This window comes from Grampus griseus (assembly GCF_964374135.1).
Source record: "Grampus griseus genome assembly, chromosome: 2".
Classification (NCBI taxonomy): domain Eukaryota; kingdom Metazoa; phylum Chordata; class Mammalia; order Artiodactyla; family Delphinidae; genus Grampus; species Grampus griseus.
The window spans coordinates 139,877,761-139,996,464 of record NC_139018.1 but is presented as its reverse complement, the minus strand read 5'-3'; the positions used below and the strand labels follow the sequence as shown (position 1 = coordinate 139,996,464).

At 53.4% G+C, this 118,704-nt stretch overlaps 6 protein-coding genes across 19 annotated transcripts; 5 read left to right on the top strand and 1 right to left on the bottom strand.

Moving 5' to 3' along the window:
* The first annotated feature begins 23,140 nt into the window (after nucleotides 1–23,140).
* FURIN (furin, paired basic amino acid cleaving enzyme) lies at nucleotides 23,141–39,633 on the top strand. Of its 5 annotated transcripts, none has more exons than XM_082649468.1 (16): nucleotides 23,141–23,229; nucleotides 31,844–32,183; nucleotides 32,563–32,661; nucleotides 32,775–32,870; nucleotides 33,177–33,320; nucleotides 33,431–33,507; nucleotides 33,784–33,872; nucleotides 34,403–34,575; nucleotides 35,016–35,228; nucleotides 35,681–35,781; nucleotides 35,903–36,006; nucleotides 36,083–36,200; nucleotides 36,312–36,491; nucleotides 36,893–37,017; nucleotides 37,116–37,226; nucleotides 37,480–39,633. In XM_082649468.1, the coding sequence occupies exons 2-16, from the start codon at nucleotides 32,007–32,009 to the stop codon at nucleotides 38,064–38,066; spliced, it is 2,394 nt and encodes a 797-aa protein (XP_082505594.1). In that variant the 5' UTR covers nucleotides 23,141–23,229; nucleotides 31,844–32,006; the 3' UTR covers nucleotides 38,067–39,633. The 5 variants fall into 5 exon arrangements, with proteins under 5 accessions (XP_082505594.1, XP_082505595.1, XP_082505592.1 ...); XM_082649469.1 differs by lacking the exon at nucleotides 23,141–23,229 and adding an exon at nucleotides 27,012–27,108 and having other exon boundaries at nucleotides 33,192–33,320; XM_082649466.1 differs by lacking the exon at nucleotides 23,141–23,229 and adding an exon at nucleotides 27,012–27,108.
* Nucleotides 39,634–40,663: 1,030 nt separating this feature from the next.
* FES (FES proto-oncogene, tyrosine kinase) lies at nucleotides 40,664–51,237 on the top strand. The gene is made up of 19 exons (XM_082649029.1): nucleotides 40,664–40,848; nucleotides 41,231–41,452; nucleotides 41,644–41,817; nucleotides 43,221–43,317; nucleotides 43,448–43,631; nucleotides 45,584–45,721; nucleotides 45,794–45,913; nucleotides 46,049–46,171; nucleotides 46,305–46,491; nucleotides 46,615–46,698; nucleotides 47,212–47,421; nucleotides 47,754–47,876; nucleotides 48,229–48,282; nucleotides 49,092–49,210; nucleotides 49,489–49,583; nucleotides 49,697–49,820; nucleotides 50,059–50,216; nucleotides 50,332–50,454; nucleotides 50,884–51,237. Exons 2-19 carry the CDS (start codon nucleotides 41,240–41,242, stop codon nucleotides 51,024–51,026), a joined length of 2,469 nt encoding a protein of 822 aa, XP_082505155.1. The 5' UTR covers nucleotides 40,664–40,848; nucleotides 41,231–41,239; the 3' UTR covers nucleotides 51,027–51,237.
* Nucleotides 51,238–58,700: 7,463 nt separating this feature from the next.
* On the top strand, nucleotides 58,701–79,999 carry MAN2A2 (mannosidase alpha class 2A member 2). 8 transcript variants are annotated; one of them, XM_082647901.1, is made up of 23 exons: nucleotides 58,701–58,868; nucleotides 59,126–59,328; nucleotides 60,185–60,334; nucleotides 60,906–61,163; nucleotides 61,235–61,379; nucleotides 63,296–63,467; nucleotides 63,917–64,044; nucleotides 64,261–64,434; nucleotides 64,797–64,983; nucleotides 67,450–67,627; nucleotides 67,935–68,137; nucleotides 68,344–68,526; nucleotides 68,699–68,813; nucleotides 69,048–69,115; nucleotides 69,283–69,448; nucleotides 69,968–70,204; nucleotides 70,430–70,552; nucleotides 70,849–70,963; nucleotides 71,226–71,359; nucleotides 71,541–71,682; nucleotides 74,080–74,213; nucleotides 76,175–76,639; nucleotides 77,409–79,999. In XM_082647901.1, exons 3-23 carry the CDS (start codon nucleotides 60,203–60,205, stop codon nucleotides 77,559–77,561), a joined length of 3,612 nt encoding a protein of 1,203 aa, XP_082504027.1. In that variant the 5' UTR covers nucleotides 58,701–58,868; nucleotides 59,126–59,328; nucleotides 60,185–60,202; the 3' UTR covers nucleotides 77,562–79,999. The 8 variants fall into 8 exon arrangements, 7 of the variants coding, with proteins under 7 accessions (XP_082504027.1, XP_082504028.1, XP_082504032.1 ...); XM_082647902.1 differs by lacking the exon at nucleotides 58,701–58,868 and adding an exon at nucleotides 58,896–58,983; XM_082647906.1 differs by lacking the exons at nucleotides 58,701–58,868; nucleotides 59,126–59,328 and adding an exon at nucleotides 74,542–74,616 and having other exon boundaries at nucleotides 59,860–60,334; nucleotides 76,175–76,369; nucleotides 76,529–76,639.
* Nucleotides 80,000–84,109: 4,110 nt separating this feature from the next.
* On the bottom strand, nucleotides 84,110–85,727 carry HDDC3 (HD domain containing 3). Its single transcript, XM_082648325.1, has 4 exons — nucleotides 85,589–85,727; nucleotides 85,226–85,281; nucleotides 84,878–85,118; nucleotides 84,110–84,570 (listed from the first exon to the last, which is right to left on the bottom strand). The coding sequence occupies exons 1-4, from the start codon at nucleotides 85,698–85,700 to the stop codon at nucleotides 84,440–84,442; spliced, it is 540 nt and encodes a 179-aa protein (XP_082504451.1). The 5' UTR covers nucleotides 85,701–85,727; the 3' UTR covers nucleotides 84,110–84,439.
* Nucleotides 85,728–88,876: 3,149 nt separating this feature from the next.
* UNC45A (unc-45 myosin chaperone A) lies at nucleotides 88,877–102,430 on the top strand. Of its 2 annotated transcripts, none has more exons than XM_082648392.1 (20): nucleotides 88,877–88,991; nucleotides 89,217–89,378; nucleotides 89,610–89,646; nucleotides 89,945–90,120; nucleotides 91,981–92,073; nucleotides 92,563–92,730; nucleotides 94,220–94,388; nucleotides 94,640–94,810; nucleotides 95,680–95,851; nucleotides 96,614–96,914; nucleotides 97,722–97,816; nucleotides 98,040–98,181; nucleotides 98,544–98,684; nucleotides 98,887–99,014; nucleotides 99,223–99,289; nucleotides 99,775–99,888; nucleotides 100,116–100,231; nucleotides 101,089–101,206; nucleotides 101,316–101,471; nucleotides 101,594–102,430. In XM_082648392.1, exons 1-20 carry the CDS (start codon nucleotides 88,986–88,988, stop codon nucleotides 101,849–101,851), a joined length of 2,790 nt encoding a protein of 929 aa, XP_082504518.1. In that variant the 5' UTR covers nucleotides 88,877–88,985; the 3' UTR covers nucleotides 101,852–102,430. The 2 variants fall into 2 exon arrangements, with proteins under 2 accessions (XP_082504518.1, XP_082504517.1); XM_082648391.1 differs by having other exon boundaries at nucleotides 88,959–89,036.
* Nucleotides 102,431–104,836: 2,406 nt separating this feature from the next.
* Nucleotides 104,837–110,922, top strand: RCCD1 (RCC1 domain containing 1; the record flags this gene model as incomplete). 2 transcript variants are annotated; one of them, XM_082648086.1, is made up of 7 exons in its annotated part: nucleotides 104,837–105,011; nucleotides 105,098–105,497; nucleotides 105,678–105,799; nucleotides 108,201–108,296; nucleotides 108,944–109,108; nucleotides 109,619–109,648; nucleotides 110,219–110,922. In XM_082648086.1, the coding sequence occupies 7 exons, from the start codon at nucleotides 104,837–104,839 to the stop codon at nucleotides 110,368–110,370; spliced, it is 1,140 nt and encodes a 379-aa protein (XP_082504212.1). In that variant the 3' UTR covers nucleotides 110,371–110,922. The 2 variants fall into 2 exon arrangements, with proteins under 2 accessions (XP_082504212.1, XP_082504211.1); XM_082648085.1 differs by having other exon boundaries at nucleotides 108,938–109,108.
* Between the last annotated feature and the right edge of the window lie 7,782 nt (nucleotides 110,923–118,704).

Below are 118,704 nucleotides of genomic sequence, written 5' to 3'. Positions count from 1 at the left end.
CCCATTTTACAGATGGGGAGACTGAGGCAAAAAAGCAGCGAATAGGTTGCTGTAGGCCACACAGCTGGGATTGGCAGCCCACCTGGCTCTGAGATCTTCCAGCTCACCTTTCTGCCCCAGCCCCAGTACCCCGCAGGGACAGAGCAGTGTGATGCAGAGGGCGCTGAGTGAGGCTGCATGGGGAGGGGGCCTCTAAGGGACGTGGGAGCCCCGGCTGCAGGGTTTACGGCAGCCTCTGAGGGATGGGCACAGAGGAGCTGCCCCCTCCCCTGTGAGCACACTCCAGGGACTCTCGTTCTTTTTCCGGGCTTGCAGCACTCCACTGAGGGGACGCCCGGAATCCCTTATCCCCCTCCCCCACTGTTGGATACGTAGGTTATTTCTAGTCTTGCTAAGACAACAGTGCTGTGATGACTACCCTTGTGATGACATCCCTTTGCATGAGTGTGTGTGTGTGTGTGTGTGTAGGATAAATTCTCCAGGCAGGCCCCACAGATGGGATGCTGGGCCTCTCGCCAGGAGGACACAGTTTCCAGGAGGACCCCTCACTGGGACTCACCCAAGCTCACTCCAGGCCCAGCCAGTCCCCAAGAGCCAGTTGCCCAGAAAGACTGCCCAGAACCACCAATAGCCTTTCCCTATGCCAGAGGTCTGTTTGGTTGGCTAGTTGGGGTTTTTTAGCCAAAGGTCAGTGCTGGGCTACAGTCTTGGGTGCACAAGGTACAGAACTGGTCTGGGCAGATTGTTATGCAGCTCAGACAAGAAAGCAGAGCTTGGGGAGCAGAGAGGTTCATGCTGGGCTGCCTGCCAGGGAAGAAGGGGATGTAGGGGCCCCACCCATACAGAAGGCCTGAGGGGTTCAGGGAAGGCGCAGTGACCACCCAGTACCAGGGAAATGGGTCCAGCCATCGCCCCAGTCCCTCAGCCCCATTCCCTGCATTCCTGGGAGTCTGTCCAGAGTGTCTACGTGAGCTCAGAAGCCAGTCTGGGCAGGTACTGAGACTGGATGGCCATTTCCTTCCCCTTTGCCAGCTCTGGCCCCTCAGCTGCCTACACGGGGTCCCCCACTGATGCAGGAACATCCAATGGGGCCTCCCCTGTGCCCACAGCCCTGACCCTTCAGCATGGTAGTGAGCTCTGTGACAGCAGAGTGGGTCTGGGTCATGGGTACCCAGCACAGAGCCTGGCACATCACAGATGCCCAGTGCTGTGCCCCACTGAACACCCTGACAGTGGCACACCGGCAGGGAATGGGGACAAAGCCGTGCCTGGCCGAGGGCCCCCAAACAGGACCCACCCTGGGGAGGACAGGAAAGGGGGGTTCCATCAGCACTTCAGCCAGAGCTACCAGCAACAAATTAACAAGAGAGGAGGAAGAGAAATGAAGAAATCCTTCCCCCAGAGCCTGAGGTCACTTGCGGCGAGGCTGGAGGAGCCCAAGCCAGCTTCCTTCAAATGGTACATATATTATATGACATCCCTAGATAGAGAGTCCAGTTTCTTTCACCTTTTGTGCATTTCAGGAATTTTTTTAGCTAATTAACTTAAGGGCTCTGGTGCCTAGGATTGGGGATTCTAACAAGCCTGGTTTCAGACACAAGGCTTCAGGTGTCCCTGCTCACTTCTGTTCTTAGTAAGTTTTCCCTGCGTCTGTGCGCCAGGGCGAGCTCATTAAACAAAGTGGCCATGCCGATTGTCTGCTCCCTGACCGCCGGTGAGGAAAGACTGCTTCAATGGTGGTGTCAGAAGAGGCAATGGATCCCACTGCAGAAGTGCATTCAACTCCCCTGCAGACACACTAATCAGGAGGTGACACAGAGCCGCGCAGTCCCCAGTTTCCATACACATCGATGCCTGGCAACTAGCATGTTTTCGTTTTACTCCAGCTGCCTCCACCCTTCGTAAGTGGAGGCTGAAAAACCAGCCCATTTCGGCAACTCCTGACCGTCTGCTCCGGTGAGAATCTGGGTCATCCCACCCGCTGCTCACTGCCAGGTGCTGATGGCAAGCCTCCGGGCCTTTGCTTGTGTGTCCCTCTGCCTGGGGAGCCTCCTGCTACTATCCTTTTAGAAAGAGGTAGAATCGTGACTGTCACACATATATAAAAATGAACAGGTGTTAAAGAGTGTATTATGGGCTTCGCTGATGGCGCCGTGGTTGAGAGTCCGCCTGCCGATGCAGGGGACACGGGTTCGTGCCCCAGTCCGGGAAGATCCCACATGCTGCGGAGCGGCTGGGCCCGTGAGCCATGGCCGCTGAGCCTGCGCGTCCGGAACCTGTACTCCGCAACGGGAGAGGCCACAACAGTGAGAGGCCCACGTACCGCAAAAAAAAAAAGAGTGTATTATACTCCTAAATCAATAAGAGAGGTATTATAATCAGTTCAAAAGAGAATGTGAAGAACAGACACATTTATTGATCAGGACTATTGAAACGAATGTGGACACAGAGGCAATACTGAGGAGGGGAAGTCAGTCTGTTCTACAGATCGGTTCAGAATCTACAGTGTAGACAGGAATTAGTTTGAATCACTATCAGTTACCTGCAATTTGCAGAGTTGTAAAATAGCCTTCATAGACTGGAATCCGATAATCCTAGGGATGTCCTGCAAGTTGAGATACTGCAGAGCTTTTCCACAGATTGTACAAAGACTCACCTTCAGCCTTGACCACCCAACGTTCTTCACCTGACCTGCTTGAGGCCACGCCTCCTCAAGGACGCCCTCCCTGGCTCCAGGCGGGGTAGGTGCCATCCACTCAGCCCCCGAGTCCCTGCAACTTCTGATCACACTGTCTCCTCCGTCAGACTATGAGATTCTTAAAAAAGAAGCTGCATCTTCTTGGGACTTCCCTGGCAGTCCAGTGGTTAAGACTCTGTGCTTCCACTGAAGAGGACATGGGTTCAGTCCCTGGTTTTGAAACTGAGATCCTGCATGCCTTGCAGTGCAGCCGAAAATAAATAAATAAATAGAAGTTGCATCTTCTCTACCTGTCATTGTGCCTGTGAGAACTCCAGAGACATTTGTTGAATGAATGAATGAGAGAACAAAGGAACAATACAGGGTCCTTAAACCAGGGTGGTCCACGGGGTGCCCCCATAAGACAGTAAAAGACCTGTGATGCAGCAGTTGAAGGTCAGCAGTGCCTCGTGAAAATGTGTACGTCTCCAGCTTCATCTTATTAAGGGCATCTCAGAAATAAGGCTCTGAGAGCAGACAAGCTTGGAAATGCTGGGTTAAACATAAATAGCTTCTTTGCTTTTTCCCTTTTCATCACAGCACATCTGAGAGCCTTTGATATATCAGAGTGACCTATGAATCTCTCAGAAGGAGAATGCAATGTTCCAGCATTGTACATGCTTATCGGATGGTGAAGCAAAGTTTTTAAATGGAGCAAAGGCAAAGGTTCTGGAGAATTCACATTGAGAAACACCAATTTAATCCAACTGACTTGATGTATTTAATAATACATAAATTATTATCCCCTGGGTCAGAATTCTGGCTCCAGCATTAGTGTTCCTGTGGCCTTGGACAAGTTAATGTCTCTGCACCTCAGTGTTTTCAGCTATAAAATGGGACTAAACTTACTTCAGAGTTGCCGGGGGGGATCAAGTCAGTTACTGTGAGGAAAACACTTAGCATAGAGCCTGGTACAGGGTGTACTCAATAAATGTGAACCATATCATTACTGTTCATAAAAACATGAAGGGCCATTTATTGACTGTGCCTTTGCATCATCTCACTTGATCCTCACAACAAGCCTGAGGCCAGATGAGGAAGATGAGGCAGATGAGGACAGAGCACTTAGGAGGTGAAGTCACTGGCCCAAGGCCTTGCAGCCGGCAAGCATCCAGCATTCTTGGACCAGGCGCGAGGCCCTAAGAACAAGCTTAGCCAAGGGCTTGGCGTGAAGTAGTTGCTTAAGAAAGACTGGTTTCTCCTCTCCCACCCTCGTCCCTCCTTCCCTTACAGCCAAGAGTCATGCCGGGCCCCAGTGTGAAGGTCACCTCTGGCCAGGGTTGTGGTGGGATGGACAGTGCTCAAGCCAAGGGCTCCCGGGTGCACGGGCAGCGAAGGACACAGGCTGAGCCTGGCCTTCCTCCCCACCCCCAGCTGAGACGCTCCCTGCCCTTTCTCTTCCTCATCTTTCCCCCCACCCCGGCCCAACACGCCCCCATTTTTATCTGGCGACTTGAGAACCCAGGGGTCCCTCCCTGCTCTTCAGCCATCCTGGTGACAGGGCTTCACTCTCAACACACACAAGAGGCTTAAAATCGTTCTTGATTTTAAGAACGAAGCCTGCACCCTGGGCCTCGAGCTGGCCGGCTGGCCAGGCCACCTGGGGCTGCCCACAGGCTAAACGCAGACCTACACAGAGCCCCACCCCACCCAAAACACTGCCCCGACTGAAGGCTTGCTCAGAAAAATGACTCAGCTTGAGGGCTCAGACGCAATTTTCCACGTTTTATGCACTAAAGGTGTTTTCATAATAGCCGGGGATGATGAGCCAGAAGCAGGCTGTAAACAGAGCAAAAAAACCCGCCCTGGTCAGAGGCCCCACACACAGGCAGGGCCTCTGAGGCTATAAGCTTCTCCACAGTGGTGGCAGGGCCTCCTTCATGCCCACGTGCCAGGGGCTCCTTCCTTCACCCTGGCTGATAGCACAGGCCCCGCCCACCCCCCACCCTCAAATGACTGGAGACTCACCCAGGCCACTTCCTTTACTGAGGAGGGAGTTGAGTAACAAAGCTGGTCCTGCAGCCTCAGCGGCCTGCTCAGTCCTCCCCAGGTGCCTCGCACCTCCTGTGAGTCTGGAGGCCAGTGTCCTGGGACCGTGAATCTGGGGGCCCTGCTCTGAGCCAGGGCGGGGGTGGGGAGGTGCCATCGCACGGACAGGGAAGATGTTCCTCCCCACCAGCGATGACAGTGGTTGGGAGAAATGACACACATGTGCTGAAACAACTAATGGTGTTAAACTAGGAGGATGGTGCTTAATCCTCCCTAAGGCATCAGATGGAAGGGCTGCAGGAGGTGGGGCGGCCCTGCCAGCTCACTCCCCCCACCAACCCCCACTCTCATTCATTCATTCATTCATTTGTCAGGCACTTTCTAAGGGCCCACCTGTCAGCTTCACCCCAGGCCTTCCCATCTCAGCAAATGGCACCACCAGCTACTTTGGCCAAAAAAAAAAGGAGTCATCTTTGATCCCCAATTTTTCTGATCCATCAGCAAATCCTGTCTGCTTTACATCCATTACACATCCAACATCAGCCCACGCCTCGGCCATGCTGCTCCCCTCTGGCTTGGATACTGCAGCAGCCACCAGCTGGACTCTTGACCCTTTGCCTTGGCCTCTAAAATCCATTTCTTCAATCATCAAAGTGACCTTGACACAGCGTCATTCTGACTCCACCATTTCCTGTCTTCAAGTCCTCCACTGTGTCCTACTAAATATTAAAACTTTTGGGACTTCCCTGGTGGCGCAGTGGTTAAGAATCCGCCTGCCAATGCAGGGGACACGGGTTCGAGCCCTGGCCCGGGAAGATCCCACATGTGGCAGAGCAACTAAGCCCCTGCGCCACAACTACTGAGCCTGCGCTCTAGAGCCCGTGAGCCACAACTACTGAAGCCTGCGTGCCTAGAGCCCGTGCTCCGCAGCAAGAGAAGCCACTGCAGTGAGAAGCCCGCGCACCACAAAGAAGAGTAGCCCCTGCTCGCTACAATTAGAGAAGGCCTGTGCGCAGCAGTGAAGACCCAACGCAGCCAAAAATAAATAAATAAATTTATTTTTTTAAAAAAACTTTTAAGGAAATTAAGCAGACCACCTTCAGCATCAGGCTATAAAGAGATAAAATGAACAGAAGAAGAGAAGAAGGGCCCAGGGGTGGAACTGTGCATAAACGAGAACGTGCTATATGACGGGGAGGCATCACCAACCAGTGGGGAAAAGACAGACTCTTTTATAAATGGTGTTGGGACAAGTGGTGATCCATATGGAAAAAGTAAAATTAGATCCCCAACTAACACCACACACACAACTCCAGGTGGATTCCAGGCTTACTTGTGAATAACAAAATTTTTAACACATTTAGAAGAAAATCTAGGAGAATATTTTTATGACCTCAGGGTAAGGAAGGATTTCTTTTTTAAACCTTTTGTTAATTAGAATATGCATTTAAAAAGTGCACGTTGTAAGTGTGCAGCTCCATAAAATTTCACAAAGTGAACCCAGCTTTGTACTCTGCACCCACGCCAAGAAATAGGATGCAACCAGCAACTCGGAGAGCTTCCCTGTGCTTTTTGATAGGGAAGAATATCGTAGGTGCAAAAAGCATCAGCTGTGAAGGAAAATATAATGAGTTTGATGACATTAACATTCAAATCTTCAGTTCAACAAAAAATACCATAAACAAGATTGAAAGATATGCCACAATCTGGGAGGAGATACTTGCAATACATACGACCAGCAGGAGATTGGTTTCCAGAATATATAAAGGACTTCTGCAAATCAAGAAGACGACCAACCCAACAGAAAATTCAGCAGAAGTTGTGAACAAATACCTCCTAGGAAAAGAAACCCGTATGTATGGCCAATAATCATATGAGAAAAGAGGCTCTACCTTGCTGGTATCAGAGAAATGTAAATTAAAACAACAATGAGATATTATGTCTCACCCATCAAATTGGCAAAAATTAAAACAAAACAAAACTGGCGCTACCCAATGTGGCCCCCACGGCTGTTGGAGGAACAGATAAGGCCACTTGACAGGGGCATGATGTGGTATCTTGCCAGGTTGAAGGCAAGCGTATCCATGACCTAGCCTTTCCTCCCCCAAGTACAGACTCTACAGAAGCTCTCATCTGAGTGCCCCGGGAAGGAAATTGGAAACATCATCAAAGTAAGAGACAGTCATGCAGTGGAAATGGCCTGGCAATTAAAGTAAGCAAAATAGAAGTGAATTATCAGTTAGATACAGCAAACAGGACATGTGTTCAAGGCAAGACATGAGAGGTGGGAGCAAAACCAGAGCCTTCAGGAGGAGAGAGAGCCCACCTGAAGGGGCTGACCATGGGTAGGTGAGACACAGGCTGGGCCTCGAGCACTGGGGAGAATTTACATGTGAAGAAATGGGAGGAAAAAAAACCTTTCTTTTTTTTTTTTTTTTTGTCTCACTCACTTTACAAGTAATAAAGGTAAGCTCCAAGAAGGGAAATGACTTGCCTGCCACATTGGGGACCAAGCTGAGATGGTAAGTGGGCCTCACCTGCAATTCTGAGCTCTTTCTCTTCTGCCCCCTGTCCCCTCCTCCCCATCCAATGGTCCCACCTCACAAAGGGCTGGACCAGTGCAGTAGCCCCCCTGCCTCTTGTTCTCCACTCTGCACGTGGCCTCAGAGGCTTTCTTAGCCCAGCACCGTAGTCACACAGCTCCCCTGCTCAGAAGCATCTACAGCTCCCCTCAACTCCAAGTCCAAACCCTTAGTGGTCTCCTATTTGAGGGAGTGATACATTTTTCACTAGGCTCACAGATTCTGTGGGCCAAGAATTTGGACAGGGCTCCGAGGGGCCGGCTTGTGTCTGCTCCACAGCATCTGGAGCCTCAGCTGGAGGACTTGAAAGCAAAGGGCTGCAACCCTGAAGGCACCTTCATTCCCATGGGGTGATTGATGCTGGAGACGGATCAGCAGAGATCTTAGCTGGGCACTGGCTGGAACTTCTACATGAGGCCCTGCTGTGTGTCCTGGGCTTCCTCACAACGTGGCTGATGGGGTCAAAGTTCAAGAGGGAGAAATAGAGAGAGGGGGGCAGAAGACTTATCACTTTTTGTGACCTAGCCTTGAAGCCCACACTGCATCACTTCTGCTGCATTTTCTTCATCATAGCAGCTACTAGGACTTACCTGGTGGTGCAGTGGTTAAGAATCCGCCTGCCAATGCAGGGGACACGGGTTCGAGCCCTGGTCTGGGAAGATCCCACATGCCGCGGAGCAACTAAGCCCGTGCACCACAACTACTGAGCCCACGTGCTGCAACTACTGAAGCCCGCGTGCCTAAAGTCTGTGCTCCGCAACAAAAGCCACCGCAGTGAGAAGCCAGCGCACCACAACAAAGAGTAGCCCCCACTTACCGCAACTAGAGAAAGCCCTCGCGCAGCAACGAAGACCCAACACAGCCAAAAATAAATAAATAAATTTACTTAAAAAAAAAAAAAAAAAAGCAGCTACTAAATCCTGCCCAATCTCAAGGAGAGGAGAAATGGAGAGGGAGCAGCAAGCTTTTAGAAGACCATGTGGGACCAGAAATATTTCTGTGGCCATTTTTAGACAGTAGATATAGGAAAACGCTAGTATTTAGAGCTGAGTTGGGGCAGATTCACAGCAGGCCTTGAATAGGAGCCTCTCAGGCCATGTGCAAAGTGGAGAACAAGAGGCAGGGAGGCCAATGAGGAGGCTACTGCACCCAGTCCAGGCCTTTGTGAGGTGGGGCCATAAGGGCTGGGAGGAAGGGATGGGGTGGGGGACAATAGAAAAGGTACAGAATTGCAGGTGAGGCCCACTTACCATCTCAGCTTGGTCCCCAACATGGCAAGTCATTTCCCTTCTTGGAGTTTACCTTTATTACCTGGAAAATGAGTGGCACAAAAATAAACAAACAAAAGAAGGAGGTTTCTTATTCATATTATGGACCCTTTGAGAATCTGATGACAGGAATGAACCCTCTCCTCAGGGGAAGAAAGATGCACTCAGGCACCTACACGTGGAATTAGGCTAAGGCTTCTGCAGGGCTCAGAGTCAGCCTAGCTCAGTAGTTAGGGTGGGGCCGCTGGACCCAGAATGTCTGGGTATGAATCCCGCCTCCACTGCTCACCAGGAAAGAGAACCTGGGTGAATGACTTGACCTCTCTGTGCCTCTGTTTCTCCACTTGTAGCAGTTAGCAATGCGTTTGGCTGTAGGTAACTGAGGACCCCAGTGTTCAGTGGTTTTGGCAAAATGGCGACTCTGTTCCTGTCATCTGGAAAAGCCCAGATGTATATGGTTGCTGGTGTTGGTTGGGGAGCTCAGACAGAGGATTTTTGTCCCTCCTCTTAGAAAAGCTCAGGGGAGGGGAGAGATAAATTAGGTGTAAGGGATTAACATATACATAGCACTATATATAAAATAGATAAACAACAGGATTTACTATATAACACAGGGAACTGTATTCAGTATCTTGTAATAACCTACAGTGGAAAAGAATCTGAAAAAAAAAATATGTATATATATATATATAATTGAATCACTTTGCTGTACACCTGAAACTAACACAATATTGTAAATCAACTATACCTCAATTAAAAAAACAAACAAAAAAATTCTTCACCCTGAAGACCTGCCCTTGAACTCATTGTCCGGAGTGGAGGCACGTGAACCACCCACCTGAGTGAGGGTGAGGGCTGGAGCATCAGCTCAGTGGTTCTCACCCCCGACAGGACCTATGGAAATGTGTGGGGACATTTCAGGTTGCCACAGTGATTGGACATCTGCAAGGCAGGGAAGAGTTTTACATGAAGCATTGTTCCCCCCAATGCCAAAAGCGTCCCCCTTTGAAAAACTCTGAGGCTCTTCTGGTCTCTATCGCGGGGGCAATGAAGAAGGAAGGGTGGGGAATGCGGGCAGGTCGGCCAGCCCACGGCACAGACAGAGGCTGCTGCGAGGCGCATGGGTAAGTGCTCAGGTCAAGGCACAAGCAAGGGACTTCCCTGGTGGCGCAGTGGTTAAGAATCCTCCTGCCAATGCAGGGAACATGGGTTCGTAGTCCTGGTCCGGGAAGATCCCACATGCTGTGGAGCAACTAAGCCCGTGCGCCACAACTACCAAGCCTGCGCTCTAGAGCCCGCGAGCCACATGCAGCTACTGCAGCCCATGCACCTAGAGCCCGTGCTCTGCGACAAGAAAAGCCACCACAATGAGAATCCTGTGCATCGCAACAAAGCGCTCTGCAACTAGAGAAAGCCCGCGTGCAGCAAAGAAGACCCAACGCAGCCAAAAATAAATAAATTTTTTTTTAAAAAAGAAGAAGGCACAAGCACATGTTGGGGTCCCCTGAGGTCCCAGAGACTGCAGATGAGGCCCTCTGAGACCAGAGCCCCTGGGACCCTGCCAGGCCTCATGGCCAAGAAGAGACTGCAAAAAACCAACCACAGGACCAGGAGGTGCACGCAAGTGGGGACACAGAGCTTCTCTTCTTGTGCACTGGTTTTCCTCCCAGCATCTTGCTTCTCTTTGAAGCCTGCCTTGCCCTCGGGAGGGCCGCCCAGAGCGTCCCGCCACATCCTGCTGTGTCATGCCACATCCCACCGTCTGTCCCCAAAGGGATCCTGATTCAGCAGCAGACGCAGCAGGACAGGTGAAAGGAAGTGGGGGAAACGTCACTGCTGCCAGTCACCACGTCCGTCCGCTGGCCCAGTTCCCAGCAGGCAGGGAGTCAGCAGCCCCCTGTGGCCAAAGCCACAGCCCAGCCCCGCCAGCGGGCCGGCAGCATGGCTGACAGGACACGTGCTGCCTTCAGGACTGGGGGATGGAGAGGTCTGGGGAGGACGTGTGTGTCCCCTCCCCTCTCCCCCCCCTCCAGGCCTGAGGGACAGAGAACCAGACCTCACCATTCCCGGGGGTTGACCCGACCCCCCCCCAGCCTGAGGGTCACCACCCTGGGGAGCAGGTCAGGAAGTCGGCCCTCTGCTCACAGCTGGAGCCCAAACCCTAGGCTTTGTGTACCTTTGTTTAAAGATAGTGGGTTTTGTTGTCGCTATTCTGATGATAAAAGCAAATCCAAATCGTGCTCACTGTCGAAAGTTTGAAAGGCACAAAGAAGTAAAAATCCAGCCTCCAGCCGGTCACCTAGGACAACCATTCTCAGCCTGTTGGCATATTTCCTTCCGTTTTTTTCCGTGTGTGTGTGTGTGTGTGTGTGTGTGTGTGTGTGTGTGTGTGTGTATACAAGCTTCGTTTTACATGCTATCTTATTACCAGCTCCATTTAAAATTTTAAAACTATATGATTTTTGTTTTAAAACACTATAGATCAGTCAATGCCAACTCTTCCTCCTCCCACCCAGTTCCACCAATGTCCCCTTCCCCAGCATCACCCGTGTGATGTGGTGAGCACAGAGAGCGGTGGTCCCCAGGAATGGCCCTTAGGAAGCCAGAGGTGGGCACTCATTTCCAGAACCTGTTTCCAAGCAGGAGATTTGCTGATTTACCCACCAAGTCCCCGGCCACACAGGGAATTCCCTCCATGAGTGGGAGGGGCCTCTGTCCATAGCTCCCCCCACTAACACACAAAGGAGGCCACAGGACGTGGGCACTGGGGGCTACTGTTTCGGAACTTCTGGGCTGTTCCTCATCCCTCTTGCCCTTCCCCAAATTCAGGAGAAACCAATTTTCTCACCCTCCAAGGTTGGCCAAGGTATTTGAGTTCTGGTGACTACAGAGCCAGTGTGAGATGGACAGTTTCCTGCAGGAAGGTATGGGTGGGTCACAGGCTGGGCTCTTAGAGCTGGAAAAGTCTTCGGGTAATTCTAGCTGCCCTCCCTGAGGACCTGTTGTGTGCAGGGCCTCATGCCAAACATTTTATAGAATTAGTTCATCCCATGCATGTGACATCTCAGCAGGGGAGGTATTATCCCCATTTAATGGATGAAGAAACTGAGGCTCAACCAAGTTAAGCCACAGGTCAGCTTCCTTATGGATGCATCCGGCATCTGAGGCCAAGAGAGCAGAGATAACCTGCCCAGAGTGGGGACCGGCCTAAAGCAAGTCTTGTCCCTTGGACTGAGCCTGGCTGCTTCTGTCTGAGAGGACTGGGGACTTTGCCTTGGACACAGGCCAGATACTAAGGCTCAAACAAACATGTCGGGCCCACAACCATGTTCCAGGCACCAGGCCTCCCCGACATCTGCCCACTGCTGCCCCACTGACTCATGGAGCCCAGAAAGTCCAAATTTTGTAAGGTCAACCCAACCACCCTGGGACTTCACCCCCTGTGCTTGTTGACGTGAGGGGCTATAAAGGCTTCTCCTTCTGGGCGTGTGGGCACAGGGACACACACGTGTGTGCTCTGTCTCCCAGACCAACTGTCCAGTCACAGGCCAAGGCTTCTGGGCCAGGAGTAGGAAGACCAGAGCTCCAGACCCTCCTTCCCCCAAGAATGCCCCGCGTGACCTTGGCCGGGTCTCACTCCCTTCCTGAGCCTCGGCCTCCTCATCTAAGGAATCCTAACCCTGTGATTCCTGAGGGGCAGGGATGGTGTAGACACATTTATTTTGCCCCACACTCAGGAATGGCTCTTCCACCAGCAATAGCCATTTACGTCTCACCTCATGAGTGAATTCTGATAGATTAGTAGTGACTGTCTGGAACACTGTGGAAAGGAGTCCACAGTTGTGTGGTGATGGATTAGCAATGTCTGCCACGGGCTAGGACAAAGAAGTGGCGGCATGTGTGATGTGTCTTTGCCATAATATCATCCCCCAAGTGTCTGTCCCAAGTGAACCTTCAAGGAGTTCATTTGGGGAAATGTTCCCCACAGGTGAGTTGCCCCAATAACCTCATTTCTGGGAAGACCGAGTCCTTGGAGAAATTATGCAACTGTTGAGAGGGGATTTTGCATTGGTTCATGCTTTCCTTAGCCACTTCCTGTCCCAGATAACCAGCTCCAGTGCCTGCACTGGGGTTTATCTGTGAGGTCACCGCTGCTTTGAGGTCTCCGATTCCGAGGACTCCGTCACAGATAACAATGTTTGTAGGCTGCGTACTTTCCTGGCAGTGCCCCTGCTTCTAAATGCCCCCATTACCAAAACTTACACCTCCTCGTGACCCATTCTTGGTTGACATGCAAATTCAGACCTGATTTATGTGGCTGAGATGGCAGAACACCTGACCCTCCTAGGAGTGCATGCTAAAAGCAGAAACTTAAATCTAGCGGTGGAATTCCAGACATTGTGGCAGGTAGATGGGGACACATCTGAGGATGTGGGGATGGTTTGACATTCATTGAATCAGCCTGGCCAGTGAGTGGCTTCACCCCACCTTTGTCACTGTTTGCCCAACCCTGAGCAGGTCTCTGCTGTATTTCCTCCTGGGACAATCTTGTTTGGCTCTGATAGATGATTCCACTCCACCCTGTTTCCCAAGCCTCCTGGGTTGTAGGATTCCTCACCCAGTGCTGAGGGCCAAAGGAAGAGCCCTATGCTGGTCAGTGGCTCTAAATAGCGGAGAATGACTTGGGCAGTTGTAAGCAGATAGGGTACGGGTTCCCTGGAGAAAAAGAACCAGGCATGACTTTCTTGACATAAGAGAAGCCATTTTTGGCCTAAGCCATTTAGTGATCTAAGCCTGGCCACAGTGCTTGCCCTTGAACAGGTCTCAGTAATTAATGATCTTAAGGGAAGTGAGGGAATGCAGGAACAAAGGAAAAGCAGTCAAGAAACAATAGTTCAGCGATAAGACAGAGTCCCAGTCCCTCCTCAAGGGATATACATCACAACCTGATACACATCTTTGAGTTCTGCTGGAACTAAGGCCCCCACCCAGGTGGAGGATGGTAACTACATGCTGAGACCCCCAGATTGGTCAGAACCTAAGAAACGATGATGACTTTTTCTGACCCTCGTGACTTCAGTCAACTAAAGCTTGGACTCTGTCCACCTTTGCCCCAATTCTATGCTAAATTCTCCTCTGCTCAGGCCCCTTAGCTTAGAAGTTTCCCAGTTTTGCTATTTGAAGAGATACTGCTTTGGGAAAGATCCCACTTGCTGCAAGTAATAAATCCTTCCCTCTTTGACTTGGTTGGGTCTTTTGGCTCTACACCCACCAAGAGGCGATCCCAGTTAGGGGGTAACACAGTGGGGAGCCTTCTATAGGACCCCAGAATTTCCCTGAGAGAAGGAATCCCACTTCCACCCACTATATGCGGCCTTTCCACAACCCCTCACCAAATGGATGCTCAGTTTCCACTTAAATGCCTCCAGAGACAGGGAACTCAGTTGGAAGGTTTGGAAATTCTAGGCATCTTTTACTTCTTCCTTGTGTTTTTAGGTAGATTCAAATTTTCTACAATGAAATCATTCATTCAACAAATATATATGGTGGGGTGATGAACTGGGAGATTGGGATTGACATGTATACACTAATATGTATAAAATGGATAACTAATAAGAACTTGCTGTATAAAAACAAAAAAACACCACAAATATTTATGGAGCCCCTACTATGTGCCAGGCACTGTTATAGCCATTGAGGAACAGCAATGAGCAAAACGGATATAAATCCCTGCTCACGTAGAGCTGACATTCTAGTGGGAGAAGAAAGGCAACAAACAAACAAATGAGAATATAGTGTGTCCAATGAGGAAAAGTGCTGTGAGGCAAGGGAAGGGGAGTGGGGAGTGCTGTTTGCATTTTAACATACTGGAGGCAGTGAAGGTGACATCTGAGCAAAGTCCTGAGAGAGGAGTGGTCACATGGGTGTCAAGGAAGAGAGGTCCAGACAGGGAACCGCCAGTGTAAAAGGCCCTGAGGTAGGAATGCAATTGGAGGGATAGAGAAACAGCAGGGAGGCCATGTGCTGCAGCCAAGTGAGCCAGGGGAGGACTGATGAGATGAGATCAGGTCAGGATGGCACAGGGTGGGATGGATGGTGCTTACATGTGTATAGCTTTTGTAATGCAAGAAGACAAATTGGTTAAACAGGAAAGGATTCTAGTAGAAGCACAAACCCAGAAGAAAAGAGTACCCAAATCCAATCATGGTGAGCCAAGCAAAAACCACACAGGGAACTTCATGATGGGACCAACATTTCTGGAGCTCTAACAGTGCCTGGCATGTCACCTGGAGCCATAGGGACAGGCTAACTTAGTTTTTATTTATTTATTATTTATTTTATTTATTATTTTATTTTTGGCTGCATTGGGTCTTCATTGCTGTGCACGGGCTTTCTCTAGTTGCAGCGAGCGGGGGCTACTCTTTGCTCGGTGCATGGACTTCTCATTGTGGTGGCTTCTCTAGTTGCAGAGCTCGGGCTCTAGGCGCGTGGACTTTAGTAGTTGTGGCATGCGGGCTCAGTAGTTGTGGCTCACAGGCTTCAGTGGCTGTGGCACGCAGGCTCAGTAGTTGTGGCGCACGGGCTTAGTTGCTCTGCGGCATGTGGGATCTTCCTGGACCAGGGCTTGAACCCATGTCCCCTGCCTTGGCGGGCGGATTCTTAACCACTGCGCCACCAAGGAAGCCCTTAGTTTTTATAACCATATTAATCTAGGAAAAGAGAAACCAAATTACCATGCGGGGTGAGAGGCATAACAGAAAGGGCTGGGCTTCTTGGGGCCTAGTAGGGTGTGAAGGGGAAGGGTGTTTGCATTCTCAGGCCTGGCTCCAAGGTGGGCATGGAGTGTGCCCTCCTCTGCTCCCTTGGGCCTGTGTATGCCTCCCAGGACCCTCACAAGGAGAGGGTCTCTGGCAGGCAGTGGGAGTACCCAGGCATTGAGGGCCAAGGCATTTGTTATACAAGCCTTAGCGTGAGTCAGCCCCAGCAGTCCGGTAGGCCCTGTGTGTCCTGATCCTTGAGGGCCATTCAAAAGGATGGCAGCCAGCTGCCAATAGAACTCAACTGGGTCATTGTCTTTGTCATTGAACTAATATGCAACTTCTGTTGCCCAGGAAGCATGGTAAGCTCAGACATGCTCTGTGACTTGCAAACTAAGCTTGGGCTGAGGCCTCAGCTTCAGGCCTACCTGACCGCCCTGTTTCTCCTGGACTTGGAGCTACAGGCTGAGGCTACAACAGGGAACACGGACAGGCCCAGGGCAGGGAATGAGCAAACAGGCATCGCCAGGAGAGGGGGTAGGAGAGAAAGTGAGGCAGGGCAGGAGTTGAGGGAGGTGGAAGGCCACGGGGAGGTGATGGCTACAGAGTCCACACTTTCACCCTGAGCCTGGCCCAACCCCAGCCCGGCACAGCTGCCCAGGGACCGTAGAAGAACATTCAGAACTCTCAGTCCTTCACCAGAAGCTGACACAGTGTCACTGTTACAGTCACCCGTCATGGACATAGAGCATTATTGTCTAAGTGGTATTTTTGGGGTGTGTGTGTATGTGTGTTTATTCACTTTGATATTGAGAGAGAGGAGGCAGGGTCACATAACAGGCTCAGCACACTTTCGCCCAGGACTCAGGGAGAGGGTCCCAGGGGGTCCACGCCCCCACAGGGACTGTCACCCACACACTCCCCTTCCTCCCTCTGCCCCAGACCCCATATATCCGGCCTGGCCCAGTCCAGCAGTGCTTAGCCAGGTGAGCAGTTATGGCCAGCACCTGATGGCAAAGAGTATAGTAAGGTCCCTGCCCCAGCTACCAGCCCTTCCAGTGATCACTGGGGTCAGCCTGACACAGGTTCAAATTCTGACTGTCCCATTTCCCATACATGTGATCTTGAGCAAGTTAATATTTAATCCCTCTAAGACTAAATGTTCTCATCTGTAAAATGGGTAGTGCTTACTTTATAGGGTTGTTTGGAAGATTACATAAAATCCTGCATGTAAAGCACTTAGTACAGGGACTTCTGTGGTGGTCCAGTGGGTAAGACTCTGAGCTCCCAAGGCAGGGGGCCCAGGTTCGATCCCTGGTTGGGGAACTAGATCCCATATGCATGCCGCAACTAAGAAGCCCGTGTGCCACAAGTAAGAAGCCCACATGCTGCAACTAAGACCCAGCAGAGCCAAAACAAACAAATATATATATATATATATATATATATATATAAAGCATAGCACGGTGCCAGCTCATAGCAAGTACTTGGTAAATGTTAGCCATCATGATTATTTTCATCATCATTACTGTCGGCATGACCACCTTACAATCTACTGTTCACACAGGATTTCACTGCCCAAGTCTGCATTTGTGTTTATGATGGCATTGGCATCAAGCAGTCCTTTTTAATTGCTGCTGGCTAACAAGAAAAGAACAGAGGTGGATTTAATGCATAAATGATGCACTGAAGCCAAGTGCAGCCCAAATGATGTAACAGCCCACTGTGCAAACAGAAGTATTGCAGTAATTCAAATAGAGAAAAGTAGTGGGAGAACTAAGTCATTCCCCAGCACATGGCAGCATCCACAGGCATGTCAAACTCAAAAGGAAATCTACTCTTACTGGTCAGTTTGGTTTCAGCCAAACAACATCATCCTTCCCATTAAACTAATATTGTCACTTTGAATTGTATTGGGTTTGTAGTTTTGTTTATTTATTTTTGCATTCTCTGTCCCTTTTTAAAAAATTTTTATTGAAATATAGTTGATTTACAGTGTTATATTAGTTTCAGGCGTATAGCAAAGTGATTCAATTATATATATACAATATATATATACATATATATATATTCTTTTTTATTTTTATTTTTTTTATTTATTTTTAAATTGGCTGCACCACACAGCATGTGGGATATTAGTTCCCCAACCAGGGATCGAACCCACATACCCTGCATTGGAAGCACAGAGTCTTAATCACTGGACTGCCAGGGAAGTCCCTATATATTCCTTTTTAGATTCTTTTCCATTATACATTATTAAAAGATATTGAGTATAGTTCCCTGTGCTATTCATTAGGTCCTTGTTTGTTATCTATTTTATATATAATAGCGTGTATCTTTTAATCCCTTGTTTATTTTTATTATGTAAACTTCTCCAGAATGTACTGCTAAGTAAAAAAACAAATTGTAATATGCTACCTTTTGATTAAAAAAAGGGAAGTACAAGAATAGAGAGAGATAAATGTGTGTGTACATATAATTTGGGGGGTTTTGTTTGTTTGTTTGTTTGCAGAAAGAAATACTGGAAGGATAAATCAGATCTAATAAAAATTGGTATTCAAGGGACCTCCTTGGTGGTCCAGTGGGTAAGACTCCACGCTCCCAGTGCAGGGGGCCTGGGTTCCTCCCTGGTTGGGTAAGTAGACCCCACATGAATGCCGCAACAAAGAAGTCCGCATGCAGCAACTAAAAATCCCGCATGCTACAACTAAAAGATCCCACATGCTGAGACTAAGACCAGGCACAGCCAAAATAAATTAATAAATTAATTATTTTTTAAAAATTGGTACTCAAGTGTGGAAGGGGGCTGCACAGAAGGGGCAGAGGTATGAGCAAGATTGCTTTATGTGTATTTTTCTGTATAGTTTTTTGTTTGTTTGTTTTTCGGGGTTTTTTTTTGCGGTACGCGGGCCTCTCACTGTTGTGGCCTCTCCCGTTGCGGAGCACAGGCTCCGGGTGCAGGCTCAGCAGCCATGGCTCATGGGCCCAGCCGCTCCGTAGCATGTGGGATCCTCCTGGACCGGGGCACGAACCCATGTCCCCTGCCTCGGCAGGCGGACTCTCAACCACTGCGCCACCAGGGAAGCCCTCTGTATAGTTTTGACCTTTGACTCATTTTGGCCTGATGGTTGCATGACAACTATAAGGAGTATACCTAATAAAACAAAAATAATTTACACCTCAATCAGCATTGGGGAGGCTGCAGGGGTCTCTTTCCCATGAAGGGAGTGTACAGGACTCAGATTTGAGACCCATGTCAATGATAAAGAGCCCTATCGCGGGACTTCCCTGGCGGTTCAGTGGTTAAGACTGTGCGCTTTCACTGCAGGGGGCACGGGTTCCGTTCCTGGTCAGGGAACTAAGAAGACTGGCCCTGCCCAGGATTCTATGAGAGGACTTGGTAGTGATGTGGCCTGACCGCCAGGCACCCCTTAGCGAGCACTGCCCACTCATGTGCCTGAAATGGGTTCTAGAGCCTCTAGTCCCCAAGCAAGCATTGGGGTGTGGGGTGGCAGCTGCCACCAAGACCCCACCAGCCTCAATCAGCCTGGTCCCTTTGCCCCAGCGGCTGCCCACATTTTCTGCGTGTCATGATGTGAACATGTCGGGAAGCACTGCCTCAGAGGACCGTCTGCTGACCTCTGATCCCAAAGGAGCAGGCAGCTTGCAAAATGGTTACAAGGCACCTCATGTGCCACCGAGGGACCAGGCCACACCAAAGGCTGCTTTCAGCACAGCAGCAATGCAAGGAGGCTGGCCGCTCTCCTCCTAGGAAAAAAAAAAAAATCACCTAACGGCACCAAAGAAGGGCCACAGGGAGGGCAGAGATTTCATCCACGAATGCCTGGGTTTGGGCCAATGCAGAAGAGTTAGAAGACTCCACAGCCAGCCCACTGAAAGAGTGTGCCTGCCTCAGAAGGAAGGAGGGTGTCATTTAATCATAGTAGCTACCACTGCGGACCAGACGCTGTGCTGAGTGAGTACTTTACAGGTATCACCTGATGGGCTGGGTATTTTTTACCCCAGTTTACAGATGAGGAAACTGAGGCCCTGAGAGGTTAAGTAATTTGCCCAGGGATTGGGGGTAGCATTCAAGCGAGTGTCAGGGCTGGGCTGGTAACAGCACACTGTATGGGGGGAAGGGCAGCTCTGTGGTTCTGCAGCACACACCCTATAGAAACATCAACGTTACGACTGGGAGAGTGCAGGTGAACAAGTCTTGTCCAAGAAAAAGTAAAAGGTGAATCACAGCTGAGCCACCCACATCACGGTGCCTTGGGAATCGGCATCTGATTCAGCCCTTGTTCACCCTCTTCTAGAGGCAGAAAGCTGAGTGGTTTAAGTGTGTGTGTTCCCCAGGTTCAAATCCTGGATCTTCCTCTTCCTGTGACTCCAAGCAGGCTCTCAAGGCCTCAGTTTCCTCATCTGTAAAATGGGAATAACAATGGTGCCCAGCTCAGGTTGCTATGAGAAGTAAAGGGGGCAGTGAGAGGAAAGCACATAGCAGGGTGCCTGCCAGGGAATGAGCGGTGAGCGCTCTGGGAGTTTTACTGTTAACTCAGGGCAATCCCTTTTTGCCAAGTCTGAAGCTAAAGATGCTGACAGGGATGTAATTTAGGGAGAAGCACCTGAACCCACCCAAGCGGTTGGGCAGTGGGGCCCCAGGCCTGGCTGCCCTGGCCAGCTCTTGGCCTGAGGAGGTTCTGCCTTCCCAGGGCAGACAAGTGGCCTGGCTCCCGTCCATCCTTCCCAGGCCTGCTCCCTGCTCAGGAGCCCACATATCCGCCTAGTGGTTATGAGAGTCACCCTGACGTCCCCAAGCCAGACCCCTCACCCCACATGTAACATGGGAGGGTCACAAATGGTGCCTCCTGCACAGAATAGTCGTGGGGCTCCCACTCTTACCCTCACCCCCCCATGACGTGTCTTCTCCCCATGGTAGTCAGAGGGGCCTTTGAAAAGGCCCAAATTAGTAAAATTCCTCCAAATTGCCCATTGTTCAATTCAGCATCCAGCCCAGCCTGCCAGATGCTGCATGGTCTAGCCTTGCCCAGCCCTCTCATCCCAGCTATTCCCACTGTCACCCTCTCCCACGGCACTCCGGAGAAGTGTCTGCTCTCCAAGTGCACAAGCTCACACACCAGGCCCATGCACCCTGGTTTCCTCTGCTCACTGCCTGGGACTCCCTCTCTCCAGATCTTCACTCCTTTGTCTCTTGCTTAAGCCTCTGCTCAAATATCACCTCCTCGGAGAGGCCTTCCCTGACCATCCCAGGAACAGTAAGTATCCTCCCCTCCCCCAGGCACTACTACACCCCCCTCTGTTATTTTTGTTCCAGAGTACTTACCAGGATCTGAACTTCTCGTATAAACTGGCTTAGTTACCTGCTGTCTGCTTCCCTCACAACGGGAGCACTGGAGGAGGTCCCGCCCCACACCCAGTCAATGTCCGAGGAAGGAGTGATTGAAATGCCTGGTGCACAATCAACTCTCCACAGACAGAGATTTTTATTGTCACACATCCCCATGCTAGGCCTCTCCTTGCACGTCTTCCTCACTCTGGACTTCTGAGACCCTCGGTGGAGGTCTCCATCAGCTAAAAACACTTGGACTGTCCTCGAGACGCCTCTCATTGTTTGCCGCCCCCAGGTCTCCCTCCTGGGCATCTTGGCACCCCTCCCTGCTGAGTGCACCCCCCTGGGCACGGTCGATTCTGGCAACTTTCCCGTGCACCCAGCTCCTATAAAGGCTCTCCGCTCCCCAGCTGTACCAGCCCCACTGAGGGATAGCACCCGCCCTCCTCCAGGTATTAACTGGCTTTTCCCCCAGGAGTGTTTGTTTTAGGGATTAATGGTAGTGGAGGAGCCTGTAATTTCCAGATTCATCTGTTCCTTTCCTGGCAGCCAGCACTACATTTGTTTTTTTTTTTTCCCAAGCCCCTGATAATACCTTTCCAGACACGTTAGTTTGAACAGCATCATCCAATGCAAAAACTCTCCAGTGTTTCCTCTAAACCAGCGGACAGGCTCTCGCTGGCTTCATGGAAAGAAGTCGGAGCTGAATGTTCTCAGCATCCCTTTTCCTCTTTCCTTAGGCCCATGATCATTTTCTTTTTCTTTTTTGCGGTACGCGGGCCTCTCACTGTTGTGGCCTCTCCCGTTGCGGAGCACAGGCTCCGGACACGCAGGCTCAGCGGCCATGGCTCACGGGCCCAGCCGCTCTGCGGCATGTGGGATCTTCCCGGACCGGGGCACGAGCCCGTGTCCCCTGCATCGGCAGGCGGACTCTCAACCACTGCGCCACCAGGGAAGCCCCATGATCATTTTCTTTTTTGCTGTTTCCTTTTTAAGTACTGCAGTGACCACCACCCCTCCCCCCATTCATCTGGCACAGTCAAGAAATGGCTACTCCATGTTAGTAAATTTCCAAAATAATGCCTTTCAAGCACTAAAACGTTAAACAATGAAATACATTTTAAAACAGCTTTATTGACATATAATTGACATGCTATAAACTGCACATATTTAAAACGTACAACTTGATCCATTTTGACGTTTGTGTGTACCCATGGAATCATCACCACAATCAGGATAATGAACATATCCATCACTCCCCAGAGATTCCTCCTGCCCCGCCCCTCTGCCCCCAGCCACCACTGATCTGCTTTCTAAATACATATTTAACGCGAAGCTGGCTCACTCACTTCCCCACCTCAGTAAACAGAGTGTGATCAATGTGATTGTTCCTTTCCTCAATTCAGCATTATCATTAACGTTCCTGAGACCGATGTCCTCAGGCGTCGTGGAGATACATAAGATTGTTTGCCCTGAACACTAAATGGCCCCATTTGTCGCATTGCCATGCCAGGCGGTTTGGGGTTTGGGAATTTTCTCCCTTGCTGCCTGCTGTCTCAGTGCATAGTTCCCAGCAGACAACCCCTGATGCCTGAAATCCCGGCACACCTACCGTCTCCTGCACCACTCCCAGCCCTCACTCTGGACCAGTGGTTCTCAGCTGGGGGCAATTTTACACGCCCCCCTCCAGGGGACGTTTGGCAATGTCTGGGGACACTTTTGGTTGTCATAATGGGGGTGAGGTGCGACTGGCCCCTAGTGTTTAGAGACCAGGGATGTTGCTAAACATACTACCATGCAAAGGACAGTTCCCAGAACAAGAATAACCTGGCCCAAGATGTCAATAGTGTGAGGTTGCAAAATCCTGTTCCAGTAACAAAACTGATAGGAAAATTCAACAAGAAGTCATGTTAACTGTTTTACTTTTTTGTATCAAGAGGGAGAAGGAAGGGCAGAGCTTGTTGGAGCTGCAAGGCCAGAAGGGAGGGTGAAGCTTCAGGAAGATACTGTCATGTCTCAGAGGTGGTCGCTGGCTTCCTGAGGACAAGTTCTAACGGACTCAGCTTGAGGTCCCAGGGCCCAGCATTCAGCAGGTGCCCAATGAATGTCTGCCAGACTAGACTGCACCCAAAGCACCTATTTGGTGCCCAATTGTGGGTAGCACTGCCTGGGCACTGAAGGCAAGGCAGAAGACACAGAGCCAGCAGAAGGGAAACATTAAGCTGACCAGTGACTTGGGGAGGCGGCAGAGCCAGCAGGTGAAAGGTAAGTGCGGAGCTAGCCCAGTAATTGGGAACATGAGAAGGGCTGACCGTGCTGCAATCCTGTCCCAGTGTGACCAGATACATCACCACCACATCACTTCTAGCTCCTCCCCCCACCCACACAGACACCCTGTTTTCCTGTCCTATAAAGGAGGTTTTCCCAAAGTGGTTTAGCCAGAACTGGAAGGGCGCCGCCCAGTGATGGGATAGGAGGAGGCTGACTGTTGCCCCAGCAGCGTTCAGGAGGGACCCCAGCTGTTCTGGAGCTAGATGGTGAAGTATGGGCATGCTTTATTCAGTTTTGCATGACTTAAAATTTTAATTATCTTATTCTAAAAGTTATTGTAGAAATTCCTGAAAATGCAGGTAAGCAAAAAGAAGACAACAAAAAGCTCTCAAATCCCACCCTTTTAGAGAAAATACCAATTAAATTTTGTTGTCTGCTCTTCTATGCATGTGTGGATGTGGTGCAGACATTTTGATTAAAACCAGGTGTGGGGGGACTTCCCTGGCAGTCCAGTGGTTAAGACTCTGCGCTTCCACTGCAGGGGTCGTGGGTTCGATCCCTGGTCGGGAACTAAGATCCTGCATGCCGAGTGGTGCAGCCAAAAAAAAAAAAAAAAGAAGAAGAAAAAAGAAAAAGCCCAGGTGTGGGTGCTGCTGCGAAGGCTTTGTTTGAGGTGCCTGAGAGTGGGGCAGAGATTTTGAGAGAAAGGGTCCCCCGGAGCACTCCAAGGGGACAGTGGGAGTGCCTGAGGTAAGGGTGACTGGGTGGATTTTACCATAGGACAACGGTTGCTCTTGGGAGTCTCCCAGGTTAGCCCCAAATCCAAGGATAAAGAGAGTCCTGGCTGGCTAGACAGCTCCTCTGGCCCCCTGCTGGGAAGGTGGGAACTGGTCACAGCCCCTTCCTCCCTCAGGCCTTACCCATCAGGCCCTGCTCCACCCCACAGGTCACCCCCCAACAAGTCTGTTGCTAGACTTCTGTCACGTGGTGCCTCCTGTCCTATTAACTGCTGTGTAAAACTGATAACTGTGATCCAGAGGCCCCTGGGCTCTTAGGTCCCCAAGTCAGTGGACCTGGGCTCTGCAGGCAGTTTATTTCCTTCTGGCTTTTAAGGCCTCAGACAAATTGTTGGGAGTGATAAAGAGAACAAAACCTGCCCACAGGACTTGCTCCAGGAGAAAAAGAAAGAAGTTGGCTAGCAGTCACCAGCTGTGGCAAGCTGGGATTCTCTCCAGAGGGCTTTTCGCAAGGAGGGTGTCTTCCACATTCTTTTTCTCTTTTGCTTTTTTGGGGTTTTTTGGCCACGCCGCATGGCATGAGGGATCTTAGCTCCCTGACCAGGGATTGAACCCTTGCCCCCTGCAGTGGAAGCACAGAGTCTTAACCACGGGACCACCTGGGAATTCCCTCCACATTCTTTTTAACAACCGAATCGTTATAAAGTACAGTTGTATGGGAAACCCTAAAATAGGAGCAAGACTAAGGTGGAGATCCTCCGGGGCAAGGGCTCACTCTCTCGGTCCTCTCCTCTCTCCTCCCCTCAGTGATGCACCTCTGAGCAACAGTTGAAAGAATTCTCCTTATGCCAAAGGCAGGATTGGAGGGGCAGGCTGGCGGGAGAAACTGGGAAGCTCCAGTGCCTCTGCTGGGTGGCAGCCGTCTGAGACAGGGCTAGCCCCTCCTCCCCCTCAGACCCACTGAGGCTCCCCTGGGGCCAGCCTCCAGGATGGGTGGGGCACCTAGAGGCAGACAGGATTGCTTTCTTTCCGGGTTGACCTTTCTTGTAAGTCTGAGGACAAGGGGGAAGGGCACTGCGGGACTCCGAGGCTAGATGGAACCAGCCCTGTCCTTACTTCCCCTAAATAGGGATCTCTTGCTCACAGACTTAGGAAGAACCGTGACTCACTTCCTGCCTAGGTCTGACTGAAGAAGTATTGTTTTCCCAACTGTGGCTGATGCTGCTAGTTGGGGCCACCCCAGGGTGGCCCCTAGGAGTCTTTGCTCCCTGTGGGGGGCAGTTCCCATTCCAAGAGGGGGCCAACTGGACTTATCTCCCGGCTCAACTTTTGTTTTTTTTTTGGATACGCGGGCCTCTCTCCACTGTGGGCTCTCCCGTTGCAGAGCGCAGGCTCCGGATGCGCAGGCTCAGCGGCCATGGCTCACGGGCCCAGCTGCTCCGCGGCCTGTGGGATCCTCCCGGACCGGGGCACGAACCCATGTCCCCTGCATCGGCAGGCGGACTCTCAACCACTGCGCCACCAGGGAAGCCCCCGGCTCAACTTTTAGGACCCAACATTCTTCCCTGAGTTTCTGGTTTTTGCACTGTTTGTACAGGTGCCCAAACAGTACCTTATCCCACTAGTTGAATATTATCTCCATTTTACAGAGGGGTAAATTGAGGCTCTGAGAATTAAATAACTTGTCTAAGGTGGCAAAGTATAAAATAGTACTGCAGGGTTTTGAACGCAGGTTTGCTGGTTGACTTGTCACCTAGTGAGTTACTTTACGAATGTTACTTAACTTCTCTGGGCCTCAGTTTCCTCCTCCACAGATAGTGATACATGAAAGATCCCTAAAGGAAAATTGTATCCACCTTGCAGGGTTTGTGGTAAGGATGAAATAATTTAACACACGGAAAGAGCTGAGAACCACTCCTCGCTCTGAGAACATGCTCTGCAGTGTTCGGTGCTCGTTTTTGTCATTATCCCCAAACCGGTGTTGAAGAGGTCACAGGATAATATTGTTCTGCCAGGTTATCTCAAAGCGAGCAGGAAAGGATGGGCAGAGACTGCTCTGCGACCTTGGAATAACCCAGCCTGGGGAGCTTTTGGCCACATTTCCCCTCTTTTCTCTCTCAGCTCAAGCAGTGGTGGCCTCGGCCAAGTAGCACAGACGTTTTCTAGGGCAGGGACCCAGGGAGGGAGAGGAGCCGGCTGGTATATTGCAAGTAGCTCAGATTCAGGCTCTGCCAAAGCCCTAGATCTCTTCCAGGCTCTGAGGCCTACTAGTTGTGGTATCTTGGGCAAATTATTTAAACCTTGTGCACCTCAGTTTCCTTATCTGTAAAATGGGGTTAATAATGTCAGCCTGAAAGGATTATGTAGATTAAATAATGTACATGAGAAGGAGATAATATAAAATGACTGGCCTGGTGCCTGGCAGGCGGTTGGAGTTAAAAAAAAAAAAGTTTTTAAAAAATTAAAAGGGGATGGGCTACTTGTTCTGCTCATCCACCTGTCTATATAAATGCAAATAAAATCGTGAGTCCTCTAACTGTAGGCGACGAGGAGGTTTGCCCAGGCGCGCTGAAGCCCGACCTCAGATGGGGTACCCCAGGTGCGTCATCCCAGGGCACTTAACTCGGTCGTGCCCAAACTCGTGGCTTAGGAGTGGGGAAGTGGGGGGAGAAGGCTAGCTTCCCCAGAATCCGGCCGAGACTGGGCTCGGAGTGACGCCTCGAGCCCTTCCCAACCCCTGCCAGGAGTTCCGAGTTCGGGTCTCCGCGGCCGCCGGCCCGGGGAGCTCGCGGCGCGAAGAGCCGAGCCCGGGGCGGGGGTGCGGGCAGTGGGGCCTGGGCGACGCGCCGAGCGGCCGCGAGGGCTTTGGGATCGCTGGCCCCACTTCCTACCTGCCCCGACCGGGAGCCAGAGGCAGTGGGCGCCCCGGAAGGCCGCAAGGCCGCCGCTCGGAGCCCGGAGCTCGGGGGCTGCGGCGCTCCGGCCCCGAACGCGGGCCCGGGGCCGGGCGGCATGGGCGGCGCGGCGGGCCAGGGCGGCGGGACGGCTGCGGCGGCTGCTGGGGAGCGCGGAGGTGGCGCCGCGAGGGGGAGGGGGCGCGGCGGCGGAGGAGGAGGAGCCCGGGCCGCCGCAGCCGCTGACAGCGGCCCGAGTAAACAAGCCGCGCCGCCGCCGCGGCCCGGCCGCTGCCCCCTCCCGCGCCGGAGCCGGAGCCGAGGCCGAGCCCTGCCCTGGTCGCCGGCCCGGCCGAGGCCGCGCCGCCGCTCTTCCCCGCCTCCGCGCGGTGACGCTGCTGCCGGGCGCGGGGACCGCGTCGAGCCCAGGCCCCGCCGCCGGTCTCTCCGCTCGGCCGAGGGGCGCCCGAGCCGCCGCGGCGCTCGCCTGGAAAAGTTTCCCCGCCCGGGCTCCCTAGGGTAAGCGGCGAGGGCGCGGGGCCCGGTGGAGGCAGCGCGCCGGGAGCCGGGCCCGAGGCGAGCTGGCCGGACTGGGCCGCTCTGCCCGAGGAGCTGGCTCCGCGGCCCGGGCGCGCAGGCGGGGGAGGGTCGGGGTCGCTGGCGCGGAGGCAGCCCGGGCCCGGCTGCCCGTCCGGCTTTCGAAACTGGCCCCCGGGCCGGCCCCGAGGGTGAAGCCGCGGGGAGCAGGAAGGGCGCCCCGCAGCCCACCTGAGAGCGTCGGGCCCGGCTTGGCTCCCAGCCCTTGTAGGTGCCGGTACTTTTCCGCTTGGGGCCGGGGCAAGCCCTCTGACCTCAGGAAGCGCCAGCGGGGCCCCCGCTGGGGGCGGGATGGCGAGAGAATTCCAGAGGCGCCGGGTGCTCCCGCCTCCGGGCCGTCCTTCGGGGGCCGCCGCCGGCTCGCCCACTCCGCGGCTGGGGAGGGCCTGCGCTCCCGCCGGGGGAGGGGAGGAGCGGCTGTTCGCGAGGCGGAGGGGATTATTCACCGCCCGGGCCTCGTCCCCGCCTGCACACCTGAGCGGCGAGACACTCAGGTGCGGGATCCGCGGGTGCTGGGAGGCTGGCTCAGGTAGGTTCCGGGGCTGCCTCCCGCGGAGGCCTGGCCGAGACCCCTGCTGCCCCCGTGGGGTGGCTGGACTGAGGGGCGGCCTGCTTGCCAGACAGGTCTTACAGCAGTCACTTGTCAGGTCAGTACCTGCTCTCCCCGCCATCCTCTAGACCCTTGCCCCTGGGGGTGCAGACTCTCCTCCACCGGAGGGTGTCAGAATTCTTTCTGACTTGGGAAGTGGGAGGGGAGCCCAGGTGATGTGGCCTAGATAGGGCTGGGCAGCTGCTGACCAGGTGTGGGCACAGCATAGGAGAGTAGCCAAGCCTGACCCGTCTCAACCAGAGTGGCTGAAGTTTTACGATATCCTATATTGGGCTTCCACATAAGATTTGATTTTTTAAAGATTCTGTGGCTTTAAAAAAAAGTTTGAAAACCTCTGGTCTAGCAGTTTTTACCATCTAGGAAACTGAGGCCTAGAGAGAGGAAGTGACTTAAGATCACACAGAAAATGAATAAAGATTGGAATTCAGAATTTCAGCGCAGCCTTCAGTGCCTGTTACAGGACCTGGCTTGGTGTCTCTTTGCTGGAAAGAGAGACGGGACCAGGTTTCCCAGGCAGCCCTGTCCACGCCAGACCCCCAGTGCCTGGGAAACAGCAGCTGGACCTGGGGGAGGTTCAGTTTGGGTGCCTCGGAGTGGGTGTCTGTGTCAGGAGGTTCCTGGGACTGGAGAAAAGAGCTTTGATCTAGAACACAGCCACAAAGAGCACCCACAGGTCTCTCTGTGGCCACAGCCTGGAGCTGACTCCCATGTGAGAGGGCCTCACAGGAGGCTGGAACTACAGCAAGCCTCCGGGTTTGAGCCGAACTGGGACTCAGAGGGTGAGTCAGAGTCTGGGATGGGGGTGGGGAGAAGCCCATTCATTCATTGTTCTCAGTGCCTGCTCTTTTAGGAGGGGGTCCTCCCTCCCTCCCTCCCTCCTTCCCTCCCTCTCTCCCTCCTTCCCTCCCTCTCTCCCTCCCTCTCTCCCTCTCTCCCTCCCTCCCTCCCTCCTTCCCTCCCTTCCTCCCTCTTTCCCTCCCTCCCGCCCTCCAGGATGCTGAGGCAGGGCTGTCTGGAGGCTTCAGGCTCTGTGGAAGCCATATCTACGGCTCACCGTGGCTGGGGATGCTGAGCAGATGAAGCCTGGTCCTTTCTTGGGGAATTGTTTGGTTGTGCCTGAAGCCCGCTTTCTTTTTGGGTGCTGCAAGGTAATTAAATAATCACCTTTACGACCAAGCAACTGCAGCTCCATCCACAATGTCCCGGAACTTGGGCTGGACGCAGATGAACCCAGTCTTGATTTGGGAGTTCCAGTACGGCTCACAGCACTGTGGTCAGGAGATGGTCTTTCTTGACATCTGGACCCAAGAGGCTGCTCTTGTGGCAAGAAGGGGAGAAGAGGGCTTGTTTCTATCTGGCTCAGCCCCTAGGGCTCCACATCCTCTGTTAAATGAGGGGCTTGGGTTTCCTTCACCCCCTAGGGCTGAATGTCTGGCTGCCCAGCCATTGCTCAGACCAGCTTTCCGGAACTTGGTCACCCAAGGCATCATGGGGCTGTGGCTTCCAGGCCTGTCCGGGAACCCTATGGACTCTGCCCATCCAGGGTGAGGAGGAGCTGCATTGTGGATGCCTCCTGCCATCAGCTGTCAGGTTATTTTGGTGTAAACTGAAAATACTCCAGGAATTGTGTGTTGAGTCTCTCCAGCCTGCAGGGTGGGACTGCAGCAGGAGCAGGCAGGGAGGCTGACTGTGGCTGAGGGCAGTCTCTGGAAAAGGAGTGTTCCCAGTGGTGAGCCCGCCTGTGCAGCTCTCCGGGGCCCGGGTGAGATGGGGAGCTTCATTTTGCCGTCCAGCAGAGTGGCCTCCTTTGGGGCTGGGCCCTGGGAGTGGTGGGGGCATCCGGGGCCGTGTAGGCAGGCGCTCTGCTCAACAAGCTTGGCACTGAGGCGGGACACCTCTGGCAGCCCCACGGGGACCTTCCCCAGCTTCTCCCCACCCCAGGGGCTTGGCTTCTGGCTAGCCAGGGGCCCTATGTGGGGACAGTTATGTGGCCCCAGGCAGAGAGGTCCTGCTGTCTGTTTGCTGAAGGAGGAAAAACAACACTCGGACTATTGATTCAGCTTCACCTTGGCGCTCCTGGCTCAGCAGCTAGTGTTTGCCCTGGCTGCCCGGGCTCAGATTACGCAAGGCTGGTGGGTGTGGAGCGACCGAGGGGGCTGCTGGAGGCCTGCAGGCCAGGACTGGGTGGCCCCAGCGTTTCCCAGGAAACTGTATAAAAAAAGAGCCTGAGCCCCTGACTTTGCTGATGGTCTGGGCCAAAGAGGGAGGGTGAAGCCACTGCGATCCCCCCTCTCCGTGCTCAGCCCCCAAAGCCCCCATCCCACCTTAGGTTACCCACTCTTTCTTGCCAGGGGCTGTGGGTCTTTGCAGGTAACTCCCTATGGCTGGTTCTCCTTTGCTGAACTAGGAAGCCCTAGCGAGCTGTGTAGACACCGCCCATTAAAAAACTTTAAAAAGCCAACATTTTATTCCTTTATAAAATATACCTGGGTAATTTGGAAAATATACATGACACAAAAGAAAATAACAATTACTCATAATTCTCACCACCTTGAGAGAACCACTGTTAGCATGTGTCCTTCCAGATTATGTTTTGTGGTTTTATATAAATATACATGTATAAATAGTTTTTTAAAAACAAAACGGGATTATAGGTACCTACTGCTTCATAACCCACTTTTTTTTTTTTTTTTTTTACGGTACGCGGGCCTCTCACCGTTGTGGTCTCTCCCGTTGCGGAGCACAGGCTCCAGACGCGCAGGCTCAGCGGCCATGGCTCGCGGGCCCAGCCGCTCTGCGGCATGTGGGATCCTCCCAGACCGGGGCACAAACCCACGTCCCCTGCATCGGCAGGCGGACTCTCAACCACTGCGCCACCAGGGAAGCCCTGTAACCCACTTTTTAAAAAAATAATTAATTAATTAATTTTTGTCTGCATTGGGTCTTCATTGCTGTGCGCGGGCTTTCTCTAGTTGTGGCGAGCGGGGGCTCCTCTTCGTTGTGGTGCGAGGACTTCTCATTACGGTGGCTTCTCTTGTTGTGGAACCTGGGCTCTAGGAGTGCAAGCTTCAGTAGTTGTGGCACGAGGGCTTAGTAGTTGTGGCCCACGGGCTTAGTTGCTCTGCGGCATGTGGGATCTTACCTGACGAGGGCTCAAACTCTTGTCCCCTGCAGTGGCAGGAGGGTTTTTTTTTTTTTTTTTTTTTGCGGTACACGGGCCTCTTACTGTTGTGGCCACTCCCGTTGCAGAGCACAGGCTCCAGATGCGCAGCCTCAGCGGCCATGGCTCACGGGCCTAGCCGCTCCACGGCATGTGGGATCTTCCCGGACCGGGGCACGAACCCATGCCCCCTGCATTGGCAGGCGGACTCTCAACCACTGTGCCACCAGGGAAGTCCCTATAACCCACCTTTTTTAAAAAATAATAAAAATAATTAATTAATTTATATTTGGCTGCATTGGGTCTTTGTTGCTGCGCACGGGCTTTCTCTAGTTGAGGCGAGCAGGGGCTACTCTTCGTTGCGGTGTGCGGGATTCTCATTGCGGTGGCTTCTCTTGTTGCAGAGCACGGGCTCTAGGCACATGGGCCGCAGTAGTTGTGACACGCGGGCTCAGTAGTTATGGTTCGCGGGCTCTAGAGCGCAGGCTCAGTAGTTGTGGCACACGGGCTTAGTTGCTCCGCGGCATCTTCCCAGACCAGGGCTCGAACCCGTATCCCCTGCATTGGCAGGCGGATTCTTAACACTGCGCCACCAGGGAAGTCCCTAACCCACCTTTTTGACTTTAATTCTGGCAAGCATTTATTCAGTTGTTGCTTCTTGTTTTGAGGGACTCAAGTCTTGGTCCTCTTCATCCCACTTCCGTATTCTTAAGTGTGGAGGCGGTCCTTCTGTCCATCTATCCGGCTCACCTTGGGGGCCTGGATTTTCACCCCTCCCCGCCAGAGCCCCTTTCAGGCCTGGAGTGAGCCGTGGGGTGGGAAGGCAGCTTTAGTGTGTGGCTGGGGAGCGACTGACTCTCCCTCTTCTCCTCCCTTGTTCCTCTCAGAGCCGGCAGCCCTCATCCTCCCCGCGCAGTCCCGCCCATCTTGGTCCCATGCCCCCGCCAGTCAGCCCCGGGCCACAGGCAGTGAGCAGGCACGCGGGAGCCGAGGCCCTGTGACCAGGCCAAGGAGACGGGGGCTCCGGGGTCCCGGCCACCTGTCCCCCCCATGGAGCTGAGGCCCTGGTTGCTATGGGTGGTAGCAGCAGCAGGAGCCTTGGTCCTGCTGGCGGCCGATGCCCGTGGCCAGAATGTCTTCACCAATACCTGGGCCGTGCGTATTCCTGGAGGCCCAGCCGTGGCTGACAGTGTGGCACGCAAGCATGGCTTCCTCAACCTGGGCCAGGTAGGTGTTCTTCCCTCCTGCTGGCCGAGGCATAGGACATCGCCAGGGGGTGGGGCCAATGAGGGCAGGGGTTCCAGCACCCAGAGCAGGAACTCTGGGGCTTGTCTTCTCAGGGGCATCTGGGTAGTAGGCATGTTATGGGTGGCTTGTCCTGCCCTTGGGCTTCTAGCCTAGGTTGCTCAGTGGACCAGTGTATCCCAGGGGGGTGAGTCCCCCTCGGCCCCCTGCACCTCCTTGCGGGGTCCTGGGCGGGGAGCAGATGCCCACCACCCCCTGCCGTGGTGAGCCTCCCCTTGCAGCCGGTTGTCCACCCCCATCCCCCGCCTCCGTGGGGACTGGCAGATGGAAAGCCCGGCTCAGTCTCCCTGCTCTGTTGCAGATCTTCGGCGACTATTACCACTTCTGGCATCGAGCGGTGACAAAGCGATCCCTGTCACCTCACCGCCCGCGGCACAGCCGGCTGCAGCGGGAACCTCAAGTGAGTGCGGCCCCAGCCCCTCCTGCTGCCACCCTTCCCTTTCCGTTCTCAGGAGGCCTCGCTCTCCCTCCCCGTTCCTCCAGCCACACCATCTCTCCCTCACTCCCTCACAGGTACAGTGGCTGGAGCAGCAGGTGGCAAAGCAACGGACCAAACGGGACGTGTACCAGGAGCCCACGGACCCCAAGTTTCCCCAGCAGTGGTACCTGGTACGTTGCCTCCCTGGCTGCATCCATCCATCCACTGAGGGGTCCCGTGAGTGGGTGAGGCTGACTTCAAGGCCTCCTGTCAGTCTTCCTCTGTCTGCTGAGTGATCTTTCTCCAGCCCATCCTGCTGAGCCCTGGGGAGCACCCTCCCAGAGTTCTTTATAATTCCATGAGCCCAGACAATCAGTGGTGGCATTTGAGGAGTAGGGGCGGGTGGAGAAGGAGCTTTTGGGGGTGGCAAAGGGATTCTCCAAGGTTCTAGTAACCTCACCCAGCAACCACATCTCGTAAGTGCTGGGTGACGGGAGTGGGTGTCTCTGCAGTCTGGTGTCACCCAGCGGGACCTGAACGTGAAGGAGGCCTGGGCCCAGGGCTACACGGGGCGTGGCATCGTGGTCTCCATTCTGGACGATGGCATCGAGAAGAACCACCCGGACTTGGCAGGCAATTATGTGAGGAGGTCGGGGAGGGAGGTAGCCATCCCTGGCGAGGGGAGTCCAGGGATGGTTCTGTTCTGCTGGTGTGTTCAGGCTGACCCTGATAATGGCCATGTCCTTTCCAGGATCCTGGGGCCAGCTTCGATGTCAATGACCAGGACCCTGACCCCCAGCCTCGGTACACGCAGATGAATGACAACAGGTAAGAATCTGCTTCCCTTCTGTTTTCCGCTGAGGAAGCAGATGTGCCCTTCCTGAGAGGCTGAAGTCTTTTCCATAGTCCTGGTCTAGCTGGGGCTCTGAGGGAAGGTTCGGTCTGAGTGGAGGTGGCCATAGGCCAAGAGGAGTGGGGGGGTGTGGTCTGTGTACAGATGTGGGACAGCAAAGGTAGAGGGGTGTGCATGTGGCCCTTCCTGCTCCTCAGGCTGCACCCACCATGCTCTGTCCACTGTTAATGCTGTGCTCTTGGCCCCGGCAGGCATGGTACACGGTGTGCAGGCGAGGTGGCCGCAGTGGCCAACAACGGTGTCTGTGGCGTAGGCGTGGCCTACAATGCCCGTATTGGAGGTGGGTGTAGGCCTTGGCCACCCGGTCTTTGGGACGACCCTTCCAGTGGGATTCTTCTCTGTTCACTTCCCATCTACCCAGTGTCTGCCACTTTCCTGCTGTGGATCCTTTTGACTGCACGGCTCTTCTTTAGCGCGTTCTTAGTAACTCAAAAAAGCTGAACCCCCTGTGCTGGTGGCCCTGTGCTGTGGGGTGGAGGGAGTGTTTCTTAGCAGGAGTCTCCCTAACTCCTCACTGTCCACTCCGAGTCCTTACATGGCAGGCCTTGATCACCATGCTCCTTTGGGACCCCAGAGACTCATCCTAGTCCAGAATGTGTAGTTGGGGCCCAGGGAGCTCTCCCCTTTTCCCCTGCATCTTGTCTTCGAAAGGCAGAGGCTGGCCAGGGAGTTAGGGGCTCAGGGTTTCCCAGCACCGTCCTCTGCCCTCCCCTGCCCATCCTCTGGGTGCAAGGCTGGGTGTGCTCCAGGGAGTGCTCCGGGCAGCTGGACCCACGCAGCATCCCTCTCCCCGCCCCCCTCCATGACCAGGGGTGCGCATGCTGGACGGTGAAGTGACAGATGCGGTAGAGGCACGCTCGCTAGGCCTGAATCCCAACCACATCCACATCTACAGCGCCAGTTGGGGCCCCGAGGACGACGGCAAGACCGTGGATGGGCCAGCCCGCCTTGCTGAGGAGGCCTTCTTCCGGGGGGTCAGCCAGGTGAGGTGGGGGTCCTGGCCCCACCCTAGAAACCAGGCCCAGCCTCTGGGGGCAAACTAGGCGCTACCTTTTCCATACTTCTTTGTTTTTTTCTGTTCCTATTTATTTATTCTTGTGTTTAATTTTAATTTGTACAAAGTTTGTTTATTAAATGTTATTAAAATGTTAAGGAACTAGAAAGAAAAAGAGAAAAGTAAATACTAATTACCCATAATTCCACCCTTTGGAATCACCACTCAGAGCATTTTGGTTGGTGGTCTGGGTCTCTTTTTTTTGTGCAAAAAAGGTTGAGATCCACCAGGGGTCTCCCAGGGGAACAGAGGCTGGATAGAGAGTCCCCGGAGAAGGAGGCTCCATCCTTCTCAGTCTCGAGCAGCATCTTCCTGCCAGGCCTCCCCCAAGTCCTGTTCTCGAGTGACCCCGGCCCACTCTGTCCACAGGGCCGCGGGGGGCTGGGCTCCATCTTTGTCTGGGCCTCTGGGAACGGGGGCCGGGAACATGACAGCTGCAACTGCGACGGCTACACCAACAGCATCTACACGCTGTCCATCAGCAGCGCCACGCAGTCCGGCAACGTGCCCTGGTACAGTGAGGCCTGCTCGTCCACGCTGGCCACAACCTACAGCAGTGGAAACCAGAACGAGAAGCAGATCGTGAGTCCTGCCCTGGGGTGGCGGCTGGGGAAACGGGGCTGCTTGCTGGCTCTGCCCGGGGCCCCCTTTCCGACCCCATCTGCCTTCCACCCGCCCGTGGCTGGGTGGTGGTGGCTAAAGCATCATGGGATGTGGGCTAGGGAGCTCTCCAAGACTCCTGGAGACTGTGGAGCCATCGGTGAAGCCCCTGAGAAGACTCTCCTTAAAAATATGCATTGCTCTTAATGATCGCCAACCTTCAGTTCAATCCTCTCATTCCTCGGGAAAGGGCCAGGCATCGGCCTGTCTACAGCAAGTTAGCAAGGCAGCAGGTGGGACCAAGGTTTCTTGGCCCTGGCTCCCCAGTCCTGTTTATGGTGCTTAGGGCCTGTGGACAGAGGGAGGGCAGGCAGGTGGCCCCCCTCTGGTGCCCTCCCCGCGTTACAGGCCCAACATCATTGTCCTCCTGGTAGGTGACCACTGATCTGCGGCAGAAGTGTACGGAGTCTCACACAGGCACCTCTGCCTCTGCCCCCTTGGCAGCGGGCATCATCGCTCTCACCCTGGAGGCCAAGTAAGTGGGTGGGGGCTGAGGCGCAACCCTGTCCCCACCAGCGCCCCCTGCCAGGCAGGCCTTGGTCTCCAGCTTCTCTCCGAAGAGACAGCCCCCAAGCCTCTCCGTCCCTCCTCTGCAGTAAGAACCTCACCTGGCGGGACATGCAGCACCTGGTGGTACAGACCTCAAAGCCAGCCCACCTCAATGCTAACGACTGGGCCACCAATGGTGTGGGCCGCAAAGGTGAGGACAGAGCTGGATTGGGGGTTGCGGGGGCCCTGTGTGCCCCCCAGCTGACTCCGCCTTCCCTGCCCCACAGTGAGCCATTCGTATGGCTACGGGTTACTGGACGCAGGTGCCATGGTGGCTCTGGCCCAGAACTGGACGACGGTGACCCCCCAGCGGAAGTGCATCATCGACATCCTCACTGAGCCCAAGTGAGGGCTGGACCCAGGCTGGGAGGGGGCAGGTGGGACCTGAGGGGCGCAGGGGTGCCCGCTCGTCCCCCTGGGCCAGGCTGATAGACCATCACGGTGCTCTCTGCGCAGGGACATCGGGAAGCGGCTGGAGGTGCGGAAGACTGTGACCGCCTGTGTGGGGGAGCCCAGCCACATCACGCGGCTGGAACACACTCAGGCGCGGCTCACCCTGTCCTACAACCGCCGCGGTGACCTGGCCATCCACCTGGTCAGCCCCATGGGCACCCGCTCCACCCTGCTGGCCGCCAGGTGCTTGCCCTCTCCTCTGTCCAGCTTGTCCTGTCCCTCACATCCACGTGCATTCGTTCATTCACTCACACAGCCCTGAAGGGCACCAAATACTTTTCCACTGTTGGCATTTTGGGAAGGATGGTTTTTGTCCTATGGGGCTGTCCCATGTTGCGGGAATCCCTGATTCTGCCCATTAAATGCCATGTCTGTGTGCCTTCCCATGTGTAGTACCCTTGCACATTTCCAGAATCTTCTGGTTGAGAACATTTGGCGTCCTGGGAAACACCCAGCAGGCACTTCCAGCCCAGCGGGGTTCTGCTGCACCGGGGGAGGGGGTGTGGTCCGTGTGCTGTGGGCTCAGTGTCGCCTGGCTGGGGTCTGCCGAGGCCTCAGGCAGCCATGTGCACCTTCCTCCCCAGGCCGCACGACTACTCTGCAGACGGGTTTAACGACTGGGCCTTCATGACGACCCATTCCTGGGACGAGGACCCCTCTGGCGAGTGGGTCCTGGAGATAGAAAACACCAGTGAAGCAAATAACTATGGTATTGGGGGTGCTCGAGGGCTGGGGATGGAGGAGGGGCGCTGGCGGAGTCTGGGGTGCCGGGCGTGGCTTCTGACTTTTGCTTCCCCCCTCAATTAGGGACACTGACCAAGTTCACCCTAGTGCTGTACGGCACGGCCCCCGAGGGGCTGCCCACACCTCCTGAGAGCATCGGCTGCAAGACCCTCACGTCCAGCCAGGCCTGTGTGGGTCAGTCGTGGGTGCTGCAAGGGCTTGGGAACCTGAGGCTGGGGACAGAGGACGCCTGTCCTAAAGGAGGAAAAGGGGTGTGAAGGGATGCTGGGACCCCAGGGTGACCACAGTCCTGGGGCAGGTGGGAGCTCCTGGGGACAGCGGTGACTGCCTGGGGCTGCAGGTCCACAGGCTGCCACTGTCGTGGGGCTCAGGGCCCAACAGCCATGGGCGGCTTGGCTGACGCCCACCTTCTGCCCCGTGCCGGCAGTGTGCGAGGAAGGCTTCTCCCTGCACCAGAAGAGCTGTGTCCAGCGCTGCCCTCCAGGCTTCACTCCCCAAGTCCTCGACACGCACTACAGCACCGAGAACAACGTGGAGATCATCCGGGCCAGCGTCTGTGCCCCCTGCCACGCCTCGTGTGCCACGTGCCAGGGGCCAGCCCCCACAGACTGCCTCAGCTGCCCCAGCCACGCCTCCCTGGACCCTGTGGAGCAGACGTGCTCCCGGCAAAGCCAGAGCAGCCGAGAGTCGCCACAGCCGCAGCAGCCGCCGCCCACGGAGGTGGAGGCAGAGCCGCGGCTGCGGGAGGGGCTGCTGCCCTCACACCTGCCCGAGGTGGTGGCCGGCCTCAGCTGCGCCTTCATCGTGCTGGTCTTCGTCACTGTCTTCCTGGTCCTGCAGCTGCGCTCGGGCTTCAGCTTCCGAGGGGTGAAGGTGTACACCATGGACCGTGGCCTCATCTCCTACAAGGGGCTGCCCCCCGAAGCCTGGCAGGAGGAGTGCCCGTCCGACTCAGAAGAGGACGAGGGCCGGGGCGAGAGGACCGCCTTTATTAAAGACCAGAGCGCCCTTTGACGAGCGCCTACTGCCCGCCCCTTCGAGCCCATCCCCTCCTGGGGCACTTTTTAATTCACCAAAGTATTTTTTTATCTTGCGACTGGGTTTGGACCCCAGCTGGGAGGCAAGAGAGGCAGAGACGGCTTCCCACCCTACCCTTGGGCCCCCCGGCTGCCTGAGGTGGGACCCCAGGACCAGCTGGGGAGCAGGGGAGGGCCTCTGCCCACCCCCAGCACGCCTGTGTGTGGAGAAAGGAGTGAAACCTTTAGGGCAGCTTTCCAAGGTCCAGGCCCCAGCCAGAGTTCCCTGCGGAGTGAAGAGGGGCAGCCCTTCCCTTATGGGATTCCTGACTCGGGCTGCAGTTCTCGCCCCTTCCCTGTCCCTCTAAAGCAATAATGGTCCCCATCCAGGCAGCAGGGAGGCTGGCCTAGGGGGTATTTGAAGGAGGAGGCCACCTCTCTAAGGGCTTTTGCATCCCTGACCCCGTCCCCCACCTCTGGTGAGCCTCGGGCGGAAGCAGTAAGCAAAGGAAGGGACCAAGGCAAGGCAGGCACTTCCAGGGTGCACACGTGTGTGCACACGTGTGTGTGTCCCTTTGCCCACCTCCACTACAGCTGGCTGCCTGCTGAGCGAGGCTGGCCCAGCCCCGTGCTGGTGTGCTGACCACCCTTCCCTCTCTGGCACCCTTTCCTCCTGCCAGGGCCCAAGTCCCTGTTTTCTGAGCCCGGGGCTGCCTGGGCTGTTGGCACTCACAGTCCCGGAGCCCCTGGGTGGGTGGTGGGGAGGGACGGTGGCCCAGCCGGCCTCTCCCGCCTCCCACCCGATGCTGCTTTCCCCTGTGGGGATCTCAGGGGCTGTTTGAGGATATATTTTCACTTTGTGATTATTTCACTTTAGATGCTGATTTTTTTTTTTTTTTTGGGTATTTTTAATGGGGGTAGCAGCTGGACCATCCACCTTCCCACACCCACTGTCCACCCTGCTGTTCCCCCCGGCTGCCCTGGCCCTGAGGTGTGGGGGTCTGCAGCGTGTTGCTGAGGAGTAGCTGAGCCCCGGGTTCTGAAGAGGCAGGCCAGGCCAGGCGGGCCCTAGGAAAGGAGGAGTACGATAGAAGGGGCAGGCTGTCGTCCATTTCAGATGGGGCTCCTCGTGCCAAGGGCTCATGGGTCAGTGGTTCTCCAAGTGCCAGGGGTGGGCAGGCAGTGGCACTGAGCCCCCTCCAACACTGTGCCCTGGTGGAGAAAGCACTGACCTGTCCTGCCCCCCAAGGCCCCCTCTTCTGACGTGCCTTTTGTACCCCTCCCATTAGGACAATCAGTCCCCTCCTGTTTGGGAGCCCCCTTTTCTTTCTCTCCCCTAGCCCCTCCTGACACCCAGCCACCTGCCCAGGGGCACCCCCGCCTCTCCCACCCCCCCCCCCCCACCCTTGTGGCCAGCCCAGCTGGTTTTGTAAGATACTGGGTTGGTGCACAGTGATTTTTTTTTTTTTTCTTGTAATTTAAACAGGCCCAGCATTGTTGGTTCTATTTAATGGACACGAGGTAATGTTAGAGGTTTTAAAGTGATTAAACGTGCAGACTATGCAAACCAGGCCTGGTCTCCAGTGTGGTGATGTTCTTCCCAGGACCTGGGGCTGCGTCCAGGATGGGGTGCGGGTGAGGGCTGGGGCGAGTTACATGCCCACATGATGTCCTGCCTACCTGTAAGTGCCCAAAGTCCACCTCCCGAGGCGTTCAGAGCCTTCTTTAGGTGGGGTGTGGAAGGGACAGCAGCTGGAGACAAGCCCCAAGCCCCAGGGGTGGGACTAGCTGAGCACCTCCACCCCCACAGGCCTGGACTCCAGCAGGGTGGAGAGTGATGGCCTGTGTCCAGTTGCTCAGGGTCTCCCTTGGCTGAAGTAGCCCGGCCGCCAGCTGTAGGGCTGAGGCCTTCAGTGGGGCCTAACTGGACCAAGATGGTTTTTGCTGGGGAGATCCTGAGTCCCACACTGGGAACGCCATACCTCCCCACTCCCCAGCCCAGGCCCCTCGCCTGCCACAGGTCTCCCTTGGGACAGGAAGCCCCTGCCTGGGGGTGGAGGAGCCGTGCCAGTTCCACCAGGATCTGTGCCTGAGAAGCAGGCCTCTCCTCGGGATATTTACTTGGAAATTTTATTCAAATGGAGGCTGGCGCCTGAGCTCTCCTTGGGGAATCCAGTGGGGTGGGGAAGGCCTGGACTAGGCTTCCCCCTTCCTCTTCTGGGGCCGTCCTGGCCTGCTGCTCGGACCGCCCGCCCGCCCCCAGGCTCTGGACCCCCAGACTCCTCGGCCCGACACGATCCTGCAGCCCGGCCCTGTGCCAGGCGCCCACCGCCGCCCCCTTGGGCCGTTCCCCGTGTTCCCCGGCGCTGTCCGGGCCCTGGGGAGTGCCGGGCGCAGGCTGCTCTCTTCTGGGCCATTCTTTCCCAGCCCCCTCCTCCCTTCCGTTTCCGTGGCGGTGTGGCCGGCTGAGGCAGCGGCCTGCACTGGGCAGGGGGGCGGGCAGGCGTCGGGGGCTCCCGCCCGCCCCTTCCCCTCAGCCGGCCCGCCCCGGGGCCGGGGCCAACTGAAACCGCAGGAGGAGGAAACGCGGAATCAGGAACTGGCCCCGGGTGGTGCGGGCCTGAGTCTGAGTCGGTCCTCGGCGGCCCCAGGATCAGCTGCCCACGCGGGTAACTCCTGCCCCGAGGCCCAGGAGGCAGCGGCGGCGGGCACGGGGAGCGGGGTCAGCAGGCAGCGGGCAGGGGCCCGGCAGGCGATCAGAGAGCGGGACACGGGACCAGGTAGGGCAGGGGCCACGGAAGGGCAGGGTCCGGGGCGGCGGCTGCCTGGGGCGCCGGCAGGGGCAGTCTTGTGTGCACCTTGCCCCTGCAGCGGGTGCTGGGTGGAAGGGCCCAGGGAGGGAGGCTCCGGGAGGTTTCTGTTCCAGGGCTGGGAAGGAGACCCCTGGCACCAGGCCTCGACCTGGGACACAGGAAGCAATGAGGGCTTTCCCAGGCCAGGCCGTGTTCTGTACCCATGGCTGCATTTCAGCGGGACAGCCCCCCACCTCCTGCCTGTCTGCGGCTCCTCCTGGCCCGGCAGCCCCTAGCTTCCCTGTCCTGCCCGCCCGTCTCCAGCTTCTGCCTTGCCCCCAGTGGTGGCCTCTCCTCTCTTGGTCCCCAGGACCACACTATGGGCTTCTCTTCGGAGCTGTGCAGTCCCCAGGGCCACGGGGCAGTGCAGCAGATGCAGGAGGCCGAGCTTCGGCTGCTGGAGGGCATGAGGAAGTGGATGGCCCAGCGGGTCAAGAGTGACAGAGAATATGCTGGGCTGCTGCACCACATGTCACTGCAGGACAGCGGGGGCCAGAGCCGGGGCATCAGCCCCCAGAGCCCCATCAGTCAGGTGGGATTCTACAGGGCCCTAGGCCTCCTCACCACCCTTCCCGCCCTCGACCAACGAAGTCCTGGGGGTGCCGGGTAGGTCTGCCTGCCCCTTTCTTTCCCGGAGCCCACTGGGGAGGGTTGGTGATTGGGCAGGCCCAGGCGTGGGAGCCACTGTCCCCCACTCCCTGCCTTGCCCGCCCCGTGCTGTAGACCTGGGCAGAGATCACCAGCCAGACGGAGGGCCTGAGCCGGTTGCTGAGGCAGCACGCAGAAGATCTGAACTCGGGGCCGCTGAGCAAGCTGAGCCTGTTGATCCGGGAGCGGCAGCAGCTGCGCAAGACTTACAACGAGCAGTGGCAGCAGCTCCAGCAGGAGCTCACCAAGGTAGGTGGGTGGGTGGCACCCGGGCTTCACCTGGTCATTTCTGCCTACATTTTGAGCTGAAAAGGGCTGGTTTTGCAAGGAACCCCTGGACTCACTGAAGAAGTGTAAGTATCTGACCACAGGCCCACCCCGCAGCGCCTGCTCCAGCCCAGCTTCCTCCCCTCCCTCCCTTCCCCGCCATAGCTTGGGCCGGGCTGCAGCAGGGCCTCTCCACGCCTTTTCTGTCACCCTACTGTGTACCTGAGCAGAGTGCTGGGAATACAAGGATGAGTGATTCAGCCCTTGCTTGGGAGGAGCGCAGGACCTGTGACCCACCTCCTGCACTGCACCAGCTGGCCCTCGGGTCCGAGAGACAGTGAGAGAGGAATGAGGGCTACTCTGCCCGCCCTTGGCCCAGGCTGGCTCCTTCCAGGGACCCAGAGACTCCACAAGGCAGCAGTGTGGCCCCCTGACTCGGAGGTTAAGGACTGTGGCTGTGAAGTGGGTCTTCCTTCATTTGAATCCTGCCCAGCTCCTCTGACTAGAGGCTGTTTGATTGGAGCTATTTACGCGGATGTTTTAGCCTTCTTATTAAATGTGCTGGGCAGCAGCCTGCACCACACCCCTCCCACCAGCGCAAACCCAGCCTTGCTGCAGGCCCACAGCGGCCCCTGGTGGCCAGCCTTCACGCACTCCTCTCTTCCCAGACGATCGATCATATAATTCAGGGGTCAGCCTGCTTTTGCAGGCAGTTTTGCTGGAACACAGACTTGCCCATATGTTTTCATATTATCTGTGGCTACTAAAGAGCTACAGTGGCAGAGCCCAGCAAGTTCAACAGAGACTGCATGGCCTACAAGCCTAAAATGTTTACCACCTGGACCTTAAGAAAAGGGCTGATCTAGTCTGTGCATTTAGCTCTGTTACAGATGGGGAAGCTGAGGTTCTGAGGAGAGGAGTGGAGTTTGCCCTAAGTACTCCAGTGCAGAAGCAGGCAACTGGGATGAGAACTTCGGTCTTGACCACCAGGAACATAATTGTGGGACCCAGTGCAAAATGAAAACGCGGGGCCCCTTGTCAAAAAATTATTAAGAATTTCAAGATGGCATCAACAGAGTGTTAAACCAAGCACACACGCCTGCCGCTGGACCTTAGTTGCCACCAGATACCACTCTAGACCAAGGAAGGACAGTTGTCGCCTGCCCAGTCCGGCTCTCTGCTACCCCCCGGGGGCCTGCCCTTGGCCCGACTCCTCTAACCTTAACCTCAGCAGCAATGGCTAAGTCCCAGAGGTCTCCAGGCCCTTCCTGAAGGATGAACTTGGATGTGCTGCCCGCCTGGACTGCAGAACCTGTCCAGGGCTTCACCTCGGACAGGAATCCTCTGGGGACCTGCTGTCCCACACTAGTCTCTCCTCTCTCCAGACCCACAGCCAGGACATTGAAAAGCTGAAGAGCCAGTACCGAGCCCTGGCACGGGACAGTGCCCAGGCCCGACGCAAGTACCAGGAGGCCAGCAAAGGTCCGGGGCTTCCCTCGCTGCCAGGATGGGAATCCCAAGCCAGCCCAGAACTGTCCACAGGTACCCGGGGAGGGGGTTGCTACCCAGGCCTCTGTGCTGTCACCCACGCCTCTTTCCCCCAACCTGGCAGACAAAGACCGTGACAAAGCCAAGGACAAGTACGTGCGCAGCTTGTGGAAGCTCTTCGCTCACCACAACCGCTATGTGCTGGGCGTGCGGGCCGCACAGCTACACCACCAGCACCACCACCGGCTCATGCTGCCTGGCCTGCTCCAGTCCCTGCAGGACCTGCACCAGGAGATGGCGTGCATCTTGTAAGCCCACCCCACCCCCCGACCCCCATCACAGCCCTGAAGCCCAGAGACAGGGTCCAGAAAACGCAGTCCTGTAAAAGTGACAGGCGTGTAGTCACGTGAGAACACGCCCTGGGCCAGTCAGTTTACATCCAAATTACATTATTCTGGGCCCCTTATTTCAGGGTTTTATTATGTTTATTGAGCACCATTCTAGGCTCTGCTGTGTGATACAGCAGAGAATGTAGACAAAAATATCTGTCCTCTAGGGTCATTTGTTTGTGGAGAAAGAAAAGGAAATCAATAAGTAAAATAGAAAGCATGTTAGAGATGATAGGTGCTATGGAGAAAAATAAAACAAGAAAAGAGGATAGGGAGGCAGGGGGACAGGGAAGGATGTTACTGTTTTATTTACTTATTTATAAGGAATATGTTCTTTTTTTGCCATTTTTATTTATTTATTTGTTTGGTTGTGCCAGGTCTTAGTTGCGGTAGGCGGGTTCCTTAGTTGTGGTAGGCAGGCTCCTTAGTTGCGGCTCGCCAGTTCCTTAGTTGTGGCACACAAACTCTTAGTTGCAGCATGCATGCGAGATCTAGTTCCCTGACCAGGGATCTCACCCAAGGCCCCTACATTGGGAGCACGGAGTCTTAACCACTGTGCCACCAGGGAAGTCCCAGGTTTGCTGTTTTAAATGGAGTGGTCTGGGAAAGCCTCAGAAGTGCAGAAATGAGCCAGGGGGATTTTGAAGAAGAGCCATTCCAGAAAGAGGAATCTCAGGCGCACAGGCCGCAAGGTGGGAGAGCGCCTGAAATCAAGGAATAGCAAGGAAGCCAGTGTAGCCTTTGCAGAGTGAGGGAAGGGCAGAGTCAGACACGGGGCTGGAGGAGTCCAGGGATGATAGAGGGTCCCTCAGGCCGTTGTGAGGACTTTGGTTCTGGGTGGACCAGAAGAGCGGCATGATCTGAGCCATCTGAATGAGGTCAGTTCGACTGCTGTGTTGAGAACAGACTTCAGGGGGCAAGACAGGACCAGAGAGACCAGGCAGGAGGCTACTGCAGTGATCCAGACCACAGACCATGCCACTGGACCTGGGCAGTAGCAATGGAGGGGAGAAGTGGTCAGGTCTTGGACGTACTTTGAAGGTGGAGCCGGTGGGAGTTCCTCATGGACTGGAAGTGGGGTGTGGATAGAGCAGATAAGGATGACTACAGGGATTTGGCCTGGAGCCCCTGGGTGGTGGAGGCTACATGGAGAATGAGGTGGGAGAAGCAGGTTCAGGAGATAAGAATAGGAGTTCATTTTTCTTTTTAAAAATATTTATTTATTTACTTTTGGCTGTGTTGGGTCTTAAGTTGCGGCACGCGGGATCTTTCGTCGTGGTGTGCAGGCGTCTCTCTAGTTGTAGCGTGCGGGCTCCAGAGCGCGTGGGCTCTACAGTTGTGGCACATGGGATCTTAGTTCCCCAACCAGGGATCGAACCCGTGTCCCCTGAATTGGAAGGTGGATTCTTAACCACTGCGCCACCAGGGAAGTCCCAGCAGTTCATTTTTCAACTGGTGGAGTTTGGGTGTCTGAGAGATGTCCAACAGGACATTTAGAGTAGGTGGATAGTTACATGAGACTGGAGCTCGGGGAGGTATAAATGCGGGGTCAGCAGCACATCGATGGCTTACGTGTGTATCAGAGCCCTGGAGCCCCAGCTGTGGGGCTATGCCCAGGGCAGGCACATTTGTAGCTCACATGTACCGAGCACTTGCTCAAACCACACACTCTGCACATAGGCCCTCATTGGGGCCTTATTACAAACTCCCGGGAGACACTAAGTAACTTGCCTGTGGTCATTTGACTGGTAAATGATGGGTGGTGGGGATCAACCCCAGGGTGGGTCCAAATCCAGTGCCACGGGCCCCAAGCTTCCTAGCCTTGTCCAGCCTGAGGCCCCCCCCTGACCCGGGGTTCCATCTGGGGGCAGGAAGGAGATCCTGCAGGAATACCTGGAGATTAGCAGCCTGGTGCAGGACGAGGTGGTGGCCATTCACCAGGAGATGGCTGCAGCGGTTGCCCACATCCAGCCCGAGGCCGAGTACCAAGGCTTCCTGCACCAGTATGGGTAAGCCCCTCCTTGCAGCAGCCAGGTGCCAGGGCTGCTGGCCTGTGCACTGATGGGCACTGTCCCCCGCAGGTCCACACCTGACGTCCCACCCTGTGTCACCTTTGATGAGTCGCTGCTTGAGGAGGCTGAACTGCTGGAGCCCGGGGAGCTGCAGCTGAACGAGCTGACTGTGGAAAGCGTGCAGCACACGTGTGTGGTGGCTCGGCTCGGGGTCGGGGGTGGACGCCGTCCACACAGAGCTGTGGCCAGCCCGCGGGCTTGCTTGGCCCCGCAGGGATGCATCTGAGGGGATTGGCTCTAACACTGCCCTTCCTCTGGGCACAGGCTGACCTCAGTGACAGAAGAACTGGCCGTGGCCACTGAGACAGTGCTCAGCCGGCAGGAAGTGGTCACTCAGCTGCAGCACGAGCTCTGGACTGAGGAGCAGACCACCCACCCCCGGGAGCGGTGAGTGGGGCCCGCCTACAGCAGCCTCCTGGCCCTCCCTTTCCTCCGTCCGGCCAGCCTGACGCACTGCTGGCCGCCAGCTGCAGGCTGAGCCCCTCTCTCCCCCCACCCAACCACCCGCCCCTGCCCTCAGGGTGCAGCTGCTGGGCAAGAAGCAGGTGCTGCAGGAGGCACTGCAGGGGCTGCAGGTAGCGCTGTGCAGCCAGGCCAAGCTGCAGGCCCAGCAGGAGCTGCTGCAGGCCAAGCTGGAGCAGCTGGGCCCCGGTGAGCCCCTGCCCGTGCTGCTGCTGCAGGACGACCGCCACTCCACCTCGTCCTCGGTGAGCCGCCCCTCCCGCAGCCTGCACCGCCAGCCCTGCCCGCCCACCGGGGGCCGCGCTCCTCATTTTCACCCTCCCCCTCCCCAAGCCTGGCCACCCGCTGACGTCTGTCCCTGGCCTCAGGAGCAGGAGCGAGAAGGGGGAAGGACACCCACCCTGGAGATCCTTAAGAGCCACATCTCAGGAATCTTCCGCCCCAAGTTCTCGGTGAGTGGAGCCCAGCCTGGACCCGCACCTCTGCCCTTCTCTAAGGGGTGGGCCAGGCCAGCGGTCTCAGGGGCGTCCCCCTAAGCCCCTCCTACCACGGTGCTTTGGATTTAGTCTCAGGGTTGCCCTAGAGGAGGCTCTTCCCAGGCCACTTTTACTGGGGAGCCCATCTCTTCCCTGGGATTCCGTGCCACCCCCGTACCCTCTTCCTCTCCACCACCCACGTGTGTGGAAGGGAGCTGCAGCCTCGTCACCCCACGGCTCTCTGCTCCAGGAGTGGTTGGGGGCTGTGGCCTGGAGGAAAAGGCAAAAGCTTTGCTTGGGATCACCCAGCCTGGGTGAGTTTATTGCTGGCTCCAAGGGTTGCAGATGGCTCTTTGTGGCACTCGCGGGCTTTGTGAGGACAAGGGGTGTATGAGAGAGAGCCGGACACCCCCCAACTGGCCGGCCTAGTGGCCTCCGCTGACAGGCTGGCTGAGTGACCCCTCCTTGCTCCTCCCCGTCCCTGTCTAGCTCCCCCCACCGCTGCAGCTCGTTCCAGAGGTGCAGAAGCCCCTGCATGAGCAGCTGTGGTACCATGGAGCCATCCCGCGGGCAGAGGTGGCTGAGCTGCTGACACATTCTGGGGACTTCGTGGTCCGGGAGAGCCAGGGCAAGCAGGAGTACGTGCTGTCTGTGCTGTGGGACGGCCAGCCTCGACACTTCATCATCCAGTGTGCTGATGTGAGTGGGGCCTGAACCCCAGCCTTTCCCTTCCCTTCCCCTCCCTCCCCTCCTTTCCCCTTCACCAGGGAGCGTAGAAAGGAGCTGCTATGTCTTAGATGGCTCCCTGGCAGAGCTGAAAGGGGCCCCAGAGACCACCCAGTCCCTGCAACCAAACAGAGGTGTGCGTCCTCCCATAGGACGGGGGAGCAGACTTGTCGTGCAGCATCAGGTCTCTGCCTCTCATCCCAGGCAGGCCCTTTCTCCCTGCCGTTCTTTCTTCCTCTCCTCTCCCAGGGCTCAGGCCCCCTCAGCAATGGAGGCTGTTGACCCCAGTTCCCCCTACCCTGCAGAACCTCTACCGACTGGAAGGAGATGGCTTTCCCAGCATCCCCTTGCTCGTAGACCACCTGTTGCGCTCCCAGCAGCCCCTCACCAAGAAGAGCGGTATCATCCTGAACAGGGCTGTGCCCAAGGTGAGTCTGTGGCAGGATTGGGGCCCACACAGAATCAGAGCAGGAAGGGCTTTCTGGGTCCTATACACTCCCCAGGGGGCCGGCCTCCCTCTAGGTTTGGAATGTCAAGGTCAATCCCATTCCCTGGGCCACACACCCCTGGCTGGTGCTCACCCATTTAGTGCCCCTGCCTGGTCCCTGAGTCATCTAAGTGTGGTCTTGTGTCCAACCCCCATTTTGCAGACCAACAAACCAAGGTGCCAAGAAATGAAAGACACAGCGTTGGGAGGGGGTATTCAGTCCTTGATAGCGCTCAGCACTCCCTCCCTTCACTGACTTCTGACCCCCCACCCCCCACTCCTCCCTTCCCCAGGACAAGTGGGCACTAAGCCACGAGGACCTGGTGTTGGGTGAGCAGATTGGGCAGGTGAGTTGAGTGTGCTCTGCCAGGCTCCTGGCCGCCTGCTTTCCCCCTCCCCCAGTGTCACTTCCTTCCATCCCAAAGGCCGAGTCACACCAGGGCCCCACCCGCAGAGGGCTCTCAGCCTCCCCGCCTCAGTCTGAGTTCCAACTTGGACCCCTGACTCCCTGCCCAGCCACCGCCGTACGCTGTCCTGCAGGAAACCGGGGGGAAAAGCACCTGCCCTGGAAGCTCCCCAGAGATGGCTCTGCCACCAGCACCCACCCCATGCCACTCACACGCACACACTTCCCGCCCCACCCCTGCCTCCTCAGGGAAGAGAGACACGCTCTGTTCACATGAGCTATAAGATACCTGCTTAGGGGGCTTCCCTGTGGTTCCGGTGGTTAAGACTGCGCTTCCAATGCGACGGTGAGGTGGGGCGCAGGTTCGATCCCTGGTCAGGGAACTAGGATCCCACATGCTGCGTGGTGTGGCCTAAAAATAAAAATTTAAAAAAAGAAAGAAAGAAAAATAAAATAAAATACCTACTCAGGAAAGAAGTCACTTTCCTAAAAACCATAATGCTTTACCAACCCAAGCAAAAGTGATTGTTGGACTTCCGTGTCACTTCTCAGTGAACATGGTAAGTCAGAGGTGACTCTCCCTGCCTGTCCCATGTGTACGCTTCATCCCCCGACCAGAGAGCCGGGATGAGCAGGTCTGAGCACGGGGGCACTGAGGCAAGGGCCGGTGGGGACAAGGTGGGCTGTGCCCCGAGTGCAGGAGAGGACCACGGTCCAGGGAAGACAGATAGGAGCTCCAGACCGTTTCAGGGGAACTTTGGCGAAGTATTCAGCGGACGCCTGAGAGCAGACAACACCCTGGTGGCCGTGAAATCTTGCCGCGAGACGCTCCCACCCGACCTCAAGGCCAAGTTTCTGCAGGAAGCGAGGTGGGTGATGAAATACCCACCCCCGGAGGTTCCACATAGGAAGGGCTCCTCTGCACACGGCAGGGTGCTTGACTTCGTTTCATCCTCACAGCCCCGCCCCCCCGTAGTGTGGAGGGGTCGAGGCTCTGGGACCCACCCAAAGTCACACTTCCAGGTCTGCTGCCCTGCTCTCACCCTGCCTCAGGCTCCCTGGGCTCCCGGGGCCAACGAGGTGAATGTGTAAGGCCCCCCACCCGGTGGAGGTGGGAGCCTGAGCAGCCCTGCACCCCCGCCCCCAGGATTCTGAAGCAGTACAGCCACCCCAACATCGTGCGTCTCATCGGCGTCTGCACCCAGAAGCAGCCCATCTACATCGTCATGGAGCTTGTGCAGGGTGAGCAGAGCGAGCTGACCTTCAGGGCTGGGGTGTGCCGCTGGGCTAGGTCTCCCCGCCGCCTCCGACCCCCAGAAGGCTCATCGAGCTCTGTCCCCACCGCCCACTCCCAGGGGGCGACTTCCTGACCTTCCTCCGGACAGAGGGAGCCCGCCTGAGGGTGAAGACTCTGCTGCAGATGGTAGGGGACGCGGCTGCGGGCATGGAGTATCTGGAGAGCAAGTGCTGCATCCACCGGTGAGGGGGTGGGCGCGGCAGGCAGTCCCGGCACCCGCCCCCGCACCAGATGCAGGCGCTGCTGCCCCTCACCAGCAGGCACCAGCTCCAGGGGTGGAGTCTGCCTCTCTGACGGACCAGGCATCCCAGGAGCAGGGGCGGCTTTGGCTCGTGGCTGTGTCTAGGGAGCCCGGGCCGGGCAGGTGGCAGGTGCTGCGTGGATATTGGCTAAATGAGCCCCTGTCCTGCTTTCGCCCAGGGACCTGGCCGCTCGGAACTGCTTAGTGACAGAGAAGAATGTCCTGAAGATTAGTGACTTTGGGATGTCCCGGGAGGAAGCCGACGGGATCTACGCAGCCTCGGGGGGTCTCAGACAAGTTCCCGTGAAGTGGACCGCACCGGAGGCCCTGAACTACGGTACCTGGGCCTGATCCGCTCTGGCTGCAGGGCCCGAGGCTGGGCATGGGTCCCACCACCTGCCCTTCTCTGGCCAATGGGTGTGGCCCACTCACGCCGCCTCACCTCCTCGTAGGCCGCTACTCCTCTGAGAGCGACGTGTGGAGCTTTGGCATCTTGCTCTGGGAGACTTTCAGCCTGGGGGCCTCCCCCTACCCCAACCTCAGCAATCAGCAGACTCGGGAGTTTGTGGAAAAGGGTAAGGGAACCCTGCGGCGTGACAGTGGCCTCAGAGCCAAGCCCTCTTCCCAGCGCTCCAGCTGGACTCCTCCAGGCCTCCTAACGCCCTGTCCTTCCCACTGAGGCAGAGTAAGAATAATCCTAGAGCTACCATCCGGTGAAACCCTGTTGTGTGCCAGGCCATCCGTTTATTTCATTTACTCTTCATAACATGTGAGGTCGGGATTAATAGGTCCCTTTTACAGAAGGAAACACTGAGGTTTGCAGGGATCACACAACTAGCCCATGGTGGCTTGAGATTAGAATCTCTGTGTTTTTGGTGAAGAGAAGGGGCTCCTTAAGAACAGTGTACCTTAAGCAGCTCCCATTGCTCATGGCATGTCCCAGGGGTTGCTAGGCCCCCTCAGACCCCCTCCTCATGCCTGGTGTGCTATGCCTGTCCTCACAGGGGGCCGCCTGCCTTGCCCCGAACTGTGCCCCGATGCTGTGTTCAGACTCATGGAGCAGTGCTGGGCCTCCGAGCCCAGGCAGCGACCCAGCTTCAGCACCATCTACCAGGAGCTGCAGAGCATCCGAAAGCGGCATCGGTGAGACTGGGGCCCCACTTCTCAAGCCAGTGGCCTCTGTAGGCAAGATTATACCTCCTCACCAGCTCCAGGTCACGCCGCTGGACAGCTCTTCATCATCCTGGACTCCAGCCAACGGTATCTATGCTGCCGGCAGGGATGCAGCTCCGTGTCTCCTGTGCATCCCTGTTCCTGCCAGGGATTCCTCTTCCAGGCAGAACTAATAAAAACCATTTGTGCCCATCAAGTGCTCTTGGCATGCGCGCTCCTCTGGAGGGCAGGTCTTAGAAGGAATAGAGGCCCTGTACCGTGGCCGTGGGGAAGGAGGAGGACGGACAGTGTTCACAGGGCAGAACTGACATGGTTTGGTAGCTGTTGGGTGTGCGACTTGGGGAAGAGGAAGAGAGATCAGGATGATATACAGGCTTCTTGACCAGATGGTGGTGTTATTTCTGAATTAGGATCCCAGGCAGAGGAGCAGAGAGCTGCAGGAAGTATGGTGAGTTTAGAGATGTTGCGTTTCAGGGGCCTGTGGGGATGTAAGTGTGACATATAAGTCTGGAGGCTCAGATGGAAGTAAAGGCTGGCAACTGAGGTTTGAAAGTCATTAGCTTATAAATGTCAGAGACACTATGTCTGTGTACCACAGTCACATGAGAAACAGGAAGAGGAGAGTGTCAGGAGAAGTTAGAGTTCCACTCCAAGGGGACTGGAGTAGCTGAAGAGAAAGAAAACTATTCCCATCTCTCAAGACAAGTTTACTGAGCAATGGGTAGCAGAGCTGGGAGCCCTTACCTCCTCCCTTAAACTCCCCTGAAACCTACAAAGTTATCTGAAACTTTTCTAGCAGCAACGGTGAAGGTCAAGAAGACAACGAGGGAATTCCCTGGTGGTCCAGTGGTTAAGACTCCGCGCTTCCACTGCAGGGAGTGCGGGTTCGATCCCTGGTCAGGGAGCTAAGGTCCTGTATGCCTCATGGTGCAGCCAAAAAAAAACGAAGAAGACAAAGAAGTATGAATAGACTGCGAAACAGAAACTTGGAAAGATTTATAGCAACGAAGAGCAAAGCAGTAAGAACTTGGAGATAAAATGGCCATGAAGTAGTTGATATCTATTTTCAAAGAGATAAAAGACAATACTTGTTTCAATAAGAGGAAATCAAGTTAGAGTGTGACTAAGTAAAAATACTAACAATTCAAATTGTGTCTCCATTAGAAGTGGTAAAAAGCAGAACTGAAGAACTTCTGCTTCTGGGTAGGATATGGTCCCTGCAAGTCCCCACGCCCATTGCAACAACTAGGAGGAAACATAAGATGTAAATAGTAATTTTTAAAGACAATGGCGAGAGGTGTTAAGAAAGAAAGACCACATGACTTAAAATTTCAAGGAGGAGAAAACTCCTTCAAGTTGAACTGATGGGCAATTGTTTTCTTCCCTGAGACATTTGCTGAGATGGGACATCTCTGATGATCAGAATTGTCCCAAACAGAAAGACTCTACTGGGGAAAAAAAGAAATGGAGTTTCTGGTGCTTACAGGGACAGTGCTATGGATTGGTACCTGGAGGAACCCAAAATGCAATGCCAGTTTTCCCCCATGGAACATTTGCTGAGTTCTGGAGCAGTATGGGCAACTAGGAAGGGGCTGGGCTGGAAAGGCAGGTGTTTAGAGGGAGGGGGCCTGAAACAAACAATTGGTCTCCCCCTTAAGATATTGGCCAGACTTTGTTTCTTTCTTTTTTAAAAAATATTTATTTATTTGTTTATTTTGGCTGCATTGGGTCTTAGTCGCAGCACGCGGGCTCTTCATCGTGGAGTGCAGGCTTCTTTCTAGTTGTGGCACGTAGGTCCTAGAGTGTTCAGGCTTGAACGCTGCCCCACGGCATGTGGGATCTTAGTTCCCCCGCCAGGGATCGAACCCGCGTCCCCTGCATTGGAAGGCAGATTCTTAACCACTGGACCACCAGGGAAGTCCTCACTGGCCAGATTTTGAACCTGTGTGGGTTGGGAGGCTAAAGAGCTAACCTCAAAATCTCTTTAAAGCAGCACTTGAAGGGCTGGAAGAGACAGAGACTGGCCAGGCTTTCCTAAATCTCAGAGGATGGGGCGATCCACGGGAGGACGGAGTTTTATCAGAACTATAACTCTGCCCCAACTCAGCTCAATGCTTGATTACATCAAGGTAACTGGCTCCTCTGGGAACGCTCAAGGAGAAGTTGGGGAAGAGAATAACATCATATTTTACCTTTCTTTTATACCCAATATGCAACATACACTCAAATATTATAAAACATGCAAAAAGGGAGAAAAATGGGGCCAATACACAAGAGAAAAAATAAACTGTAGAAGCAGACCCACAAATGGTAACGATGCTTGGGACTTCCCTGGTGGTCCAGTGGGTAAGACTCCACGCTCCCAATGCAGGGGGTCTGGGTTCAACCCTAGTTAGGGAACTAGATCCCACATGCATGCCACAACTAAAAGTTCGCATGCTGCAACTAAGAAGTCCACATGCTGCAACTAAAGATCGCACATGCCGCAACTAAGACCCGGCACAGCCAAAATAAGTAAAATAAATAAATAAATAAATACTTTAAAATAATAACTAAAATTAAATTAAAATAACTATGCTTAATATGTTAAATGGAGAAAAAGGTGGACAAAATAGGTGCAAATATAGAGAATTTCAACAGGGTTGGAATCTATTTTAAAAGAATCAAAGGAGCAGGTAGAACTGAAAAATGCCATCTCTGAAATTACAAACTCTGAAGGTTCATGGAGCTAAAGGATAAAGTCACAATCACAGAGACTAAACGCACAGTCTCAGGATTAGTTCCCTAACCAGAAGACGGAACTAGTGAACTTGAAGATAGATTGAGTCTAAACTAAAATAGAGAGAGAGAAAAAAAGAAATGGAAAGAACAGAGCCTAAGAAACATGTGTGACTCCAAAATATGAGTCATTGAAGTTCCAGGAGGAAAAAGGGATGTTTGGACCAGAATAAACTGGAGATGTCCCAAATGCCTATATAGGAATAAGAAAGAACAAGCCATAAGTACATGTACCAACCCTGATGAATCTCAAAGACAGGTTGACAAAGAAACGCTATGTGAAAGAGTGCATACGTATGATTCCATTTCATGAAGTTCAAGAACAGGAAAAACTAAGCTATAGAAAAAATGAAAATAGTGGTTATGTCTGAGGGGTTCCAACAGGAAGCAGTATGAGCATGTAGGGGAACAGCTCCGCTGTGGCGTCCTTACAACCTTGCATGTCTCTACATTGGCCACGTAGGCAAGGCTTGAGTAGGGTGACTTGAGTCTTGACAGAATACACCACTATTATTCCTGGAGTAAAGGGACATAGCAGCTTAGAGAGGAGACTCCCTATATTGTGGGAGACCATTTTTCATCCATCTTCCTAGTTTCAGTTGAGTGCGGGGCTTTCCATCGGGCCCCCTCCTGTCGTAGAGTAAGGCCAGGTGCCATACAACTGCTCGGCCGTAGTTTAGAGTTGGCTCCTTAGCCACAGGGTGACCTACCGCCATGCCTCCTGTCACCTGTCCCTCCAGTTCAGTGTCATCCTGCGGCACTAGGGAGGGATGTGAGAAGCTGACAATATGCTGGTCTTGCTTTTGCTGTCAGTGTGAGTAATGAGCTGTCTGGATCCTTGCGACTTGTTTCCTTACCAGCTGAGTCTGTGGAAGTGTGACAGGCCCACTCAGTGGCTGCGGTAGTAGATGCTTGTGGCCCTGTTAGCCACCATGCTGCACTTAGGGACTGCTTGACCACTTGATCGCTTTGGCACGTAATGTGGGGCTGATAAGGTCGCAACCCTTTTTTGGGAGAAGAGACAGGGATCTTAATGTGGGCTGTCAAGTCAAGTATGGGCTAGAACTCTGGTGGACTTAGTGTCCACTAAGTGTCCACTTACTGCTGAGTTGTTCGGTGACATCAGAGACAAGTGGTCTATGACGATTGTTCCTGGTCCCCAATGAGCTCCATTGATGTTTAGCGTTGGAAATCAAAGAGGGTCTTACAGAGTTAAAGAAAGCATATGCTGGTTATTGCTCACCCTCCTACTGTGACTACAGATAGAACACTATCTGGTGAGTAAGGGCAGTCTGCCACTCAGAAATGGGCTGAGATCCACTCTTACAATGAGTAAGGAAGGAGGGAAATTAGAGACAGACTTGGGCAAAAGTCCAATGAAACCATAGAAGCATGGCTTATCCGACTAGCAAAGGCAAGTGCTATGCAAATTCTGATGTAAGATGACAAGGAGTGGAAGTCATTTGGGTGTTAACAACTGACCCCATGCTCCAAGCCACTTTGGCCACAACCCTTCTGGTCAGTGAAGTGGATACGGAGGAGGAAAATATACAGACAAATCAGGGCTTGTTGCAGTGGGTCTTTATAGCTATAATGAAACCATGACCTGTCCAAGATAAATTCCTGTCCTCTGATAAGCACCCTTGGACAATAATGGGAGAGTCTATCACTCCCTTTTAGTCCCCTGTGACCTCAGTCTGGATTCATATGGAGATCATGCATGCCCAGATGATGAAACAGTCACCCAAAGTCAGACTGAACATTTGCTCGACACCAGCAGCCTATGGCTGAAACCAAATCTTCTCTTGCTCTTCGGGGATGTCTCTGGGAAACTCTTCACCTACTGCGCAATCATTTCCCCAGAATGGAAACCTTGGCAAAGGTCAAGGTAATACACTACAGGCCAAGGTAGGGGAAGACACCAGCCATAAGGCCGTGTGGGCTTGGCTACTATGCCAGGGGTCCCGAAAGAGGAAAGTGATAGTCTTTCCATGAAGAAAAATTGTCTCTTGTTATTGGGCTCTGGGAAGGCCATGGGGCTTAAGAGATTTGGGCTTTAACTGGGTTATTTTTGGCATTTCCTGGGGGCCAAAAAGAGGAGCACCAAGAGAGCCCCAAACTCCTGTAGAAGCATGGGGTTTGTTCTGTTTACTCTTTGACCCAACACTTTCAGCGCTACCCCTGAACCCCTTCAGAGACAAATAGGACAAACTAGGTTAGAGGCCAAGGTCCCTCCATCCCCAGGGGAGACCAGAGGCCCTATGCAGTGTGCTGGGAACTAACAGCAACCATGGTTGCCAAACCTCAGCCCTCCTGAACATGGTGGCACAGGCCACTGGGATACTGGGCTGTGCCCAGAGGCATGGCTGAAAACTCACTCTTACTAGATTTGGAAATGGCTCTCAAATTGGACAACAGACTGAGGTAGTTTGGGGGTGGGACCTTTTAATTTTTTTTTTTTTTTTTTTTTGGCCACACCGTGTGGCATGTGGGATCTTAGTTCCCCGACCAGGGATTGAACCCATGCCCCATGCAGGGGAAGTGCAGAGTTCTAACCACTGCACTGCCAGGGAAGTCCCCAGGTGAGACTTTTTAAGCTAATACACACCCAAGTGGTTGTAAATAACATTGTTGAATGTATTGTGGGACTAGATGTTTGAAGTATGTTTAAGACTTCTTTTGATTGTAAGGGATGTTCCCAATGGAGAAATGTCATGATTAGGATGGTGGTAATTAGGACAGGGACAACTGGTCACCTCTCCTGACCTAGCCAAGTGGTTATCAAGAAGCAGAGGGCTATGGATGGGGAAGTGGGGGGGGGTGCCACAGTCTTGATCAAGGAACTAGTGGATTTAGGGGTGCTCAAGGAAATGAGATCTTTTTTTTTTAATAAAGGAGATGTAATATTTAAATTAATTAATTAATTTATTTTTGGCTGCCTTGGGTCTTCGTTGCTGCACGTGGGCTTTCTCTAGCTGCGGCGAGCAGGGCTATTCTTCGTTCTGGTGCACAGGCTTCTCATTGCGGTGGCTTCTCTTGTTGCAGAGCACGGGCTCTAGGCACGCGGGCTTCAGTTGTTGTGGCACTCGGGCTCAGTAGTTGTGACTCGCGGGCTCTAGAGCGCAGGCTCAGTAGTTGTGGCGCATGGGCTTAGTTGCTCTGCAGCATGTGGGATCCTCCCAGAGCAGGGCTCAAACCCATGTTCCCTGCATTGGCAGGTGGATTCTTATCCACTGCGCCACCAGGGAAGCCCCACAAGGCCACTTCTCATCCGTCTTCCTAGTTTCAGTTAAGTGTAGTCCTTTCCACCTTGCCCCACCCTCCTCCCCCCACTTAGAGTGTAGCTGCAGGTCATAAAATTGTCTGACTGCAGTTGAGTTGGCTTCTCAGCCACAGACAGACCTACCATCGTGCTGCCTGTCATCTGGTCCCTCTGGTTCAGTGCTGTCCTGTGACGAGGGAAATCCGACACCATGCTGGTCTTGCATTTGCTGTCTGTGTGAGTAATAGCCGTCTGGATCCACTGGGGCTTGTCATCCTCTTACTGGCTGGGTCTCATGGAAATGTGGTAGGCACACCTGGCAGCTGCACAGTGATTTGTGCGAAAGGACTTGTGGCCTTGTTAGCTACCAGGCTGCACTTAGGGAATGCTTGACCTCTTGACAGAGGGGAACTTTTTGGAGTGATGAGAAAGTGATATTTTGATCTGAGTGGTGATTATACTTGTATATCCATTTATATACATGAGCAGCACACTTAAGACTTGTGCCATATACTGTAAGTTGTATCTCAGTTAAAAAAAAAAAAAGAAAAGAACCACCAGAGAATCAATAAGAGCTCTTGAAAATAAGATTATGATTGCCAAAATGGAAAATTCAGTAGACAGGTCGGAAGATAAATTTCCCAGAACACAGGACAAAACACAGAGACACAGAGGATGACGAACCCAGCCTAGGTCTACCACCTTAGTAACAGGCATGCTAGTTGGCAAATAAACCTAGAAAAATGTTTCTGATGGTGATAAAAGAAATGGGAGTTAAAGCAATGAGATGGGTTTGTAAATCTGGTTAATCAACCAAAAAGTTGCTTAAGCAATTTTCAACAGTTTGTAATTGGCGGTGGAAACTGGCACAACCCTTTTGGGGAGCAACAGAATGCCAAGTATCATCAGTCATATCAGTCCTTAGCTTTGGCCCAGGTAACCTCACCGCTGAAAGTTTGTTCTAAGGTAATAGTTTAAAAAGAAGACATGTGGAATTCATGGAGATGTTCACTGGCGTGGTTTATTATGCTGCAAAATTATAAACAACCTAAATGTCCAGTAAAAGAACAAGCAAGAAAATTATAGGCCTTACAGGAGGCAAGCACGGAAAGGGGCCGTGATTAACGCACGGTACCAACAGGAGGCAGCACCCCTTTGCCTGAGGAGCGTAACTGCATCTAATTAAGGATACCTACACCAGAACCGGGAGGGAGCTGGAAAATGTACTTCACCGTTCGGTTGGTGAAATGGAGGAGGAATGTTTCTACTACTGCTAATTAATGAGCTTACTCTAGGAAGACTCAGTAAAACCTCAAGTTGCGCGCCCCTCCTCACGGACCCGCAGCTCTCCCAGGCCGGGTCCGGGCTGCGGCTGCGGCTGCGCACTGCGGACCCTCTGCCGGCGGCGGGGGCCGCGGCGCACACCGCACCGGAAGCGCCGGGCCGGCCCGCCGTAGCTGAGATAGGGACGCCAGTGGCCCGACTCGCCCGGCTCGGCGGGGCGCACCGCAGGCGGAGGCGGGGCCGAGGCGAGGAGGCGGGGCTGGGGTGGCGCGGGGGCGCGGCGAGGCTGTCCCCGCCCCGCACGCCGCTCTGCCCGGCGGCCTCCAGCGTGGGGAACCGGCGCCGGCGGCCTGGCCTCTGTGGGAGCGATTGGTGGGCGGACGCCCGCCTTCGCCTGCGTCGCTGCCTCCGCGCGGGCCGCCCTACCCGGGGATGTGAGGGGCGCAGCTCGGCCGGCGGGGCCCGGAGCGGCACGGAAGCCGGCCGCAGACGGTAACGCGCTGGGCGGGCGCGGGCAGGGCTCCGGTTGCCCCGGCCGAGGCCGGGCTTGAGCGGCAGGAGCGCGTGCGGCGCTTTGGAGTCGGAGGCGGCCCGAGCTCCCGCACGGGTCAGTTGCCGTTGCGGTCCCGGGGCCCGGCAGAGCCGGGGAGGGTCGAGGGCCGGGAGGGGGCTGGGCCGGCGAGCGGGCGAGTAGCCGAAGACCCGGCGGCAGGTGCCGGCCCCCCTCTGAGATCTAACTCTCTCCCCAGCTCCACCTACTTTGGCCTGGACTCAGCCTCCCAGGGCTAAAAATATTGACCGGAGGCTCCTGAGCGGAATAAGATCGCGCTAAATAGGGCACAACGCTGCAGAGGCGACAGAGCTCCTCAGCCCGAGGGCTGGAGGAAGACTCCTGAGCTGCCGCTCCCGTCGCCGCTCAGCCGACAGCTAGCTGTCTCCCTCCGCCCAGCAGGCAAGTGCGGGCCGCGGGCGGTGGCGGAGGACACTGATTCTCTGAAGTTGCCCCACAGCCGAGCAGCTGTGCCTAGCTTTTCCCTACCCAGGTTATCTTTGACATCAATCACTGGTGGCTTCCAGGGGGTCCCCTAAATATTCTGTAAGCAGAAGCTGAAAGTTACCCACTGCAGGAGTCAGAGCTAACAGGGAGAGGACTCTTTATGTTAGAAACATAAGCTGTGGCTTCTTTTTTTATTCATTCTGCATTTCTGAATAAGAGACCAGCTGTGCCAGTCACTGTTTCTGGTGAGTACCAGTCTGATGCAAGCGGGCAGGGAGAAAGGCTTTCTTGTTAGTCTCTTGGGGCTTTGTCTATATTCTTTAAATCAAAATAGATACCAGTATATTCCTCTGAAATTAGAGGCACATGGCCAGGGAGCTTGGACACCCACGTCCTTTAACTGGCTGTGTCTTTCTTGTAGGCAAGCTCTGTGGGCAGCTGGTTATAATCAGGAAGTTGTATGGCGAACTCAGGAGTCACAGCTGGGAAGTTTTGTTTTCCGGGCGTGTTTTTTAATAGCATCTGCCTGGGAGAGAGCATCATCTCCACCCTAGGGGCAAAGCTGCTACCAGGACCAGGCAGGACCGGCCTCACATGTGCCTCTTACTAGTGCTTTCTGTGTCTCAGCCAAGAGAATACGATCCAGGTTGGGTCAGGATCCATAACCAGTGTCGGGATTCGGTGCTTAGAAGCTTTCTTTTCTTTGGTGTTCTTCGGGAGCAGCCCTCAGGAACTCCTTGGGGCATTTGGTGGAAAGGCCACCAAAGGGATTTTTGCCTGCTGGAGCTACATGTGGTGTCCCTCCGGCCAGGTGTGTGTGGAGGCCAGTATGAAGCTGAAAAAGCAGGTGACAGTGTGTGGGGCTGCCATCTTCTGTGTGGCTGTCTTCTCACTCTACCTCATGCTGGATCGAGTGCAGCATGATCCCACCCGACACCAGAACGGTGGGAACTTCCCCCGGGTGAGTCATGCCTGATTGCTGATCTCTTCATACACAAATCATCTGGGATCGGGTTATTGCCCCAGCTGGAGAGTCATGTCAGCCCAGGGCAAGAACATTCCTTCCCAATAGGCAGATTTTCTAGAAACTCAAAGCTGAAAGCAGTGATGGCAAAAAGAAAGGAGGGAGGGAAAATGGCAATATGTACTGCTGCTCTGTCCTCCTGAATTATTGGCAGACATTGCTAATGGATTGCAGCATCCCTTCCCACTAAGCCCCAGTGCAGTCCTTGTCAGCACAATGCTCCTGAGAGGCAATGCCGATTGTTGAGAATAGGCATGGGAGGTGAAATCTTTGCCATCCATAAGCTAGAGAGTGAGGGTACTCCCAACCCAAGTGGATTGCAGTCTTCAGTAGTGATTCACACCTCTTCCCTTATCTGACCAGAGCAATCCAGCCCTGTAGGCTCATGGTCCTGCCTTTGACTGGGGAGGGAAGGATCATAGTCAGGCCTCAGGTGGTGGGCCCCATGCAGAGATCCTTCTTGTGACATAATGAGCTGGGAGTGATTGCTTTTTGGTTTTTTTGGCAGAGTCAAATTTCTGTGCTGCAGAACCGCATTGAACAGCTGGAGCAGCTGTTGGAGGAGAATCATGAGATCATCAGCCACATCAAGGACTCTGTGCTGGAGCTGACGGCCAACGTGGAGGGCCCACCTGCCCTGCTGCCGTACTATATGTCCAATGGCTCCTGGGTGGTGCCACCAGAGCCCCGACCCAGCTTCTTCTCCATCTCCCCTCAAGACTGCCAATTTGCTTTGGGGGTCCGGGGCCAGAAGCCAGAGCTGCAGGTAAGAGTCAGAACTGGCAGGGACCCACAGTGGCCATCGCTGGGGCACTGAGCTGCTCTTCTGCCTGGCAGATGCTGACTGTATCAGAGGAGTTACCATTTGACAACGTGGATGGCGGCGTGTGGAAGCAAGGCTTTGACATCTCTTATAGCCCGCACGACTGGGACACCGAAGACCTGCAGGTGTTTGTGGTCCCTCACTCTCACAATGACCCAGGTGAGGGCCCAGCAGACCCTGGGAGCCAGGGTGTGGAGTGGGCTTTCTCTTTTACTTTTTTAAATTTTTGTTGGAGTATAGTTGATTTAAAATGTTGTATTAGTTTCTGCTGTACAGCAAAGTGAATCAGTTATATGTACACACATATACATTCTCTTTTAGATTCTTTTCCCATATAGGTGTTCTCAGAGTATTGAGTAGAGTTCCGTGTGCTGTACAGCAGGTCCTTATTAGTTATCTGTTTTATGTATAGTAGTGTGTATATGTCAGTCCCAATCTCCCAATTTATCCCTCCCTCCTCTCCCCCCTGGTAACCATAAGTTTGTTTTCTATATCTGTGACTCTATTTCAGTTTTGTAAGTAAGTTCATTTGTACCATTTTTTTAGATTCCACATGTAAGTGACATCATATGGTGTTTGTCTTTCTCTGTCTGACTTACTTCACTCAGTATGACAATCTCTAGGTCCATCCAAGTTGCTGCAAATGGGATTTCTTTTTTATGGCTGAGTAATATTCCTTTGTATATATGTACCACATCTTCTTTATCCACTCCTCTGCTGATGGACATTTAGGTTTCTTCCATGTCTTGGCTATTGTGAATAGTGCTGCAGTGAACATTGGCGTGCGTGTATCTTTTTGAATTATGGTTTTCCCCGGATATATGCCTGGGAGTGGGATTGCTGGATCATATGGTAGTTCTATATTTAGTGTGGGGTTTTTTTGCAGTACATGGGCCTCTCACTGTTGTGGCCTCTCCCGTTGCGGGGCACAGGCTCCAGACGCGTAGGCTCAGCGGCCATGGCTCACGGGCCCAGCCGCTCCGCGGCATGTGGGATCTCCCCAGACCAGGGCATGAACCCGCGTCCCCTGCATCGGCAGGCGGACTCCCAACCACTGCGCCACCAGGGAAGCCCTATATTTAGTTTTTTAAGGAACCTCCATACTGTTCTCCATAATGGTTGTACCAGTTTACATTCCCACTAACAGTGTAGGAGAATTCCCTTTTCTCCACACCCTCTCCAACATTTATTATTTGTAGATTTTTTTGATGATGGCCATTCTTACCGGTGTGAGGTGTTACCTCATTGTAGTTTTGATTTGCGTTTCTCTACTAATTAACGATGTTGAGCATCTTTCATGTGCTTTTGGGCCATCTGTATGTCTTCTTTGGAGAAATGGCTATTTAGGTCTTCCGCCCATTTTTTCATTGGGTTCTTTTTTGATATTGAGCTCCGTGAGCTGTTTGTATATTTTGGAGATTAATCCTTTGTCCGTTGCTTCATTTGCAAATATTTTCTCCCATTCTGAGGGTTGTCTTTTCGTCTTGTTTATGGTTTCCTTTGCTGTGCAAAAGCTTTTAAGTTTAATTAGGTCCCATTTGTTTATTTTTACTTTCATTACTCTAAGAGGTGGATCAAAAAAGATATTGTTGTGATTTATGTCAGAATGTTCTGCCTATGTTTTACTCTAAGAGTTTTATAGTATCCAGCCTTACATTTAGGTCTTTAATCCATTTTGAGTTTATTTTTGTGTATGGTATTAGAGAGTGTTTTAATTTCATTCTTTCACATGTAGTTGTCCAGTTTTCCCAGCACCACTTATTGAAGAGACTGTCTTTTCTCCATTGTATATTCTTGCTTCCTTTGTCGTAGATTAGTTGACCATAGGTACATGGGTTTATCTTCGGACTTTCTATCCTGTTTTATTGATCTATATTTCTGGTTTTGTGCCAGTGCCATACTGTTTTGATTACTGTAGCTTTGTAATATAGTCAGAAGCCAGGGAGCCTGATTCCTCCAGGTCTGTTTTTCTTAAAATTGCTTTGTCTGGGGTGGGCTTCCTGATGGCAAAGGTAAGGGAGGGACAGTTGAAGAAGATGGTGGCATCCTCAGGGGACCCTATGTTGGCTTCCCAGGCTGGCTCAAGACCTTTGACAAGTACTACACAGAGCAGACACAGCATATTCTCAACAACATGGTGTCCAAGCTGCAAGAGGACCCCCGGCGGCGCTTCATCTGGGCGGAAGTCTCCTTCTTCGCCAAGTGGTGGGACAACATCAATGCCCAAAAGAGAGCAGCAGTCCGAAGGCCAGTGCCAGTTGGGGAGGCAGGAGGGCTATTCTCTGGGCCCTAGGATGGGTGTGAAGTCCTCTCCTGGAGCTGCAGGCGCCAAGGTGTCAGGGAGAGGCAGGGGGAACCTTGGCAGAGATGAGGAGTGAGGGTAGAGGGGCCAGGAATGAGAAGGCAAGAACTGATTTGAGGGTCACTAGTGTTAGGAGAAATCAAAGTAGTGTGAGCACAGGGAAGAGAAAGCATAGGGCCTGGCCCCTGGAAGCGCAGACAGAGATCCAGGAATAAGCAGAGCCAGGACAGCATGGAGGTTGGCTGGAGAGAGAGGAGGGCGCATGTCTGTTGTCTTGGTCCTGGGTTTGGGTGAACTGGCTCAGTGAGGCCAGTACACACAGGTCCCGGCATCTGGTTGGCAGGACTGAGCAGAGGGTCTCTGCCCCAGGCTGAGTGTGAGTCCTTAACTCCAGGCTGGTGGGAAACGGGCAGCTGGAAATTGCAACAGGAGGCTGGGTAATGCCGGATGAGGCCAACTCCCACTACTTTGCATTGATTGACCAGCTCATTGAGGGACACCAGTGGCTGGAGAAAAACCTCGGTGAGTCCGGGCTCAGCAGTGGGAGTCTGTCCCCATAGCTGGGCCCAGAGGACAGCAGGGGGCTCTAAGGCACAAGGATTGGCAGGGAGTGCTTCTTTTCTAGGCTAATTCCACCAGCGTGGGTGTGGTGTGATGGCAAGACGGGATCTGGGGCCCCTGTGCCGGGAGACCAGGCCCTGAGGCATTCAGGCCTCTGGCTTCCATGCCCCTGCCCAGGTGCAACCCCGCGCTCAGGCTGGGCAGTGGACCCCTTTGGATACAGCCCCACCATGCCTTACCTGCTGCGCCGTGCCAACCTGACCAGCATGCTGATTCAGAGGGTACATTATGCTATCAAGAAGCACTTTGCTGCCACCCACAGCCTGGAGTTCATGTGGAGGCAGACCTGGGGTAAGGCCAGGTAGGGTGGAGGGGGGTCACAGCAGTGGTTCCCACTGGGAAAGGGCAGGGATATCAGAAATAAGACCCATCTGTCCTTTAGAGCAGACCAACAAACACTGGTGCAGACCGTCAGAAGCTCTCTCCTTCAGGTTAGGTGGGGATCACATTGATCTCTGGCCTCTGTGGAGCCTGCTGTCTGTCTCCTGGAGGAGCTGTGGGCTCTAGAGCCCTCCCTGTGTCCTGACCATTGGCCTGCATGTCCTCTGCAGCCTTAAGTCTAGTTCACGCCTTTAGCTGGAGCAGATCCCCTCCCACCCCCAGCATCCCTGTGCCCAGCTCCAGGGGCTGACTGCTTGGTGTGTTTTCTATAGATTCGGACTCCAGCACAGACATCTTCTGCCACATGATGCCTTTCTACAGCTATGACGTCCCCCATACATGTGGCCCGGATCCCAAGATCTGCTGCCAGTTTGATTTCAAGCGCTTGCCCGGGGGGCGCATCAACTGCCCTTGGAAGGTGCCACCCCGGGCTATCACAGAGACAAATGTGGCCGAGAGGTACTTGCTCCCAGACCTGGACTAGGTGTGGTGGTGTCATTTTCACTCTGCAGAGGAGTCAGGAGACCTGGCTTCTGGTCTGGGCTCTGCTGCACAGGGGCTTCGGGTTCCACATTCATAAAATGGGGGTGGGCTCGGTTGGTGAGTTCAGGCCCACAGCCCTTGCAGTGACAGTTCCTTTACTGTGTTTTCCTGGAAAACTAGAGTGAGTGGCTCTAAGGAACCACCTTTTCCAGAATGGTTTTATTTTCCCAAATGAGTATGTTTTCCAGTGTCCTAACAAACTGTCGGAGCCAGTGGACTGACTGAGGCAAGTAATTCTCAGATTAGATCCAGTGCCTTACAACCTTCAGTCTGGTATGCCTACATTAAGCTCAGGCCTCCTGCCTTGGCTTGAAGTCACCCGGGATCCTCAGTGCTCTGTGCACCCAGAATCCCATTCAGATGCACATTCTGTCCCGCCCAACAGCCTCCAGCCTCTGAGAAAACAGACCTGTTCCCTTTGAGAGAATCCTTAGGGACCCCAAAAGATGTTGCTGAAATTAGCTCCCCTGGGAAAAGGTGGATTAAGAGAGAGGTAAACAATTATTTAGCCAGAACTGGACTGGCCTTAAGAATATAACAAGTTGAACGGGTTTTCATGTTGCAATCCTCCGATTTCCATGATGTCCAAGAGGTGAAACATGTGACCAGAAGGAAAAGAAAGTGGTCTTTTGTTTCCAGAATCCAGAAATCTAAATGCTGATTCCAAGCAAGAATCTAGGGCTTTTAAGGCATGCTTTTTCTGAAAGCAGCAGCTGTGATCTACAGATGCCAGGCCAGGTTTACAGAGAGCAAGTCATGGGAGATAACCTCATTTTCTCCTTTAAATTTATTTATTTTATTTTTGGCTGTGTTGGGTCTTCCTTGCTGTGCGCGGGCTTTTCTCTGGTTGTGGTGAGCAGGGGCTACTCTTCGTTGCGGTGCACGGGCTTTTCACTGCGGTGGCTTCTCTTGTCACAGAGCACGGGCTCTAGGTGCGCAGGCTTCAGTAGTTGTGGCACGGGGGCTCAGTAGTTGTGGCTCACAGGCTCTAGAGCACAGGCTCAGTAGTTGTGGCGCACGGGCTTAGTTGCTCCGCGGCATGTGGGATCTTCCCGGACCAGGGATTGAACCCGTGTCCCCTGCATTGGCAGGTGGATTCTTAACCACTGTGCCACCAGGGAAGCTCTCGTTTTCTCCTTTAAAGGGCTTACAAGGATGATAAGTTAGGGGAAGGTGGTATTTGAGAAGTCCTTTCTTGAGAGCAAAATGGAACAGAACAAGCTGCACTAGCATGGCTAAGTACATTAGTGGCTGGTTGAACTGTAACACCCATAACATGCCAATTACCAGGCTGGTCTAAAAAGAGAAAGAGGCTTTAATGCCACAGGTCTCTGTTTTTCTGTTGATAACATTAATGACTTGGATGAAAAAGGAAATAATAAATGTTTATGTAGAACAGTGCCAGGCACTGTTCTAAGTGCTTAACAAATATTAATTCACTCAGTTCATTGTAATTCTCATAATACTATGGCAGTAGGTACTGATGTTTTTCTCATTTTATAGAAACTGAGGCCCAGAGAGGTTAAGTAAGTTGTCCAAGGTCACACAGCTAGTGCATACAGTGCTAGTGTTGGTGTAGTCCAGTCCCCAAGTCCAGGCTCTTCAGTCTAGGGCTGTGCTGCATCACTAACTGGTGGCAAACAAAGCTGGAGTGTCAGAGTCAGGATCCCAAAAGATCTCAGTAGGTTGGGACGTGGGTTGAACCTAACCAGATAAGATTAGATAAATGTAAGGTTCTACCCTTAGCTTCAGCAGACAGAATAGGAAAGTTCAGGATGAGAAAATATCTTGCTGGGCCGCATGCACAGAAAACATGATCACTGATGTCAGCATGGTGGGGTGACAGTGGGGGCCGCCAGACATGCCTGTATAAGCACACACCGCTCCCACGGCAGCTCTGGCCAGACTAGGGGGTGTGGCCTGCCTTCCCCCGAACTCCCATATTCAGCGCTGGGCCCCGCACTCTGGGATCCTGGCAGACGGGCTACTCAAGAGAACTGCTGGTGACTGGATTCTCAGCTGCTATGTAGGGACCAAATAGGGGGGCTGGGATTGCAGAGGCTGATGAGAAAGCGCAGGGGAATGCTTACACATCTTGGATATGTCTGAGAGACCATCATGGGGAAGGAGGACTGGTTTGTTCTTTGTGGTATCCAAGGGCAGAACTGGGGCCAGGGAATTGAAACCATGCATCAGGAAGAACTCTAGTTGTTTGGAGAACACTGGGCTCCCTGGGACTGGGTTTCACCCCATGAGGTATCTACCCCCAAGCCGAGTGACTCTGTGATGAGGATGTATCAGAGGGCTCCTCTCAGGCTGGCTCTGCTGAGGATCCTATAATGTGAGACTCCATGTGGGGCCCGTCCCCCTTCCCACCTGCAGGGCAGGCCTGCTCCTGGACCAGTACAGGAAGAAGTCCCGGCTCTTCCGAAGCAACGTCCTCCTGGTGCCACTGGGCGATGACTTCCGATATGACAAGCCCCAGGAGTGGGATGCCCAGTTCTTCAACTACCAGCGGCTCTTCGACTTCCTTAACAGCAAGCCTGATCTCCACGTGCAGGTGTGAAGGGACACTCACCGGGGAGGGGTCCTCGGTGGTGCTGCAGCCCAGCCCTTCCTGTGAGGTTTCATGCTCCCCGATACTGCTCCAAAGCAGGGGTTCATTCCCAACTCTGGGCACGGTTTCCCTTTTATGTCACAGTTCTTTCCCAGGTTCCTCAGCTTCTTGAGGCCCAGAAGGTAGGACATGGTGACTACTCTCTGCATAGGCAAACATCCTTGCCCCTAGCCTCCACTGCAGCACTGGGGGGCCGCAATTCCCAGAAGACTCTGGAACTGATGGAAGCGGTTTTTGGTGGTCCCCACAGGCCCAGTTTGGCACCCTCTCCGACTATTTTGATGCTCTATACAAGAGGACAGGGGTGGAGCCAGGGGCCCAGCCTCCAGGGTTTCCTGTGCTGAGCGGGGATTTCTTCTCCTACGCGGACCGGGAGGACCATTACTGGACAGGCTATTACACTTCGCGGCCTTTCTACAAGAGCTTGGACCGTGTCCTGGAAGCGCACCTGCGGTGAGACCTGCCCCCCCTTCCAGGCTGGAGGGATAGAGTAAGCCTTTGAGGTTTAAGGAGGGGCTGGATTGGCTCAGAAGGGACTAGAAGGGCATGGAGACCAAGACAAGTGGAGAAGGGGTGAAAGGAAGAGGAGTGGGCCTTGCAGAGTGAGGGTGGGCCCTAGGGAGCTGGATGGCAGGAGGCTGACTTCTCTCTCTGGGCAGGGGGGCAGAGATTCTGTACAGCCTGGCTGTGGCTCATGCCCGGCGCTCTGGAGTGGCCAGCCAGTACCCGCTCTCAAACTTCGCCCTTCTGACGGAAGCTCGGCGCACACTGGGACTCTTCCAGCACCACGACGCTATCACTGGCACTGCCAAGGAGGCAGTTGTTGTGGACTATGGGATCAGGTGGGAGCCCTCTCCTCTTCCCCATCAGCTCCACGCCTTGACCCGCTGTCCCAAAAGGGAGGATGCACCGGGCAGTCAGTGGGCAGGCCTGCCAAGGGCTCGCCCTGTTGGCAGGTGGACAGTGTCTCGGTGGTCACCTCTCCCATGGTCCCTCTCCTGCCCGCCCTCCCAGGCTTCTGCGCTCCCTTGTCAACCTGAAGCAGGTGATCATTAACGCAGCTCACTATCTGGTGCTGGGGGACAAGAAAAGCTACCGCTTTGACCCTGAGTCACCCTTCCTGCAAATGGTGAGCCCCGCTCCTGCACCTGCTCAGGGGGACCCTCTGGTGTGCAGTCCTGTGCCGAGAACTGTGGTGCAAGGGCATTGTCCTTCTTTTCCTTCCCAGTCCTGGAGTGAAAGCTCTGTGCCTGGCGCAGCTGCTGGTCCCCATCTGGGACACGTTTGGGGGGTGGGGGGAGGCAAGACTCCGAGTCAGGCCAAGCCCCATGATAGTTCTTTCTTCCCATCCACTTCATTCCAGGATGACACCCGCTTAAATCACGATGCCCTACCAGAGCGCACAGTGATCCAGCTGGATTCCTCACCCAGGTGAGCCGGGCTGGGCCAGGCGCAGAGGCAAAGCCCCTTCCTGGCTCTGGGCACCCCCCCACCCCCACCCTGCCGAACCACTGAGGGATTCTTGGCCTGGCCACTGTTCCTGCTTCCACTGCCCCCAGAGCAGTGGCCTCCTGGATGAGCCTACTTTCTGTTCACAGGTACGTGGTGCTGTTCAACCCACTGGAGCAGGAGCGGCTCAGCGTGGTGTCCCTTCTGGTCAGCTCTCCCCGGGTGCGGGTCCTCACAGAGGAGGGTCAGCCCCTGGCTGTGCAGGTCAGCGCGCACTGGAGCTCTGCCACTGACATGGTCCCTGACGTCTACCAGGTGAGGCGGGAGCTTGGCAGGTGGGGCCCGGCCTCGGCCCTCTGTGCTGATCCTTGGCCTCTCCCCGGAGCCCCACACTGCCCACGGACACTGGCTTCCCACCCTCCTGCTTGCAGCCCTCTTACTCCCCAGGTTGGGGACCAGAGTCTTGGGGAGGGGGGTTGCCCAGAGGACAGTCACTCTTGGGCTTTGAGTCTGTCCTTGAAAGGAAGGGGAAGTTTCGTATAGTATGATAACAGTAAAAATGGCAGTTATGCTGCCCCATCGTTTGTTCATTCAACAAATATTTATTGAAAGCTTAACGTGTGTTTACCATCTCATAGTTTTCCAAATATCATTTGAGACTCATGAAAGTCTGACGAGGGGCAAGTGACATCACCTGTGCTTTGGGCGGAGGGCACCGAGGCCCCAGTGGGTGCAGGGACTTGCTCAGCCTCTCAGGGCCAGAACCCCAGGCCTGCATCCAAGACTGACACCCATGCCGTGGCCCACGCTTCCTCACCCTTCCCGTGCCCGCAGGTGTCTGTGCCCGTCCGCCTGCCGGCTCTGGGCCTGGGCGTGCTGCAGCTGCAGCTGGGTCTGGACGGGCCCCGCACGCTGCCCTCCTCCGTGCGTGTCTACCTGCATGGGCGGCAGCTGTCCGTCAGCAGGCACGAGGCGTTCCCTCTACGCGTCATTGACTCTGGCACCAGCGACTTCGCCCTCAGCAACCGCTATATGCAGGTCTGGTTCTCAGGCCTCACCGGGCTCCTCAAGGTAAAGGGCCAGGGGCTGGGAGCCGGAGGAGGGCGCGCATGTCGAGGGGGTCGTGCAAGCTGCCTCCGCACCATGAGTGCACTGCCACCTGACTTGTGGTGGACCCTGGAGCGGGCCGTCCGGGCCCCGAGCTGACAGCACAGGGAAGCAGGGCTGGGCTCCCTCCCGGGGGCGGGCCTGACACGCGGGCGTGGGGCCAGGGGTCAGGGGTGTGTCTCTCGGCAGAGCATCCGAAGAGTGGACGAGGAGCAGGAGCAGCGGGTGGGCATGGAGTTCCTCATCTATGGCACCCGCTCGTCCAAAGACAAGAGTGGAGCCTACCTCTTCCTGCCCGATGGCGAGGCCAAGGTAACTAGAGACACCTTGCAAACCCCAGCAGGCCCTGGAGGCCTCAGGAGCGGAGGGCAGGAAGAAGGGCACGGGCCTTCGTCCAGGGCGACCCTGCCTGCCAGGGTGCCTCGCCTGCACTGCCCCTGCGGGGGGTGGGAGACTGAGGAACGTTGCCTGGGAGCCTGGGCCCGGCTCGGCCAGGGGTCTCAGCCCAGAGCCTGCTGGGAACAAGTCCTCCTGCCTGACCGCGGGCCAGCATCTCCCTGCTTTGCTCTCTGTGCCGTGGGTTCAGCGGCCACCTGCTCTTTCCCCAGCCCTATGTCCCCAAGGACCCTCCCGTGCTGCGCATCACGGAAGGCCCTTTCTTCTCAGAGGTGGTGGCCTACTATGAGCACGTTCACCAGGTAGTCCGGCTTTATAACCTGCCAGGTGAGCCCTGCAGACAAGGAAGGTAGGGAAGGCGGTGCGGGCTCCGTGGGCTGTGATGTGCTCTTTCTTCTGCCTGTTGTCTAGTCATGCATCTGTTCCCAACAGACGTATCATTTGAGATGGGTCTGATTCTTAACTCTCTTGGAGTAGACCTTGGCCAGAAATGCTGGGAATTGCCTGGGGCTTGGGCACAGCCTCTCCCAGCCCAGTCTCTCAGGCTGTGGCTCACGCCGCTCAGCCTCTCCCTTTGTCTTGTGCCCAGGGGTGGAGGGTCTGTCTCTGGACGTGTCATCCCTGGTGGACATCCGGGACTGCGTCAACAAGGAGCTGGCCCTGCGCCTCCACACAGACATTGACAGCCAGGGCACCTTCTTCACGGACCTCAATGGCTTTCAGGTGATGCCTCAGGCCTGGGGCCCCAGAGACCCCATGGAACAGAACTTGGACTGTGTTTACTGCCCGCATCACAGGCCCTGGCAGTGATCTGCTCAGACAGAGCAGGAGGAATCGGAGGCAAGACTGATCGGGGCCCAAATGGTGCCCGGATTCTCTTGATCTGCTGGCCTTGCCCCCGCAGGTGCAGCCCCGGCGGTATCGGAAGAAGCTGCCCCTGCAGGCCAACTTCTACCCCATGCCGGTCATGGCCTGCCTCCAGGACGCACAGAGCCGCCTCACGCTGCACGCTGCCCAGGCCCTGGGCGTCTCCAGCCTCCATGATGGTGAGGGGAGCAGGCGCTGTTCGGGGGGAGAGGGCAAGATCGAGAAGCCCATCCCCGCCACCGAGGCCTGTCCTCTCTGTGGGCCTCTCCATCTTTCCTGTCCATCAGTCACACACCAGCGGGAGATGAAAGGAAGGCAGACACACGCTGTCACCCTCTCCCCTGGTGGAGGCAGCTGTGGAGGTGACTGGGGGTGGGTGGCCTGTTGGATCCCCTCAAGAAGCATCAGGGTATTGAAGGGTGATTCTTAGCTGAGGTGTGCAGCCAACTTCTCGTGACAGGGATGGCAGTAGGGACAGTTGGAAAAGTGTAGTCAGTGTTATAATGAAATATTTAGCAAAGGAGAAAGATACGTCCTGCCTTCCTACCAATGGTCATTAAAAGAGAGAATGACAAAAAAAAAAGGAGAATGACATTCTTAAGAATCAAAACGAGGCTTCCCTGGTGGTGCAGTGGTTAAGAATCCGCCTGCCAATGCAGGGGACACGGGTTTGAGCCCCGGTCTGGGAAGATCCCACATGCCGCGGAGCAGCTAAGCCCGTGTGCCACAACTGCTGAGCCTGTGCTCTAGAGCCTGTGAGCCACGGCTACTGAGCCTGTGCTCTAGATCCCATGAGCCACAACTACTGAAGCCTGTGTGCCACAGCTACTGAAGCCCGCGTGCCTGGAGCCCGTGCTCCCAACAAGAGAAGCCACCGCAATGAGAAGCCCGCGCACCGCAACAAAGAGTAGCCCCCACTCGATGCAACTAGAGAAAACCCATGCGCAGCAACGAACACCCAACGCAGCCAAACATAAATAAATTAAATAAATAAATTTAAAAAAAAAAGAATCAAAATGAGGACATGAGGAGACTGACCTGGAGCTGGTCACACTGGGCCAGCCCAGGTGGCTCCCATAGCCTCAGGGTAAAGTGAACAGTTTGCACTTAGTGGCCTCTGAGGCCTTCAGGTCGTCTGTCCTTGGGGCAGAGCCTTTGTGCAGGCCTGAGCCAAGAGTGCCCAGTCTAGGCTCTGCGGGGCCGGTGGCGAGCCCAGTGGGGACCTGACTCCCTGCTGGAAGGCATGAGGCTCTGCTGCCCCTTTGCCCAATATCACTCTGGTTGTAAAACTCTTAACTCAGCCCAGCAACCTCCCTTGGTCTCTGCCCTTCTGGAAAACAGTGCGCTAACAGGCGATTGTTTTACATGCAAGGGGTCCACTTTAGGATTTGGGGTGCCTTTCTGTGGTTGCTCAGGGTAAAGACTGAGGAACTATGTAAGTCAGAATCGGCTGGGGTGATGGGAGTGCAGATAGAGCTGTCTGTATGGGCTTCTCTCAAGAGATTCTTGAAAAAAACAGATGCTGGGAAAAATCCTCATTCCAACATATGTCAGCTTTGAGTGAGTCCCTTCCCCAGGCATATTTTTATTTTATTTTATTTTTTAATTTGGCTGCGTTGGGTCTTCGTTGCTGCACACGGGCTTTCTCTAGCTGGGGCGAGTGGGGGCTACTCTTCGTCGCGGTGCACGGGCTTCTTATTGGGTGGCTTCTCTTGTTGCAGAGCATGGGCTCTAGGCATGCCAGTTTCAGTAGTTGTGGCACACGGGCTCAGTAGCCCCGCAGCCTGTGGGATCTTCCTGGACCAGGGCTCAAACCCGTGTCCCCTGCATTGGCAGGCAGATTCTTAACCACTGTGCCATGAGGAATGTCCCCTCAGACATATTTTTAAAAGAAAGGAAAGGTTGGGGACTTCCCTGGAGGTCCAGTGGTTAAGACTCCGTGCTTCCAATGCAGGGGGCGTGGGTTCAATTCCTGGTGGGGGAACTAAGATCCCACATGCTGTGTGCGGTGCAGCCAAAAACAAAAAAAGCAAAGGATCCTCTGCCATCTCTTGTCTGCAGGGCAACCCCAAATAACACCTAATCTGAGCCTCTGCCTGATATGCCATCTGGCTGTCCTCTTGCTCCCTCCTTTTGACAGACGCGGCAGGCAGACCTGGAGTCTGCCCCCACGTAGAACCAGGGCCGGAAGCGTGTGTTCCAGTCACAACAAAATCCGTCCCACCTGAGAAAACCTGCCCCGGGTCAGGGCCTCTGCAGCAGCTGCTGATGGCTGTTGTGTTTGCTGTTCACTTTGTTGTATGTGGCCAGCCTAGAGATGGTTCTCTGCCTGGGCACCCGGGCCAGCCCCGGCTCCTGAGCCGCGGAGCACAGGCAGTGAACTGCCAGGGTCACAGTCCTTCACTCAGCCCCTTCCAGCTCTAGGTTCCATGGTGGCTTTGTGCCCTGAGTGACTCAGCTTCCAGCCAGTTCCCTGGGCTCTTCCCTTGGGGCTTTGGTGGGCTGCTGCTTCCAGAGGTCGGTGTCTGCTTGGGGGTGAGACAGGCAGGCTGGGGGCTCACAGCTAACTTCCCTAGGCCAGCTGGAGGTGATCTTGGACCGGCGACTAATGCAGGACGACAACCGAGGCCTGGGCCAAGGGCTCAAGGACAACAAGAGAACCTGCAACCATTTCCGTCTCCTGTTGGAACGGCGAACCCTGGGCAGGGAGGTAAGTTCTGGGCCTCCCCCTAGGGAGCCAGGTCAGGCTAGGCCCCGTGGGTGGCCCTGGGGTTCCAGCCTAGGGCTTGGGGAGCGTACTAGAGGTGGGCAAGGGTGGCAAGGGTAGCAAGAATAGGGCCTGATTCCCGGGTTGACGGGGAAGCAAGTCTGATGCTTTGCTGCTCCATCTCATGCAGCCTGGCACCTCCCTCTCCACGGCACCCTGTCGCCTGTGCCCTCCTTGTGCTCATCTCCCACCTTCCCACCCCCGCCCCTGTGTCCTCTAACCTGCTCTGCTCCTGCCCTGCTCATCTCATGGCTTTCTTTGCCCCCACCAGCCTGGCTTTTTCTCCAAACTGGCAGCCATGTTTAGGGGCTTGATCTTTCACAGCAGCAGGAGCGGGCACCGAGAGGTAAGGGCCAGCGATGGGGTGTTGAACTAGTGTTAGTTACTTGTAGCTGGAGTTGGAGCTGGCCGATGGCAGAGCCCACTGCTCCATCTCCCTGTCTGGGGCTCAGTCACTCACTCATCAAATAGCTGCTGGGCACCCGCTATGCTGTAAGGACTGAGAGGGCCGCAAATGCATAAGATACTGCCTCAGAGCTCTAGGAATTGACTCATGAGTATGGGTGGGGGCCAAGTTATGTGTGTGAAAATGCAAGGTCGAAAAGAGGTATGTCCACTGGTCCTGAGGAGTGAGAGAACATAGTGGGCCAAGGGGATCAAGGACAGCTTCCTGGAGGAGATGTCATCCACGCACGTCTTTGATGAATGGGGGTCTGCCCTACACACTTGAACCGAGGCACAGGGTGGGAGGCAGGAAGGAACGTGAATGGGGAGAGCCGTGAGTTCACTCAGCTAGACCAGAGCCGCCTGTGCAGTGTGACAGCCACTAGCCACCTGTGGCCACGTAAACGTATTAAGACAAAACACAAAAACCAATTTGATTCTTCATTCAAACTGGCCACATTTCAAGTGGCTCAGTGGCCACAAGTGGTTAGTAGCTGCTGTGCTAGTGCAGATATAGCATATTTCCCTGATTGCAGAAAGTTCTAGTGGCCAGTGCTGGGCTGCCATGGGGGTAGGTCGGGGCAGACTGTAGTGGGCCTTCAGTGCCTGGCGAAGAGTCTGGACTTCCTCCTGGAGGCCAGTGAGGGATCTGAGCTGGGAGAACACTGTTGGGACTTTGCCCTAAGCATGTCACTCCCACAGCAGGGACTCAGGGGGATCTTCAGGGAGACCGGAGGCAGGGGTGACAGCTTAAAGGCTGTTCAAGCAGGACATTTTGGTGGCTTGAAATGAGCCACAGGAGGGAGAAGCCGGCGATGGGCGTGAGGACGCTGCCGAGGTGGGAACGGAGATCGTGGCTGAGGGAAGTGCGAGATTCTGGACAGTAGGAAGGTGGGTGGTGCTAAGAGCAGAAATCCAGAATATGGAAGAGTAGCCGCCGTGGAGGAAAGTCCAGCTTAGGCCTGTGAGTGTGACGTCTAGGTCAGCCATCTAAGGAGTAGTCCTCAGTCAGCACAGCTGTGGGGACTGCCGGGCCCGAGCATCAGGGCTGGTGCTGTGGATACGGGGTCGAGCTTGAAGCTGCAGGGTTGCCCCAGAGACTTTCTCCATCAGAGGCCCATCCTCCATGGTGAAGCATCCGTCTGTCTGTCTTCCCTTCTTCTCACTGCACTGAGAATCTCTATGTGACAGGAGATGTTGCTGATGGGAGTGTGTGACTCACGATGGTGTTGTGGGAGCAGAAAGCCTCCATAGTTAGAGGAGCGCTGGCCTGGTGAGGTAGCCCTTCCTAAGCTGTGTGAGGTGGGAAGTGACCGCATTTGAAGAGTCCTGGAGTCAGGCACCCCTTGTATCCAGACACATCAGGGAAGCTCTCTCCAAAGAAACCGACCTGGACGTGCTGTTACCCTCCTGCTCCCCCCGCTCCACTTCCTCACTCACGTCTCGGGCCAATCTTCCAGGTCCAAGATGGCCCCTCCACCAGCTACCCGTCCCTCCTCAGTCACCTGACTTCCATGTACCTGAACACCCCTGTGCTCGCCCTGCCCGTGGCCAAGAGGCAGCCCCCAGGCCCTGCTCTGTGCTCATTTCGTCCTCTGGCCTCCTCTCTGCCCTGTGACTTCCACCTGCTCAACCTGCGGACGCTCCAGGCAGAGGTGAGTGTCCCGCTCAGTGCTGACCCTCAGGGCGGACCCTGCCCTCCTCGCCCAGACTCCTCCCCGTCCCAGCCCTGCCTGCCGGGCAGAGGCGCTGCTACACCTGTGAGCCCTGCAGAGACCCCCCCCTCTCCCCGCTGCCCTGTGGTCTGTCACCAGGATGATAGCTTGCCCTCAGCCGAAACTGCGCTCCTCTTACACCGCAAGGGTTTTGACTGTGGCCTCGAGGCCAAGAACTTGGGCTTCAACTGCACCACAAGCCAAGGCAAGGTGAGCAGGGCCCAGGTGCGGGAAGGGAGAGGAGGGCAGGGAAACAGAGCACTGGGGATGGCAAGCTAAGAGCTTGGTGAGGCGGCAGTGAGGCTGGGCAGCAAGGGGGGAGGTGGCATGGTTATTCTGGGGCTTTACGGAGAGCAAGGGAGAAGCTGTTGACATGTGTTTTCAAAGCCTCTGAGGCCTGGCAGCGGCCAGTTCCAGACAAGGTGTCCAGGTGGAGAACTTCTGTTTCATGTGTACGGACCTCTATCAAACAAATGGAAACACCAGGAATTAAAAACTAAAAGCCATCATACTCTGTTCATTGTTTAAGCCAGCAAAGGCTGGCACTGATAAATGCCTCCGTGTGCTGGGCACCAGTGATTCAGAAGTGAATCAAGACATGATCCCTGCTGGGAGTTCCCTGGCGGTCCAGTGGTTAGGACTCAGTGATTTCACTGCCTTGGGCCAGGTTCAATCCCTGGTCGGGGAACTAGGATCCCATAAACCGCATGGCACGGCCAAAAAAAAAAAAAAAAAAGAAAAAAAAAAAAAAAAGACATGGTCCCTCTCCTCAAAGAGCTCACAGCTCAGTGCAGCAGTTCCTACCCTAAGGTCTGTGGACAGGCTTCAAGGTTGCACAGGCTCACCTGTGTATGTAGGCACCTTGCTGCGGAGAGGCCCATAGCTTCTGTGAGATTCATACAAGTTATATAGAGGAAGAGCAGCAGCATCTGGTGTGTCAGCCCCCAGCACTGCCCTGCGCCTTCTCTCCTCCCCACAGGTGGCCCTGGGGAGCCTCTTCCGTGGCTTGGATGTGGTTTTCCTGCAGCCAACCTCCTTGACATTGCTGTACCCACTGGCCTCGCCCTCCAACAGCACTGACATCTATTTGGAGCCCATGGAGATCGCCACCTTTCGCCTCCGCCTGGGCTAAGGCTTCTTGTGGCCTGAAGAGAAAGTTCATCCACAGAGACGGCCTTTTCACATAAGATCGGGTTGGACATGCCACCCTGGGTCTCCTGTCCTGATCTACCTCTCAGAACTGTGACAGACTGGGCTCTGCCCTCATTTTCTCTTTATCGTTGCTTCTGTGTTCAGGGGCAACCCACAGCCCAGCGTTGGGTGGTTAGGGCAGGCGCCAGTGAGTTGTAGGAGAGAAGGCCCTTGGTCAGAGTGGGCGGTGCCAGCCTCTGCTTTGGGTTGTGCGTGTCCACCTAGTTGGGTGCAGGCTCAAGCACCCATCCTTTCCCCTGAATGGGATGGAGGAGAAGCAGGGGAGCCTGAGTGGGTAATAGCCCAGCATCAGGGTCACAGTAGTCAAGAGCTGGCTCTCGGGGAGTCCTGTGGTTGTGTAAGGGCTACATGTCCTGGTGTGACAGGCAGGAACAGAGCGCTGCCAGGAGGAGGGGGCTGGGGACCGCGAGTTAGCAGTGGGGTGGAGGAGTAGTAGGAATCGCTGCTTTCTGTGATGGCTCCACTCTTAGTGCTCCCTGACCCTCACGCCCTGGCCAGGCGCTGCAGTGTGGCAGGAAGGACTCGTGAAGACTGTCATGACCGGAGCTCATGGGACACTTCAGGTACCAAAACCCCATCTCAGACTGGGCACTTGGTCTGTGTGTTGATTTGTGGAACGGTGGCAGAGGCCACCCTACTTGACTCCTCTTTGGTTCCTGCACTCTGTACACCACTGTCCCGAAGAGCTGCTTCCCATCATGGGGGCATTTGATCGGGCATATTTCCTTTCCCTGGAAAGAAAGTGAAGCCTCCAGCTTGCGGTGGGCAACTCGAGAAAGCTTTCGTCATCATTCCCACAGTCAGCCCTGAAGCTTCGCCTTGGTCATCCTTCCACAGAAGTACTCACTTCCTGGTGCGGGGACTAGGGAGATGCACACTGAGTTAGGAGGCACCGTGGCTGCTCATTAGCCTTCCCTGCAGCTGCGACTATTAGAAAAAAATTTATGATCGTCTCTAGAGATGCTGAAACGATATTCGGTAAAATTGAAAATCTATCCCTTATTAAGCTCTTAGTAAGTTAAGATTACAAAGAAACATCCTAACCTAGACAAAGGTGTCTCTATCTAAAGCCAACAGTCAGTGGCCTTCTAAAGAGTCATATACCACCGGCATTCCCAGTAAAGTCAGAAATTAGTCAAGGACGTACTGTTATTCAGCTGTGTTCTGGCACTACTAAACCCCTGCAATGTGGCAGATAAGAGAGATGAGGGAGGGTTACAGACGCCCGACCTGTACAATCCAACAGGATCAGCTGAAGACCTTAACGGAGCAAACAAGGCACATCACGTTTCTATAAAGATTCTGGTTCTCTCCAGATCAGCTCATACATTCAATGTATTCCAGTGAGATTGGATACTTTTTGGAATTTAATGGGTTCTAACGTTCATTTGGAAGAGTAAATGTGTGAGAATACCAAGAAAATTCTGAATGACGGTGAGTCCGGGACGGTGGTGCTCAGGTGGGTAAAAGACACTTGTCCTACGAGATTTCCCAGGGGACTCTCGACCGACCATGAGTTCAGTCAGAGTGACCTGGAGTGGGATCAGACTGCTGGACCCAAAGGGAGAGCCTAGCATCAGACCCAGGTGTGAGGGGATTTGGTACAGGACCCAAGGAGTATTTTAAGTGGGAAAAAGATGGACTATTTAATAAAGAGTACTTTAAGATAACTGCCTATCTATTAAAGTAAGAGTTCTCTACCTCACAGTTTCCACAAAAATTAGCTCTAGAGAGAAAAAACAAAAAAATTACAGAATTACTGAGGAAAATATAGGATATTTTTATACCTTCGGTGTGGGAAGGTCTTTTCTAAACAACATGAAACCTAAAAGATATAATAAGGGAGAAGATAAACAGATTTTACCACCAAAAATATATTGAAAGTTTGCATATGATGGAAACCACCAAGGTTAAAACACAAATGACAGATTTGGGAGAAAATATTTGCAGCGCTTCAAAAATTGGTGAGTACAGTTACTTTAGGAGAATAGCTTGCTTTGGGCTCCTTGGAGCAAGTCACTGGGGCCTGCTAAGCAGCAACCTAAAGATTCAGCAGTGACCAGCTGAGTTCTTCCAGGTCATCCAAGGGCGTTGCTGCCAGCAGCAGGCCAGGGCACATGGAATCCTGTCTACATCATAGTGAAAGAATGAAGTTTATCAGTGTGAAGTGCTTAGCACAGTGCCTGGTACATATAAGAGCTCAGTAAATACGAAGTATAATCATATTAGTAAAGGATTCTAAGCGGTTACACTATAGCAGGCGTTATTTGCAAGTATAATGTAATTTGTAATCAAATGATAAGGGAGAATCTGTGAACCCCCGAGGAAATTAGCAGAATAAAGGCTGTTCTCTCTGGAGGTCTTAGATGTGCAGTGAAGTTATTCATCTGCCAGGAACTGAAATGTTTACTCCTACACGCTGGCCTTTTAGAACTCCATAAGGCAGCATTGCTCAAGATGTGGTCCAGAATCACCAGAATTCCTTGTTGAAAGTCCAGCTTCCTGGCCTGCCCTGACTGGGGCTCCTCCTTCAGCCCGCAGGCTGAAATGGGCATCTGTGCGGCAGAGCCACGGATCCCAGAGACCGACCTGAAACAAGAGCAAAAACCAAAACCCTTCCTTAGTGCACGAGAGGAGAGACGGATTCCTTAGCAGAACCTATTGGACCAGTCTCTGGGAGGAGGGGCCAAAGAATCTGCATTCTTAACAAGCTCCCAGGTGAGTCCTCTGCACATGTAATTTGGAAAGGGGCCTACTATTTTAAGGCTAGCGGCAATCCTTTCCCACGGGGCTCTGGCCCTGAGGCCTCACAGTTCTGAGGGTTACATCAAAACCGGAACCGGATCCCTTATATGTACTTGAGAAAGTGTTTGCAGTTCAGGAAAGTGGATTACTTGTGCTTGATTGAAATTTTTTGAATATACTTTTCAGCTTCCATTTCTTAAAGGACACTCAGTTTTACAGTTATTTAGATCCCATTTGTTGCAAGTATTATTGTCTTATGAACTCTTGATAACTGTACCATCTCCATTCTGACAGACTTCCCTTTATGGTATCAAGTAGGAAAAATGCACCTTTCCAGTTCAAAAATGTTTAAAAATTAAATTATGTGTATATGTAATTCAGTTTATAAAATGTGATGTGCAGAAAACTACAGCCTTTGTAGAGACCATAGGCTAAAGTGTTGGTCTGTTTCTTAGATCAATGCCTGGAGTTAAGAATATAAGTAAATTAACCTATAAACCATACTCTGGAATTGGAAAGAACTTAAAAATCATTGTGTCAATGTAATTTGATAATCTGACACACACAATTTCTAATAAGCTATTTTTGAGTGTTTCTTAAAAAAAAAAAAAATCAACCAGGGACCTTAGGAGTAAGGGAGAACTCAGGCGGAAAGAGTGAGCCCAGGGGGCAGACACCCTTTGCCCCAACAGGGCCTGCTTTCAATGCAAGATCCTCTATTAAGTAATACGGAATTTCTCTTCAATTACAAACATGTATGATGTTAGTTCTAGAAGGGCACATAGAGGCCATTTAGTCCAACCCTCTCATTTTAATAATGAGGAACTGAGACCCACAGAGGTTACATGAACTCACCTATGTCAGTGGCAAAGCCAATTAAATGTTCTTTCCAGTATGCAATATCGATACCAGGTTATTGAACAAATCAATTTTCAGTGACATAAAACACATTAAAAAAAAAAGGGGGGGGGGGCTTCCCTGGTGGCGCAGTGGTAGAGAGTCCGCCTGCCAATGCAGGGGACGTGGGTTCGTGCCCTGGTCCGGGAGGATCCCACATGCCGCGGAGCGGCTGGGCCTGTGAGCCATGTCTGGAGCCTGTGCTCCACAACGGGAGAGGCCACAACGGTGAGAGGCCCGCGTACAGCAAAAAAAAAAAAAAAAAAGGAACCAGGACATAACAGAAGCAACTTCAGCCACTGGAAATGGATAGGATTCTGTTCCTCTCTGCAATTCTCCATCCATAGAATCATACTGTTTCCATGAAGAAGGGAGGGCTGTATGGCCAGCTGGAACCATGAAGAGAAAGGCAGGCTCAAACTGTAAGAGCTGAGTCCCCCCAAGCAGGGTGGGCCAGGCCCACACAGTGCCCTGATTTGGCTTGCCTAGGGGATGGGTATGAGCTGTGTGGAGAGAGTGGCATCTTTACCTGAAATTGACCTTACCGCACTCTCTTGTCACTGTGGTTAGCTAATGACACTCAGGCCCTCACAGAGAAAGGAAATCATAGTCTGGGTGGTAGGAATGAGGCTAACCATCCAAAAGAGATCTCTGAACTAAATTTTTGTTTCTCCCTAACAAAAATGCATACAAACACTTCAAGGAGCAATTCTCGTAGAAAAAAAAAAAAAAAAAGATAGATGAGAGACCAGATCCTTCACAGCAAACCTCAATTTTACTTAGGGTCAGTGGGAAATCTGATTTGATCATAATAGTTGCCAGGACCAAGTGCTGCAGAGTGTCCATCCATTTTGGCTCCTGACTTAGACCTCCCTAGTTGAGAATAAATCTGGAAGGAAAGAACTCTGAAATTAGGTAGCCTAGGCACAGGAAGCCTATGTGGGGTTGGGGATGAGGCCTCCTTGGCATTTGGAACATGACAGGGATGAAGATGTAAGACACAGCATTGGGTGTGGAGGCCTGAGAAGCTCAGTGGGGGAAAGACAGGTTTTCTTGTCAGAATGCCTGGGGACTTGCATTCAAACTAGATGAGTAAGCACACCTGTACTGCTGCCCCCTCAACTCCTAATGCCTAAGAATGCTAAACAAAATATGAAACAGGGAAAAGCAAGGGACTTCCCTGGTGGTCCAGTGGTTAAGACTCCGTGCTCCCAATGCAGGAGCCTGGGTTTGATCCCTGGTTGGGGAACTGGATCCCAATCACATGCCGCAAGTAAGACCCGGAGTGGCCAAAATAAATATATATATATTTTTAATGTAAAAACATGGTCATACTCAAAACAAGAGGAAATCTCCTTTGACTAAGAATGGAGAGAACAGCTACAGCCATGAACAGAAGACGAGGCCATGCAGCTCCAGAGAAATGGAGACCAGTTGAGGACAGATCCTTGGAGTGGCCAGGAATCTCTTTGTTGTCATTCTAATTCTAGGCTGGAAGTAAACCTTTTGATTCCCAGCCCAGCAAAAGCCAAACTAAGCCCCCTATAATCAGAGAGTTAGGGTAGTAAGGTATTAACATTAATTTCCTGATGTTGACGGTTGTAGTTTGGTTTATGCAGGAGAATTTCTTTGTCCAAATACTAAAGTACTTAGGGGTGATAGGCCATCAGGTCAGCAAGTTAATCTCAAATGGTTCAGGTGAAAAAGTTACTTATGTTGTACTTCCAACTTTTCCAAAAGTCTCTGATTATTTTTAAAAATTATTGAATAAAAAAAATCCACTCTATTGGCTCAGATCAAACAGGTTATCTAGGGAGGCCAGACTCATAATCCAGATCCACTAGCCTCTTCAGTCTTGATCTTTACTATGTCCAGCGTGGTTGGAGCTAACCTCAATTGTGGTCATTTTTGTCTGGTTAAAAAGGCCCAGCAGTGTGGCAAAAAGAGGGATTCTGGTCTTGTTGATCATTAACAAGTCTTCTCATCTCCGAGAGCTTCATATTTCATCTCAGTAAAATGAGAACAATCCCTACCCTGCCTATCTCATCTGCTTATTATAAAGAACAGATGAGGTAACACCTGTGAAAAGGTTTTGTAAAACATCAAGCACCTCGTGACCACGAAGTGGCCTTTGACCTAACAACCTCCTCTTCCTCACAGATGTACCCTTTTCAAGTGGGCTAATAGGCCTCAGCTTCTCAGCACCGACCAAAAAACCGATCAGTTGGGGATCCCTTCAGGCGGACACCTTGAAAAGCTCCGCCCCCTCGCCCAGATCCCGCCCACCGCCGGGCTCCAAGGGTGGGTCAGTTCCCGGGCCACTTCCCGAAGCGCCCGGAAGTTCCTGTCGCTTAGCAACCAAAGGAACCCGAGATGTGATGAAGGGGAAACTGGGGGTGGGATGCAAACTTCGGCAAGTTTCCGTTGCAACCCGGGGTTTGAGGGACCCGCGGTCCCCCACCGGCCCTATCGTGTTGCTTCTGGGGACTCTCCCGTGCTCAGCAAGAGCTGCCCGTAAGCAGGTTGGCACTCCTTTCCAATGTATCTGTCAACCCATCCAACTTTCTTAATGAGGAAGCCTACCAATTTTTGAATACCTGTGTGTCAGGCACGTCACATAATCCAGCCCTGATAATTACACAACCTATCTTACTGATAAGGAAGCCAGTCTCCGAGGGGTTGAGGCCCTCAACCTGAGGGATCTGTCCCAGGGGCACACAGTTGGAACCCTGCCCTACTGAAGGGCAGGTATCCCCCCCTCCCCCCATCGTTTCCCCAATGGGGAGGCTGGAGAAGGAGCAGCAGCAACTCAGACCTTTATCCAAATGTTTTATTTTGCATAATGACTTTTGAACTAGCGTTTATATATAAGCCCAAGTCCCTGAGGGGCCAGAGATCCCACCATGCAATCAGACCCAAGGCCTGGAGAAGGGCAGTGAATGCATTAGAAATGGGTGGGGCACATCATCCCACAATCTGGGGCTCAGCTTAGTTGGCAGATCTTCAGAGTGAGAAAGGACACGTGTATTTGGTCTCTAATACCTGGGCTGAGTGAACCAGGGAGGAAGCTCGGGAGGCACCGAAAGGCTGAAGTATGACTCTTCTCTGGCCTGGGCAAGGATGGAGTCTGTGCCACTGGATGGCTCCAAATACTGCTCAGAGCGTCAGCCCCCGCTCCTTAAACAGCTGCTTTAGAGCGTCTTCCAGCTGTTGGTTTGTCCCCTGAAGCCCCTTCACCACCTGTGCTGCCCACTCGAAGTATTCCTGGACTCGGTGTTCGGACCATCCTGCATAAGAATGGACAGAAAACTGCTCATGTTGACGTCCAGGAAGGCATTGGATTTTGCCCACTTCCTGGAGGGCTTGGTGCAGGGCTGTGAGATGAGTTCCTGATGGACGGATTTGTTCTGAAAACTTCCCCCTTGCCCAGGTACTGCATTTCTAGTGTATGAAAGAAGATCAGAGTGGTCTACTAAGATTAGTCTAGGGAATTAACAAGGACACCCGGGCTTTTTTTCAGGGGAAGTGACCAAGCTGTGCCTTCAGAAGGTGGATACCCCTCCCCGTCCCCTCAGAGCAGGTGGAGGAGCATACCCTCTGGGGTGCAGCGATTCAGGTCCCTCAGATTGTACAGTTTGTCTGCCAGCTTCACCAGTTTAGCCCCGGGGCTGCTGTGGGGTGCCTGCTCCACCTGCAGCCGCTTTCTCTCCAGCTTGGGCAGAGTCTTGTCATCTGTTACCTCCTCCACCAGACGCCGCACTTGTGCCCCGAAGTGCAGCTCCACCTCATCCAGGGTGGTGTCTGTGTCCTCCACCGTGTCATGGAGCAGGGCTGCCTGGGGACAGGCTCTCATTCAGTCCTCTGACGCCTGCCAAGGGGAACCCAGAGCTGAATGGGGCCCCTGACCCGCACCCCAGCCTCCTAGCAGAGGAGGAAAGTTACCTGTAACACCACAATGTCAGAGATTCCTGCCTCGTGGGTCAGGATACGAGCCACACCTGACGGGGCAAAGCAGGAAGTCAGACAGAAGGGAGTCCCAGGGCGGCGTGTTGTGGGTTTTGTAGAGCCAGATGTGGCCCCTCACTAGCTGGGTGACCTTGGGGAAGTCCTTTGCTCTTCTTTGGATGTTCACTGTACAAAGGGAACAATCATGCCTACCGCCCCAGGTTGTGGTGCGTCACGAACAGTGCCTGGCACAAGGACTGGTACGGACTAGGTGCTCGATGAGGTGCACGCCCTCCGGTTCCCTTTCCGGTCCCCACCCCCTAGATGCTACAGCCGTTGCTCCCCCGGCGGCGCGCCCACCGATAGGGTGATTGATGTAGGGGGTCCCTTCGGGGTCCTTCCGCCGCTGCCATTGGTGCTTCCGAGCCGCGAAGTCAGCCGCCTCCAACAGCTGGGCCGCCTCGGAGCCCATCGCGCGGTTGGGGCCGGCGACCTCGGTCCCAGGATCCCGGGGAGCGTGGACCGAGCTTCCACAGCGCCGCCTAGCGCCGCGGAGGCCCGAGGATTGTGGAGTCTGGCCCAGAAGAGTTTCTCTGGGGTTGACGTGAGGGCCTTGGGTGTGGGAAGCTGCCCTCAATATCGCAGCCCCTGGTTAAGTGGGCTTTGCTGAGGGTGCAAGAAGAATATGGCCTGGCTCTGGGAACCCACATCCTGGCGGAAGGAGGAAAATACACAAGACATAAGACAGCAGCCTCACAGTGTGTCCAGGGCAGGAAGGCACAGGGGACTGGTAACTTGGAGGAAGGGCAATTCACCTAGCCTCTGGACCAGAGACAGCTTCTCCCAGGAGGGTCCTCTCCCGCCATGGAAAAACAATTTTCAAGCTGTCAATGCTCTGAAAATTCTCAAAGCGCTCTAAAAATAGTTCTTGTGCGTCCCTGGTGGCCGCAGTGGTTAAGAATCCGCCTGCCAATGCAGGGGACATGGGTTCGAGCCCTGGTCCGGGAAGATCCCACATGCCGCGTAGCAACTAAGCCCATGTGCCACAGCTGCTGAGCCTGCACTCTAGAGTCTGCGAGCCACAACTACTGAGCCTGCGTGCTACAACTACTGAAGCCTGCATTCCTAGAGCCCGTGCTCCGGAACAAGAGAAGCCACCCCAATGAGAAGCCCATGCACCGCAACAAAGAGTAGCCCCCGCTCGCTGCAACTAAAGAAAGCCCGCGCGCAGCAACGAAGATCCAACGCAGCCAAAAATAAAATAAAATAAAATAAATAAATTTATAAAAATAGTTCTCCCTGCAAGAATGGCCTGGTTGCTATGGGCATGGGAGCCTCACCTTTGGGGCCAGAAGACCCTAGTGCTTAACCTTCTGGAAATTGGAGCCTGCACTGGGAGCCCTCCCTAACTGTTTCAGACTTAGGCTCCCAGGCAGCCGTGTTGGTTCTGCAGGAACTGTCTTCTTTGCTGTCAGGCGCTGGGAACAAAATCTGCATTTCTTTCTTGTGCCGTGAGGGTTCCTGCTTCAGTTCCCAGGCACTGCTGTGGGCCCCTTATGAGTGTTGTCACTGCTGTTCTGGGAGCATGACGTTGTTAGGCCTCACTGGACACTGGAACAACACAACACTGCTGGCTGGTGGCCTCTGGCCTTCTCGAGAAATTCCCTGTCTCAGCAGACAGCATCTATGAAGTATGAGGTTTGGTAAGAGAGACCTGGAGACCCTGGAAGAGATTTTCTTGTGAAATGGGGTTGGCTGGTTGCTAAGTATACTCCAGTCAGATTGGTAGATTTTATACTTTGGTTGGTAGCTGGGGTCAATGAGGGCTCAGGGGAAAAGTTAATGAGAGCACTCACGCTTGCTTTTCAGCTAGTCTTGGTGGTTGCCATGACGCAGAAGTTAGAGAGGGAAGCTCCAAACGCTGGAACTGAGGTCTCTGGGGCCTGAAGTGGAACAATCAGAATTCCCATGGCTTCCATGGCAGCCTGAAAGTTTAGAGTGTATAGAGAAAAACATATTTGGTTCTTAATGCTTGTCTGTTCTTCAGGCTAGTGGCTCAACTTCTCTCTCATTCCTCATTTGGTGTTCTAGCCTTCTGAGCCTTTTCCCCTTCAGCTTAGAGAACCTTAGGCAGCTTGGAGCCACAATCCTCCCATTTTCCAATAGAAGATAGAAACTCAGTCACCTTCAGCTCTCTCTAGAGGTCTGCGACAGAGAAGCTTCAGGTTTGTGTTTACGGTGCTTTGGGGCTTTGATTTTACTTCCTTACTGCCTGCAGCCATGGCTTAGAAATAGAGATGTTGGGATTTATAGGGCCAGGGCTGAGGTGGAGGTGACCTCTCATGGGCTTCCAGAGGAGGCCAGGCCCTTTGCTGACAGGCCTGTCTGTGGGGCTACTGCTGGTCTTCAGCTGGATGACGCTTGCCCAGCCGACCTCTCTCTCAGGTACAGCACTCTCCTCTGCCCAGCCCCCCCCTCCAGTACCCTACTCTTTTAGCAAGGTATAGGCTACTGTGGGGAGCTTGTGGGGAGGAAGGAAGCCTGCCCTTCTGATAATGGTTGATCCCTTTTATTCTCCAAAAGAGGTGGAGTGGGGTGTGGGTAGATCATTCCTGCCTGTCTCCAGCCCTCTTGCCCCTCCTTTCAGCTTTGGCCCACCATCCCCACTTGTGCCAGACCTCCTGGGATGCTGATGGCCGTCGCTACCCCGGTTTCTTCTGTCCTCGGCTCTCTGATACCCCGGAGGAAGCCTACTGCTGCCACCTGCAGGCTGAAGGGGGCTCCTGCTGCACTCGGTCTGAATTTGAGGCCTTGCACCAGGTCAATCTCTCTGCCCTTCCGCCTCCTCCCGTCTTCAGGTGAGAACTCCAGCCCCAGAGCCACTGGCACACTGACGGGGTGTTCCAGTACCTGAGGCTCTGTTCCTAATTTCTGGAGTGGGAGGCTTGTAGCTTACAGACCAGTGGAGGGACAGATCTCAAACATAAAATCGCGTAAATACATGATTACAAACAAATCTGCGAAGGAAAAGTTCAGGGGGCTGTGAAAGCAGGTGACAGGGAGTCATTGTAGGTGTTGTGTGGTGGGTGGGGTGGGACGGGTGTCAATACTGAGAGGATCTTGTATTCTGGATTACACGTGTTATAGTCGGGGTTTTCAATCCTGAATCTGTCCACAGATGGCTTCCGGGTACCTGTGAGCTCCCTGAATTTGTATTTTCAAATTCTACACTTTTCTGGGTAGGGAGTTCTGGGCTTTCTCCTGACTCTCAGGGGCTCTAACCCACAGGCTGCAGTAGCAAGAGCGCGGCTTGGGCCAGCATCCTGATAGTCTCCCCTCTCCCATAGGGGCCCGGGCCCGCTTCTAGCATTGGGCCTTTACAGACTGCTGCTCGTGGCCCTGATGACTGCAGACCTCGTGCATTTCTGCCGCGGTCGGGGCCGGGGCCGAGATCTGGGCCGGGACCTGGGCCGGGACCAGACCTGAGCAGCCACGGGCGCCCCTCTCGCCCTCCGCCGCGCGCCCCCTGCCGGTCTCAGCGGGAACAGACTAAGCGCGCCTGGGGCTTCTCTGCGCCTGCGGACCCGGGCCGAGCGTCCTGCCCCTCTTCCCGGCGTGCTCTCCCCTTGGCCCCGCCCCTTTTCTACCACCGCCTCGACGCAAGACTGGGGCGGGGCAGCCGACAGCGGATTCCTGAGCCTAGACCCACCCCTCTCCGGAGACTGCGCCTGCGCGCGCTCGGGACGTCTGCTGCGCGATGACCGTGAGTGGTCCAGGGACCCCCGAGCCCCGGCCCGCCGACCCCGGGGTGCGTACCCATCTCCCTGCGCCATCACCACTTCGCACCTGCTCTGACCATTCTCGGGCCTCCTTCTCCCTCAATCTTGGCCCTCCATGGGACCCACCCGCGACCCCCAGGCTCCTCTGCCCCTAGCTCCCCGGCTCACCCTGAGCCCACCTCGGACGTTTCCACCCCTTCCCTCCACAGGCCAGCTCAGTGGAACAGTTGAGGAAGGATGGCAACGAGCTGTTCAAATGCGGGGACTACGAAGGCGCCTTGACGGCCTACACCCAAGCCCTGGGTCTGGGCGCAACGCCCCAGGACCAGGCCATTCTGCACCGGAACCGGGCCGCCTGCCACCTCAAGCTGGTGAGCGAGCCGGCTGCTCTTCCCCTAGCCAGCCCGGACCCCTGTTGGCGCACCTCGCCGCTGCTTGAGCCCCGACTGGACATTCGCCTTCTCAGGCCACCCACACTTGTTACACGTCTTTTGGGTCTCTAGGTGGTGGGGGAACCTGGTGACTAAGGAAAACAACTTTGTTGCCCAGTTGTGCCCGAGAAAGGAGATGACCAGCCTCTCAGGCCTGTTCTTCTCTTACAGGAAGATTACGACAAAGCAGAAACCGAGGCATCCAAAGGTAGGGGAATGTGGCCCTTGTGTGGAGCTGTGGGACTTCTGGGGTGGGCAAGGATTCTGGGACCACTGCACCGTCACTTTCTCCTCCTCCTTTCACCCCTGAAACACATCTGCCTTTTTTCTTTCCCACTTCCTGGGGCATTTCCTTTTCCGCAGCTACCCTCACCTTTCCTGAGGCTGAAGTACTGAGCCCCACATCCGTCCCCCCACCTTCCTCTGCCCCTCGAGATCTTTCCCTGCTGCTCTTGCCTGGAGATGGTGGCCTCATGGGTGCTGATAGAGCTCCTGTTTGTGCTCAGCCATTGAAAAGGACGGTGGGGATGTCAAAGCACTGTACCGGCGGAGCCAAGCCCTAGAGAAGCTAGGCCGCCTCGACCAGGCCGTCCTTGACCTGCAGAGATGTGTGAGCCTGGAGCCCAAGAACAAAGTTTTCCAGGAGGCCCTGCGGAACATCGCGGGCCAGATTCAGGAGAAGGTGTGTGAGTAATTGAGAGAGCGAGGCATTGACCAGTGGTAGAGGGGCACTGATAAATGGATCTGGATCACGTGTGTAAACACAGTTCTCTGGAAGGGGGATGCTGATGGCAAATGACCTTATAGAATGATGTTCAGCCTTGCCAGTGGTTACGTAAAAGCAAATTAAAAGAACAGCAAGGTGCTGTTCTTTTTGATGGTCTGTTTGGCAAACATTTAAAGTTTGTACGCATTGCTAGAAGGAGGGAGACACATTTAAGGGGTGAGGTTGCGGGAGGACGTAGGCTCGTTCATGACTGCTGGAGGGGGTATAAATTGGTACAGCTCCTTTGCAGAGTCCTTTAGCATATCTTTGGAGTATAATTGCTTTACAGTGTTGTGTTAGTTTATGCTTTATAACAAAGTGAATCAATTATACATATACATATATTCCCATATCTCTTCCCTCTTGCATCTCCCTAGCATATCTCTTAAAATTTTAAATGAGCATGTCCTGTGATTCAGTATGTTTACTTCTTGCTATCTCCCCTAGAGAAGCCTTGCCTGTGTACACAAGCAGGTGTGTGTTTGTTTGTTTCAGCCTTGTTTGTAGTAATGAAAAATTGGAACTTGCTTAAATGCCCAGCAGTAGGGGAATGGCTAAATAAACTGAGTGACATCCTTACTACAGACTCCTATGCAGTAGTTGCTAAGAATAGGCAGATCAACACATATGGACGTGGAAAGCTGACACTTGTTAAGTGAAAAAAAAGCAAAACATATAATAACGTATAGTATAATACCGTTTATGTTAAAATGATCCCCCCCCCCACCAAATGCACTCAAAATAATACCATGTTTTTTTCCATGGGTACAGTTGGGTATGTAAACACAAAGAAAAATATTTTAAAAGACGTGCATCAAAATGATGACTGTGACTGCTAGGGAAAGGAATAGGATCGAGAGGGCTTTTCAAAAGAGATTTTGCTTCATTTGGTTGTTTTTTTAAATAGACATTGTGTGATACACATATTTAAAAATTAATTTAGGAGAAAATAATCTAAAGATTGTCATGAACTATTATCAAGCTTGAATTAGCTAGATAATTTGGTGTTAAAATTCTGACCCAGTGGAAGCAAGTAATATGGCAAACACCTTATCAAAAGGTTGAGACCTGGGAAAGCAGACTATTTTACTCTCAGTGTCAGCTCTGTCTGATCAGCTGGGGCTGCTTAGAATCCTGTGTTGAGAAAGATTAGGAAGCAGGTTGCCTGGGTCTAGGAGAACGTGTTGTGCCATGCACCACATCTGCCATGGCTGCAGGAGGGGAAGCGGGGAGCGGCACACATGCTAGGCATGTGCTGCTGTCCATGCCCAGGACCCTAGGGAGGGAGAGGGCCTAGGATGAGCTTGGTCATTCAGATTATTTTTTTAAAAACATCAAAAAGAGAATCCTTGACTTAAAAGGCGTGTCAGCAGCTACCTCGTGACTTGCTGGCTCCCTTGCAGGAGGTATAAATACTGGTTCAGCGCCACGGGCAGTGCACCCAGGCTGCCACAACGTACATGGCCCCCCTGGGAGTGGGTTGCCTCATGGCTAACAGGACGCCACCCCTTCTGAATGGCCCTGCCTTCAACATCAGTGCTGCCCAAGTGGGAAATAGCTCAGAGAAGAAAACAGCTGCGGGGAGTTTGGGAGAAGCTGCCAGGCAAGTCTCTTCCTGCCCAAGGTAGCTTGGTGCGAGGCCTAAGCCCAGGCATCCTTCTGTGCCTCCCGGAGTCAGGAGCCAGGCCCTGGGAGGAGCCGGAGAGAACAAAGAGGGAATGTGTTGTCTCCAGTCAAGAGAGGCAGTTCCTCCCATGCTTTGCTGATTTGTCATAGGTGAGTTACATGTCTTCGACGGATGCCAAAGTGGAGCAGATGTTTCAGATATTATTGGACCCACAAGAAAAAGGCACTGAGAAAAAGCAAAAGGTATGGAACTGTGTGAATGGGAGCTGAACTCCCCTGTGTGCTGATGTTGGCCCTGGGAGCCCCTGCTGGCCTGGCCTGCTGCACGTCGCTCCTTAGATCGGGCAGCTGGGCTCACAGAGCCTGGGTGGGAGCTCAGAGGGCCTGGGGCCTAAGTGTGAGCCAGGGAGAGGGAACCAGTGTTCCCGAAGCACCTTGTTGGTGCTTAGGTCCTGTGCTAGGAGTTGGGTGTACAGGGGTGACTGAGGCACTGTTTCTGCCCTTCAAGCTTTGCCAGGGACTCAGGACTCCATTTATTCTAACCCTCAATGCCAAGAGCAAGCTCTTTGCTCTACTTACAGAAGAGGAAGCTGAAGTTCACAGAGGTTAAGTTTATGGCCAAGGTCACTCAGCTGCTAAGTGGAAGCAGTGAGGTCCAGAGCTCAGGGCGTCTACTCGCCCTGCCCTGTGCCGTGTACAGTGTTCACGTTATGCGCACTTCCTTTGACGCAGGCATCTCAGAACCTGGTGGTGCTGGCCCGGGAGGATGCTGGAGCTGAGAAGATCTTCCGGAGCAACGGGGTTCAGCTTTTGCAGCGCCTGCTGGACACGGGAGAGCCCGACCTGATGCTGGCGGCCCTGCGCACGCTAGTCGGCATTTGCTCTGAACACCAGTCACGGGTGGGTGGGGCGAAGGGTCTAGTTACTGCCTCAGTCAGTCTGTCTGTCCACCCACTCTTCCGCTTCTTATCTTATAAGGTAAAATATAAGGAGATATGTAACGAGAGGCAAAATTAAAATGACACAAAAAGATCACTGACAAAGTTTGGGACAAAGTGCGGCCAGGAAAGAGCGAAAGCAGCCCACTGACACCCTGAGCACTTTTCTTTTCATTTATTTTATTTTTGGCTGCGTTGGGTCTTTGTTGCTGTGCATGAGCTTTCTCAAGGTGCGGCGAGCAGGGGGCTACTCTTCGTTGTGGTGCACGGGCTTCTCATTGCAGTGGCTTCTCTTGTTGCGGAGCACGAGCTCTAGGCGCACGGGCTTCGGTAGTTGTGGCTTGCGGGCTCTAGAGCACAGGCTCAGTAGTTGTGGCACACGGGCTTAACTGCTCTGCGGCATGTGGGATCTTCCCGGACCAGGGAACTCTGCTGCGGCAGATCACAGAGACACCTGGTCATTGATCCCCTCGTTGTCCGTGTGGTAAAAGCAAGCTGCATGCAAAGAGCAGGGCACCTGTCCTTCCCTCACCATCAAGCTGGCATTTCCCTTGGACAGGGGTCCTCACAGTGCTTGATGTGGTCAGTGATGTGACCCACAGCAACTTTACCATCGAGACCAGATATGTAGGGCAGGACCCTGAGATGGTTCTCAGTGTAGACTGTGGGTGTCCTGCACAGACGGTTCAACAAGAACAGCCCTGCCCCAGGCCAGTGTCACAAAGCCCATGCTCTGGTTCTTGCCTGAACTGACTGGACCTAGGGAACAGGGACTTGACCCTTGGTTGCTTTTAGAGGAGCCCACAGTTCCTAGATCAGGGGTGGAAATGTGAAACATTCTATGAACACTTCAGGCCAAGATCGGGCTCTATTTGTGGGTCTCCCAGGACTTGGAACGGTAAAGCCACGTGAATTCCGCCTGCCTCCTCTAGCCTTCCTGCCCATCCCTGTTGTGAATGAGGATGGACCCAAGTAGACCTTCGGGGTTTTTCCAGCTCAGAAATGGGCGTAGAGGCCTTGTGGTTCGTTCCATGTATGTCCACATCCCCAGGATGTAGACAGAACCTCAGGGTTGGTATCAGGGAGGAATGAGGTGTCCCTGGGCCAGGTAGTCAGGTAGCTTTGTCCAGGTTTATGTTTCTCCTTCCTGGGGAGACACGAACCAAAGCAGCTGCCTTCAGAGCCACAGTATTCCTTGTCTTTTCTGATTGGAGCCGAGGAGAGAGAGAGTGGGGGAGTCCCCTGGAATGTTTCTTTAGGAAGCCCTTCCAACAAGATAATCCTGGCATTGCCCCGGCCTCACCCTCAGCAGGCCCACTTTGCTTTCACGGGGAGCTGCTCTTTCACCCACATGTTTTCTCCCCTCTGGCCACCCTCTTTGACCCCCAGTTAGGGATCTCCACGGCTGCCCTTCACCAACTGGAAGCTCTGCCCACTTCTCTCCCACCCAGACAGTGGCGACCCTGAGTGTGCTGGGAACTCGGAGGGTGGTCTCCATCCTGGGCGTGGAAAACCAGGCCGTGTCCCTGGCTGCCTGCCACCTGTTGCAGGTTATGTTTGATGCCCTCAAAGAAGGCGTCAAGAAGGGCTTCCGTGGCAAAGAAGGCGCCATCATCGTGGGTGAGTGGAAGCAAGTCTGTGTCCTGTGGTGTGGCTCTCGTGGAGAGGAAGGGGCTGAGCCAGCCAGGCCAGCTGCAGCCGCAGGTTGTTCAGGAATACGGCTTGTTGACAGTATCTTACTTGAGGTTCTAAGTAGCCAGGGCACCTCGGGGAAGGCTGGAAACCAGTGCTCAGGCTGCAGGTCCCCTCTCTCTACCGGGGAAGTTGGGGCTAGGCCACTGGAGAGCCCACTAATGTCTTCTTGTTGCCAGATCCCGCCCGGGAGCTGAAGGTCCTCATCAGTAACCTCTTGGAGCTACTGACTGAGGTGGGGGTCTCAGGCCAAGGCCGAGACAGTGCCCTGACCCTCCTGATTAAAGTGGTGCCCCGGAAGTCTCCTAAGGACCCCAACAACAGCCTCACCCTCTGGGTTATTGACCAAGGTAGGTGATAGAGTCTTAAAAGGAGAGAGAAAGGGCATTCCCTGGTGGTCCAGCAGTTAGGACTCTGCGCTTTCACTGCCGAGGGCCTGCGTTCGATCACTGCTCTGGGAACTAAGATCCTGCAAGCCATTGTGGCATGGCATATAAGTAAATAAATAGGTAGGTAGATAGATAAATAAATACAGAGAGACAGAGAAAGATCAAGTGTGTGTTGCATCTTGCTTGGGTAACTGGGCCTGCTCGTCTCCAGGAGGGATTGCACCCAGCGTGTGTCTGCACTGAAGTGCATGCGGCCTGCACTGTACCCTTAGGGAACATTGGCCCCTTCAGCCGTGTTCGTGTGCACGTGCACGCACGTCGAGCGGGCCCACGAGCAGGTTAACAGGGAGGCCGGGTCAGCTTTCTGTGTCTGAAGTTTTTTCAATGAGTGTATGGTACTTCTATATGCAGGGCGAATATTCTTCAAGTTTAATATATAAAGCCATACTGCTCTTTTCCCTTAAAAGATAAATTAGGAAGGGTTGGCAAAGTCCCAGCCTGAGTCCATCTGTTGGGTACTCGTCTTTTCTTGTTATCCCAATTATCCTGTGAGGCGTGGATGTTGTTTTCCCCTTCAGTTTTACAGATGAGGAACCTCCAAACCCTACAGCATTCACCCCCACGGGCAGCGCCTGCATGCAGACCTTACTTCTGAGGTCCTTGCCTGACCCCACGCCTGCCCCCAGCCCACCGGCTTCTGTGAGCCTGTCTGCACTCTGACCTCGTGCCAGAGTGGTCCTGCCTTTGCATGCATCTCCCAGGAAACCTCTTCCCTTTGCTTATAGGGGTTGGAACTCATGTTCTGCTGTCTAAATAGGGTGTCTTTTCAGGTCTGAAAAAGATTCTGGAGGTGGGGGGCTCCGTGCAGGACCCGCCCGGGGAGCTCACAGTGACAGCAAACAGCCGTATGAGCGCCTCCATTCTCCTCAGCAAGCTCTTCGATGACCTGAAGTGTGATGCCGAGAGGGAGAACTTCCACCGACTCTGTGAAAACTACATCAAGTGAGGGAAGCCTCCTATTGCCAGGGTTCCTGCCAGAGTTCTGACTCTTTGGGGAGGGACAGCAGTGAAAGGTTTCCCACAAGGAGAGCAGCCTTGGGGAAGACTAGCTGGGGCCAGACAGGGTGATCCCAAGGGCCACATCTTGTTCCAGAGCGACCTCCCCAGGGACATTCTTTCTCAAATCAGTTCTCTAGCGCAACAAATGTCCTCAAGCCCGTAGTGTTCACTGAGCACTTACTGTGTGTCCGTTCTGACACAGCAGTGCAGCATGACAGTCCTTAAGGAGCTCACAGCTGGGAGAAGACGAGTCAGGAAATAAGCAGCACAAGTTCAGATCTTAGTGCGTACAGGGAAGGAGACAACAGGGTGGTGTGAGTGAGAGTGACCTACATTAGGTGGCGTGTCATCAGGGGAGGCTCGAATGAAAGCCTCGATAAAGAACGCCAGCGACTGCCATCCAGAGGATGTCCTCGTCTTCCCATTGGCAGTTTTTCTTTTCTTCTTCTTCTCTTTTTTTTTTTTTTTTTTTGACTGCTCCACGCAGCTTATGGAATCTTAGTTCCCCAACCAGGGATCAAACCCAGGCCCCCCCGGCAGTGAAAGCCCAGAATCCTAACCACTGGACCACCAGGGAATGCCGGCAGCTTTTCTTGCTGTTGCTGCCCAAGTAGTGCAGATGCCCGGTCAGTGGAGGGGAAGGGAGGGAAGGAGAGTCCCCTTATGCTGGCTTTGATGTGACAGCTGCCACCCTGTACCCCTCAGGAGCTGGTTTGAAGGCCAAGGGCTGGCTGGGAAGCTGCGGGCCCTCCAGACGGTGTCCTGCCTCCTGCAGGGCCCGTGTGATGCCGGCAACCGGGCCCTGGAGCTGAGTGGCGTCATGGAGAGTGTGATCGCTCTATGTGCCTCGGAGCAGGAGGAGGAGCAGCTGGTGGCCGTGGAGGCCCTGATCCACGCGGCCGGCAAGGCCAGGCGGGCCTCGTTTATCACGGCCAACGGCGTCTCGCTGCTGAAGGACCTGTACAGGCGTGGCGAGAAGGACAGCATCCGCATCCGGGCGCTGGTGGTGAGACGGGCGGGCCTGGGCTGGGCAAGCGGGCAGCCAGGCAGGGGCCCCGGGCTGGCTGGTGTCTCAGGGTGCAGCACCAGCACACGCTGGGTGACAGTATGGGACGTGCAGGGCCTTGTCGAGGCCGGAGGCAGGGGCCCTGGCTCCTACTACCACAGGGCTCATGGTCGGGTCAGAGAGATGAGCCTCGTACAGAGAGGACACCTGAGAATGCAGGGCGGCCCGGGCTGCCCCCTGCGGGCAGTGGGAGCGGCCCCAGGAGGAGACGATGGAGGACACACTGGGCAGGCGGGTCAGAGGGCTGTGTGGACAGGCTGGGCCAGCAGGCGGCCCCAGGAGCAGGTGGTGTGGGGACTGCCTGGCCTCCCTGAGCCTGTTGCAGCCCTGCACCTTGAGGAAGCTGGTCCTCCTCCTTGGAGCACTTAGTCCTGGGTTTCTCCATTCCGTGAGGATCCTGGCCTGGGCCAAGGTACCCATCTTCTCCCCACATGGATCTTAGCTCCATCTGTAAAGAGCTTCCTTCTATGACGTGGAAAGAAAGAGCAAATCCCAGTGTGATCGGGTGGGGTTGGGGCCCAGGCCAGCACGGTGGTCAATATGTCAGTCTCTACCAGATGCCATGTCACGTGGCCACCCCAGTAGGTGATTTTGCTGCCCAGTGCTCCAGGTGGTAACCTGGTGGCGGTGTGCATGGCCTCCAGAGAGCCTGACAGAGTGCCCGGGGGGGAGCCCACGCCAGCTGTGGAGGAGCCCTGCTCTGCCTCCGTCCCTCGGCCAACAGCTGGTTCTCACCTCTTCCACCAGGGACTCTGTAAGCTCGGCTCGGCCGGAGGGACGGACTTCAGCATGAAGCAGTTTGCTGAAGGCTCCACGCTCAAACTGGCCAAGCAGTGTCGAAAGTGAGTCATTTAGCACTGTTGTGGCTCCCGACCTGTCAGCCAGACCTCAAAAGAGGAGGGTGGGGCCTCCTCACTGCCCTGTCCTCCCCCAGGCAGACCCTCCTGCGCTGCTGCGTGAACTGCTTCTGTCTGTGGCGGGGATGCCCCAGCCCCTGGCTTTTCCCCCTTGGTCCTGGTGTACCCCCACCTTTCTGATGGTCATCTGTGCCCTGCGTGCCCCCAGGTGGCTGTGCAATGACCAGATCGATGCGGGCACTCGGCGCTGGGCGGTGGAGGGTCTGGCCTACCTTACCTTCGATGCCGATGTGAAGGAGGAGTTTGTGGAGGATGAGGCTGCGCTGAAGGCTCTGTTCCAGCTCAGCAAGGTAGCTCCATGGGTTCCTGCAGTCGTCCGGGGACACTGTCTAGGGTTAGAGCTTACGGGGCTTTCTTGGCAGGTCTTGGCCAATGGCTTTTGTGACCCCACAGAGAGGGGGGCTGGTAGCCCGAGTGGCCGCTCTGTGTGGCCTGCGTGTACTGGCCTGCGCCAGCAGGGTCGGAAAGGACGATCTCTTAGGAGGAGTTGGGGTGGTCAAGTGTGTGAGCTCCCAAAGTCTGGGGCCACCCTCGGGCCTTGGCGGTGCCCACGTGGTCCAGCTGAGGGTAGAACTGGAAGCCTGGGCAGCGCTTATCCCGGTGCTGCTCTTCCCCCCGGGATGGCCGCTGATGGCCCCTCTGCCCCCGGCAGTCCGAGGAGAGGTCGGTGCTCTTTGCAGTGGCCTCGGCGCTGGTGAACTGCACCAATAGCTACGACTACGAGGAGCCGGACCCCAAGATGGTGGAGCTGGCCAAGTACGCCAAGCAGCACGTGCCCGAGCAGCATCCCAAGGTGAGGGGGCTGCTAGGAGGGGTTTGGGGGCCTCCGTGTCACTGGGGCCAGTTGACCCGAGACATCCACAGCAGATGAGCCTTCTGTTTAAGCGGGTTTCCTTCCCTTTGTTTTCATGCTCATCAATTTGTGCCGTGAGGAGCGTTCCCCTTTCCCTGCCTAATCGGCCGAGGCCCCTGTGCTCAGCTGCCTCCTCCCCCAGGACAAACCGAGTTTCGTGCGGGCTCGGGTTAAGAAGCTGCTGGCGGCTGGTGTGGTGTCGGCCATGACGTGCATGGTGAAGACCGAGAGCCCTGTGCTGACCAGTTCCTGCAGGGAGCTGCTCTCCAGGTGAGCCTGCCCCAGCTACACCAGACCTGCTGCAGCCCGTCAGCCTCCAGGCTGCTGATGGAACTACAGCGGGAGCAGGTCCTGGTGCCGTGGGCCCCTCAGAGCAGGGGGCCACCCACATGGCGCCCTTCTTTTGTTGAGCCCAGGAGTGGAGGGTCTGCCTGCCAGAGCCCGGGCCGGCCCGTCCAGCACAGCCTTCTCCCCACAGGGTCTTCCTGGCTTTGGTGGAGGAGTTCGAGGACCGCGGCACCGTGGTTGCTCAGGGAGGGGGCAAGGTAAGCGGGCTTACAGACTCCTTCCCGATGGCATATAAAACATCACTGAGTGGCTGCTACACCAGAGATCAGTGTTGGGTGTGGGACAGAGAAGTATGATTAGCGACCAGCAGGAGTGTCTTCCTGCTGAGTGAGAGATGCTGGGTGCCGGGGGTGGGTGGGGTGGGTGGGGCTTTTTAGAGCGCCGGACTTTGTGCCTATTAGGGTCCTGAGCTCTCCTCCTTTCCCTTGTGTCATTGACCTCCATGGCTCTGGTGCCGGGCACAATCCACATCTGTCCCTTAATAGTTGTTTCGGGAAGTGTTTGGGTAGCTTACTGGGAGGCCTCAGAGAGATGAGAGGGTGGGAGTGGGAGTATCATTGTCAAGCCTGGGGAGAGAATGGCGGGGAAAGGTGAGGGCAGCACAGTCAGGGCCTCAGAGCCTCGTGGTTTGGGCCTTATGTTCCCGGGCACATCTTGGACACTGATGGGCTTGTCCCTACAGGCTCTGCTCCCGCTGGCCCTGGAAGGCACTGACGTGGGGCAGACGAAGGCAGCCCAGGCTCTTGCCAAGCTCACCATCACCTCCAACCCAGAGATGACCTTTCCCGGTGAGCGGGTGCGTGTCTTTCTGCCCCAGCGCTGTCCTGTCCTCCACCCCCTCACAGGGCCCTGATGGCCTTTGACCCGAGCTGCGGCTCCTCCTTGGGGAAGTGTCAGCTTTGCTGAGCCCTGGGGGTGGGAAGGGCAGGTTTCTTTTTGGGGCTGGACTCCCTCCCATCTGCAGGGCCGGTGGGGTTGGGGGAGCTGGGGTGCATAGCCCTGACAGGTGGGTGCGTATCGCAGATCTACGAGGTGGTCCGGCCCCTCGTCTCTCTCCTGCACCTCAACTGCTCTGGCCTGCAGAACTTTGAGGCACTCATGGCTCTAACAAACCTGGCAGGGATCAGCGAGAGGCTCCGGTAAGGTCCCTTGGGATGTGGGGCCTGGGCAGGGCATCATGGTTTGGACCATCCCCAGGAGAGCGCGTTACAGCGTGGAAAGCACTCGCCAGTCACTCACTTATTTGCTCCTCATGGTGACTCCTCTGCACCTTACAGTGGAGGAGACAGGCTGAGAGGCGTGACTTGTGCAGTGTCCCGTGAGATAGCAAGGGACTGGGCGATGACAGCGCAGGCCCTGGAGTCAGGCTGCCTGGGTTCAAATCCTGGGTTCACTGTTTATTAGTGTATAACCTCACAAGTAACTTAATCCCTCTGTGCCTCAGTTTCCCCCTCTGTGAAATAGGGTGGCTAGAGTACCTAGCTCGTGGAGGAGCAGCGAGGAGGACTAAATGAGAAAATACGTGTAAAAGCATTTACTACATAGGTGCCTGGCTCCTGGCAATGTGCCCAAGCAGCACATATTAGCTGTTACTGCTGATCGTGACCTTGGGCCCCTCAGTCTCCTCCTCTGCAAAATAGTAATAATGATAATCACACCTGCACCTTCACTGTAGGGCTGTAGCGAGGATTAAGTAAGGTAGTCCGCGTGCTGGGTCAGGGTGAGGGCTCGAAAGTTAGGTGTTGGCATCGCCATCATCCCACCTGGGTCTCCTAACTCCTGCTTCAGAGCATTTCCCAAGGTCCTGTGCTGTTCCCTAGGCCCAGTTAGAAGGCTGGAAACCACTGCCTGGTGGTTTCATCCCTGGTGCAGGAGGGTCTTTGGATATTGCCCAAGGAAATCCTTGGCCCCGGGTTTGATTGTGTGGGGAAACAGGGGTGGGGGTGATGGATGCCAGTGCTCTGGTGATGCCGACCCTCCACCCTTGGCCCCACAGGCAGAAGATCCTGAAGGAAAGGGCTGTGCCCATGATTGAGGGCTACATGTTTGAGGAGCATGAGATGATCCGCCGGGCAGCCACCGAGTGCATGTGTAACTTGGCCATGAGCACGGAGGTGAGGGTTGGTCCAGGAGGCGGTCATGGCAGGCAGGCACACAGAAGTACCTGTCCCTGGCTGGCCTTTGCCCCAGCTAACCTGGTGCACTCCCCGCTTCCGGCCACAGGTGCAGGATCTCTTTGAAGCCACGGGCAGTGACCGGCTGAAGCTGCTGGTGTTGTACAGTGGAGAGGACGACGAGCTGCTACGGCGGGCGGCTGCTGGGGGCCTGGCCATGCTCACCTCCACGCGGCCCTCACTCTGCAGCCGCATCCCCCAAGTGGTCAGTGCCCCTTCTTGGTGGGGCAGGGGAGGTGGGCCAGGAGCCCCCAGCCAGGGTGTGTGAGTGAGTGCCCTGCCAGGGTTCCCTGATGCTCGGTGGTCACGCTGCCCTGTTTCCTGCAGACCACACACTGGCTGGAGATCCTGCAGGCCCTGCTTCTGAGCCCCAACCAGGAGCTACAGCACCGGGGCGCTGTGGTGGTGTTGAACATGGTGGAGGCCTCGAGTGAGATTGCCAGCACCCTGATGGAGAGCGAGATGCTAGAGATCTTGTCAGTGCTGGCTAAGGGCAAGGAGAGCCCAGTCATGAGGGCTGCCGCCGCTTGTCTGGGAAAAGCAGTGGAATATGGGCTTATCAGACCCAGCCAGGATGGAAAGTGAGGACCTGCCTCACACACGCTACCTATCGCAGCACAGGGAGCGAGGACAGACATGGCCTTGGCTGGTGGGTGCTGGGGTGTCTCCTGCCCAGCTGCCCTTTGATGTCCTCTGTTCTGAGTCAGGGGCCACGTTCACAGCCCTATTCTGCCAGCACTGCCTCCAGCCTCACGCAGCAGGGAACTTTTCCTGTACTACTTAGACAGCTGGGAACGGGGAAGGTGTGTCCTAACTCAGCCTGTGGATTCCCTGCACTGGGAAGGACCCAGCTGTGAGCCTCACCAGCTATGAGCCTCACCTGAGCCTGCTGGCAGGACCACCCCTCATCCTCTAATAAAAAGTGTGTGGAACTCAAATATGTGCCCAGTCAGTGGGCAGGAAGGGCTGGCTGTGGGCCAGAGCGTGGAGCAGGAGCTGGGCATGGCTGAGCGTGTGGGCAGCTTTTCAGCAGCACAGCCACCTCTGTGGAAGGAATCCAATGAATTCCCACCCCAGGGCCCGCTGAATTGCTTTTTAATCCTTGTAGAGGGCCAAAGGGTAAATGTAAGCAAATCAATAAAGTATCCAGTCGCATGAAAATACATGCATTAGGCTTTTCAATACTTCTGCCTGTATTTATTTATGGCTGCTTTGGGGTCTTCCTTGGTGTGTAGTCTTTCTCTAGTTGCAGTGAACGGGGGCTAACGGGGGCTACTCTTCGTTGCGGTGCGCGGGCTTCTCATTGCGGTGGCTTTTCTTGTGGCGGAGCACAGGCTCCAGGCACGCGGGCTCAGTAGTTGTAACTCGGGGGCTGTAGAGCGCAGGCTCAGTAGTTGTGGCGCACGGGCTTAGTTGCTCCGCCGCATGTGGGATCTTCCTGGACCGGGGCTTGAACCCGTGTCGCCTGCATTGGCAGGTGGATTCTTTAACCACTGTGCCACTATGGAAGCCCACTTCTGCCTTTGTATTGAGAGTTTTCAGTGACCTCCAGTCAGGCAGAGCTCGGGATATGGGGGTGGGAAAGCCCTGAGGGAAGCTCCAGTAGCTGAGCGGGGTTGGAGCTAAGCTTGGACTGCTGCGGGCATCCCCACCTGCCTGGGCGGGTGGTCCCTTGAGAGCCTGCTTCCGCTCTCTGCAGAGCGGACTAAGCCCAGCTTGACTCTCATTGGCTTAACGGAGGTAAGTGACAGATCCCGAGCCAATGGAAGGTAAAAACTGCCCAGCACCCGCCTAATTCGGGTGCTGCTTCTAGGGCCACAGGCCCGCGCGTGTCCAGTAGCTAGCTGCCGCCATCCCAGACAGAGAGGACTGACAGGCGGCGCCCGTCACTGGGGTCGCTTGTCGCCAACCCCTTAGTTCTTTCTGATCGTCCCCCAAGTGTTTCTAATACTGACTCCGCGGCCCCGCGCGTGCCTGCGGAGGACGGGACCATCTGGTCCAACGAGCCCACGCCCACCGAAGGTTTCGCCCACTCCCCGCCGGAGGCCGCAGTGGCCTAGCGTAGGCCTTGGGACCGGTTTGATCGAGCTAGGACTGGACAGGCCGCGGCGGGGATCGCCGGAACCGAGGTGAGCTTGTCCCAAGGCTGTCCTCCCCGCGCGGTGACATCACCCCTCTCTCTGGTGATTGGCCCCGGGGAGGCGGCGGCAGCCAATGGGCGCCTCGCTCAGGGCGCGGCTCTTCAAACCTTTCCTTCTTGTGGCTGCCAGCCAGGTTCTGGGCTGGGTGGTGACTCGTTCCTGGGTGGCCGCCCTGCGCCCCGGCCTTTCCTCCTCCCTCAAGACTGCCCATCGGAAGGAGCTGCCTGAGGGGGTGGAGGGCACAGGGTCAAGATTAAGGTCAGAGGCTTACTAGGGCTGGGATTTGACCCGGAAGGGGTAGGAGCTCAGGCCCGGGTCAAGGAGAGATCCAGGACCTGACTTCACAGGCTTGAAAATGCCAGTGAAATTCTGATCAAGCCGAACATGCTGTACGGAAAAAGTGGCCTTACCGTGCCACTCGACTGTGCGTTTGTCTCCCCATTTATGCGTGAGCTCCTTGGAAGTAGACATTGGTCCTTCTCAATGACTTAGCCTAAGGGATCAATAAATGCATGTGGAACGAATAAATGACTAGATAAGGTCCAGTTGAAATTGTGTTTATATAAGTCCCTGAAAATCCAGTGGTCATTTTTATCAATTCTAAGTACTGGACTTAATAAGCTGATACCGTGTGCTTGCCATGGTAGGTGCCAACACTTGAACCCTTTATTTGCATCTGTTCCAAATAATTCTACAAGTACAAACATCACCTCTCCTACTCCCCAGCTTTGTGAAACTGAAGAAATTGAATTGGATTGAGAGAGTTTAAGTAAATTGGCTGAGGACACAGGCACTGGTAGCTGCAGAGGCAAACATGTGAACCCTGGAACTGGTCCTAACCCGTACAGGGCATTGTCTCTCAAATGCTCTGCCTTCCACTGGTGGGAAGAGCACTGTATGTGGAAATGATGAGCCTTGAGTTCAGCCTTCTGCCCCTCTCGGTCCTAAGCTATGTGATTGTGTAAGGGTTACTTTCTCTGGGAGTCTCCGCTGTCAAATGGGGGCAATTCTAGTTCCCAAGATTACATGGGATAATGTGCCTGGCATTGGGAATTTGGAGGGGGAGGGACTCAGATCCTAGTCCAACGCCTAAGAGAGAAGCCATTTAAATACCTCGTGCCCAATCTGTGGGACAGCGAACTTGCTCGAGTCAAAAGGGAAGGCAGGAAAAGTGCCCCACTCTAGACAGCTCAGAATCTTCCTAAATCTGGCAGGACTTTAGCCAAGGCTCCCGCTCAGCGAATGTTGGTGGAACGCACATCGTCTGCCTCTGTGGTTAGGAGGATGGCATTTCCCCCATTTTACAGGTGAGGCAGCTTCAGTGTACTGCAAGGGCTCATCTGGAAGAATCTCCTCGAGTTCTAGCCTTAACCCTCCGTCCCGCCGGCCGCCGCAGCCAGGTCGCAGCCAGCAGAGGGCGCTGCCGGGCATGGCCGAGGAGCGTCGCGGGGCCTGGTTCGGCTTCGGTTTCTGCGGCTTCGGGCAGGCGCTGGGCTCGGGGCGTGGGCGCCAGGTACACAGCCCCGAGCCTCTGAGGGCGCCAGGCGCAGGCCTCGATGTCTGCCGCGTGAGCGCGAGCTGGAGCTACACCGCCTTCGTGACCCGTGAGCACCTCCTTCCGGCCCCATCCCGACCCCGGCCCCGGGTGCGTGTCCCGCCCCCTCCCCAGCCAGCTCTCCGCCCCCCGCAGGTGAAGGAGGCCGGGTGGAGCTGTCTGGCTTCGCGGTCGGAGCGGCGGGCGGCTGCAGGGACGCGTGGGCGTCGGAGGAGCTCCTGGTGGTGCTGCGCGCGGGGCCGGGACCCGGGGCCGGGACGGAGCTGCAGGCCTGGGCGCCCGGTTCGGCGCTGCGCGGGGAGCCCCTCTGGGCCCAGACCGTGCCGGAGGCCGAGCGGGAAGACGGACCGGTCGGCGATGAGACCCAGGCTGGGCCGCTGCCGCTGCTGCCCTGCGCTCGCGCCTACGTGAGCCCCCGGCCGCCCTTCTACCGGCCTCTGGCCCCGACACTGCGGGCGCGCCGGCTGGAGCTGGGCGCTGAGCACGCGTTGCTGCTGGACGCGGCGGGCCAGGTGTTCTCCTGGGGCGGGGGCAGGTGAGGTGGGCCGGCTGGGCTTTTGCGGCGATGACGGGGTGGGGGTGGGGGGGTGCGGGTAAATGTGGCTCGGAGTGGGAGGTGAGCATACAGGGGGCAGGAGAGAGCAATTGGGGAGGGAAGGGGAGGGAAGGGGAAGGAGACTGCTTGGTGTAGTTGACTAGGGTCTCCCTTGCTCAGGCACGGACAGCTGGGCCACGGGACTCTGGAGGCAGAGCCGGAGCCGAGGCTGCTGCAGGCGCTGCAGGGCCTAACCATGGCTGAGGTGGCCGCAGGTGGCTGGCACTCTCTGTGTGTGAGTGGTGAGTGACCTAGTGCTTTTCCAAAACCAGCTCAAGGTCTCGTAGGCTCCAAACCTTTCTCCTTCTCTCGCAAATTGATGGGTGCCCTAGCCGGGCCTCCTCCCAAGCTCCTCCCACATCAGCCAGCCCAGTCATTCATGACTCCCTAACGCCTCTCAGATTCAGCCCCTCTGCTGCCACCATCACCCACTCGCACTCGGATTGTCACAATTGTTTCCTGTCTTCTGTTACTGGTCTCACTACCCCTCCCCTCCGTCTGCCTCCAGCCAGGGCTGTCTTTCTAAAATACTCCCCAAGGGAGAATGAAGGGGTGAGGGGCAACCGAGCTAAGGAGAAAAAAAAGGCAGCAGTTGCCCGGGTGGCCGTGATGTGTGGCACACAGTGGACACTTGGATGCCCACCGGGAGGATGATGATGGTGAGTGTGAGCTCTGGTGGTGCCATGGCTGGTGACCCAGGACCAGAATGAGGAGTTTCACTTTAGATTGTGTTCACCACTCTGGCAGGTGATCCAGGTGTAGCTGATCTCTAGGCTGTTGGGTGCAGCTGGGAGCGAATGATCTTTGCAAGGATCTGCATTTGGGGCTCTGGCCTCCACTTATATCATTACCGACCAGGTCCTGATACGCAGCAAGCTAGACGCTGAGATGCCAGGTTTACAGCCAAGAAACTCTTTGTTCACAAGACAGCCAAGCGAGGAAATGGGAGAATAATAAGTCTCAGATCTGCCTCCCTGAAGGGAGTTGGGGTATTTATGGGATAAGCAGGGTAGTCTTAGGCGTGGGGAAAGGTGATTGGAGGTAGGGAAGAAGGTGAGGTAATCAGTGTTCTGAGTAGGCATATCTGGGTCACATGCGTCTGCATATTCAAAATGGAGGCACTTTGGGAATTCCCTGGCGGTCCAGTGGTTAGGACTCGGCGCTTTCACTTCAGGGGCCCTGGTTCAGTCCCTGGTTGGGGAACTAAGATCCCACAAGCCGCGCAGTGTAGCCAAAACAAAAAAGTGGAGGCGCTTAACATGATCTGAGGGTGGAGTTTTCCAGCCCTCTGACATCAAAAGGCCATCCACTGGACATCTGCACAGGCCCAGTTTTAGGGTCAGTGGCCCCAACTAGTCCCCAGCTGGCTTTCATTGGGCAGGAGCTGACTCCAAGTTCTTGTGAAACAACTGAGTTGCATGAAGCTGGGAAGGTATGCAATTAAAGAGAAAAAAAGAAAAATAATGAAAGTGAACTTAATCAATGAAGGCACTTAACAAGCAAAGGGGTTTTAACAGGCTGTTCCGTCATCTGTTGTTCTGTAAGAGAAGTTCAAGAATTTCTATTAGTTATCAGCTTCTGTTAACTCCATGGGGCATGGTTTCATCAGGGGTCTTTAAAAGCTACCTATGCCTGTACTGTCCTGTCCATATTCACATGTAATGGGCCTGGGTCGGCAGCCAGGCTTGAGAATGAGTGGGCTGGAGGGAAGAGAAGAGAGGGCTGGAAGGTGAGCCCAATGGGAAGTCTCGCACTAAGGTCCAAAAGGCATTTGAGGCCTTGGTGTCGCATGGTTGGAGCACAGATGCTTCAGACCAGACCTCCCAGGTTCAAATCATCACCCTGCCCCTCGTGATCTTGGGCAGAGCACCTAACCTCTCTGTGCCTCAAGTTTTCTCTTGAATAAAATGGGGATATTGTGCTTAAAACAGTGGCACAGAATAAGCACTTGATAAAAATTAGCCACTGCTGTTAGTGAATTTTTAGCATAGGGCTGTTGCTCCAATCAACCAACTCCAGTGTTGTGAGAGCTTCCAGAGGCCTCCGGGGGAGGGGGAGGGTGCAATGGGTAAAGGGGGTTGGCTGGATGGTGACAGATGAAAACTAACCTCTTGGTGATAAGCACACTGTAGTGCATACAGAAGTCAAAATATAATGCTGTACACATGAAACTTATATAATGTTATAAACCAATACCATCTCAGTTAAAACAGTTTTTTAAAAGGCCTTCAGTAGGACCGGTGGCAGGTAGGGCTGACGAAAGGGGCCTGGGCTCAGTGGATGTGAAAAAAAGACCACTGGGGAACTTCCAGGGCCACATTTCCAAACTGCACGCGGGGGGAGTAGGGGGTGCAATTTAAAAAAAAAGGAAAAAATGAAAGTGGAGAGGAAGAGCCAGCAAGAGACTTCCTTTAAGAATAGGGTGACCTGAAGGCACTTAAGGGGGAAGGGGCCCTGTTGAGACCAGGAAGCTGCTGGGCCCTGAGGAAAGCACTCTGCCTGGAGTGCTGACTTGGGCAGGGCAGGCAGGAGTTGTCTTTAGGGAACTAGTGGGGTGTAGTGGAGTCTGGATGGATGCCCATGCTTAGGAGGTGGAGGGGGCGAACACAGTCTGTTAATGGGGCCCCTTTATCTCTCTTTCAGAGGCTGGGGATATTTATATCTGGGGCTGGAATGAATCAGGGCAGCTGGCCCTGCCCACCAAGAGCCTGGCAGAGGATGGAAAGACAACCGCAGAAGGTGAGAGTCAATTCTTTTTTTTTGATATATTTTATTGAAGTATAGTTGATTTATGTTGTGTTAATTTCTGCTGTATGGGAAAATGATTCAGTTATACATATATGTATACATATTCTTTTCCATTATGGTTTATCACAGCATATTGCATACAGTTCCCTGTGCTACACAGTAGGACCTTGTTTATCCATTTATATATAATAGTTGACATCTGCTAATCCCAAACTCCCAATCCATCCCTTCCCCATCCCCCTCCTCCTTGGCAACCACAAGTCTGTTGGTGAGGGTCAATTCTTGATTTCCACATGTTTCTGTCATTCCTGACTCCTGGCCATATTGTTGGCCTGAGAGCTACAGTGCTCAAAAGGGTACGTGACATCCTTGGGACCCCAGGACACAATGAAGGACTCTGAGCCCCTTATGAGAGGGAGCACGGCAAGGCTGATGCCAGTGTCAGCACTACATGCCCCACAAACCTGTCAACTCCAGCACTTCCCAGGGAATGTGGGGTTGGGAGCGATGGCTCTGGAGCTAGAGCAAGTGTGTCAGCTGTTGTAGTGAGTGAGTCAGTATATGAATGAGGTTTAGATCAGTGCTGAGTGTTCAGCATCATTATCATCATCCCTCTTATTACTTCTCTGAAGCCTCAGGACTGAATGAAGATGGTTCTGAAGTGAAGACAGTAGCCGGGGGTGAGGATGGAGCCCCCGCCCCCTTCATAGCTGTCCAGCCCTTCCCGGCTTTACTGGACCTCCCCCTGGGCTCAGATGCAGTCAAGGCCAGCTGTGGATCCCGGCACACAGCGGTGGTGACAAGTGAGTGGGGCTGGGTAGGCTGGTTCAGGATGGAGCGGGAGGCCCTCCACCCCGCTCTCTAGCTGGTGGCTGCAGAAAAGGGTGTGGTCACCTAAACAACTACCATTTTAATTAAGCATCTTTGACGTGTACTGAGTAGCTGCCCCACTCAGTACACTCCCACGGGGCTTTAACAGTGGCTCCCCAGCCTGTCAGGCCCCGAAGGTTCTTCCTTCTGGAGGGAGGCTAGTGTTGCCAGCCTTTCATCTGACAGCAGGGCTGTCCTAAACTCAGCAGCTGTCAGTTGCAGGCCAATCAGTCCGCATATAGGGAGGTGAACTTTTTCAGTTTGGATCCTTTATCACCCCAAATGTGACTAGACAGTTGTTAAAGAGAGAGAGGATATGTTTTGCTACGCCAAGTAAGTCTCGTGGTGACCAGAACATGCTGGCAGGCCGAGCTGGACAAATGCCTAGTCAAAGAGCAGTGGTGTCAGCTCCTTACTGTCCTTTTGCTGTCCTTTGGTTGCAGGAACGGGGGACCTCTACACCTGGGGCTGGGGTGAGTAAAAGGTTTGCTTTTGTGATGCTTAAACCAAGGGGAGGAAAGACCTGGGAGTAGAGGGCAGGTGACAACAGCCATGCAGAGAAGTGGAAGCAGGGGACTCGGCCTGACCATTGGGACTGAAAAGCTGTCTACTCCCTTCTCTGGAACAGATCTAGGCACACTAAGAGGGGCAGAGACCAGACAAGAGAGAAATAGGACAACATGTCAGTATTTCCCATCTACCTTTCTGAAAAGGTATTTGTCTTAAGGGAATATTTAGCCAGCAGTCATGAAACATCTTTTGGTCTGGCACTGGGTAGAGAAAAAGATAAAATAAAAATCTCTGCTCTGAACATCTGAGCCTAGGAGTGGGGAGCCTGGAGGAGCATCTTTCCTCTTGGGGACCTGTGGAATTGCCTGGTCCTGGAGGCTCTGTGGTGCTGGTCTCCTGAATTCACAGAGCAGACACCAGCAGACTGGTGGCTTAAGCCCAGCACTTCAGTCGATGGGCTGTTTTTCCTTCCTGGAGGGGAAAAGCCACAAGGCCCAGTGGAGAGGATGGCAAAGCAGCTCATTTCACTTTAGGTAAATATGGACAGCTTGGCCACAAAGACACGACCAGCTTGGATCGGCCCTGCCGTGTGAAGTACTTTGTAGATAAGCAACTCCAAGTAAGGACCGTGAGCTGTGGGCCCTGGAACACCTATGTGTATGCTGTGGAAAAAGAGAAGAGCTGACATGTATAGATAAGGGCATAAAATGAATGTAGAGTGAAAAATTATGAAGCTAACACCTGTGAAACTCCCCCCAGGTCAAGGAAAACCATTGCCAGCACCCCAGAGGCCCCACATTTGGCCTTCCCTATCACAGCCCTCTTGCTCCACCTTAGAGCAGGCAGCATCCTCAACTTTGTCTTCACATTAGAAACACCTGGAGGGAACTCCCTGGCGGTCCAGTGGTTAGGACTCTGCGCTTTCACTGCCTGGGGCATGGGTTCAATCCCCAGTCTGGGAACTAAGATCACACAAGCCGCGTGGCACAGTGTGGCCCAAAAAAAAAAAAGGAAAAGAAAGAAACACCTGGAGATTTGAAACTGGATGCCTAAAGCCAGCATCGCAGACACAATGAAATCAGAACTTAGGGGTGTGGAACCTAGATGTGGGTAGATTTTTTAGGCTGCCCCACCCCTGGTGATTTGGAGGTAGTGCTAAGATTGGGAACCACTAGAGGTCATCTTCTTTTGTTATTCATATACCTGTTTTCATTTTGACTCATACCATTCCTTGTATGCATCTTTATACAATATAATTTGTCTGCTTTTGAACTTTAGGTAAATAGAATCATTCTGTGTATGTTCTTTTACGTCTTGTTTTTTCATCAGCACCGTGTGATTCATCTGTGGTGTCGTGCAGTTGATTCATTTTTTATTGTTATATGGTATTCCATTGTATGAATTATACCTCAAGTTATATATTCTCTTACTGATAGTAATTTCTTTTTTCTTATTGAGTTAAAATACACATAACAAAAAATTTACTATCTTAATCATTTTTAAGTGGCATTAAATACGTTCACATTGTTGTGTAGCCATCACCACCATCCATTCCCATCTCTTTTCATCTTGTAAATCTGAAGCTCTACAGCTATAAACAATAACTCCCTGTTCTCCCCAGCCCCTGGCAACCATCATTATACCTTGTGTCTGTCCTGTGCTCTTGACTACTCTACGTACCTAATATAAGTGGAATCATACAGTATTTATCTTTTAATAAGATAAATATTGGCTTATTTCACTTAGCATAATGTTCTCAAGATTCATCTATGTTATAGCATATTGCAGAATTTCCTTCCTTTTTAGGTCTGAATAATATTCCATTGTATGTATATACCACATTTTGTTTATCCATTCATTGGTTGATGGACACTTGGGTTGCTTTCATGTTTTAGCTGTTGTGAATACTGCTCCTATGAACATGGGTTTACAAACATCTCTTTGAGACTGTGCTTTTAATTTTTTTGGATATATACCCTAAAGTGGAATTGCTGGGTCATATGGTAATTCTATTTTTAATTTTTTGAGGAGCCTACATACTGTTTTCCACAGTGGCTTTCCCATTTTACAATCCCACCAATAGTGCACAAGTGTTCCAACTTCTCCACATCCTCACCGAATACTGTTTTCTGTTTTTTTGACAGTAACCATCCTGATAGGTGTGAGGTGGTATCTCATTGTAATTTTGATTTGCGTTTCCCTAATAATTAGTGATGTTAAGCATCTTTTCATGTGCTTATTGGCCATTCACATATCTTTTTTGGAGAAATGTCTATTCAAGTCCTTTGCCCATTTTTGAATCTGATTTTGTGTGTGTGTGTGTGTGTGTGTGTGTGTGTGTGTGTGTGTGTGTGTGTGTGTGTGTTGTTTTAGGAGTTCTCTATATATTCTAGATACTAATCCCTTATCAAATAAGTGATTTGGAAATATTTTCTCCCATTCTGTTGGTTGCCTTTTTATTTTGTTGATACTGTCTCAATGTAAAAAGTTTAATTTTCATGAAGTCCAATTTGTCTATTTTTTCTTTTGTTGCCTATGCCTTTGTTGTCATATCTGAGAAATCATCACCAAATCCAATATTATGAAGCTTCTGTCCTATGTTTTTCCAAGAATTTTATTGTTTTAGGTTTTATATTTTGGCCCTTGATCCATTTTGAGTTACTTTTGTATATAGTGTTAGGTAAGAGTCCAACTTCATTCTTTTGCATGTGGTTATCCAGTTTTCCCAGCACCATTTGTTGAAAAGGCTGTCCTTTCCTCATTGAATGGCCTTGGCACCCTTCTCAAAAATCATTTGATTGTATATTCGAGGGTTTATTTCTGGGCTCTCTATTCTATTTCATTGATCTATATGTCTGTCTCTTTTTATGTCAATACTGTTGTGATTACTATAGCTTTGTATTAGGTTTTGAAACCAAGAAGTGTGATTCCTCCAGTTTTAGTCTTTTTCAAAATTGTTTTGTCTGTTGGGGTCCCTTGAGATCCCATATGAGTTTTAGTGTTTTTCTATTTCTGTATAAAAGTCCTTGATATTTTAAGAATTGCACTGAATCTATAGATTGCTTTGGGTACTACTAACATTTTAACAATTTTTTTTTAATTTATTTTTTTTGGCCACGTCGGTTGAGGCACATGGGGTCTTCATTGAGGCGTGCGGGATCCTCTGTTGTGGCGCGGGCTCCTCATTGTGGCACTCGGGCTTCTCTCTAGTTGCAGTGTGCGGGTTTTCTCTCTCTAGTTCTGGCATGCAGGCTCCAGAGCGCGTGGGCTCTGTAGTTTGCGGCACGTGGGCTGTCTTGTTGAGGCGCGTGAGCTCCGTGGTTGTGGTACACGGGTTTAGTTTCCCCGCGGCATGTGAGATCTTTGTTCCCCAACCAGGGATCGAACCTCTGTCCCCTGCATTGAAAGGCAGGTTCTTTACCACTGGACCACCAGGGAAGTCCACTTTTAACAACATTAAGTCTTCCAGTCCATGATCGTGGGATGTGTTTCCATTTATTTATGTCTATAATTTCTTTCAGGAGTGTTTTGTAGTTTTCATTGTACATGTCTTTTACCTCCTTGGTTAATTCCTAAGTATTTTATTCTTTTTGATGCTACTATATATGGAATCATTTTTTAAAATTAATTATTTTTGGCTGCGTTGGGTCCTTGCTGCTGCACGCGGGCTTTCTCTAGTTTCAATGAGCCAGGGCTACTCTTTGTTGTGGTGTGCAGGCTTCTCATTGCAGTGGCTTCTCTTGTTGCGGAGCTCTAGGCACGCGGGCTTCAGTAGTTGTGGCTCATAGGCTCTAGAGCGCAGGCTCAGTAGTTGTGGTGCACGGGCTTAGTTGCTCCGCGGCATGTGGGATCTTCCCAGCCCAGGGCTCGAACCCAGCTCCCCTGCAGTGGCAGGTGGATTCTTAACCACTGTGCCACCAGGGAAGCCCTGGAATCATTTTTGTAATTTCCTTTTTGGATTGTTCATTGTGTATAGAAATACAACTGATTTTTGTGTGTTGACTTTGTATCTTGCTACTTTGCTGAAGTCATTTATTAGTTCTAACAGTCTTTAGGATTTTCTACATATAAGATCATTCATCTGCAGAGATACTTTTACTTCTTCCTTTCTAATTTGGATGCCTTTTATTTCTTTTATAACCTAATGGCTCTGACTAGAACTTCCATTACTATGTTGAATAAAAGTGGTGAAAGTGGGCATCCTTGCCTTGTTCCTGATCTTAGAGGAAAAGCCATTGAGTATTATGTTTGCTGTGGGATTTTCATATACGGATTTTATTGTGTGGAAGTAGTTCCCCTCTTTTCCTATTTTACTGAGTGTTTTTAATAACGAAAGGGTGCAGAATCTTGCTTTTTCTACATCAGTTGAGATGATCATGTGTTTTTTTTCCTTCATTTTGTTGATGTAGCTTGTTACATTGATCATCCTTGTATTCCAGGAATAAATCTCACTTGGTCATGATGTATAATCCTTTTCAAGTGTTGCTGAATTCTGTTTGCTAGTATTTTGCTGAAGATTTTTTTCATCTATGTTCAAAAGGGATATTGGTCTATCGTTTTCCTGTAGTGTCTTCTGGCTTTGGTATCAAAGTTATGCTGGCCTCACAGAATGAGTTAGGAAGTGTTTCTTCCTCTGAAATATTTTGGAAAAATTTGAGAAGGATTGGTGTTAGTTCTTTAAATATTTGGTAGAATTCACAGTGAAGCCATTAGGTCCAAGGCTTTTCTTTCTTGGGAAATTTTTTTTTTTAATTATTTGTTTATTTTTGGCTGTGTTGGGTCTTCATTGCTGCATGCAGGCTTTGTCTAGTTGCAGTCAGCAGGGGCTACTCTTTGTTGCGGTGCACGGGCTTCTCATTGTGGTAGTTTCATCTTGTTGCGGATCACGGGCTCTAGGCACATGGGCTCAGTAGTTGTGGCTTGTGGGCTCTACAATGCCCGCTCAGCAGTTGTGGCGCACGGGCTTAGTTGCTCCGCGGCCTGTGGGATCTTCCCGGACCAGGCCTCAAACCCATGTCCCCTGCATTGGCAGGCGGATTCTTAACCACTGTGCCACCAGGGAAGCCCTTTCCTGGGAAATTGTTGAGTAGTGATTCAATCTCCTTACTAGTTATAGGTCTATTCAGATTGTTTATTTCTTTGTGATTTAGTCTTGATAGGTTTTGTGTTTCTAGGAACATGTCCATTTCACCCAGGTAATCTGATTTGTTGGTGTACAATTAATTGCTCATAGTACTCTTTTAAAAAAATTTTTTTTTATTTATTTGGCTGCACCAGGTCTTAGTTGCAGCATGCGGGATCTAGTTTGCTGACCAGGGATTGAACCCAGGCCCCCTGCCCTGGGAGCAAGGAGTCCTAACTGCTGTACTACCAGGGAAGTCCCCATAGTACTCTTTTAAAACCCTTTTTTCTTTCTGTAGAATTAGTAGCAATGTCCCTGCTTTCATTTTTTTAAATATATAAATTTGTTTATTTTTATTTTTGGCTGCGTTGGGTCTTCCGTTGCCACACAGGGGCTTTCTCTATTTGAGGCGAGGAGGCTACTCTTTGTTGTGGTGGTGGGCTTCTCATTGCAGTGGCTTCTCTTGTTGGGGAGTAAAGGCTCTAGGTGTGCAGGCTTAGTTGCTCCATGGCATGTAGGATCTTCCTGGACCAGGGATCGAACCTGGGTCCCCTGCACTGGCAGACAGATTCTTAACCACTGCGGCACCAGGGAAGTCCCTTTGCTTTCATTTCTGATTTTAATGACTTGTGTCTTTTTTCCTTAGTCCATCTAGCTAAAATTTCATTGATCTTTTTAAAGAACCAACTTTTGGTTTCACTGATTTTCTCTATTGTTTTTCTATACTGAATTTTGTATCTTTGCTGTAATCTTTATTTCCTTCCTTCTGCTAGCTTTTGGTTTAGTTTGTTCTTTTTCTAGTTTTTAAGTTGAAAGTTAGATGGCTGACAAGATCTTTCTTGTTTTTTTAACGTGAACATTTACAGCTATAATTTCCCCTTAGCACTGCTTTTGCTGCATCCCATAAGTTTTGGTATGCTTTGTTTTTTTCATTCATTCTAAGTATTTTCTAATTTCCCCTGTGATTTCCTCTTTGGTCCACTGGTTATTTTTAATTAATATTAAATATTAATATTTACATAAAATATAAATATTAATATAAATATTAAGCCCTGGCGAGCGGGGGCTACTCTTCATTGAGGTGTGTGGGCTGCAGTGGCTTCTCTTTGTTACAGAGCACAGGCTCTAGGCACGTGGGCTTCAGCAGTTGTGGCACACGGGCTCAGTAGTTGTGTATGGGCTGTAGAGCTCAGGCTCAGTAGTTGTGGCGCGCGGGCTTAGCTGCTCTGCGGCATGTGGGATCTTCCCGGACCAGGGCTTGAACCCATGTCCCCTGCATTGGCAGGTGGATTCTTCACCACTGCATCATCAGGGAAGTCCCCAGGACCATCATTTTCAAGTCTTTGTCTAATATAGCTGCCATTAAGTCTTTTTCAGGGACAAGATTCTGGTGATTTATTTTCTTTTGAATAGGCCATACTCTCATGTTTCTTTGCATGTCTTGTGACTTTTTTGTTGAATACTGGACATTTGAATCTGGTAATATGGTAACTCTGGGAATCAGATTCTCCCCCTTCCCCAGGGTTTGCCATTGTTTTGTTTTTCTGAATTGTCGTAGGCTGTCTTTGTACCAAGGATCAGCCTGAGGTGTAAACGTAATATCGTCTTTTCTGAGCCTTTCCTTAGGTATTGTGGTTACTTTCTAATTTTCCCCATATATACAGATACTTTTGAATGTCCTAGTCTTTAACATCTGACTCCCAAAAGGGAAAAAGTGAAAAATGAAGGGGGAACATAAAGGCACTGATCTGTTAAATTTCCTGGAAGTCACCTGGGTGGGTTGCTAGTACCAGAGGGAGGAAAACAGTTCTCACAGAGTGGTGGTTGTGGGTTACTGGCTATCTGGCGGCTCCCTGGAGGACCAGTGCAAGAGCTCACCTTTGTTTTGCCAGACTTAGTGTTCCCAGGGCTGGGCAACTTTTGCTGAAAGTATTTAAAGGCATAAGTATTGCCTGCAATAACCTGGGCAAGGGAAAGATCTGGGAAGAAAGAGCTTGGGAAAGGAGATGATAGGGAGAAAGGCCTTTTAAAAGGTCCCACAGTATATTGGGGAATCAAAGCATAACGCATGCCCAGGGCTGGATATTTGCTCAGAAATGCCTGAGAAAACAATAAGCTTTCATGTCTAGCATTCAGGCTCTACACAAGCAGGACTGAAAGCTAAGGCAGAGTTGTAAACAGCCTGGCTAAGCATTAAAGGCTTGCTCCAACACAAAGCCAATCATCTGTAAAGAGTGTTATTTTTTTTTCTCACTTTTCTTTTAATAAGTGAGTTTTGCAAGGTTGCAGGATACAAGAGCAATATACAAAAATCAACTGCTATATGTAGCCAAGCAACAACCAGAAATTCTAATTTAAAAATACCATTTACAATAGCATCAAGAAACCTGAAATACTTAGGGATAAATCTGACAAAGATGTGAAAGATCTGTAAACATGACCTACAAAATACTGAGAGAAATTAAAGAAAACCTAAATAAATGGAGAGATATGCCTTGTTCAGGGGTTGTCAGTTCTCCCTCAGTTGGTCTACAGATTCAATGCAATGCCAATCAAAATCCTACCAGATTTTGGGTAGAAATTGACAAGCTTTTTTCCTAAAACTCATACAGAAATGCACAGTAACCAGAACAGACAAAATAACGTTTAAAAGCACCAAGCTGGAAAGCTAACATTACCTGATTTCAAGAATTCGTATAAATCCTCAGTAATTAAGACAGGGTGGTACTGTCATTAGGACAAATAGATCAGCGGAACAGAAATGTACAGTGGAGAAGGTTTAGCTTTTCAGCTAATGGTGCTGGACAACTGGCTACCTGTATGCAAAAAGAATGAACTTAAAGCCATACCTGGAGCCATACAGATAGATGACACACACAGAGCCAAAATGAATCAGACGTAAATGTAAAACTGAAAACTTTAAACTTCTAGGAGAAAACCTTTATCATCTGGGGTTAGGTAAAGATTTCTTAGAGCAACAGCAGTACAATCCAAAGAACAAATGGATTTCATCAAAATTAAACCTCTGCTCTTCAGTGACACTGTTAAAAGAATTAAAGCAGCCTGAAATTAATATATGTCAATTATACTTCAAGAAAACAAAAAGAAGCCACAGATGGGGATAAGATCTTTGCAAAACATACACCTGATAAAAGAACTTGTATGCAGGATATATAGAGAGCTCTCAAAACTCAACAATAAGAACATAGCTCTGGAATTCCCTGGCAGTCCAGTGGTTAGGACTCTGCACTTCTACTGCTGAGGGCCTGGGTTCGATCCCTGGTTGAGGATCTAAGATCTCATAAGCCATGTGGGCACAGCCAAAAAAATAAAAAATACAATTCAATTTTTAAAATGGCCAAAAATAGTAAACAGGTACTTCATCAAAGAAGATAAAAATGATGGCAAAAAAGTACACAAAAAGATGTTAAACATCATTAGTCATTAGGGAAGTGAAAATTCCAACCACAATGAGATACCATTTCACAGCCACTAAAATGGCTAAAATTATAAAGACTGACCATACAAAGTGTTGGAAAAGATTGAAGAAATTGGAACCTTCAGGGACTTCCCTGGTGGCACAGTGGTTAAGAATCCACCTGCCAATGCAGGGGACACGGGTTCGATCCCTGGTCTGGGAAGATCCCACATGCCACGAAGCAACTAAGCCTGTGAGCCACAGCTACTGAGCCTGCACTCTAGAGCCCACGAGCCACAACTACTGAGCCCACGTGCTGCAACTACTGAAGCCCGCACACCTACAGCCCACGCTCCACAGCAAGAGAAGCCACCACAATGAGAAGCCCATGCACTGCAATGAAGAGTAGTCCCCACTCACAACTAGAGAAAGCCTGTGTGCAGCAACAAAGACCCAACACAGCCAAAAATAAATGATAA

What these genes read in the sequence shown, in the direction of transcription:
- FURIN (XM_082649468.1), top strand. Translation starts at nt 32,007, where the DNA reads ATGGAGCTGAGGCCCTGGTTGCTATGGGTGGTAGCAGCAGCAGGAGCC. An exon ending in TTCCCCAGCAGTGGTACCTG is followed by an intron (nt 32,871 to 33,176) that starts GTACGTTGCCTC and finishes GGGTGACGGGAG; the next exon opens with TGGGTGTCTCTGCAGTCTGG. An exon ending in CTACAATGCCCGTATTGGAG is followed by an intron (nt 33,873 to 34,402) that starts GTGGGTGTAGGC and finishes CTCCATGACCAG; the next exon opens with GGGTGCGCATGCTGGACGGT.
- FES (XM_082649029.1), top strand. Translation starts at nt 41,240, where the DNA reads ATGGGCTTCTCTTCGGAGCTGTGCAGTCCCCAGGGCCACGGGGCAGTG. An exon ending in CGTCATGGAGCTTGTGCAGG is followed by an intron (nt 49,584 to 49,696) that starts GTGAGCAGAGCG and finishes GCCCACTCCCAG; the next exon opens with GGGGCGACTTCCTGACCTTC. An exon ending in TCGGGAGTTTGTGGAAAAGG is followed by an intron (nt 50,455 to 50,883) that starts GTAAGGGAACCC and finishes CTGTCCTCACAG; the next exon opens with GGGGCCGCCTGCCTTGCCCC.
- MAN2A2 (XM_082647900.1), top strand. Translation starts at nt 60,164, where the DNA reads ATGTGGTGTCCCTCCGGCCAGGTGTGTGTGGAGGCCAGTATGAAGCTG. An exon ending in ACGGTGGGAACTTCCCCCGG is followed by an intron (nt 60,335 to 60,905) that starts GTGAGTCATGCC and finishes TTTTTTTGGCAG; the next exon opens with AGTCAAATTTCTGTGCTGCA. An exon ending in GAGACAAATGTGGCCGAGAG is followed by an intron (nt 64,984 to 67,449) that starts GTACTTGCTCCC and finishes TCCCACCTGCAG; the next exon opens with GGCAGGCCTGCTCCTGGACC.
- HDDC3 (XM_082648325.1), bottom strand. Translation starts at nt 85,700, where the DNA reads ATGGGCTCCGAGGCGGCCCAGCTGTTGGAGGCGGCTGACTTCGCGGCT. An exon ending in CTACATCAATCACCCTATCG is followed by an intron (nt 85,282 to 85,588) that starts GTGGGCGCGCCG and finishes TTGCCCCGTCAG; the next exon opens with GTGTGGCTCGTATCCTGACC. An exon ending in CTGACATTGTGGTGTTACAG is followed by an intron (nt 85,119 to 85,225) that starts GTAACTTTCCTC and finishes GCCTGTCCCCAG; the next exon opens with GCAGCCCTGCTCCATGACAC.
- UNC45A (XM_082648391.1), top strand. Translation starts at nt 88,986, where the DNA reads ATGACCGTGAGTGGTCCAGGGACCCCCGAGCCCCGGCCCGCCGACCCC. An exon ending in GCTCTGAACACCAGTCACGG is followed by an intron (nt 92,731 to 94,219) that starts GTGGGTGGGGCG and finishes TCTCCCACCCAG; the next exon opens with ACAGTGGCGACCCTGAGTGT. An exon ending in CTCTGTGAAAACTACATCAA is followed by an intron (nt 95,852 to 96,613) that starts GTGAGGGAAGCC and finishes TGTACCCCTCAG; the next exon opens with GAGCTGGTTTGAAGGCCAAG.